The sequence below is a fragment of the Hyla sarda genome, chromosome 1 (genome assembly GCF_029499605.1).
Source record: "Hyla sarda isolate aHylSar1 chromosome 1, aHylSar1.hap1, whole genome shotgun sequence".
In the NCBI taxonomy this organism is placed as follows: domain Eukaryota; kingdom Metazoa; phylum Chordata; class Amphibia; order Anura; family Hylidae; genus Hyla; species Hyla sarda.
In genome coordinates, this window is record NC_079189.1 from 534,936,020 (window position 1) to 535,080,198 (window position 144,179).

Sequence of the window (144,179 nt, forward strand, 5' to 3'; positions counted from 1 at the left end):
ATATCATCTGCTCAGCTCCTCCTGCTCTATAACATGTCTGCAGATTGTACTGTATTGTATATATCATCTGCTCAGCTCCTCCTGCTCTATAACATGATACCTGCAGATTGTAGTGTATTGTATATATCATCTGCTCAGCTCCTCCTGCTCTATAACATGATGTCTGCAGATTGTACTGTATTGTATATATCATCTGCTCAGCTCCTCCTGCTCTCTAACATGATACCTGCAGATTGTAGTGTATTGTTTATAGCATCTGCTCAGCTCCTCCTGCTCTATAACATGATGTCTGCAGATTGTACTGTATTGTATATATCATCTCTTTAGCTCCTCCTGCTCTATAACATAATACCTGCTGATTGTGCTGTATTGTATATATCATCTGCTCAGCTTCTCCTGCTCTAAAACATGATACCTGCAGATTGTACTGTATTGTATATATATCATCTGCTCAGCTCCTCCTGCTCCATAACATGTTATCTGCAAATTGTACTGTATTGTGTATATATCATCTTCTCAGCTCCTCCTGCTCTATAACATGATATGTGCAGATTGTACTCTATTGTATATATCATCTGCTCAGCTCCTCCTGTTCTATAACATGATACCTGCAGATTGTACTGTATTGTATATATCATCTGCTCAGCTCCTCCTGCTCTATAACATAATATCCTGCAGATTGTACTGTATTGTATATAATAGAAGTAATTTACAAATCAGTTTAACTTTCTGGCACCAGTTGATTAAAAAAAAAAGTTTTCCACCGGAGTACCCCTTTAAATGGGTATTTAGCCCCTCGCATCTTATCCCCTATCCAAAGCATAGGGGATAAGATGTCAGATCGCGGGGGTCCCACCGCTGGGGACTCCCGGGATCTCCGCTGCAGCACCCCGCTATCATAACTGCACAGAGCAAACTCGCTCTGTGCGTAATGACCGGCGATATAGGGGCCAGAACATCGTGACGTCATGGCTCCGCCCTCTCATGACATCACAGCCTGCCCCCTTAATGCAAGTCTTTGGGAGGGGGCGTGATGGCCGTCACGCCCCCTCCCATAGACTTGTATTGAGGAGGCGGGCCATGGCATCACGAGGGGCGGAGCCGTGACATCACGATGCTCCGGCCCCTGTATTGCCCATCATTACTTACAGAGCGAGTTTGCTCTGTGCAGTAATGATAGCGGGGTGCTGCAGTTGAGATCCTGGGGGTCCACAGCAGCGGGACACCCGCGATCTTACATCTTATCCCCTTCCCTTTAACTTTCTGGCACCAGTTGATTTAAAAAAATATATATAATTTTCCTGTGGAGTACCCCTTTAACAGAGATGGGCCTGTAGTGTCCCGGCACCGGATTGCATCCGCTGCCTTGTGGTGAGGTCCCCAAAGTCTGAGTCCCTAGGTGTAGGTGGGGTCCTCATCCTTAGTTAGCCCCTTGTCACCCCTTTTGTAATTAAAAATATTTAAATTTAATGTATATATTTATATAGAAAGTGTACTTACCTAGTTAGCGTCGCAGGACCTGCGGCTCACGTGATGCGTTCCAAAGACTCTATGGTTTGTAGTTCAAGGACCTTTGGAGGAAGTCAGGTGTTTACCCATCAGGCTATGTAACGGTGAGTGACAGCTGACTTGGACCAATCCAAAACGGCCCTGCCCATATAAGGGAGCGGTGGCCATTACTCGCTCTCTTGTTCCTGGGCTGTTGACAGGGAAGGATCTGCGCTGCTGTCATCAGTGAGTTAGGCCCGAGCCTTGCGGCGATGGCTGATCTTTTCTAAACTGTGAGTGTAATCAATCCCTAAGCACTCTGCAAGATCACCGGACCTTATCTATCCCCTAAATCCGGACGGATCTTCGTAAATTACTCTAAATTCAGAGACTCATATCAAAAGTCAAGGTCCGCAACAACTGTCAGTCACTGAAGTGTATGGAGACTGTATTAATGAGACTGGTACTGTTCATTGGGTGTACTGCAAGTCTTTAAGTAAAGTTTATCCAAGTTCAAGTTCAACTACCTTGTGGACCTTCAGTCATTTTATGCATGCAGCTATCGTTACTGGGAAGGGCGCCGATAGGCCGGAGAATTACCTCAGCATACTAGCCCTCAGCCTGGCATCAAGAACAATAGGGTTAACCTTAACCCCTGATATACTTAAGCAATACCCTGACTATACTACCCCTACCCCTGAGGCGTACCACAAAGCCATTTTGGCATTGCACGAACAGGATTCGGGTGTGTGCCTACTACAGTCGCCACTAGTGAAAGTGTACTCCCCCCCCCCAGAAAACAAACTTTATTCATGTGCTGTAAACCGTGTTGCTGTGTACGGGAGCGGTGCTTGTGGTGCACCATACAAGGGGACCACGAGAAAAGTAAGGGGGGAGGCGAAAATTCATCTACAACTAAGATGTGTAAACTGCGCAATGAGTTCATGTTGCGATCCTTTGGTCTGGTGGGCACAGGCGGAGGCGAATTGCTGCCGGAAAAGCGTGCCAAGAAAGCCCGCGCTGCGCCACGCCCCACCCCTGGGCGTGGCTGCCAAGTTGCTGTGTCACAGCCAAAAGGGAACTTGGAGATACAGGAGTCGTATCTGGAGGGACCGGAAGTCTGGGCTGCACCGATAACGTCCTTCCTGACGGCCGCCATTTTGGAGAAGCCCACTACAAAAGACGACCTCTTCAGTCTGCATAGAGAGCCGGAGAGTACAGACATGGCGGAGAGAAGCGTTCCACGTGGTGATGTTAGCAAAATGGCGCCGGAAAAGCGGAAAGTTGTGGCAGTCGCAGCCCGACTTTTCCAAGAACTTGCTGACCGTCTGCAGCGATTGTCATTAGACGAAGAGGGGGCCTGCAATCTTCCCCCACTGCCTGATGATGACGACGATTGGCCAGAGACACCTCCAGCGGCGAGCGCACGGACACCTGGAGGTGCATCGCAGGTGAGACTGTCCCCACACCACAGAACTTGGGGCTCGTGGGCCGAGATCCCATCGGAGTGAGTACCCCGCCAGAGGCGGCCTATTCTTCCTCCTCCAGCCCTGAGGTTATACCTCGATCAAGCTTACCAAGTGCACGACCGTGCTCACCAAAATTGCCGCAATGTGTGTTCGGAGATAAGCCAGAGCTGATCGAGTACATGCACAGAGAACTTCAACCATTACCTAGGAAGCCACTCCCACCAATCCCAACTGCAGAAAAGGAAAGGGCCCGTCAAGAAGCCGAGCTGGCCGAATTGATGGAAAAGCTAAAGGCCCGACACAAAGAACTCTATGCCCCCAATCACGTGCATTTGCCCATGAAGAGAAAGTACGGTGGCAAGAAAACACCAAAGAAATGGAGGCATTGTACATTCGTGAATGGGATCACCCCCGAGAAGGGGAGGAGCCATTAGAAAGAAGAAGAGCAACTGTGGCCAAGTTCGACAAGGTCAGAGGTTATGGGACACTCCTTGACTGCCACACTGGGCAGACCATCCTCGTAAACCGGCGAGCAGTGCAAAGACCATATCTCCATAAGAAGTTCTACACCTTGGAGGTGGGTGAAATTGTGGAGTACACCCCCGTCCAGAGAGCCTTCGAGGAGAATGGGCTGCAGCGGTCACCAGACCAACACTCCCAACACAGCTTCCCTTCAAATATTTTCCGTCAACTGATTGGGAGTCCGATCCGTTCAACTTGAGGCCGAAAAAGTCTGCTCCTAAAGCCTCCACCAGCGTACCCAAGAAGGAGGAGCCTCAACAGTCAAGTTCATCATCTTCTATGAACAGCAAAGAGTCAAGTTCATCATCTTCTATGTACAGCAAAGAGTCAAGTTCTTCATCTTCTACATAACGTCGAGAGTCAAGTCCTGCACAGGGTGAAGAAAGTAGGCCAAAGTTGCGGCCACCCAAGTCAGTACCTAGACCCTCTTGGTGCCATGAGAGTTCGCCTGTTCCTGAGGTACCAACGAAAGAGTCATGGGTCCATCCTAGTTTGGAGATGGCACTCAAGCCCTATTGCCCCACTTTGATCCTGGCAAGAAAGCCTGTGTCCCCTTCTAATGCTGCCATCCACCACTCCACCCTCACCAATGTGGTGTAGCAAAGCTATGTTAATTCTACACCTGCCCCTGATGTTGGGACGTACAGAGGAGCCAAGAGAGGCACAACAAGAGTAAAGAAGAATATTCTCTGAAGAGACTTTAAAGTAATGTCAGATTGTTTCTTGTGTTAACCACTTTTATTTTGCAGCAACCAAGCTTAAGAATTGTGCCTAGCAGGACTGTGCTAAGATTGCTCCAGTTCAAAGTTCAGCAACGTGACCACTAAGCTTTTGCCTGACTATTAAGTCAAGAGACTCCTAGCCTGTAGGAGATTCATTAAGGACTGTACCCGGCTGAGTTGTGGTTAAGGCCGTGTTTACCTTTCCCTTCCATGAACTCTCAGTCTAGGTGGACTGCTGATCCTTACACACCACTTTGTATATCTCCCTTTAATTGGACTCCTAGTGTAGGTGGACTGCTGATCCTTACACGTCTGTTTTATGTATATACTCAACACTAAAAACGTAAATGATTCTTGTACATACAAATGTATAAAATGCTAAAGGTGTTTAGTAGGTAATAAATAGGTGACACCCCGGCTCCTCCAAGGATAGTATTATTGCTGTCGCCCATTGCTAGCACCTGTCTCAACACAAATAGTAGGGAAGATTGCCCTTATAATAGTACTTACACGCATAGTACCTTAACTATCTGACTTAAATGTACTACCTCAAGTTTCTCTAGTACATACACCAAAATATATCTCACTTAAGAAAACATTTTAGGGATTGTAGCCTCTTGAAATTCAGTTCCTGCCACTTTTAGGTACACTTCTTTTTATCCTTCTTTGCGTGTGTGAGGTGCTCTACCTGGCCAGTAGGTGCTCTTGCGAGCTAACAAATGAAACACGTAATTCTTAAAGTAACCTAGGTAGTTTATGTGAAGTGCTCTAAGGGTAAGTAGCGTGTAGCCGATATACCCTAGCAGCCAATCTTACTGTGAACTAGCTTCCGGCTAGCCAGTATACCTTATGTGTACTAACAGGTAGCTCATTGTTGGTGAATAAAATGTGTGAAATAGTAAAATTGTTTAGTCAGCTTGAAACTAAAGGTATAAAGAGCTGTGCTAATGTTTAGTTAGCCTCAGAAAGATGTATAGAGAGCTAATAAAATGTCTCAGGAGCTAGAAACTACATGTTAGATAGCTGCCTAATAGTCTAGTAAGCTTTAAAATGTATAGTAAGCTTAATAAAAATGTTTTAGAAGCTAGTAACTAAAGGTCTAGTTAGCTTCATAATAATTTAGATAGCTTTATAATTGCTTAGATAACTTCATAAATGTTTTAGAAGCCTTCTTAGATGTCTAGTAGGATTACTAGTCTACAAAATGTTTAAAATGCCTAGAAAATGTCTAGTAGGTTTAAAAGTGCCTAATATATGTCAGGATATAGAGTTGGGGTCGACTTATTTTAAGTAAGGGGCTTTGTGGTGTCCCAGCACCGGATTGCATCCGCTGCCTTGTGGTGAGGTCCCCAAAGTCAAAGTCCCTAGGTATAGGTGGGGTCCTCATCCTTAGTTAGCCCCTTGTCACCCCTTTTGTAATTAAAACTATTTAAATTTAATGTATATATTTATATAGTAAGTGTACTTACCTAGTTAGTGTCGCAGGACCTGCGGCTCACATGATGCGTTCCAAAGACTCTATGGTTTGTAGTTCAAGGACCTTTGGAGGAAGTCAGGTGTTTACCCATCAGGCTATGTAACGGTGAGTGACAGCTGACTTGGACCAATCCAAAGCGGCCCTGCCCATATAAGGGAGCGGCGGCCATTACTAGCTCTCTTGTTCCTGGGCTGTTGACAGGGAAGGATCTGCGCTGCTGTCATCAGTGAGTTAGGCCCGAGCCTTGAGGCGATGGATGATCTTTTCTAAACTGTGAGTGTAATCAATCCCTAAACACTCTTTGGACCTTGAGTCATTTTATGCATGCACCTATCGTTACTGGGAAGGGCGGCGATAGGCCGGAGAATTACCTCAGCATACTAGCCCTCAGCCTGGCGTCACAAACAATAGGGTCAACCTTAACCCCTGATATACTGAAGCAATACCCTGACTATACTACCCCTATCCCTGAAGCCTACCACAGGCCTCTTAGCTTCTGGGGCAGAGCAGTCTTCCACTCTTGTAGTTGCACTCATGCACAGGGTCAGCCTTAGGGGTGTGCGAGCTGTGCGGCCCCACAGGCGCCATAGCAACAGGGGCGCCGGGTGGCCGACACAGCTCGCAGTGTAACAGGTCGGCCGAAGATGGGGAGAAGCCATAGGTGTGCGCACGGGGTGTGCCGGGTGTGCCTGGGCACACCCTAATGAAGCCCGGGGGGATCCACGGCCACCACTAAGCAGCTCGCAGGGGCCCCCATCACATTCTGGACATCCCTGTGTCCTGAAAAATCTTTTCGGGACACAAGGATATCTCATTACCTCTCTGCGGCGGCCCCCCGCGTTAACTTTAAAAATGCAGGGGCCGCCGGGAGATAGGGCACGCAGGGATGTCACTGACGTCCCATGCGTGCGCCCATAGCAATAGCAGAGTGGAGCGGAGCAGCGAGGAAGAGGACGCGCGCGCATGGTAAGTTACCTGTATGTTGAATGTCATCTTCAGTGTTCCAACCACCACTCCTCCAGTCCCAGAACCTACTGCTATGGTCTATAGGCCATAGCAGTAGATCATGACCCCGGAGCGGTGGTCGGAACACTGAAGTGGGGCAGTACACAAACAGACAGCCTCCAGCCATACACTGTATATGGCTGGAGGCTCTATGTCTGTGGGGGAACATACTGCCCCTAATGTGGGGAACTATACTGCACCTTATGTGGGGAGCTATACTGCACCTAATGTGGGGGAACATACTGCACCTAAAGTGGGGGAACTGTACTGCCCCTAATGTGGGTGAACTGTACTGCACCTAATGTGGGGGAACTGTACTGCGTACCTAATGTGAGGGAACTGTACTACACCTAATGTGGGGAGCTATACTGCACTTAATCTGGAGAGCTATACTGCACCTAATGTGGGGAACTATATTGCACCTAATGTGGGGGACTATACTGCCAACCTAATGTGGAGAGCTATACTGCACCTAAGGGGGAGAACTATACTGCACTTAATGTGGGAACTATACTGCACCTAATGTGGGGAACTATATGGCACCTAATGTGGGGGAACTATACTGCACCTAATGTGGAGAGCTATACTGCACCTAATGTGGGGGAACTATACTGCACCTAATGTGGGGAACTATACTGCACCTAATGTGAGGGAACTATACTGCACCTAATGTGAGGAAACTATAATGCACCTAATGTGGGGAACTATACTGCACCTAATGTGGGGGAACTATACTGCACCTAATGTGGGGAACTATACTGCACCTAATGTGGGGGAACTATACTGCACCTAATGTGGGGGAACTATACTGCACCTAATGTGGGGGAATTGTACTGTGTACCTAATGTGGGGGAACTGTACTGCACCTAATGTGGGGAGCTATACTGCACCTAATGCAGGGGAACTATACTGCACCTAATGTGGGGGAACTATACTGTACCTAATGTGGGGGAACTGTACTGCCCCTAATGTGGGGGAATTGTACTGTGTACCTAATGTGGGGGAACTGTACTGCACCTAATGTGGGGAGCTATACTGCACCTAATGCAGGGGAACTATACTGCACCTAATGTGGGGAACTATACTGCACCTAATGTGGGGGAGATATACTGCACCTAATGTGGGGAACTATATGGCACATAATGTGAGAGAACTATACTGCACCTAATGTGAGGAACTATACTGCAACTAATGTGGGGAAACTATACTGCACCTAATGTGGGGAAACTATACTGCACCTAATGTGGGGAAACTATACTGCACCTAATGTGGGGGAACTGTACTGCCCCTAATGTGGGGGAACTGTACTGCGTACCTAATGTGGGGGAACTGTACTGCACCTAATGTGGGGAGCTATACTGCACCTAATGTAGAGAACTATACTGCACCTAATGTGCGGAACTATACTGCACCTAATGTGGGGAACTATACTGCACCTAATGTGGGGAACTATACTGCACCTAATGTGGGGAACTATACTGCACCTAATGTGGGGGAATTATACTGCACCTAATGTGGGGAACTATACTGCATCTGATAAAGGGGGGCAGGGGACTGGTGAAGGGGGACATGGAACTGATTAAGGGGGCAGGGAACTGATTAAATATATAAAAAAATATTTGTTACAAAGATTTTTTTCCTCTTTGTGTATGTTTATGGGGTAATGGGGGGGGGGGGGGGGCACAAGGTTAGCTCGCACAGGGTGCCTGAACACCTAAGGCCAGCCCTGCCCATGCATTAAAGTCAATAAATTATAATTTCACTAAGGTTTCCTATGTTCATTTGACTGCTGTAAAGAAAATCTCTATTCTCTCAGCCAAGATGGCTGCCCCCATAATCATGTAAAGAGCACTCTTGGAAAATAAAAAGATGAAATAAAAATTACGTATATCTTTATATGATATGAACTGTTAGAAATCATAGTTGATAAAACATTTAAAAGCATTTTCTTAAACAGTTTCTTGAGCTTGTTGAACTGCTTGACTTGTGGAGGACCCAGTGTTGTATCTTCCAGCTATCATTTACTTAGAAGGAGACAGCGGTAATTCATAGATATGGATATTTGTGGTATCCTTGTGTTGTAGTAGTTCTCCCACAGGGGCCGGACACTGACAGAATTGCAAATGATAACCTCCAAGCAGGCATTAATAATGATAATAGTTATGTGAACAGCTAATGTTTGTTATGGATTACCTTTTCATTTTGCAATTATCTACTCCGTAAGCCAGGTCTGCCCTCATTTATATACGTTTATTTATTTAGTCATTTATTTTTTGGATGTGATTTAATAAAGGTTCATGAGTGAAACATTTCCATGACTTAAACTATTTAAATAATTCAATAGTTCCAGTACATCTCATTGCCCTAATAATCAAGTACTTAAAAAAGTATAATATTTAAACTTCAAAATTAAAACTGTCTTATATATCCAATATATTACACCAGTGGGGAGCTACATGCATATTGCCGAATACCATATTGCCGAATACCACGTCTTTATCAGGGGCTGCAATACCAAGACACAACACAAAGAGAAGAGTGGTGCTGTTCCTGTAAGTATAGGCTCTCACTTCGTTCTTGTTTATGTTTAACATTTACATTTTACACTCTTCAAAGGGATTAAAATAAACATTAACAAAAGCTAACAACTGATTCTTCTGTATGTAATGTTCTGTATATGTATTTTATGCTGTATACTATAGTGTAATCGAAAATGCTTTTGTATACTCCAAAATTAAAAATAATATTCCTGTTCGTGGGTGTATGAATTGATTTACAGCCAGAGAAATTATTTGTTACTTATCAGTTTATTAAATCTTTACCTGTTGTTAGTATTATTTACAAATATACAAAACTATGTTTGAGATGACAGATAACATTATACACAGTTATTTATGAAGATCCCAATGAAAGTGTAAGTCCTGACAAAGAGGAACCTATCTTCTTCTTACGTCATAATGGCGAAGTTCACAGGTCTGCTGCCAAGAGACTTGCAGTGTTGTAATACCCACCGTGTAACAAGACACCGCTATTAAAAGCGTGAGGAGGTTCTATTAAGCTTATTTCATCATTTGAAGAGTCATTATTGTTAACCCATTGTCATTACTACTTAATCCGTTCACTATGGTTACTGTAAAGAGCCTTGACAAGCAATTCAAGGATAATTTCATCAACAGGATAGGGTTACCTGGTAGTAACCCTGCCTAACTATGAGAATTCCTAATATATATATATATATATATATATATATATATATATATATATATATATATATATTATAATACATCCATTTTAAATCTGTAAATGCATGAGAATTTAGAATCTTTTCAGGTTGTTACTGTTAGATGGTAACATATTGGTATATTTAGAATACTTTCATTCCATATCATGTGCATGCCAGTATTTTCAGGCCAGACACCACATAGGGACCTGATCTTTTCCTAAATAAAAAAATATCACCAATTTGAAAGGTGCCATGACTCATCTTAAAGGGGTACTCTGGTGGAAAACTATATATATATATTTATTTTTTTATCAACTGGTGACAGAAAGTAAAATCATTCCTTTATTGAAATCCAGGTTAAAAGTCCATACACAAGCAGAAGAAAAAATGAGCACTAGGACAACAGTGCATGTGTGTAAGGTTGGAGCACCTCTAGACGCCGACACGTTTCAGGCCGTTTGGCCCTTAGTCATGATGCCAAGACTAACAGCCAAACGGACTGAAACACGTCGGCGTTTAGAGGTGCTCCAACCTTGCACACATGCACTGTTGTCCTAGTGCTCATTTTTTCTTCTGCTTGTGTATGGACTTTTAACCTGGATTTCAATAAAGGAATGATTTTACACAGTGCTGGCTCCACCTGCTCCTATGCTTTGTCCTTGGGAGGTTGGCCGTGCACGTGTGGAACAGGTGAGCTGAATCCCCTTTATCTAGATTTTTAAATTACTTCTATTTAAAAATCTCAATCCTTCCAGTACTTTTCAGCTGCTGTATGCTCCAGAGGAAGTTCTTTTCTTTATGAATTTCTTCTCTGTCTGACCATAGTGCTCTCTGCTGACACCTCAAGCAGGATATGTTTGCTATGGGGATTTGCTCCTGCACTAGACAGTTCCTGAAATGGACAGAGGTGTCAGCAGAGAGCACTGTGGTCAGACAGAAAGGAAATTCAAAAAGAAAATAACTTCCTCTGCAGTATACAGCAGCTGATAAGTACTGTAAGGGTTAAGATTTTTACACAGAATAAATTTACAAGTCTGCAAAACTTTCTGGCACCAGAAAGTTTTCCACCGGAGTACCTCTTTAAGGACCTTGGCACTGCATCAGTGAAGAGAATGCAAACCCCTGGGTCACCAGAGCTAAAATACTTCACCTCTGTTTCATTGTGGACACTGGATTATTGGCCTCTGGGATCTTAAAGCTGCACCTCTTGGTCATTACTTTTTGAATTGCTTTATACTGTACATAACATGAAATGTGGAGGGAGGGCTGTGGAAAAACATAATAACAGCTTAGGTTATACCTGGTGTCATAAGATACTTTCTTAACAGGTAGCATGATCTTCTGCAGGGCTTACCCTCTAAGGCCATGTTCACATGGCAGAATGTCTTAAAAAAAATGCCTGCAACCTACACTGAGAGGAGACATGACCTCTGCCCCAGGCAGTGCAGGTGCCGATGACGTCACTCATTGCCAGCTGCACTGTGGAGGAAGAAGACGCGCAGTGAGAGACAGGGGAATATCTCTTTTTGTTTTTTTTCTCAGCTTTTTACTTATTTACTTTATCTTTCCTTCAACCCAGCACGGAGAGTGGGGTTGAGTAGGGGGCAGATCTATCTAACTAAATACCTGGCTGCCTAACTACCTACTTATATGCCTGGCTACCTAACTACCTACATACCTGGCTGCCTAACTACCTACCTACATACCAGGTGACATAACTACCTACATACTTGGCCTACATACCTGACTGCCTAACTACCTACCTTAAAGGGTACCTCTCATCAAATAAACTTTTGATATATTTTAGATTAATGAATGTTGAATAACTTTCCAATAGCATGTTAATGAAAAATATGCTTCTTTCTATTGTATTTTTCCCGATCAGTCCTGTCAGCAAGCATTTCTGACTCATGCTGGAGTCCTAAACACTCAGAGCTGCCAGCCTGCTTTGTTCACAGCCAAACAGGCTGTGAACAAAGCAGGCTGGCAGCTCTGAGTGTTCTCCTTTGTGAACAAAGCAGACTGGCAGCTCGTAGTGTTTAGGACTCCAGCATGAGTCTGAAATGCTTGCTGCCAGGACTGGTAGGGAGACCCCTAGTGGTCATTTCTTCAAAGTGGAAAATTAAATAGAAAGAAGCATATTTTTTAATAACATGCAGTTGTAAAGTTATTCTGCCTACATTAATCTATAATATATCAAAAGTTTTTTTTGATGAGAGGTACCCTTTAATACCTTGCTAACTAACTACCTACATAACTTGCCTACATACCTGGCTGCCTAACTACCTACCTGGCTACCTAACTAACTATATACCTGGCTATCTAACTACCTACCTACATACCTGGCTACAGAACTAACTTCCTGCATATCTGTCTACCTAGCTACCAACCTACCTATATACCTGGATACCTAACTACCTACCTAGATACCTACATACCTGGCTACCTAATTACCTAATTACACACCTAGCTACCTACCTGGCTAGTTACCTGAATACCTACCTTGCTACCTAACTACCTAGTTAGTTAGCTACATACCTGGGTACCTACCTACCTGTCCTTTTGCTGTGCAAGATACCAAAAAGGGCATTATTGTAGTTTGGGGGCCTGTTGATGGGGACATTGTGTAGAGGAGGGGAGGGCACAGGAAAAATGCTAACATGTTTGTCCTTCAGAAGTTAAGAGATGGGTTTTGGCTGGAAGCAGTCGACATGGCGGTCTGATCCAAACGGACAGGAAAAGGAAAGAGTATGCCGATGATCAGAAAAGAATTGTGAGTCACTTAGATGTAACCATGATTACTTATATGGTTAACACATCCTGTGTACAGCTGGTATCTACCTCTATATGGTCTTGTATATAATCACTTATATGGTATTTAAATCCTGTGTACAGCTGGTATCTACCTCTATATGGTCCTATAAATAATCACTTATATGGTATACAGATCCTGTGTCCAGCTGGTATATACCCACTATATGATCCTGTATATAATCTCTTATTTGGTATACAGATCCGGTGTACAGCTGGTATCTACCACTATATAGGCACTGTATGGGGGATTTACTACCACTAAATGGGCACAACATTGAATAATGCTCTGTGAATAGAGGTTATTATTTAGAACAGTTTGGTATTATCCAGTTATTGTGTGAGGGTATATATTTCCTCTTTGTATAATGATATTATTTGTCATGGACAATAATCTTACTTTAAGGTGTTCATATATAAATATTATTTTGTGTGCAGTGGGGCATAAGGAGGCATTTGGGGGGGATATGGGTGCAGGAGAGGTGTGTCCAGTGGTGGAGTCTCACAGGGGGCCCTTGCTTTTTTTAGCCCGGGGGTCCTGAGTAGTGTTGAGCGGCATAGGCCATATTCGAATTCGCGAATATTCGCGAATATATGGACGAATATTCGCATATTCGCGAATATTCGCATATTCGTAATAATCTCGTTTTATTTTCGCATATGCGAATATTCACATGCGCGAAAATTAACATATACGAAAATTCGCATATACAAAAAAATTAGCGTAACCGAAAATTCGCATATGCAAACATTTGCATATTTAAATTTCACATATGCGAAAATTCGCACACCGGTCTCACACAGTAGTATTAGAGCCTTCTTACACCACATAGGCTGGAAGCAGAGAGGGATGATCACTGTGATGTGTACTGTGAAAAAAAAATAAATAAAAAAAAAAAACGAATATTCGGAATTACGAATATATAGCGCTATATTCGCGAATATTCGCGAATTCGCGAATATGCGATATTCGCGAATAAAATTCGAATTGCGAATATTCGCGAGCAACACTAGTCCTGAGTAATGTCAGTCCGCCCTTGCACAAGCTTAATGGTTTTTCTGTCTTTTACATTGCATTGTTCAGTTATATAATTGAATCTAGTTACTCCTAGGAAAAGAGGTGGGCCTATGAGGTAGACTTAATCTTGCCCTAGTTAGTTCTAGCTTGGTCTAGTCAAGTGTAAGTCAGTCCTTCAGCTCTGCTATCTTAAGGAGACTTAAGTCTGTTAGCCTAGGTATGGCTAATATCAGGCATACCTTTAACAAATAGGCCACATTGTCACTAGTTCTGTCTGCAATCAAGTTATACCTGAGCCTAGCCGAAGTATGGGAGGTACAAAACTGGTGAAAACTGGGGGGGCTGTATGAGTTCTATTTTAAACAACTTACTAGAGCATCTTTGTGTCATTTACAACCAAGTTGCCACTTTAAATGGTTATTTCCATATGAGACAACTAAGGTATATCTACAGAATTCCCCATATACATCTCATGTGGCTTGACCCTCCAGACAGTAGTTTCCGCACGGAAATTCTGCCGTGTGAACATAGCCTTACTGTGCACTAAATGTCATGTGATTAGGTACGACATAAGGAAGGATATGTTGAGGATTTTCTATAGAGGATTTGTGTATTTAGCATATTATAGCTCGTTCACACTACGAAATTGCATGGCGGAATCTAAAAAGAATGCTCAATTCCGTGTAGATTCCGTTTTGCGTCATAGTCCTATTGACAACAATGGGTATTCCTCCCCACTGTGCACACTAGCTCCGCAGCAGAAGTCCCTTTTGTCAATGGGGTGGTATTTATGTCCATGGCAAATTGCCATGAACATAAACACAGAATTTTTGCTGGAGCAGGATTGCAGATCCAAAGAGAAATTCAACAAGGAAATTTTCCTTTCTGAATTTCCTTAGTCTGAACATACCTGTAGGCCTTGTTCAAACTGTGGAATTTCAGAGCAAATTCGTGCAAAAAAAATAAATTCTGCTTGGAAATTCTGTTGCAGCAGACACCCATGATTTTCAACAGAATTCTGCTGCACTGTGCACATAGCGGAATTTCCATAGACGGCAGTGCACTTCCATCAAAGTCCGCCGAAAGAATTGACATTTCCAAGCGGTCCTAGTGCTGGCTTGCTGTGCTGGCGTCTGAATAATGTCCACCCGGAAATTTTCCGGGCCAAGATTCTGGCATGTGAACATACCCTAAGGCCATGTTCCCATGTCAGATTTTCCGTGCTGGATTCCACATTGGAATTCGGCACAGAGATTCCACTGCAGCAGTGGAATTCAAAGGAATTCTGCTGCACTGTGCATATGGCGGAATTTCTGTGCCAGATGTTTCCAGCAGATGTGTCTGCACAAAAAATGAACACGTCCACTCTTTGTGCAGAGTCTGCATGCAATGCACAGCCCTCTGTGAGATGGCGCAATCCTGTGCGGTCCTAGCGCCGGCATGTTGTGCCGGTGCCCCGCAGTGTCCAGAATGTCCGCACGGAGTTTCTCTATGCAGACATTCTATCGTGTGAACATAGCCTTATAGTATCAGCATATTGTAGAAACGTACTGATTTTAATAAATCAGCAGCATATCTACCCTGTGTGAACATACCCTTAGGGTCTATTCACACGGCAGAATTTCCGCTTGCGGAATTTCACCTCAAATTAAATCCCATAGACTTCTATGGGGTTCCGCATTCTCATTCACACTTCTGAATTTCTGCCGTGTGAATTGACCCTAAGGGTAAGGTCACACGTACTGCTTATTTGTTGCTGCAGATTTTCCTACCCATTGAAGTCAATTGGTAGCAAAATCAGCTGCATATTTGGCTACCCATTGACTTCAGTAGGTAGGGAAATACGCAGCAGCAAATATGCAGCAAAATATGGCACATGTGACCCTACCCTAGTATATGTTCACACTTGTGTAATTTTGTTGCAGATCAGCTGCAAAATTTCCTGTAGCAGATTTTGTTATCCAGTAAAGTCAATGGAAAGCAAAATCTGCTGAAGCAAATCTGCAGCAGATCTGCAGCAGAAAATTTTCTGTGTGAACGTAAGTTTAAATAAGGTGTAAGGAAAGATTTTTCTACATTTGCTTGAATTAACTACAAAGACAAAAATGACTTTATCCAGTATTTATTATGTAACAGTTATTGACATGGCATATCCATAATGCTGATACTTTTCTATGGTACACTTTGACAGTCGCTGCCTGCGGGATTCATTGCAGTGACGCCCGAACCATCATTATTTTCCCTTTTTCCTGAGCTGCTCTTCAAAGAAGTCATTACACGCCACGGTCAGGGCCGCCACCAGCACTACGAATTCATTGAAGTCAACTTCGTTGTCTTTGTTGGAGTCCAGATCGTTCATGATCTTGTCGACCAGTTGTGGATCTTTTTGACACTAAAAGTAAAAAAAAAAAAAGTTACTATAAGTGCTAGATCTATAGTGCGCTTGATGTGAATACCCATCCTGGAACACCATTTTGTTTTTGACATTATACCAAGATGAAAAAGTATCACCCATCCACAAAATGGGTAATATGTATCCAGGGCAAAACTATGGGTGGCAGTCGAACTCAGCCTCAAAGGCTTGAGGAAGCACCAAAGCACCTCCGCTTCATAAGAAGCCACCAGTATTTTAAATGGCATACGGATGCCCCAATACTGATGTTGCACTGGGGCCCAGGAGCTACACATTTGTGTCTTACCAAAGAGTCCTCCAGTAATCACAAGAATAGATGTCGCTTATCCCCCAAGTGAATGGAGTAGCAGCATATATGCCATTTTATTCAAGAGGGGGACAAAGGAGGACAGGGGATCTCCTTATTGGTCAGAGTCCCAACTGTCGCACCTCAACGGATCAGACACTTATCAGTTGCTAGGTCCACATTGTGTAAGGAATTTCGTCAAACGTATCCGTGGGCATTCTGGTAAAAAAAAAAAGGAATGTCGTTGTATACTATAAAGGAAGGTCTCAAAAGCAAAGACTCACAAGCGAAGTAGACTGCGTTTTTGAGTCTACCACCCAAATGTGACTCCATTAGGGACACCGAATTTAATGGCATCCCCTGCCTTCCCTTACAATATACAACAACATTCTTTTTTCACCAGAATGCTGACGGATATGTCTGACAAAAGCCCTAACACAGTGTGAACCTTACCCTCATGTCTGTAGGAGAAATCTGCAACATATCGCAACATTATTAACATGCTGTATGTTTGGAAGTCTGCAGCCTGCTTTATTTACTTAGCATGTCCTCAGAATGTAAATGAGATTTGTTATATGTCATCCACTTGCCAATTCTATTGCCTAATCTGTGGCAGATTTTATCTGTGCAAATCTGTGGTGTTTTGAGCGGGCCTAAAGTCTGCAACATTTCCTTTAGGTAAATCCCCAGCAAAAAAGATTCAAATTGTGTAGATTTAGATGCAAATTTGTATCTGTGGATTTTAAAGGGGTCCCCCGCCCCTATACATCTTATCCCCTATCCTAAGGATAGGGAATAAGATGTTTGATCGCGGGGGTCCGGCCGCTGGGACACCCTGTGATCTTCTGGCCGGCACCACAGTGTTCTGAACATGTAATCTTGCAGCTTCAGTGTTCGTGACGTCACGCCCCTACATTCATGTCTATGGGGGGGGGGGGGGGGCGTGATGGCTAGTACATAGCTGTCATGTCTCCTCCCATAGACATGAATGGAGGGGGCATGATGATTGTGGTTACCCGTCATCCGGCACCAAGCTGAGATCGCTCCATGAACCGGATGATTGGGGTGCTGCGCCGGAGATCGCAGGGGATTCCAGCGGCCAGACCCCCGTGATCAGACATCTTATCCCCTATTCTTTTAATGGGGGATGAGATGTGCAGATTGTCCACCTAAAACCCAGAGACGGACACTCCGCACATTTAGGGTACATTTCTACCTGGTGTATACGCAGCGTATTTCACGCTGCACAAAATCTGCAGCAGCAGGAAATACGCTGCGTATCCCTTGCTCACCATACACACAAGGCTTTCCGGCAGCAGCCCTATGTATGTAGTGAGTTTTGGAGGAGTAGCGCGTCACAGTCATGCCGGGACACGGCCCTGCCTCCAAAACTCACTGCACACATAGGGCTGCCACCGGAAAGCCTTGTGTGTATGGCGAGTGAGGGATACGCAACGTATTTCCCGCTGCTGCTGCAGATTTTGTGTAGCGTGAAATACACTGCATATACAACCAGGTGGGAACATACCCTTAAATGTTCTTGCAATCGCTATGGAATGAATGGTGCACACCTAGGGTGAGCGCAGAGTGCTGTGAGCGCAGAGTGCTGTGAGCGCAGAGTGCTGCATTCATTCTCTAGGGCAGTGTTTTCCCAACAGTGTGCCTTCAGCTGTTGCAAAACTACAACTCGCAACATGCTGGGAGTTGTAGTTTTACAACAGCAGGAGGCACACTGCTTGGAATACACTGCTTTATGGGACTGCTAAGTTCCAAGTCCAGTGCTCAGCAATGTTTGGCGGCCCCATAGAGAATAAATGGAGTGCTGGCCGTGTATGCATGCTGCGCACCATTCATTCCAGGGACAATTGTGTTCCCATTCTCGGGGTCAGTGGGAAGTCCAATTGTAGGACCCCCACAATTAGCTTGGTATCCCTGATCCTGTGGATAGGAGATAACTTCTTCACATTAGAATACCCTTTTAGGGTGTATTCGCACTTACAGTATTCTGTGCATACTTGATGCGCAGGATTTGAGACTGCAATGTAAACTAAATGGCTGGACACAGCTTTAAATCTGCAGCTTTCATTAGTGTGAATACACCATAAGGGTACGTTCACACGCGCAGATTTTTTTGCGGGTTTTCCTCTGTGTATTTGAAAGTGGGCGGGCTCTTCTCGGCTGTCCGCAGCAGATTTTCTACAGCGGAATTTACACTGCAGAAAATCCGCCACAGTCCCTACTGACTTCAATGGGGCTTGTGGCGGATTTTCCGCAGTGTACATTCCGCCGCAGAAAATCTGCTGCGGACATCCGAGAAGAGCCTGCCCACTTTCAAATACGCAGCAGAAAACCCGCTAAAAAATCAGCGTGTGTGAACGTACCCTAATATAGAGAAATCATATCTGGCTATGACCGACATTTCATAATGGTGCTATACTAATGCTGACAAATTTTCAAAGGATATCTTAAGGATATCTTAAGGTTCTGAAGGATTTCCTTTTTTCAACCCTATTAATCCTATTAATTCCCTATTAAATAAATTAAGAAAAAAATGATTTTTCTGTAATAAAAGCTATTACTATTACAATTCGCCAATGGTTGTCCTGCACTTCCAGAACATAATCCTACGTGTGAAAGGCGATTTATTTCTGGTGTATATCAATTCATGTCAATATTTAGTAATGAACGAGCCGCTTGTAAGGATGACTCACGACTGTATGTTGCCAGAAAACATAAACCCTGCTCAATGAGTAATGGAAAGTTCTATTTTAGAGATCAATAGTAATGTTATTGTTCAGTTAAATGGAAGCAGAAAATGCTACAAGCAACATAGAGCAGATCTTAGTCAATCTTCATTCCGCTTCTCTAAACTATATCTTCAGTGGGAATAATGGTTCTGCTGCAAGACACAGTAATCGACAACTTTGCTTCCCAAGAGGCTGCGCAGCAGCTGAGGATCTTTTATCACCTATCTGGCTGGAGGAACTGTCTGCGAATAGTAACCTAAAGCGTATTCAAGCCTTCCTTGCATGGCATATAAAGCGCGGCTTTCAGGCCAGAGGAATTTGCATGTGGTGACAGCAGCGCAATGAAAACAAACAGCACTAGACAAAGCGTGTCGTGCAGGGATAACCCCCCCCCCCCCCCCAAACTCAGCCTACACCTTCTGCTTCCTAAATCCAAATGCAAATAGTTATATTAAAGAATATTGAAATAAACCAAAGTATTTCCCTGTCAAATTCAGAATTCTACAGTTTTTTTAATTCTTTTCCAGTACTAGGATTCCACCATAACCCAATTAAAATATCTCTATAGAGTGGTGTTTCCCAACCTGCAGCTCTCCAGCTGTTGCGAAACTACAACTCCCACCATACTTGGACAGCCAAGGGCTACCCGGGCATGATGGGGTTCATAGTTTTGCAACTGCTGCTTTAGTACAGGTTGTGGAACAGTGCTGTAAAGTATATGACAAAATGCTAATATTTAAAGGGGTACTGGAAAACAATTTTTTTTTCTTTTTAAATCAACTGGTGCCAGAAAATTAAACAGATTTGTAAATTACTTCTATTTAAAAATCTTAATCCTTCCAGTACTAATCAGCTGCTGTATCCTTCAAAGGAAGTTCTTTTCTTTTTGAATTTCCTTTCTGTCTGACCACCTGTGCTCTCTGCTGACACCTCTGTCCATTTTAGGAACTGTCTGGAGCAGGAGAGGTTTCCTACGGGGATTTTCTCCTACTCTGAACAGTTCCTAAAATGGACAAAGAAGTGAACAGAGAGCACTGTAGTAAGGCAGAAAGGAAATTCAAAGAGAAAAGAACTTCATAGTTCTTACTTGATACAAAGCAAATTTTGTGGCACACATCAGCATCCCATTTTCCCAACTTGCAACCGTATACTACAGAATTCTCTTCTTACCGAATGCGAACCCAGCCCAACAGGGCCGACTCTGTCTATGGGCAAAATAGGCAGCCTCCTAGAGCACCCTCATGATGGGGGGCGCTGCTCTGCCTGCCACAAAGAAATTGGAAAACCAGCATCTGAACCAATGGGCAGAGTCAAGAGGGCAGCAAAATTAGCTTTTGCCTAGGGTGGCAAAATTCCTTGCACCAGCCCTGTAGCCCAAGGCTACTTTTACACAGCAGTATTAGGCTCAGTAATTGCCAACTGAAAGGGGTACTCCGTTGGAAAACATTTTTTTTTAATCAACTGGTGCCATAAAGTTAAACAAATGTGTAAATTACTACTATTAAAAAATCTTAGTCCTTCCAGTACTTATCTGCTGTGTGATCCACAGGAAGTTCTTTTCTTTTCCTTTCCGTCTGACCACAGTGCTCTCTGCTGACACCTCTGTCCATGTCAGAAACTGTCCAGAGCAGGAGAGATTTGCTATGGGGATTTGCTCCTACTCAGGACAGTTCCTAAAACGGGCAGATGTGTCAGAAGAGAGCATTGTGGTCAGACAGAAAGGAAATTCAAAAAGAAAAGAACTTCCTCTGGAGCATACAGCAGCTGAGAAGTACTGGAAGGGTTAAGACTTTTTAATAGAAGTAATTTACAAATCTGTTTAACTGTCTGGCACCAGTTGATTTAGAAATTTTTTTTTTTTCCAGTGGAGTACCCCTTTAAACCAAGAGTACTATAAGGGTAGGGTCACATGTGCCATATTTTGCTGCATATTTGCTACTGCATATTTTCCTACTTATTGAAGTCAATGATTAGCAAAATACACAGCAGCACATTCACAGCAAAATACGACATGTGTGACCCTACCCTAATAGAACATTTGGCTTTTGTGTGTGTGTGTTTTAAACCCACTCCTTGTTATGGTTATAGATACTGGTGGAAATATCTGACCGAATCATGTAGGAAATACTGCCATGTGAAGGTTGCTTAAAACTTATGAGACATTAATAAGTATTGCTTTCTCCATACTTACAGCAAGGAAGTCCGTCAGTTCACTCTGCAATAGTTGCTTCAGTTCTCCTTTGTTCAGCTTGTACTTGTCACCTTCTTTGCCGGAATAATGGTGAAAGATTCGGATCATGGTATCCATGGCACCTTCCAACTGGGTGGGCATGATGAAGACAAGTGTCTAAAAAGTGGCGAAAGAGAGAATACTGATATTAGAATGATCATATCAAGTTTTTGGTTTTGTTTTTTCTAATTGAATCAATCCCCCCCCCCCATTGACCAATAGAGTGTCGGTGCTTTCAAATACTCTAAAAGTAATAATGTGAAGTGAAGTAAAAAATAATTGGCAGATATTTAATACCGCTCCACCTGCCTGCAATCTGAGCACATATGAATAGGTGAAACAGATTTAGATGGAATTCAAGTAAAGAGCAGATGACAAAAGGGGACAAATCCTCATACCTGTGCGTCCACAGCAAGAAAAGAGAGAGAGGAGGAGGAGTGGGTGAAGAAATCTCTGAAGCTGGGTTATTTATACATGGCGTCCTATTTAATCACAGGTATTCCCACTCTGTAAAAGCCACCAGATCACCAATGAGGACAGGTGGGTGGCCTGCTTCAGTCGTCTCTAAGTACTGATTGGGTGTTGGCATAGTATACACTTTCATCACCTAAATATTTGAGAATTTGAATACCTTGTGAGGCCAGCATACCTATGAGTGCCGTAGTACCTGGCGGGGAGGAGACTTGTCACTGTACGTCTGCTCATTACAGCAGGTAGGAAGTTACGGCCATTAGTTGCTAAGAAGCTCAGGCAGAGGAAAAAGTCCAAAAATAAACCTGAGGAAGAAGGGAATACTTTGTTATTGCTTCAATGATGGGGCTTTCCTCTAGGGATTCAAGCAGAAGGAGGCTGTGCACATATGAAGCATCAAATTTGACTGCACTGAAAACATGCATGAATCTATTTTATTTTATTATTATTATTATTTTTTAACAAATTAGTATTTATCCATGTCATAATGTAACATAAAGCCTACGATCGTTATTATGTGGTAGGTGGTATAGCTGTAAAATGAGCTTTTATGACCCAGATAATTATGTACTCTGCACAGGAAACAATTACTGGATGGGACTTGAGGGTAGTTATTTTCCCTTTGTAATGTTTAGGAAAACACAGCTAAATGTTCTTTCATTTATTATATGGTTGCATGGCATTTGGTTCGTTTTGTGCAGGTACACATTTCCTAAAAATGTCACTTTAGTACATCATTTTCTCTGGTTTATCACTTTATGCAAGATTGCAACTTTTTTTTTTTACCGTAGCGCATAAATCTGTGACTTATTATATTGTTGCGTAAAATGTGCAGCTTGTTACCACAAACAAAAAACTGTGTAAGGGTATGTTCACAAGGAATTTAATGGCCACTAATTTCAGTGTGATTCCCCTGTCCCATTTAGACAGTGAAATTAAATCAATCTTATACTTTGCGGAATTCTGCGGCAGAATCATAATTAAAGTCATTGGGGCTTGAATTCCGCCACAATTCAAGCCCCATCTGAGAACACAGAATTTCCACCGGAATTCCGCAATTCCATTCAGCAACTTTTGAAATTCCACCGTGTGAACCTAAGGCTAGGTTTTCCACACAGGTTTTATTCTGGTGTTTTCTATGGAAAACTGCCACTGCCAAAGCCAGAAATGTGTTCTAAAAGGAATGAGAAATATAAAGAAAGGACTTATTCTTCTCCTTCACCAGGAATCCACTTTCCAGACTTTGGTTAAAAAAAAAAAAAAAAAAAAAAAACAGGAAGAAAAAAAAAAGATACCCTAAGGGTACGTTTACACGAGCAGACCCACTGCTGCAGATCCGCTGCTGAAGGACCCCTGCATGATGTCTTTACATGTGGCTGCTCGGAGCGGATTTACAGCACGTATTTCACTGCAGATCTGCCGCTGAAGGACCTCTGTATGCTGCATTTACATGTGCCTCTTCGGAGCTGCAATACCCCGCTACGAGCAGACACACTGCGATGTGCGAGTCGCCGCGTGCATGTGCAGTATACTCGCACATCGTGGCAGCTCTCTGCCTAGCTCATAGAGCAGGGGGAGCGGGCACGATGTGTGGGAGTACACCGCACATGCGCAGCGCCTCGCACATCGCTTCAGTGTGTCTGCACGTAGCGGCGGATTGCAGCTCCGAGCAGGCACATACAAAGACATATAAAGACAGCATACAGAGGTCCTTTAGTGGCGGATCCCCTGTAAAATACGCTGTAAATACGATTGTTAGTGTTGCTCGCGAATATTCGCAATGGGAATTTTATTTGCGAATTCGCGAATATTCGCGAATATAGCACTATATAGTCGCAATTACGAATATTCGTTTAAATTTTTTTTTTTTCACAGTACACATCACAGTGATCACCCCTCTCTGCTTCCAGCTTGTATGGTATAAAGAAGGCTCTAATACTACTGTGTGAGACTGACGTGTGGATTTTCATATATGTGAAAATTTGCATATGCATACGCTAATTTGCGCATATGTGAATTTTTGTATATGCTAATTTGCGCATGCGCAAATTTTCGCTTATGCAAAAATAAAACGCGAATATTACGAATATGCGAATTTAGCGAATATATGACAAATATTCGTCCATATATTCGCAAAATATTGCGAATTCGAACATGGCCTATGCCGCTCAACACTAACAACTGTTTGAACGTACCCTTAGGCTTATAAAGGAAGGACTTATACTATTTGTCTCCTTTATACTGGATCCACTTCTGACTTTTGGCTTAAAACTGCATTTACAGTTTTCCAAGAAATGCCAGAAGAAAACCTGTGTGGAAACCTAGCCTAAAACCATTGATAAATTCCCCCAACAGTTTTTCTTTATGTAGGTTCCACTCCTAGTCTTGGCTTACAGACACTGAGGGAAATTAATCAAAACATGTGAAAAAGAAAAGTGGTGCAGTTGCCCATAGCAACCAGATTGCTTCATTCATTTAAAAAAAGGCCTCTGAAAAATGAAAGTAGTGATCTGTTTGGTTGCCATGGGCAACTGGTAAACTCTTTCTCCACACAGGTTTTAATAAATTTCCCCCCCCCTGTTATATAATACTGCTGTGTGAATGTGGTTTTAGAGCAGGGTTACAATGGGATTTTAGCAGCGCTTCTAATTCATTTTCACGATTCAGTGGCAGCTGCAGCTTTGGTTGTGATAGGTAAAATTTGTTGAGGCCTATGAACACTAGGAAATTCAGCAAGGAATCAGTGTTTATTTTGCATGGAGTTTTAAGGCCATGTTCACATGATGTAAGATGTGAGAAATGTCCCGCTGGACATCAGACACTGGAATCGGGATTTCCATGGAGGAAACATTTGTCGCAAAAATTCTATCATGTGAAAGCAATGGGACTCTCCGGCAGCAGAATGTCCATGAGGTATATTTCGTCGGAATTAGGCTGTGTGAACATAAGTGCCATTAATAAAAGTCCTAATGACTAAGAGTTTTCCAGGAGGATTCAGCCTCCATGTAAATTTTTTTGGAAGAATCCAGATCCGCATTGGAAGTTCGGCCACGGAACTTCCAGAGAGTGCACTGAGCAGCAGGGTCCCATTGAGATCAATGGGATTTTGCAGCAAGTGGATTCATTTGTTCCCGAGTAATATATCTATAGTGTGCATGGGCCGTCAGGAGTGCTCTAAAAATCTCATTGTAGCACGATTCTTTGAGGAATTGCCTCACTACATGACCCCCAAAACTTATCAGCCTAAGGCAGTCCTGGCATGCTGGGAGTTGTAGTTTTTCAACAGCTTATGGCACATTGTTTTTAAGGCTTCTTTCACAATATAAAATTCATCCGTTTTAAAGATCCGTTTAATGTTCCGTTATGAAAACCCTTAAAAATGGGCGTTACAAAATCCCATGTGGCCGTTACAAAATCTCATTAGGCTGGAATTCCACTGAGAATTTTTTGCAAAAATGCTGTAAAAAAACGCAATTTTTCCCGCACTGCGTTTTGTCAGCGAAAAAATGCTGTGTCCAGATGTTAGCTGCAAAATGCCAGATCCACTTGGCGTTTTTCAGTTTGGCGTTTTTTTTTTTAAATCCTTTTGGCGTTTTTCAGCAATTTTGGGCTCAGAGGCTGGTTTTTCAAAACGCCCAACAAAACCTAGTTTGACGTTTTTTTGCACAGAAATCTTGGCATTTTCCTCCCATAGAAGTCTATGGGAGAGCAAAAACGTCAAGAAAAACGCCATGTTGGTCTTAACTTTGACGTTTTTGCCAGCGGTTTTTTTCTTTTTTGGACTTTAGCGATCCAAAAAAGAAATGGAGATACCCTTTTTTATAAAAATTTCGTAGGGTACCATTAAAAAGATAATAATAAAAAAGATGCAGTAGTGATGGAAAAAATTGTATTTAACTAAATGTATCTTTTTTGTAACAACATTTTTATGAATTTTTAAACAGGGATCAATTTATGTGGGCGGGCAGGGCAATAAAAATGTAGCCGACAATAAAAAAAATGTAGTGTGTGGGTGTGTTTTTCACTTTTTTTTTCAACATTTTGCAGGTGGTACTACTACTCCCAGCATGGAACACACTGTTCCATGATGGTATTAGTAGTAACTGTACTAATTGACAGATCGCCCCAGGTCCGTTGCGATCCTCCTGTATAATTTATAGATGCGGCCAGCTGCTCTTCTATGGTCCGCTGCACTGCCGTATATATACACCTATTCATATTTCCCGCAGAGAGTTGTGATTGACTGGATGGTTCCAGCCGGCGGTTCCGGGCCTACAGTTCTGAGGAGGACAGTGACAGGGGTGACGGCGGTGGCCCCGCCCCCGATCTGACAGCCCATTTGATTCCCTGATGTTGGATGACGGGGATGAGGGGCCCTCTGCACCTCATCCGGTGGACTCTATGGTTCCTGTTTGGTCCAGTGTGGAGGGGGGTAGGACCCCCTCTGGTTCCAGCTCTACCCTCCTGGCTCCTGCTCTTGGTGTTCCTGCTGCTGGGGAGGTTTCCTGCCAGCCTACTGTTGTTCAAGCTGTTGTGGACGGGAATCACCCGGTCCTTGGTCTGCCTGTCAGAAGTGATGGTCCAGATGTCCGGATTTCTTTGCCAGGAGTGACGGCCGCTGGTTTGCTGGGGAGTTGGCACCGGCAGCAGAGGCTTAGGGAATCCCTATGCCGATGAGGTTATGGAGTCTGGTCTAGGGGTGGCTTGGGGCGTGGTTTGCAGGTCTGTGAGTGGGGCAACGTGGACTACTTACCAGCGGTGGTGGACAGACTGGGAAGTCTTTGATTGGGCGGTTGGGGGTGTTGGTTGCATGGGCTGACTGGGAGGCAGCTGTGAAATATGTTTGTTTAGACTGGCATTTGCTTTGGCTTTTTTTGGGGACTTTAGGATTTCGGAGCTGGTTGCTCCTAGTTGGTGTGTCACGGGCGGTCTTTTATTTACAGACTTCCATTTGCAGGAGGGGTCGTTGGTGTGTCTGGTTTGTCGCTCCAAGATGGATCAAGCGGGATGGGGTATGGTGGTGCGGTTGGCTCCATTAATGGATTCTGGTATGTGTCCGGTGGCTTGTTAGCTTGGTTTCCTGGAGGTGCACCCGGAAGGGGGTGGGCCTCTGCTGATGCATGCGGATGGGTCTTTTCTTTCACGTTTTCAGTTCATTTGGTTTTTCGGCAATGTTTGTCGGCTGCAGGGTGTGCGGTGGGGGAATACAGTTCTCATTCCTTCCACATTGGGCCAGCCACTGAGGCGCCGTGGTGGGGTTTCCGGCTGGAGGTCACTAGGCGCATTGGGAGGTGGGAGTTCAACAGATATCGAATTTATGTTTGGCCATAATTATTGTGATGTTTGTGCTTTGTTTAGTTTCCTTGTATTGTGTGCCGTTCACTTTTCGTTTTCAGGTTCAGAGCTCTGCCTTGTGTGGATCGTTGGTCACTCCTACATGGCAAGGGGAGGGGTCCGAGCTGAGGTCCGGCCAAATGGTCTCCAGTTGGGGTTGTACCGCTCGGAGGCGTGGGTTCGGTGGCTGGGAAAATGGGGTTTGCTGTGGGCAGGGGCATTTGCAGCATTATGTGGCTGTTGATCGGGCCCTGGGCCATGTGCTGGTGGTGTATTTGAGGTATAATGACCTGGGGTTTCAGAGGTCCAGGGATTTAATGAGGGATATTAAAATTTTCTAAGGTTGCAGGCTTCTTTTCCAGGTCTTATTCTGATTTGGTCAGATATTGTGGTGAGGAGGAACTGACAAGGAGCAAGATCAGTTTGAACCGGTCCCGTGCTAAAGTCAACAAGGTGGTGGAGCGCTTTGTGGCGCGCACTGGTGGCTTGGTAGTCTGGCACCAGGAATTGGAGTCGGGTGATCCTGAGTTTTTGGCTCCTGATGGTGTTCATCTTAACACCATTGGGATGGATTTGTGGATGTTGGGGATTCGTGAGGAGGTGAGAAGGGCTGTGCTGTAGTGGTAGGATGGGTCACACGCCCCCGATGTGGAGGTTTCGGGATAGGGACTTAAAGGCACTGTTGGTAATTGTGGCAGTTGATAAGGTGGTCTGAGGTGGGCTGGGGACAGGCTTCCTTATGGGCACGGGGCCCCAGGGAGGTTTGTGAATCTCCGCAAATTGGTGCCCTCGGGTCTGGTGACGCACAGCTGGGGGTAATCAGGAGACCCTTGATTTTGGTGTGCCTTCCAGTTTCTTATTCTGGCAGGTACAAGTCAGCATGTTAGTAAAATGTTGTTTCAGTTAATTTTGGTTAAATGATGTTTATACTGGTGGGATTGATTATGTTGACAATGTTTAAGTTGATATGTAAATAAAAATGGGTCTGCTGTGGCCCTTGTGATGTGTGTGTCTTATTGGAGGGGCTATGGTTAGAGTAAGGGCCTGCAACTAGGCTATCCCCTAATCAAGCTAATAGTAGCCAGCCAGTTAGGGTGAGCAGAGCACTAAAAGTGTATTGTCCTCTATTAAGGGTAATCTGTGCGTACATCTAAGTGGTGTACCATTTTGTTCCTGTTAAAGTCTTAAGGGCCTAGATACTGTGAAAGGCCAGCCAAAAGTACACACCTGCTGGTGTTGTAGACAAATACTGTTTTAAGCATACTGGAGCGCATTGTCCTCTTCTCATAAATGCATAACACATACGTACATCTAAGTGGTGTACCATTTTTTTCTTGTTAAAGGGGTAATCCACCCCTAGACATCTTATCCCCTATCCAAAGTGTAGGGGATAAGATGTCAGATCGTGGGGGTCCCGCTGCTGGGGACCCCCGGGATCTCAGCTGCAGCACCCACCTGTTGCGGCTTCCGGAAACACTGGAGGCTTCGGCTCCGGACCACGGTGACGTGAGAACGTGACGTCATGACTCCGCCCCCGTGTGACATCACGCCCTGCCCCTCAATGCAAGTCTATAGGAGGAGGAGTGACAGCTTGACAGCTGTCACGTCCCCTCCCATAGACTTGCATTGAGGGGGCAGGGCGTGACGTCACACGGGGGCTGAGTCGTGACGTCACGATCTCCCGTCACCGTGGTCATGAGGCGTTAGGATGAGAGCCTCCAGCGCTGCCGGAAGCCGCAGCAGGTGGGTGCTGCAGCCGAGATCCTGGCGGAACCCCTGCAATCTGACATCTTACCCCTGTGTCACCGTACCGCCATGTGGTCTCCTCATACTGCTGCCATATTATATAAAACTTTTTTGGTTCATCTATTTGAAATCTTCAATTTAAATGTTAAAACATATCTTTAATCTTTTCAATTGTGAGGCCCTATGGTCTTGTCAGGATGTTGCCAACTCCAGGCTGGGTCAATCAGCTACTATATGGTCTCCTCAAGCTGCTGCTACCTCCACGCTATGTCATTTATCCACTATATGGTCTCCTCATGCTGCCGCCACCTCCACACTGTGTCATTCAGCCACTATATGGTCTCCTCATGCTTCCGCCATCTCCACACTTTGTCATTCAGCCGCTATATGGTCTCCTCATACTGATGCCATCTCCAGACTCTGTCATTGTGCCGCTCTGCGACAGTCATTCTAATAGCGACGCCTCTGATCTGCATGTCATACTGATTAACAGTATTATTTCCCTAACCCAGCACACACCCTATGCGTGTTACAGCAAGGCAAAGTGTTCTACACCCCTATTAGGGCTCTCTGTAGGCCAGAAATAGCTGTTTTTTAATACAGATTCCCTGCAAATAAATTTAGACAGGACCAAATTTTTTTCAGAAAATTCATCGAATTGGCTGAATCTAATTTTTCAAAAATTCGCTTCTCTTTGTTCTTGGTATACATTTCATGCAGCTACTAGTGTTTTATGTGTAAATTATATTAGAGGTAACTACAGTGCTGTACCTCACTTCTGTGCAAACATCAGCTTTCAGCTGTCTATTTTTACTGTGGGGGTTCTCCTGTTTGCAGGAAATCTGCTATATTGAACAAGTGTATTTATTTATTATTATTATAATTTTTTTTTAATAGTATTTACTTTGAAGTTTAAGTGCACCTTCCCACTTGGCGTATACACAGCGTATTTCACTCTGCGCAAAATCTGCAGAAGCAGCGGGAAATACACTGCGTATCCCTCGCCCACCATTCACACAGGGCTTTTTGGCGGCAGCCCTATGTGTGTAGTGAGTTTTAGGCCGAGCCGCGTCTCACAGTCACGCCGACACTCGTCCCTACCTCCAAAACTCACTGCACACATAGGGTTGTCGCCGGAAAGCCCTGTGTGAATGGTGAGCGAGGGATACACAGCGTATTTCCCGCTGCAGTTTGTATTCTTAGGGTAGGTGTAATTATTCTGGTACCAAGTTTACATAGTTTTTTTTTTCTTTTTGTAGCTGTGCCAGCCATAGCAACTTCTATGGGGCACAGAGATTGAGAAGGTCACGCAGGTGTAAGGACATTGGGGGAGATTTATCAAAACTTGTGTAGAAAAAAAGTTTCTTTAATTTTTAAAAAGGCCTCTATAAAATAAAACAAGCAATCTGATTGCTGACTGCACCAGTTTTGATAAATCTCCCCATTGTTTCTTTTGCATAGTGTTTCCCAATCAGTGTGTCTCCATCTGTTGCAATACTTCAACTCCCGTGTATTTGTGTTCGCTAAAATATAGCACTATTATTTATACCATTATTTATTGCTACTTATGCTGGGTTCACATATATCTGGTGGTCCAGCTCAGTAAACATAGCCTAAAACTGTTTGCAATTGATGGCAAAGGGCATTAATTGTGTAGGATCTGGCGGTTATTATTTGTGCTGGCCGGACAGGTGCCTGCCATGCAGTGTGTCCTACGATCCAACATGTAGACCTAACCCACCCCCTAAAATTGCAAAATTGTGTAAAATTTTGCCCCACTTACAATGTTAGGGGGAAGAAGGAAGCATCATTTTTGGTAAAATTAGTGACGCCAACAAAGAACAATTGAACACACAGAAAACAAACATCAACAAAAAAACAAAAAAAACAAAAAACGCTGTGTCAACAAAGAATTAATACAGCTTTCAGGTGTGTTCACAAGTGCATATTTTCTGCTGCAGATTTGCTTCAGCAGATTTTGCTGCTCATTGAAGTCAATGGGCAGCAAAATCTGCAACAGCAAATCTGCGGAAGCAAATCTGCCTGTGAACGCACCTTCTCAATAAATTAGTCACATGACCTCTCTTCTCCTTTCAAAAAATAATGAAAGCTATTATTAGTTTGTCAATGCTGATGTATTGGCAATCTGAAAAATCAATATGTTGTGTACTGTTCAATAACACCTTCATATATTACATAATGTGTCTACAATGGAAAACTGCAGGTCCCCAGGTTAAGGCATACACTGGTGTCACGACAGGCAGATCGGGTATGAATTCCCATTGCATACATCAAGGCAAAATCGCTTTATTCCCAAGTGATTCTGTTCCTAAAAAAGAAGCAGTCATGGGAGTATGAAGATAAAAAGAGAATATTACTGTACAGATTTAGGTCTGGTTGTAGTGTACTATATAGTGCATATCACTGAGCTGGCCCCGACGTGATAGGGAATATGTTCAGACACTTTGATTCTACTACATAATTTGGGGTTCTTTTCTGCTTATCTATGATATTTATTTAATCCAACTCACTATTAGTATCATTATAAGTAGAAACCTTTCAGAAATCCCTGATAAATGATTTGTATTTACCACTTTTCTGTAACTCTACCCACTTCTTCTGCATCAGTGTCAAAACAAGTGGCGCTGGACATCTCAAATGTGGCACTCACCAGATAAATCTGTCCCATTATGTCACATTTATTTAATTAGTTTAATTATTTTTCCGGATATGTTTTAACACCTTTTGACCTCCTCTTTAGCAGGGGAAGTGAAGGGGAAGCCACTTATGTTCAGTGGTGGTTGCATCTTCTTCCATTAGCACATGAAAATGGCATAGTTTTTTTAAACCAGTAAAGCAGTGAGGAATCTCCGGGTAGAAATATTCCAGCCAGAAATGTTGAGGGCAGCCGCACCGGCTGGCGCTAGGACCATGCAGACATTGTCATCTCCATAGACAGCAATGTATTACAATCATATTCCACCAAAAGAATGATCAAGATTATTCATAGTGTTCACTGGGCAGCAAAACCCCATTGGCAACACCATGTGCTGCACCTGAATTTCCAAGCAGAGTTTCTAAACAGAATTACGCTTGGAAATTCCGTAGTTTGAACCCAGCCTAAGAAGTGTAGTACATATTTAAAGTTTTTCTCACAACTATATACACAAGCCATTTAGCACTACCCCCTATATTTATTTTCAGTAATGGCTATGGCATTGCCCCACGTGATTGTTTCCCCTTCTGTATTTTGGCCTATTTTTTGAGCCAATAAAACAGTTTATGGCTCAAAACACATCTCAAAAATGGCTTTTAATTAACATTCAATAAAAGGGGTTGTTCCATCTCGTTAGTTGACTTTTTTGGCCACCTTCAGCCTGTTGTCACAGCCGGAAGTGGTCATGAAAGCCTGACTTTAATGGGAGACGCAAATGGTGAGATGTCAAGCTACTCCGTTTGCTATATTTTCAGCCATTTGTTTGAGGCTTAAAATATGGCCTGAACATACTTAGGACTTGTGTCCCTGCTTAGCAGTGCCCTCTCTTGCAATACTTTTTTCCTATCCCTACCTGTCTTTTTTCTCTGAGGGTGCATTGAAGAGAAGCTGAAAGCTTGTTAAAAAGAGGGGTTACTTACATCAATCACTGTAATAGTTATAGATGTTTATTTATTATTTTCTATTGCACTGCTGTGCACAATTGAGGAGGGGAGCCAGCGTACCCAGCTCCCCTGCTTCCCCAATATTCATGTGATATGCAAATTTCTTCACTAGCTTTCTGAGCAGAGTGCAGGTGCTTCTTCCTTCAGGGTTTACTGAGGAGTGCTTACCCCCAGCAGGCTCTTATGTCTTAGTGATGTAAGAGTAAATACATTTGCATATTCACCACAGGGGTGGGCCGGGTAGGAAGAATAATGAGGCAGGGTAGCTGGGCGAGCCGGCTTCCCGCCTTCATTGCGCACAACAGCACAATACGATAGAATAAATAAAGACTCATAACTCTTCATTAACTAAAGCAATTAATGTAAGAAACCCCTATTTTTATTGTGTTTAGTGCGGATGAACAAGCTTTCAGTTTCTCTTTAATACTACAGAGGAATCCTACTCAAAAATTCTGGTAGAGCAGCTTCCCATTGTTTTTCAATGGGATTTTGCTGCACCGTGCACACTGCTGAATTAGTCACACCTGTTGTGTACGAAATGTTCATATGAAAATTTTCAGGGTGGACATTCTGTAGGCTGAATACATCCTTATATTTGGTAGTAGAGAATTCGGCAGGGATAAGAAGGCTTGACCAAACTTTTCCTAGGTAAGGTTTTGCCCTAGCAGTCATGATCCCAATCCGTATTGTGGATAAGGTAACACCATAATGTCATTTGCAGCTTCCTGTTACATTTCTCCCTGGAGTCCCCTGTGCTTTGCTGTCATCCTCTGCCGTCCCCTGTGATCTACTATAATGCTATATACATTTTCTTGAAACAACATACATATATTTGCTATTCCTATACCCTAAACAACTTGTACAAAAAATTAGCAACATATTTATATGGATCAGTGATAATTTTAAATGTAAACATATATGAATTTCCCTATGTAAACCTCTGACAGAAGGCTGCAACGTATATAACTGAATCAGCATACACAGATACCAGAAATGTCCTATGTGAACCCAGCCCTATCATTAAACGTTGTCTTTTTCATAGCTTTTATGGCCGTGCTCAGAATAGATGAAAGGACAATGGGCTTTATGGAGATCCTGTGTTACAGACAGTTGCTCTTGTCGTGGATTTGTATTCAGCTGGGGTTTGTAAAGATGGTTTAGTCTGTGCCGGTTATAGTGATGTAACCTAGCAGCGGGCGGCACCTGTATGTGTATACATTACCTGTCATGTGAACATATTGAACATAATAGTGACAATTAAAATCTCAATAACTCAATCCCACATGTCTTATGGATAACTGACTGCCACCTGTCCCGGATCATGTCATGTTAAATAGTACGTCTGTTTAGAATAACCCTGGAACCTAACACCAAGCTAGAGATATCCACCAAGTCACATTGCACATGTAGTAACCGGGACATTTATCAAGGGATTTAGAGCTCTTTTTTTGCTTACAAAAGTTGCACAAAAAGTCGCATAAGCACTTAAGCAAATTTTTGTGCGACTTTTGGCTGTGAGCAAAAATCTACAAAAGAGCGTACGAAAGTAAATTTCATTTTTTAACTTTGCAGTGGTCAGGGATTTATCAAGTGTGAAAGTCGCACAAAAAGTTGCAACCCCTCCAAAACAGTGTAAATATAAGCCAGCCCGGAGCTGGCTTACAAAACGACTTTGTAGAGAAAATATAATATTTCCAGCTGGCAGCCGTGATCACAGCTCCAGCGGGAAATATGATATTACAGCTGTACAAAGGAGCCCGGGCTGGAATCACCCTACCCTGACTTATGACAGGGACACTTATTTACATCCCCCCACTTGTCTCCCGCCCGCCCACGCTGCACACCTCCTATCTGTCTGCTAACTGTTGAAAGACTACAACTCCCAGCATGCCCAACAGGGGGGGGGGGGGGAGGGGGCATGCTGGGATTTGTAGTCTTGCAGCAGACGTGAGATGTGCGGCGCAAGCTTGGGTGGGAGACAAGCGGGGGGATGTAAATCAGTGTCCCCGTCATAAGTCAGGGTAGGGGGGATAGAATATGGCAGAGCCCGGGCGGTTGCAGAGCCTGGGGTCTTTTTACTATACCGTGGCGCCGGCAAGTTTCTTCCCTATGTAATTTAACATTTCCCACAGAGTCCCGTGATTGGCCAGGACGGAACAGCCAATCACAGGACCTGGTGGGAAATTTGATATTACAGTAGGGGATGCTATGTTAAAAGGAGCCCGGGCTGGCATCAGTCTGCAGCAAGTCTGTAAGCAACAATGAGAAATGTCCCCGCTGGTGTATACATTCTCAACAAGCTGTTATCTATAGTTCATCATTCTAAGATAACAAACATACTCACTGGCCCTGATTTACTAAGAGTGGAGTGGAGTTTACTTTGGGGGTTTTAATTCCCTACTATGAGGAAGATTTATCAAAACCTGTGTAGAGGAAGAGTGGTGCAGTTATCCATAGCAACCAATCAGATCGCTTCTTTCATTTTTCACAGGCCTCTTTAAAAATGACAGCAGCTAGCTGATTGGTTGCTATGGGCAACTGCACCGCTCTTCCTCTACACAGGTTTTGATAAATCTCCCCCAATTTTTTTCTACGGTATTTACTAAGGTTTCCCTACATTTTGCTTTTTTTTTTACACCTGCTCTGATCTGTAGGGTTTTCCTCAGCTGAAATCCACCACATTTTCTGTGGAAACCTTAGTGAATATGTTGGGTTTTTGTGAAAATGTCGGGAACACGAGCTTTCTCAGTAAAACGGAGAGTTGGTCAGGTTTTTTCTCATTTCTGGCACACTAACAGGCTGGTGTAGACCCCAACTTTTCCTTTTCATAAGGGGTAAAAGGAGAAAAAGACCCCCATAATTTGTAACGCAATTGCAATTCACATGGGGGGGGGGGGCAAACCTCCAGCTGTTGCAAAACTACAACTCCCAGCATGCACTGACAGACCGTGCATGCTGGGAGTTGTACTTTTGCAACAGCTGGAGGCAAACTGGTTGGAAAACCTTCAGTTAGGTTCTGTTACCTGACTCAGTATGTTCCAACCAGTGTGCCTCCAGCTGTTGTGAAACTACAACTCCCAGCATGTACTGATCGCCGAAGGGCACTCTGGGAGATGTAGTTGCATACCTCCAGCTGTTGTATAACTACAACTCCCAGCATGGTGAAACAGCTGTTTGCTGTTCGTGCATGCTGAAAGTTGTAGTTTTGCAAGATTTAAAGGGCCACTGTTTAGAAACCACCGCACAGAGATCTCCAAACTGTGGTCCGCCAGATGTTGCAAAACTACAAATCCCAGCATGCCCAGACAGCAAACTGCTGTGTGGGCATGCTGGGAGTTGTAGTTTTGAAATATCTGGAGGGCCACAGTTTAGAGACCACTGCACAGTGATCTCCAGACTGTACCCCTCCAAATCTTGCAAAACTACAAATCCAAGCATGCCCAAACGGCTGTCTAGGGCATGCTGGGAGTTGTAGTTTTGCAACATCTGGAGGGCTACAGTTTAGAGACCACTGTAAACCCTCCAGATGTTGCTAGGCAACTACTCACCGACTTCCGTAGTCTGTACCAGGGAGCCGCACGTCATCGCCGCCGCAGATCGCTGGTAAGGGACCTCCAACGCCGCTGCCCCTGTCACAGGACAGTTCCCCCCATTTTGCCTGGATTATCGTAGGTGGGCAGAATTGGGGGGAACTGTGGGCAGAATGATCGCCGACATGGGGGGATTTCAGCAGGCCTCCCCGTCCGGTCCCTGACCAGCTAGCGGTCCTTAGGGACTCAGGATGCAGGGCGTATGCATACGCCCTGCGTCCTGAAGAGGTTATTGGCCATACAACACCAGCATTATAGCGTTACACATGCGACACATAATTACATGTGCCTCCTGTCAGTGCGGAAATAATAAAGCTCATACAATTGTGAGATAAAAAGGTATAATACGGAAATGCAGTGCTCAAATTGCTGCATGAGACTACATCTGTATTATACAGAAAGCATCCTTTTCATAGTCCTGTCATAAGTATATCAATGTGGCAAAGAAGAAAGCGTGGAGGCACTCGGTTCAGTCTGCAGGATGAAATGCACGGCAACAATTGTTTCGCTACCACGTAGCTTTTTCACAGCCTGATTCCATTCCAAAAACCCGCCCCTTAAGTATCCCATGTCATGCAAACAACTTCATTGACACATGATAGAGCTAACACAGCTCACAATAGAATAAAGCAAACAATTGTGATTAAAATAAGTATTAAACAGTAGAGTGGGTTTCAAGGCAGCACTACCTGTAATACCCTTCAATGTATAATAATAACATTATCAAAACTATTCAAATCACTTCATTCATTGCATCCTAACGGACTCAGTGCTTCAGATCTTGGCATTAATTCGGTCTCACGCTTTAGCAGCTCCAGATTACGATGTTCACCTTTAGTGAGTGGGTCCGTACGAATCAAACCACAAAATTTTATCTAACATATGTTTGACAAGTCCGGAAGAGCGCACTCCAGTTCCCAGCAAGCGTACATGCTCACTGAAATATTTAGGCATTGGATGGATTGTCTTGCCGATATAATATCGTCCGCAATCACAAACAATCGCATAAACAACATAACATGTACGGCAGATAAAGAAATAATTAGTTATGTGTGTATATTGTTATAGCTGGATGGATGAGCAAGGGATCAATTAGCTACAGAATCGGCAACTACCACATCGGTGGTTAACTGGCATAGTTGATCTCTGGAGCCAATTCTCACTCTGCGTTTTTTCCATGCGACCCTTCCCCAAAAAGTATTTTATGTTCTTGCATCTGCGAAAAGACACCATAGGTTTATGACTTGCTTTATCCGATATCACAGCATCTCTTGCTACAATGTGCCAGTGTCATAATCATATCATAGTAAAAGCAAATAGTGCCACACAGAGTGTATATATTATACTACAATATAGTGCCCAAATAATATTGTCATGCTCATGCCATGTTTAAATATTAGGGCCATAATCGTCCTTAATGCCACTGGTCCTGGGTAATGTCAGGGGAGAAGTAGGGGTGAAGATTCTGACAGAAGGGGAGAATTTGGATTACTTAGGAATTACTCTGTCACCCCCAATAGACTCCTTCATACAACATAACCTAACAAGGCTGGTGAGTAAGTTAAGGAAAAAAGTGGATGCTTGGGTGAAACTCCCTCTTTCGATGGCGGACAGGATGGGCCTTATCAAAATGGTGGTTCTCCCACAGGTTCTATACGTCTTGGGGGCATCCCCTTGTTGGATCCCGGGGAAATGGTTTTGAGGTTTGGAGGCCTTGATGGGTAGTCTTGTCTGGGGGAGAGGTAGGGTATGAATGAAATACTTAAGGTGGGCACAGCCTGAAGGAGAAGTTGAAGGGGGTTTGCCGGATTTTATGTTGTATTTTCTAGTTAGGAATCTTCAGAATATTAGACAAGGGTGGAGTGAAACCCTTTGGATAGAATTATTTAAGGACTATAAAGGGTATTATGAGAATTTTTTGGAATTTGTGGAAGGGGGGCTCCCAGTGAAGAAAGAATTGGGTAATTTATCACTAATAAGGTTATTTAGGAAAACGTGTCAGGAAGTGAAAAAGAGATGTAAAATTGATGGTAGTATTAGGAACACTGTGATTTGGGATAATATAGAATTTGAACAATTTAAGAAAGGGCTGGGGAGTGATTTTTGGAAAGGTAAGGGGATTAAATAGGTTGCACAGATTTTTCAAAATGGAGAGATTAAAAAATTTGATACACTACAGAGGGAGTACGGTTGGAGAAATGAACACAAATTTTGGTATATACAGTTGTGTGAAGCATATAGATGCACTGAAAAGAAAGAAAATTTTTAGATATTTACACACAAGGTGATAGAATATATGAATTTAGAGGGGGGTAGGAAATTAAATGTTGTATATAAATTACTCCTTGGAACTGTGCCTGTCAAGTTTCAAGAAAATAAAAAGAGGAGATGGGAGAACGTCCTTGGCCCAATCACAAGTAAAGCATGGGAGGACATTCTCAGGAATGTTAAAAGGTGCTCTATTAATAAAAGACATCAAATCATGCAACTAAGAATAATCCACCAATTGTACTACTCACCAGTACAATAAAAAAAAATAAGATGTAGGAATAAGGCAGACTGTCCTAAGTGCGGGGCATCAGACGCAGACCAAATTCACTTACTGTGGACATGTTAGATAGTGAGAGAATTTTGGGCAAGGGTATTCCAGACCATTGCGAACAAAATAGATCTTAAGAGAGAATGGTTGGGTACAGAGGTTATTTTGGGGAATTTGTGTGATATTGGGAAAGATCGAGATTTAATAAATCGTATTTTTATGTTAGCTAAGGTAGTGTTATTGAGAGGACTGTTTGGGAGTACGGGTCCAAATATAATAGAATGGAATAGGTTGGTCCTTAAAGTTAGGAATTATGAGGAATGGCGAACTGCTAACTCCAGAAGAGGCTTAATTAGGCACAGAGCAATCTGGTCAAATTGGAATGTTTAGTTTGATATGTGATAACTATACATTTCTCTGACTTATTTATAAATGTAATAAAAAAAAATAATAATTCTCTCTCTCCGACTGGGGGTGGGGAAAGGGTGGGTTGGGTAATCATGTGTTATGCTCTTACTCTGTTACTGTTTAATTATGTTAATTATGTGAAATTTGTAATAAAAAGATTTAAAAGAAAAAAAAATATTAGGGCCATAGTTAGATATGGGATACATATATTTTTATGTTTCTTGGGCCCTGTTAGCACCACCTCCCTTATTGCCAGTAATTGCCCCAGGGGGCACATTGCTTCCTGTATTTCTTAGTTCCAGTCTCCCAGAGCAGCAGTGCCTTTACTTCATGCAATACTGCATCTTGTTTTTTTTAATCTTTTATAGATTGTGATAAGAAAAAAAAAGGTAGGTGGTTACATGGTGGTTATGTTGCACGGCGGCAAAGTAATTAATAAATGAGGATGCAGTCGTGAAGGAACATGCAACCTAATATAACTATGATGTAATAGTCACTAAAACTCCAAAAATGCTGGATTTCTGCTCGCAGTTCGGACCTGACTATGCTAGCTGAGACTTCAATGTAACTTGAGTGTGACTGCAACTCACTTCACATACTGTATGTGTAAAATAGTTACACACCGATGCAACAAGGCACAACAATTCACACACATGTAACTTGTATGCAACTTGATGTCACGCAACCAAAGTGGCTGTGTAGCCTTAAGCCCATGACCGTTGGGGAGAATAGCATGAGAAAAAATACTGCTTGCACCATCTTTTTCTCCCACTATAAAAAAGCGGCGGCCGACGGACCCCATTGTCTATAATGGGGTCCATCGACACCCGCTGTTGCCCGTTGTGCCCCGTCAAAATGACGGCCATCAAACTAAAAAACAGGGCAGAACGGTAGTGTGGTAGTGTGAATGTAGCCTTAGCCTTACACTGTATTCAAAGGGGTACATCAGACTTCCATTCATGACATAGCTAGAATCCCAAATTCCTTTAGCTTCCCCCTCACACACACAATGCTTCCAGCCTCCTCCCAAATGTCTTCAGCCTCCCACTCACACACACACACAATGTTTCCAGCCTCCCCCAAATGAATCCAGCCTCCCCTCACACACACAGGGGGAGATTTATCAAAACCCGTGCAGAGGAAAACTTGCCCAGTTGCCCATAGCAACCAATCAGATTGCTTCTTTCATTTTTCCCAGGCCTTCATAAAAATTAAAGCAGCAAGCTGATTGGTTGCTATGGGCAACTGGGCAAGTTTTCCTCTGCACAGGTTTGAAATAAATCTCCCCCACAATGCTCCCCCACAATACAGCCTCCCCTCAAATGCCTCCAGCCCCCTCACACACACAATGCCTACAGCCTCCCCCCAAATGCCAGCCTCCACCTCACAAACACATTGCTTCCAGCCTCCCCCAAATGCCTCCAATCTCCCTCTCACACACATAATGCCTCCAGCCTTCCTGCATATGTCTTCAGCCCCCCAAACACACAATGCCTCCAGTCTTCCCACTATTCCAGACTCGCACCACCCCTGTTATTCCCTCCAGACTCCCACCACAAACACTTTGCCTCCAGATTACCACCCACACCCACCTCCCGCAAATGCCTCTGTTCTCTTCCCCTTGCAAATGTCTACATTCACTCCCCCATTCCAGCATTACCTGTAAGCAGTCAGTTCACGGAGGGTCTAGCTGCACTTAAATCTGCAATAAAGATATATTGCAGATATTTACTTCCATTAAAGTCAATGGGCAAATCTGCACCGCAGGCTAATGTCCATTTGGAATTTGGGACAATTTTTTCAGCAATATGTGAATGTTAGGATTCGGCAGGCTGGATGTGGATCCTCTGTGTCAGCGAGGGATTGGCGTGGACCGTACCGGTGGACCGGTTCTAAGCTGCTACTGGTATTCACCAGAGCCCGCCGCAAAGCGGGATGGTCTTGCTGCGGCAGTAGCAACCAGGTCGTATCCACCGGTAACGGCTCAACCTCGCTGACTGCTGAGAAGGCGTGGGACAGAAGGACTAGACAGAGGCGAGGTCAGACGTAGCAGAAAGTCAGGGCAGGCGGCAAGGTTCGTAGTCAATGGTAATAGCAGAAGGTCTGGAAACACTGGTATGGGAATCACAGAAAACGCTTTCACTAGGCACAAGGGCAACAAGATCCGGCAATGCTGGAAAGGGGAAGTGAGGTTATAAAGGCGTGGAGCAGGTGGGGGCTAATTAGACTGATTGGGCCGGGCACCAATTAGTGGTGCACTGGCCCTTTAAATCTTAGAGAGCTGGCGCGCGCGCGCCCTAGAGAGCGGAGCCGCGCGCGCCAGGATGTTACAGCTGGGGACCGGGACAGGTAAGTGGATTGGGATGCGATTCGCGAGCGGGCGCGTCCCACTATGCGAATCGCATCCCCGTCGGCAGTGTCAGTGCAGCGCTTCTGGTCAGCGGGTCTGACCGGGGCGCTGCAGAGAGGAGAACGCCGCGAGCGCTCTGGGGAGGAGCAGGGACCCGGAGCGCTCGACGTAACAGTGAATTAGTGTTTTTTTAACCCCTTAATGCCCCATGATGTACATGTAAGGGTGTATAAAGTGTGTTCAGGAGCTGGATCTGCTCCTTAATAATATTAGCAGCCGACAGCAATGGTCATCAGCCAGCTTTAGAGCTAGTCCATTTAACCACTTAGATGCTACAGTCAATGGTGACTGCAGTATTTCTACCAGGATGATTATTCCACCAAAAACTGGGATGGTAAGCTCCAGGATGCCACTCAGAAGGTGGACCAGTGGAAGGGTTGGTCTATGACCCTCAGGGAAAGGGTACACCTGATCAAATCGTACCTGCTCCCCTTGTTTATCTATCTGAGCAGTGTATGTATCTTGCCAGAGGCTTACTACCCTAGGGTCTACAGCCTGTTTTTCCAACTGTTGTGGGGGAACAGGTTGAACCTAGTTAAGAGGGAGGTTACGTACCACACAAGGAGACTAGGGGATTTATCTATGGTAAACCCCGTGGTGTTCTTAACGAACACCTTTTTGAAAGCTAACATCTCGAACCTCTGGTCAGAACCTCCGTGGGTACTCTCCTGCAGGGAATGGTTTCGGCCTTTCTTCCAGGAATGGGAGAGAGGAGGACAAGTGAAGGACCTCCGTACACCACATGGATATCTTCCGGCTTACGCTACACCGACTCTGAAGGCGATATGTCGGTGGGGTCTGGGAGTGTGGGAGATCAGGACCCAGTCAAGGCAGTTCCTTGACAAATGGGTTCTGTTGACCCACTTCCAGAAGCCTCTGGCGCTCAGGGACTGCCCAGGTCGGGATCTGAGGGTGGGGTTGTTTCTTTTAAACATGAAAAGAATCCCCCAGAAGTTTTGGGACTTGGCCTGGTGCTGCTTTCAGGGGAAGCTATATGTGAGGGACAATTTGAAGTGTAGGAGATCTGATGTCCGGGACTGTCCCCGAGAAGAGTGTGTGGACACGCTGGAAAGCATGGACCACTTCCTCCTTCATTGTCCCTTTAATATAGGGGTTTACAACCGGGTGGGCGCTTCCATTGACTGGAGTCAACTTGCCGGCCTTGCCTATCCAGAGTGGGCTTATGGGGCATTCAGGAACCTGGGTGGTCGAGACCGGGGCACTTTATTCTTAGTTAGCTTAATGATTAGTTACCACACGTGGAACGCACGGTGTATACTGTCTTGGCAGCGTAAAGTCCTCTCTGAGGTGGAGGTCTGTAGGAACATCACCGGTGACCTCGGGAAGATCAGGTCTTTGGAGTATGGCAGTCTTGGTACCAGTAGGGCTTCTCTCCTGTGGAGAGGGTTTTCTTTTCATGTGCCCTAGGTACTAGACCTATATATATATATAATTTGGTGTGCAGTGGGAGTGCTTGTTGTGTTTTCGGTTTGTAATATGTGATTTTCCCAAGTTTGGGTTGTAGATTAATTTATCTTTATGCCTTTGTAAAGTTATGGATATGTGATGCATGTGTGTAGCATAGTATTATTATTATCTTTTATTATTATTATAAGTGCTATTATTAAAAAAAATGACAAAAAAATACAAAAAAACATTAAAAAAATAGAGTAAAAAAAAGGGGTGGTGGTGTGTAGTGGGATTGCTTGTGTTTTCTGTGTGTTTTGTCGTGTGTGTTTTTCCCAAGTCTAGGTGTTTTTGAGTTACAGCTAAATATTGCTATTTTTATGGGTTTTTTTTTGGTTATGTAAATTGAGTATGCATGTGAGTGTGTTGTTAGATATTTGGTTATGTAAGGTGTGTTTTTCTTTTTTTTTTAGGAAAACAGGGCTGGCCGGTTAGGCAGGATTTATGTTCTTTTATTTTAAATGTAAAGTTTTGGTTTATGTTATTTCATGTTGTTGTTTTCAGTTATGGCCAAGTTGTGCTGGTTTTGTGTTTTTGTTATGATTTATATTTTTCTAATAAAAGATCTACAGTATATAACTCAGGATCAGTACAGGATAAGTAATGTAATGTGTGTACACAGTGACCTCACCAGCAGAATAGTGAGCGCAGCTTTGGAGTATAATACAGGATATAACTCAGGATCAGTACAGGATAAGTAATGTAATGTATGTACACAGTTACCTCACCAGCAGAATAGTGAGTACAGCTCTAGGGTATAATACAGAATATAACTCAGGATCAGTACAGGATAAGTAATATAATGTATGTACACAGTGACCTCACCAGCAGAATAGTGAGTACAGCTCTGGAGTATAATACAGGATATAACTCAGGATCAGTACAGGATACGTACGGGGGGAGGGGATCATCAGATTATACATGTGAGGGGAGGATAATAATGATTATTATAATCCTCCCCTCACATATATGTAACATCTCCCCCTCACATATATAATCTGATAATCCCCTCCTCACATTGTTAATCCCCTCACATATATAATATCATACTCAGATTATATGTGAAGGGATAATCAATGTGAGGAGGGGGTTATCAGATTATATATGTGAGGGGGGGGGATGTTACATATATGTGAGGGGAGGATTATAATAATCATTATTATCCTCCCCTCACATGCATAATTTCCTCCCTTCTTACATTATATAATAACCCCCCCCCCACATTATATAATAAATCCCCCCTCACATTATATAATAAATCCCCCCTCACATTATATAATAAATCCCCCCTCACATTATATAATAAATCCCCCCACCCCCACACTATATAATAAATCCCCCCTCACTTATATAATAAATCCACCCCACCCCCACACTATATAATAAATCCCCCCTCACATTATATAATAAATCCCCCCACCCCCACACTATATAATAAATCCCCCCTCACATTATATAATAAATCCCCCCCACCCCCACACTATGTAATAAATCCCCCCTCACATTATATAATAAATCCCCCCCACCCCACACTATATAATAAATCCCCAACCCCACACTATATAATAAATCCCCCTCACCCCCCTACACACACACTATATAATAAATACCCCCCAACACACACACACGCATGCACACTATATAATAAATACCCCACCCCCACACACACACACATTATACATACTCACATATCCGGCGGTGGGTCCCCTGCTGCGGCCTTGATCCTGGAAGCGGCCATGTGGGGAGTGAGAGGAGCGGGAGACTCTCTCTGCTCCACTCCTCTCCATGATGCCGCCCGTGACGTCGCACGTCACGTCACGTGACCATCTCCCAGACAGCCATTGCGGTACTTGCTGCCTAGGGATGAGTGACGGCGGCGGCGAACATAAAAAGGTAGCGTGCGGCGCAAACCCCCCCCCCGGGCCCTCTCCTTCCCCCCGGGCCAGCTCCAACGAACATTTTGGCCGGGCCCTTTGGCCTTTATCAGCTTTATCAGGGCCCATGGGGCAAAAGGGGCGAGCTGCTTTTGGGCCCCCAAGAATTACAGGGCCCGGGGCAGCTGCCCCTTTTGCTCCGCGGCCGCGGTGATTAGGGTGTGCCTGGGCAAACCCGGCACACCCTGTGCGCACGCCTATGCTTTGCTGTAACACTGAGAAGGATCATTGATAGCTAAACCTCCTATTCACGTTATTGAGCATTGCAGCAGAGAGGGGCAGATAGCTGTCAGCTGCCTCATACAGATCAACAAGCTGCCTGAATTTTCTGAAGCATCTCATCTCCTAATTTTTCAGCTCTATTGAGTTTTTTTTTTCTCCACAAATCTTCTGCTGCTCAGAATTGTGTGATAGAGTGCAACTTAGGGCTTAATCTCTGTTTTTTTTTTTGTTATGCTGCACTGTTGGGTCCTGCTGCTGTTCAGAAATCATATTAGTGTGGACTTTAGTGCCTTTTTACCATTTTTCACCTGTTACTCTGTCTCTGTGCTAAAGTCAGTGTTATACCACACGTTATACACCTGCCGGTGTATTAAAGAAAAAAAAGTTTTTCCTGAGTACAAATACGCTTTTTCAGTGGCCTTATTATTGCAAAGGGCCTACATACAAGCAAATAGTGTACCATATACTACCTTTTTTTCTGTCTCTGTGCTAAATTCAGTGTTATACCACATGTTATACACCTGCCGGTGTATTAAAGAAAAAAAAAGGTTTTCCTGGGTAAAAATACGCTTAACAGTGGCCTTATCATTGCAAAGGTCCTAAATTCAAGCAAATAGCGTACCATATACCACCTTTTTTTCTGTCTCTGTGCTAAATTAAGTGATATACCACACGTTATACACCTGCCGGTGTATTAAAGAAAAAAAAGGTTTTCCTGCGTAAAAATACGCTTAACAGTGGCCTTATCATTGCAAAGGGCCTAAATTCAAGCAAATAGCGTACCATATACCACCTTTTTCTCTGTTTCTGTGCTAAATTCAGTGTTATATCACACGTTATACACCTACTGGTGTATTAAAGAAAAAAAGTTTTTCCTGAGTACAAATACGCTTTTTCAGTGGCCTTATCATTGCAAAGGGCCTACATAAAAGCAAATAGCGTACCATATACCACATTTTTTTCTGTCTCTGTGCTAAATTAAGTGTTATACCACACGTTATACACCTGCCGGTGTATTAAAGAAAAAAAAGTTTTCCTGCGTACAAATATGCTTAACAGTGGCCTTATTGCAAAGGGCCTAAATTCAAGCAAATAGCGTACCATACACCCCCTTTTTTTCTGTCTCTGTGCTAAATTAAGTGTTATACCACACGTTATACAACTGCCGGTGTATTTAAGAAAATACGCTTAACAGTGGCCTTATCATTGCAAAGGGCTTTATCTAACAGCAGGCATCCCCAACATCGCCGAGGGGGGTCCTGAGACCCCCCCCCATGACCGTGATGCGCGCAAATCGCAGGTCAATTCAGACCTGCGATCTGCGCGATTCCGGGTCATACGGATCACTGGTGACCCGGTGACCCGCAAAATAAGAGGGATCGGGGGTGTCCGAGACACCCTCGATCCCCCTGAAGGGATAGGAGTTTGGTGGCAGGGGTGCCACCCCTCCTATCCCTGCTACCGGGGGAGGGGGGGTTAAAGTTCGGTTCCCCCGCTTTGCCCACCTATCGGTGTCCGGGCAAAATGGGGGAACCTTCCAGGTAAGGTCGGCGCTGAAGGTCCCTTACCTGGATCCCGGATCCCCGTTCGCGATCCTCCCCCACGTGCGGCGGCGGCAGCAATACTTCCGGGTCCTGCTAGGTGAGTTGTTGCCTAGCAACATCCGGAGGGCCACAGTTTACAGTGGTCTCTAAACCGTGGCCCTCCAGATGTTGCAAAACTACAACTCCCAGAATGCCCAGACAGCTGTTTGCTGTGTGGGCATGCTGGGACTTGTAGTTTTGCAATATTTAGAGGGGTTCAGGTTGTAGATCACTAAGTGGTATCAAACTGTAGCCCTCCAGATGTTGCAAAACTACAACTCTCAGCATGCCCAGACAGCAATTTGCTGTCTGGGCATGCTGAGAGTTGTAGTTTTGCCACATCTGGAGGGCCACAGTTTTGAGACCACTGGACAGTGATTTACAACCTGAACCCCCCTAAATCTTGCAAAACTACAACTCCCAGCATTCAGGAACAGCATAAGGCTGTATTGGAATGCTGGGAGTTGTACTTGCGTGCCTCCAGCCATTGCATAACTACATCTCCCAGCATGCCCTTCCGCAATCAATACATGCTGGGAGTTGTAGTTTTGCAACAGCTGGAGGCACACTCTTTGGAAAATACTGAGTTAGGTCATAGAACCTAACTCAAGGTTTTCCAGCCAGTGTGCTTCCAGCTGTTGCAAAACTACAACTCCCAGCATGCATGGTCTGTCAGTGCATGCTGGGAGTTGTAGTTTTGACCCCCCTCCCATGTGAATGTACAGGCTACATTCACATTGGCGGCAGATTACAGTGAGTTCCCCGCTACAAATTTGAGCTGCGGCAAATTTTCCGCCGCAGCTCAAACTCCTAGCGGGAGACTCAGTGTAATCCGCCGTCAGTGTGAATGTAACCTAAAAACACTACACTACACTAACATAAAATAAAGAGTAAAACACACTACATATACACACGTACACTGCCCCCCCACCACCACCCCCCTCCCCAATAAAAATGAAAAACGTATTGTACAGCAGTGTTTCTAAGATGGAGCCTCCAGCTGTTGCAAAACAAAAACTCCCAGCATTTCTGGACAGTAATTGACTGTCCAAGCATGCTGGGAGTTTAGCAACAGCTGGAGGCACCCTGTTTGGGAATCACTGGCATAGAATACCCCTATGTCCACCCCTATGCAAGTCCCTAATTCAGGCCTCAAATGCGCATGGCGCTCTCACTTTGGAGCCCTGTCGTATTTCAAGGCAACAGAATAGGGTCACATATGGGGTATCGCCGTACTCGGGAGAAATTGCCTACCAAATTTTGGGGGGCGTTTTCTCCTTTTACCCCTTATGAAAAGGAGCAGTTGGGGTCTACACCAGCATGTTAGTGTAAAAAAATAAACATTTTTACACTAACATGCTGGTGTTGCCCTATACTTTTCATTTTCACAAGAGGTAAAAGGGAAAAACGCCCCCCAAAATTTGTAACACAATTTCTCCTGAGTACGGAGATACCCCATATGTGGGCGCAAAGTGCTCTGGGGGCGCACAACAAGGCCCAGAAGGGAGAGTGCACCATGTACATTTGAGGTGATTTGCACAGGGGTGGCTGATTGTTACAGCGGTTCTGACAAACGCAAAAAAAAAAAACACACCCACATGTGACCCCATTTTGGAAACTACACCCCTCACGGAATGTAATAAGGGGTGCAGTGAGAATTTGCACCCCACAGGTGTCTGACGGATCTTTGGAACAGTGGTCCGTGAAAATGAAAAATTTTGCACAGCCCACTGTTCCAAAGATCTGTCAGACACCAGAGGGTGGTAAATGCTCACTGTACCCCTCATTACATTCTGTGAGGGGTCTAGTTTCCAAAATGGTATGCCATGTGGTTTTTTTTCTGCTGTCCTGGCACCATAGGGGCTTCCTAAATGCGACATGCCCCCCCCGAGCAAAATTCGCTCTCAAAAAGCCACATATGACGCCTTCTCTTCTGAGAATTGTAGTTCGCCCACAGTGCACTTCAGGTCCACTTATGGGGTACCTCCATACTCAGAAGAGATGGGGTTACAAATTTTGGGGGATCTTTTCTGCTATTAACCCTTGCAAAAATGTGAAATTTGGGGGGAAACCCACATTTTAGTGAAAAAAAAAATATTTTTTACATATGCAAAAGTCGTGAAACACCTGTGGGGTATTAAGGCTCACTTTATCCCTTGTTACGTTCCTCAAGGGGTCTAGTTTCCAAAATTGTATGCCATGTGTTTTTTTTTTTTGCTGTCCTGGCACCATAGGGGCTTCCTAAATGCAACATGCCCCCCCGAGCAAAATTTGCTCTCAAAAAGCCAAATATGACCCTTTCTCTTCTGAGCATTGTAGTTCGTCCGCAGTGCACTTCAGGTCCACTTATGGGGTACCTCCATACTCAGAAGAGATGGGGTTACAAATTTTGGGGGGTATTTTCTGCTATTAACCCTTTAAAAAATGTGAAATTTGGGGGAAAACCAAAATTTTTGTGAAATGTTCAGTAGCTCTCCTGGCACCATAGGGGCTTCCTAAATGCGACATGCCCCCCAAAAACCATTTCAGAAAAACGTACTCTCTAAAATCCCCTTGTCGCTCCTTCGCTTCTGAGCCCTCTACTGCGCCCGCCGAACACTTTACATAGACATATGAGGTATGTCCTTACTCGTCCTAGAGGTGAAAATGGGCTCCGTCCTTAAGGGGTTAAAGAAAAAAAAAAGTTTTCCTGCATAAAAATACACTTAACAATGGCCTTATCATTGCAAAGGGCCTAAATTCAAGCAAATAGCATACCATATACCACCTTTTTTTCTGTCTCTGTGCTAAATTAAGTGTTATACCACATGATATACACCTGCCGGTGTATTAAAGAAAAAAAATAAAAGTTTTTCCTGTGTACAAATACGCTTAACAGTGCACTCATCATTGCAAACAAAGGAGTGTACTATTTAGTAACTGTTATTCTGTCTAGGGCCTATATACTTTGAAAGGACAGCCGTAAGTAATCGCCTGCTGCTATTCTATACCCTCATAAACGCACTAAGTATGTCAGACAGGGAGGTGCCAGGACGTGCACAGAGAAGGGGCAGAGGCCTACATACGTCAGGCAGAGTTGGCAGCAGACTTAGGGCGAGTGGCAGCAGGAGTCGCAGCAATAGGCCTGAGCTCCCGTTAACACCCAGCGGTCGTGTCGTCAACCCATCTCTCCTCGTCAATTGGTTTGCACACTCATCCCCATCATCACAAGCGACATCTGACAACCCCAGTCAAGATGGATGAACAAGCAAAAAAACGGTGCTAGTAGCGCAATCCACTGCAGAAGCTGTTTCAAGTAGGTATACTTCTTTATTAAGCAGTGCAACAACGCGTTTCGAGGCCACAATGCCTTTTCATCAGGAAGAATGGCTTACATGGTTGTGACTGTACATACACACTATTTATAAATGGATTTGGCGCCAACAGGTACATAGGCCACGCCCCCCGGAAGTGGGGGATCGTGCTACAGGTACATATACATAAAAGATAATAAAAATGAACATTGGAAAGGTAAAATATACATATCTCATAAAATACATTATGTCCCTATGTGTAGCGATGGAAAAGTTTGCCCTAGGGCACAAACATTATATTCTCCGTGGAATCGGAATGGCATCCTCCGCTGGCTGGCTGAAAAAGATACAAATGATGACGGTTTTAACAGGAATGAATGGGAGCGCGTCCGTTCAGCTGCCCTAGCGCTCGCTGCCGACAGTGATTTTTTTAAAGTACAGTGGACGGACGCGCTCATAAGAATGTTGGCAATCTATATAGCTAATTATATCCCACGGCAGCTGATGGTCAGAGCTGTCTGTATGAATGAGAGTTTGTATATAGTTATATCTAAAATTGTATTGAAATCTGGGGATACAGAAGCTATTTGAAATACTGTGAATATGGATAACATTTGCTTGTAAGTATAAAAAGGGGACATACAAATGCACACATAAAAATGAGGCATATGAAAAAAAGGGGGGTATATAAATGTACACATATGTAAAATTGAGGCATCTAAAAAACCACATATACAAATTGATAAAATTGCACATGAGACGCGCTCCAAAATTGCAGCTGAACAGACACGCTCCCATTCATTCCTGTTAAAACCGTCATCATTAGTATCTTTTTCAGCCAGCGCATGCGCAGGAGGCGGGCGGCCCGATATCGCATCGCAGTCCCCGCTACAGGCGCTTGCGCAGCGGAGGATGCCATTCCGATTCCACGGAGAATATAATGTTTGTGCCCTAGGGCAAACTTTTCCATTGCTACACATAGGGACATAATGTCTTTTATGAGATATGTATATTTTACCTTTCCAATGTTCATTTTTATTATCTTTTATGTATATGTACCTGTAGCACGATCCCCCACTTCCGGGGGGGCGTGGCCTATGTACCTGTTGGCGCCAAATCCATTTATAAATAGTGTGTATGTACAGTCACAACCATGTAAGCCATTCTTCCTGATGAAGAGGCATTGTGGCCTCGAAACGCGTTGTTGCACGGCTTAATAAAGAAGTATACCTACTTGAAACAGCTTCTGCAGTGGATTGCGCTACTAGCACCGGTTTTTTGCTTGTTCATCCATCCTGATATCCATCGGTCGGAGTTCCTCCATACCGACGCAGGGGAAGCAGCACCACCATTTCTTTGGTCTTGAATGACCCATGCGCATATAGTTGTTGTGGCTTTCTCACAACAACACCAGGTGAGCAGTTTTCCTTTTGAGTGTTTTATCTAACGACTCTGCTCCAAAATACCTATAATGATACCGCCCTATGGGAAGCTCTGCCTCTCTTTTGTTCTAGATACATTAACCCCAGTCAAGAGTCGGTGGGTTCCTCAGACACAACCCTCAGTTGGCATGGCCCGGGAGCAGTCCCCGTAATCCCATTGCCTTTGTCCTATGCTGTTCCCTCTCCCAAAGAAGTATCTCATGCTTTGGGTTCAGCTCCACTATTAAGTGAGGACGATGTAATAGAGGACAGTAAGCATCTAATGGGCAGCCAAGAATGTGAGGAGACATGCGTCCCTTGCTCCGCAAGGCGGGCAAGTATTGATGCGGAGAGTGACGTGGGAGGCAGTGTTTCAATTGTTCAGGGTCCTGAGGCAGAAACTGTTGTGGAACACGAGGAGGACATCAGTGACGTGCACACATCTTTTGATGATGATGAAGCCGATCGCAATTGGGAGCCGGGTGCAGAAGCCGGGACTTCATTATCATCAGGAGAAGAGATTTGCTCTTCAGCAAGGCGGTAGCACGGTTGGCAATCAGCGTGGTGGTGGCAGTAGTGGAAATTCAGGAGCCAAACGTGCCAGGGGGAGACCACCTGCTTCGCGGCAAGCTACCATTCAGGGAGGTAGTGGAACAGGGGTTCCTGGAGACGGCGCCAATAGCAGTGAAATAGTGCGAACTGCGGGTGGGAAAATCAGCTACTCTGCGATGTGGTTGTTCTTCATAGAGAATCCGAAGGACCTTAGCGTAGTCACATGCAAAATCTGTCGGCAGAAAGTGAAGTGTGGCCAGGGTCCCAATCTCGGCACCACGGCCCTGCGTCAACACATGATTTGCCACCATAAAGCGGCCTGGGATAACCGTGGCTCCGAGGTAGTGGTCCAGCCTGCCGCATCACCCAGTGGCCATCCGCTCCCTCTGTCATCCAGCCAAGGCTCCACCACCTCAGCCAAAGGGAGCATTGTGTCAAACCCGCCTTCTTGCGCTCCTGCTTCTTCCGCTCGTAGTCAGCCATTCCGCCAACAATCGATCGGCGAAGCCATGTCCAAGAGACAACAGTATGCGCCCACTCATCCAACGGCGCAGAAGTTGAATGTGCTCCTGTCCAAGCTGCTGGTGTTGCAGTCCCTCCCTTTCCAACTGGTGGACTCTGCAGCTTTCAGGGAATTGATGGCTTGTGCCGAGCCCAGGTGGAGAGTCCCAAGCTGCCATTTCTTTGCGAAGAAGGCAGTACCAGCCCTGCATAAGTTTGTACTAGAGAAGGTGGGCCAGTCCTTGAGCCTGTCGGTGTGTTCAAAAGTGCATGGCAGCGCCGATGTGTGGAGCTGTAACTACGGGCAGGGACAATACTTGTCTTTTACGGCCCACTGGGTAAATGTTGTTCCTGCACAGCCACAACGGCAACTTGGACAGGTCACACCGCTTCCTCCTCGACGCTCTGGCTCCCAGGCAGTTGGTCCTTTTACAGTGTGCGCCTCCTCCCCCGTGTCCTCGGCCTCCACTGCACGTCCAAATCTCGAGGCCCTTCATCGTACCATGTGTCTAGGGCACAGCGGTGTCAAGCCGTCCTTCACATGGTTTGCCTTGGCGAACGGAGTCACACAGGGGAAGAACTGCTAAAGTTCATTAGGGAAGAAAACCGAGTATGGCTTACTCCACGAAATCTGGAAATGGTAACCATGGTGACCGACAATGGGAAGAACATTGTGGCCTCGCTGCGACAAGGAAGTGTGAACCATTCGCCCTGCATGGCACACGTGTTGAATCTGGTTATCAAGAAGTTCATCAAGTCTTCAACCCATTTGCAAGACGTCCTGACAATGGCAAGGAAACTGTGCATGCACTTCAGCCACTCGTTACACCGCAAAGCACACTTTGCTTGAGCTGCAGCGTCAGAACGGTATCCCACAACATAGTCTCATTTGTGACGTGGCCACACGTTGGAATTCCACCCTCCATATGTTGGACAGACTATACAAACAAAGAAAAGCCATGACGGATTTTTTGATGATATAAGCAGATAGGAGTACTCTCCTGTTTAACTTCTATGTGAACGAGTGGCAGCTGATACGTGACACCTGCCATTTGCTGAGGCCCTTTGAGGAAGCCACATTTTTTGTTAGTAGCTCAAATTACGCCATGAACGACGTAATTCCACTCCTACATTTACTCCAAAAAATGATTGAAAACATGGCTGGTCACGGCAATGGAGATGTTGCGCCTACATCAGAAGGCTACATGAGTCCTGTGGGGGATGAACTGGAGGAGGATGATGAGGGGCAGAGCGGAGCACAGTTTACGGTGGATGAGATGGCCGGTGTTTCTGGTCATTGGACAGGAGAGGAGGAGCAGGAGCAGCCAGAGGAGCTGGAGGGTTATTACGAGGGAGGCGAGACAGAGGACCCAGACACACCGTGGCAGTATGCAGTGGAGATGGAGGCAGGTAGTCCCAGCGAGTCACTGTCACAAATGGCACGATGCATGCTGAGTTGCTTGCGTAGTGACCCCCAAATTGTCAAAATTCGTTAGCGCGATGACTTCTGGATCTCCACCTTATTAGACCCTCGCTACCGGCCCACTGAGAGGGAGGACAAACTGACCTACTTCAGGGAGCTTCTATATAGTCGGTTGGCGATGCCTATCGGCCACATGGTCCATCCACTCGCAGGTCTGTCTTGGGGGGCCCTCTGCGCTCACCTTCCACTGCCATGGCTGCTGGGGAGGGGAGGGGTGGCAGGAGCAGTACCGGCTCAATCAGCAGCAGCCTGAGTCTACAGTCACTGATGAGTAGCTTCCTTCAGCCGCATAGTGAAGCTACTCATCAGCAGCAGGTGGACATGGAGCAGGACCTGCACCAGCAGGTGGTGGCTTACCTCGACATGACCCTGCCAACAACCGTTGAAGATCCGCTGGACTTCTGGGCAGCCAAACTCGATTTATGGCTGCAACTAGCGGAGTTTGCCCTGGAAAAGCTGTCGTGCCCGGCCACTAGTGTGCCATCAGAGCGAGTGTTTAGTGCTTCCGGGGCCATAGTCACCCCAAGGCGAACTCGTCTGTCCACTAAAAATGTGGAGAGACTGACGTTTGTCAAGATGAATCAGGGATGGATCAGCCAGGATTTCCAACCACCAATGACAGATGCGTCTGAGTAGATTGACCATGCTCCTACAACAAAATTTTCTCTATTGTGGTTGGTTATGAAACCCTCTGGGGCAGACCTGGGCATTGTACGGCCCGCTTGCCACATACAGAACTTTGATTGGCACTGACAACTATGGGGGACAACTATGCTGCCTAATCTGGGGGACATCTATGCTGCCTAATCTGGGGGACATCTATGCTGCCTAATCTGGGTGACATCTATGCTGCCTAAACTGGGGGGTATCTATGCTGCCTAATCTGGGTGACATCTTTGCTGCCTAATATGGGGGACAACTATGCTCCTTATCTGGGGGGCAACTATGCTCCTAATCTAGGGGACAACTATGCTCCTAATCTGGTGGACATCTATGATGCCTAATCTGGGGGACAAGTATGCTCCTAATCTGGGGGACATCTATGCTGCCTAATCTGGGGGACAAGTATGCTCCTAATCTGGGGGACATCTATGCTGCCTATTTTGGGGGACAGGTATGCTCCTAATCTGGGTGACATCTATGCTGCCTAATCTGGGGGACAACTATGCTCCTAATCTGGGGGACATATATGCTGCCTAATCTGGGGGACAAGTATGCTCCTAATCTGGGGGACATCTATGCTGCCTAATCTGGGTGACATCTATGCTGCCTAATCTGGGGGACATCTATGCTGCCTAATCTGGGGGACAACTATGCTCCTAATCTGGGGGACATCTATGATGCCTAATCTGGGTGACATCTATGCTGTCTACTCTGGGGGACATCTATGCTGCCTAATCTGGGGGACATCTATGCTCCTAATCTGGGTGACATCTATGCTGCCTAATCTGGGGGACAAGTTTGCTCCTAATCTGGGGGACATCTATGCTGCCTAATCTGGGGGAGAAGTATGCTCCTAATCTCGGTGACATCTATGCTGCCTACTCTGGGGGACAAGTATGCTCCTAATCTGGGGGACATCTATGCTGCCTAATCTGGGTGACATCTATGCTGCCTACTCTGGGGGACAAGTATGATCCTAATCTGGGGGACATCTATGCTGCCTAATCTGGGGGACATCTATGCTGCCTAATCTGGGGGACATCTATGCTGCCTAATCTGGGGGACATCTATGCTGCCTAATCTGGGGGACAAGTATGCTCCTAATCTGGGGGACATCTATACTGCCTAATCTGGGGGACAACTATGCTCCTAATATGGGGAAAACTGATGCTTCTGGCCTTGGGCCTATAATTTTTTGAAGTTTAGCAGTAGCTAACTATATGCTTAATGCAAATGTCAACATTGATCTTTAAATGTAAGGGGTTATGAAACCCTCTTGGGTATTGCGAATGACTGCTCCAGACTCATTCTGTGTCTTTCACAAACTAATTGCCTCCCTGGTGCCTCAGGCCTTGGGCCTATAATTTTTTGAAGTTTAGCAGTAGCTAAATACATGCTTAATGCAAATGTAAACATTGATCTTTAAATGTAAGGGGTTATGAAAACCTCTTGGGTACTGCAAATGCATGCTCCAGATTCATTCTGTGTCTTTCAGGAACTACTTGCCTCCCTGGTGTCTCTGGCCTTGGGCCTTAAATTTTTGGATGTTTAGCAGTAGCTAAATACATGCTTAATGCAAATTTCAACAATGATCGTTAAATTCTCGGAGCTCTGCCAGGGCCTTCTCCAACCCCGCCTGGGCCGATCCGAGGACCTCACTAACCAACTCACTAACTAATCCAATCGCTTATAGCGAGGGGCGGTGTGTACAAAGGGCAGGGACTTAATAAACGCCAGCTTGTGACCCTCACTTACTGGTAATTCCTCGTTTTAAGGTTAAATAATTGCAATAATTGCACAGATCCCTATCATGAACTGGTTTCAGCGTGCAACACGCACCTGTCCTTGAAAGATAGAGACACGCTAATCCGTTCAGTGGAGCGCTAGTGTGGCCCAGGACATCTGAGGCCATAACACACCTGTTATTGCTCGATCTCGCAATTGATCGGGCAAGGTAATGGGTTATTAAAGCTTCTTGGGTACTGCTGAGGCCTACTCCTGACTTCTCCTGGTGCAATGTATGGGGTAATTAAACACTCTTGGGTAGTGTTATTGTTAAATTTTATCAGTAATAAAATTGAATTTTGCAGAATGCTAACCGTTACACAACGGAACGCTTGTTGCGTGTGAGTTTTTAATGAAAAAAATAAATAAATAGATGGAGAGGGATTAACTCTGCTTAATCATATTTGGTGATTAGAATCCTTTTGTCATCTGATTTTTTGGAGACAGATGCGCTTACACACATGTAATAATTTTTTTTAACCAAATTTCAAACATTGTCTGATTTATTATTTTTGAGAAGAATGTCTTTTGGTGGTCCACCATCCTGCATTATAGAGTCTTCTTAACTGCTATATATGCGCTTGTTTTTTAAAAAAAAGGTATTTTGTCAGACAATTTCGATAACATTTTGCGTTTTTTTGGGGTGGATTGTGAAGCCCGGGTGATGGGTGTGTAGTGTGTATTCGTGGATCAGTCAACTCCAGTCTGTGTCCGTTAGGCAATATATGGGTTACTGATGCAGCAGAGGTGGGGCCTTGGTCTTGGAATTTCAATTATTTAAAAAAAATTTAACATATTGTGTGGTTTATTATATTAGAGAAGAATGCCTTTGGGTGGTCCACCGTCCTGCATTATAGAGTCTTCTGAACTGCTGTATATGCGCTTGTTTTAACAAAAAGGTATTTTGTCAGACAATTTCCCCAAAAATTGTGTTTTTTTGGGGTGGATTGTGAAGCCCGGGTGTGTACTTGTGCATCAGCCAACTCCAGGCTGTGTCTTTCAGGCAATCTATGGGTTACTGATGCAGCTGAGGTGGAGCCTGGGTCTAGGAATTTCAATTTTTTTTTTAAAATCCAACAATTGTGTGGTTCATTATTTTTGAGAAGAAAGTCTTTGGGTGGTCCACCGTCCTGCCTTATAGAGTCTTCTGAAATGTTGGATATGCGCTTATGCTTACACAAAGTTGTAAATTGGAAAAAAAAATGTATACAATTTTGTTGATTTTGGGGCGGGTTGTGAAGCCCTGTGTTTACTGGTGCATCAGCCAACTCCAGGCTGTGTCCTTCAGGCATTAAATGGGTTCCTGATGCCGCAGAGGTGGGGCCTGGGTCTGGGAATTTAAAATTTTAGATTGCGGGTGCTAAAAAAAAAAGATGGACACACGCTAATCCATTCAGTGGAGCGCGCCTGCGGCCCCGGACATCTGAGGGCATAACACACCTGTTATTGCTTGATCTCAGGAGAAGGGGGTTCATCATCGGGAGAAGAGAGTTGCAGGTTGCCCTTGAGTCAGCAAGGTGGTAGCACGGTTGGCAATCAGCGTGGTGTGGCAGTAGGGGAAATTCTGGAGCCAAACGTGCCCGGGGGAGACCACCTGCTTCGCGGCAGCTTACCTTTCCGGGAGTTAGCGGGTTACCAGCACCGGTCGATGAAAGATAGAGACACGCTAATCCGTTCAGTGGAGCGCGCCTGCGGCCCCGGAAATCAGAGGGCATAGCACACCTGGTATTGCTCGTTCTCGCAATTGATCGTGCAAAGGTAGGGGGTTATTAAAGCCTCTTGGGTACTGCTGAGGCCTACTCCTGACTGCTCCTGGTGCAATGTATGGGGTAATTAAACACTCTTGGGAAGTGTTTTTTTATTTTTATTTACTGATAATTTTATCAGTAATAAAATAGAATTTTCCAGAATGCTAATCGCTACACAACGGAACGCTTGTTGCGTGTGATTTTTTAATGAAAAAAAAATAAAATAAAATACGGACAGGGATTAACTCTGCTTCATCATTTTGGGCGAGAAAAGTCCTTTGGTGATCTGATCTTTTGGAGACAGATGCGCTTACACACATATTGAATTAGTTTTTGTAAAAAAATTTCAAACATTGTGTGGTTTATTATTTTTGAGAAGAATGTCTTTGGGTGGTCCACCATCCTGCATTATAGAGTCTTGTGAACTGTTGGATATGCGCTTGTTCTTACACAAAAAAAAATTCTAAAATGTTGTTGTTTTTTGGAGGGGATTGTGAAGCCCGGGTGTGTACTGGTGCATCAGCCAACTCCAGGCTGTGTCCTTCAGGCAACATATGGGTTCCTGATGCCACAGAGGTGGGGCCTGGGTCTGTTAATTTCAAATTTTTGGATAGCGGGTGCTATCAATGAGAAATCTTTGTGAAAAATTTCATATATTGTGTTGTTTTTTTTGGGGGGGGATTGTGAAGCCCTGGTGTGTAGTGTACTAGTGCATCAGCCAACTCCATGCTGTGCCATTCAGCCACTAAATAGTCTCCTCTTGCTTCCAACATGTCCACGCTATGTCATTCAGCCACTATATGGTCTCCTGACACTGATGCCACCACCAGGCTTTTTCATTGTGCTGCTGTGTGGCAGTGATTCTAAGAGCGATGCCAGTAATCTGCATGCTATTCTGAATAACAGTATTATTTCACTACCCCAGCACACTTCATATGCGTTTTAGGACACAGCAAAGTGTTCTATACCCCTATAGAGGCTGTATGTAGGCTAGAAATAGCCTTTTTTAATATCGATTCACCGCGAATAAATTCGGATCGAAACAAACTTTTCGGGAAAATTCGGCGAATCGGCCGAATCGAATTTTTGAAAAATTCTCTCATCTCTAATCGCAATAGTTAGATTTTGCACAATGGGTGCCACACATTGTATAAGATGTCACTATTGCGATGATTGTAGGGTCACTTTACATTACTTATGTACTGAGTTATATCCTGTATTATACTCCAGAGCTGCACTCACTATTCTGCTGGTGAGGTCACTGTGTACATACATTACATTACTGATCCTGTACTGATCCCGTGTGTGTGGGATGGAGGTGGGGGACCGGGGGGGGGGGGGACCCAAAAAAATAGCTTGCCCAGGGTCCAATCAAAATTAAAGATGGCCCTGTGTGTGCCGCTGGCGCTGCACTGCGCTTCTGCTCGTGGGCCCCTTACCGAGAATTGTGTGCCGCTTCGCTGCTGCTCGGGGGCCCCTGTCTAGGTAGGGGGGCCAGTGGCATCTCTGGGGGGCCACAGGGCCCCCCCTACAACACACTGTGCCCCTCCATGTGCCCCCCCAAAATGATGCACCTCCACCTGTCTTCTTCCAGTCCGCAGCAGCAGCCCCCGGCGCAATAGTTGACACTGTCATACCTCCACCTGTAAATGCTTTTAGAGGCATTTACAGTGTGCCGCTCGGTGAAAAGATTGACAGGATGACGAGCCATTGGCTCATCACCCTGTCAATCACTCTTGTGTCCCTGGAAACATGCTTTGATTGGGGGGGGGGTTAAAATGGCATGTGGTTTGATCGGGGGGGGGGGGGAATGAAAATGGCACAGGGGGGATCAGAGGGGCCACCTCAATTCCTGCCATTTCAATCCCCCTCTCTGATCCCCCTTGTGTCATTTCAATCCCCCCCTGACCCCCCCCCCGTGCCATTTCAACCCCCCTCTTATTCCATTCCAACCCCCCTGATCCTCCTGTGCCATTTAACCTCCTCCTCTGATCCCCTTTTCCATTTCAATCCCCCCTGTGATATTTCAACCCCCCCCCTCTGATACCCCCTGTGCCAATTAACCCCCCTTCTGATCCCCTTGTTCCATTTCAATCCCCCCCTCGTGCTATTTCAACCCCCCTGATACCCCCTGTGCCAATTAACCCCCCTCTGATCCCCCTGTTCCATTTCATTCCCCCCTGTGCTATTTCAAACCCCCCTGATACCCCCTGTGCCAATCAACCCCCCCCCCCAGATCCCCCTGTTCCATTTCAATCCCCCCTGTGCTATTTCAAACCCCCCCCCACGATACCCCCTGTGCCAATTAACCCCCCTCTGATCCCCCTGTTCCATTTAAATCCCCCCTCTGCTATTTCAAACCCCCCCTCTGATACCCCCTGTGCCAATTAACCCCCCCTCTGATCCCCCTGCTCCATTTCCATCCCCCCTGTGCAATTTTAACCCCCCTCTGATACCCCCTGTGCCAATTAACCCCCCCCCCTCTGATCCCCCTGTTCCATTTCAATCCCTTCTGTGCTATTTTAACCCCACCCCCTGATAGCCCCTGTGCTTTTTAACCCCCCCCCTCTGATCCCTCTGTTCCATTTCAATCCCCCCTGTGCTATTTAAACCCCCCTCTGATAACCCCTGTGCCAATTAACCCCCCCCCCTGATTCCCCTGTTCCATTTCAATCCCCCTGTGCTAATTCAACTCCCCCTCTGATACCCCCTGTGCCAATTAACCCCCCCCCCATTTGATCCCCCTGTTCCAATTCAATGCCCCAATCTCCCTTTGCCATTTCAATTCCCAATCCCCCACCCTCTGATCTCCCTGTACCATTTCAATCCCCACCTCTGATACCCTGTGCCACCCCACCTTCTGATTGAATTGGCACAGAGGGGGGGGGGGATTGAAATAAAAGAAGAAATAAAATGGTAACGGGGGCTAGCAGCCACATTTGAAATGTTGATACTGATATTTAACCCCTTGATCACACATGATGGACCTAGTCCATCATGATGTTGCTCAGGGTGTATCCCACTCCATACCCGGCAGCCACCAGCTAATTTCAGTAGCTGGTGGCCACCGCTAATAGCCGGCTAGAGTGGCAATTGCCACGGCTGGCTATTAACCCTATCAAAGCTGACAGAGGCATCTAAAGGGACCATTAAACCATCCCTGGGGTATATCAATCAATGCAGTTCTATGGAACTGCATTGATCTGTATGAGGAATCTAATGATTCCTCCTCAAAGCCCCCTAACCCCTTAAGGACTCAGCCCATTTCGACGGGAAGTTTCATTTTGGAGGGTTCCGTTTTTGCGCAGTGCACTTTACGGTAAAAATTATATGTTCTCTATATTCTGTGGGTCAATACGATTAACATGATACCCATGATTACCCGCTTTACTATTATTGTACCAATTTAAAAAAAAATCTAACTTTTTTAAACAAAATTTGTGTGTTTTAGGTCACCCTATTCTGACCACTATAACTTTCAAATGTTTCCGTATACGGGGCTGTACGATGGCTCTTTTTTTTTTTTTTGCGCCATGACCTGAAGTTATTACTGGTACCACGTTTATGTCTATGTGACTTTTTGATCACTTTTTATTACATTTCTTTGGGATGTGCTGTGACCAAAATGCAGCAATTTCATAAATTTTTAATATTTTTTTACATTTACGCCATTCACCGTACGGGATCATTAGCGTCATATTTTAATAGTTCGAAAATTTTCGCACGCGGCGATACCAGATATGTTCATTTATTTTATTTTTTTTTACACTTTTTTTATGGAAAAGGGGAATTTGTATTGTGGGAGGGGCTTATTCAAACTTTTTTTATACTTTATACTGCTCTGGTCTGCTCGATTGCAGACCAGAGCAGAAGAATTCAAGATGGCGATGGGAGGCAGGTGAGGTGACCGCAGGCATTTCGATCACCCGATCAGAGTGCCGCACACCCGCAGATGCCGTGATCTGAAATGAAAATGCAATTATAAAGTCTTGGTTCTGCAAAAAACAAGACCTCATCTGGGTCTGTAGATTGAAAAATGAAAGAGTTAAAGGGGTACTCCGTCGCTGCAGGACTAAGCGTTCCTGTGTCTCCGCCTCTCCCATAGAAATAAATGGAGAGGTGGGCGGCCACAGGAACGCCCTGCGGATGCCAGTCACACTGCACGGAGCGAACATCGCTCCGTGCAGTATGAGAACCGGGGGCTGCTGCAGGAGATGGCAGGGGTCCCGGCGGTCGGACCCCTTGCCATCACCCACTTATGACCTATCCTGGGGATAGGTGATAAGTCCTGCAGTGGTGGAGTACCCCTTTAAAGCTATAGGGAGAGGAAGAAAAAATGAATGTGCAAAAACAAAAATTGTCTCTTCCCTAAGGGGTTAAGAAATTATATGTCTACTAATGTGGCACTTCCTTACTGTTGGTGCCTCCCCCAGGGCAAAGAACGCAAGACGTGATAAATGCAATTGACTATACGGCAAGGAGCGTAGAGAGGAGCGTGGGGAGGGAGCTGCACACACTCTTCATTCTATCAACTATCTACATCCCATTGGTAAGTAGATATTGGTGTTATTCTTGTATATAATGTTTGTGTGATTTCAGAAAATGTCCCCCATCGGGAGGGGGGGGGGTATTCGAAATGGCACAGGGGGATCAGAGGGGTGATTAAAATTACACAGAGGGATCCCCTTGTGCCACTTCATCTCTCTCCCCTCTGACCCCCTGTTCCATTTCAATTGCCAATCTACTTGTGAGAGGATTGGCAACTGAAATGGGACATGGGATGCGTGGAGTAGGATTAAAATGGCACAGGACGATCAGAATAGGGGATTGAAATGGCAAAGGGAACCTGACAGGTTTAGTATAGATCCTGAAAGAGCCCCCATTCCTCTGTGTTTCATTTATGTGTTATATTGGTAGAGCCTGCTACTAGCAGCAGGCCCCCAGTTACTGAAATCATCCAGGGGTGCCAGGGGTCTCCGTATGTGGTGCAGGACAGACTTAGGAGCCACTCCATACACTCTTACCACTCAAGCATGTACCTGTATGTCTTATAATGGTTCTATATTGAGTTAATTTCACTAAATAATAGATACAATATAGATAAAACTATTAAATCTTCAAAATTGCTTGTAATTTATACACAAATTATAGTAATATATGAGCATTGGCATGTGTAAATGAACAATTTAACGTATTTTTCCTTACCTAGACCAACAAAGACCGATAATATCTACACCATTACGGGATTGCTGAATACCTCACCATTTTAAAATTTATATAATTTATCATTAAACAATTCTTCAAGTAAGAAAATGAGTAAACCCAGAAAATATTTAAGTGGTGCTCAAAAGCGACTTAATAAAGAGAAGGAGGACATTCTTAAAAGTAAACTGCCAAAAATAACATCATTTATGAGTAAAAGCAGTACTCCAGCATTGTCTTCCGCAGAAGTCCAAACAGAGGTAGCAGCAGAGCAACCGTTCTCCTCATGCCAAAATGTGACTGCTTTGCCTTCTGTAAACATTGATACAATGTCAACTTCTAATGAGGTAGAGCCATCATTATGCTCAACCACAGCTATAACTGATTTGACTTCTGTGCATTTGGCTACACCAGTGTTTTCTGTTCAACCATTAACTGATGGTCAGGAGACCATCACTGAAATAGAATCAGTCAGTGACGTTGAAATTATTCCATCTGATCCTGATTTATTCCCTACAGACAAGGCAAATTTGCCAGAGAACTTTGACCATAACACTGATTTAAAAAAGTTAATTCTTAAAAATGGTCCTTGCAAACCAAAAGGTCCCTTCCCTTGAGATATTAAAAACCAATGTTTTTCAAATGAGTATTATTATGCGTCAACAAAGACAGGAAAAAAGGTTCCTCGAAATTGGATATGCTATTCAATCAAATTGGATTGCTCTTATTGTGAGCCTTGCTGGCTATTTGGTGATAGAAGGCTTTCTTCACAACAACAGTCATGGACTGTAGGTATAAAAGATTGGCAAGGCATTTCCAGAAAAATTAAAGAGCATGAAATGACACAATCCCATATAGGGGCTTGTGTTATCTATGATAGTTGGAAAAATGATGACACTATTGATGCAAAATTACATTCTAACTATAAAGAACAAGTAACTTTTTAGATTCAAGTTCTGAGAAGAATTATTGATGTCACCCTCACCTTGGCTACTTGTAATTTGGCTTTCAGAGGACATACAGACACATTAGGAGAAAAAGATAGTGGCAACTTTTTGTCCATTATTGAGCTTCTAAGCAAGTATGATCCAGTTTTGAATCAACTAATACAAAAAGATACCAGAATTAAATATTTTAGCCCCCAAATATAAAATGAATTAATTGGATTGCTTTCACATCATGTACAAAATGAAATAGTGGATACAACACAGTCATAATGGATACAACACAGGACATAAAAAAAGAAGACCAGTTAAGTCAGGTCTTTAGATATGTCACTGTTATCAATGATGAACCTATTGAAGTCAAGATTAATGAAAGTTTTCTTGGTTTTCACAATATAAAAGACCCAACTGCAGAGGGCATATCCGTACAAATTCTACAAATGATAGAAAATAAAGGCTTATAATTGAGAAATGTAGGGGCCAAGGATATGATGGGGCCAGCACCATGAGTGGCATGTACTCGGGTGTCCAAACCCGGATAAACTCAATACAGCCAAATGCTGTCTATGTGCACTGCGCTGCTCACAATTTAAATTTAGTTTTGAATGATGCCTGCATGAATGTTGTTGAAATTGGAACATTTTATGAAGTTGTGCAGCATGTCTTTACATTTTTCAGCAACAGCATCAAAAGGTGGGAACTTCTTTCTCTCACAAAAGAAGTAGCTCCTTCCTTGAATCCCACTATAAAAAAATGATGTCCAACCCGTTGGGCATCAAGACATGATGCTCTTTATGCTCTCCGTTTTCGTTTTGTTGATGTAATGAAAGCACTACTGTCTAAATAATACTAATAATACTACTGTCTAAAAAGCCAGATGAATGCTCAGAAGCTAGTGGACTTAAGAAATGCTTGGAAACCTTTGAGTTTGTAGTTATGGTTGTAGTACAAAGCAAAATTCTGGAAACGGTGAATGTAGTTTCAAAAATGCTACAATCTAAAGATGTAGATCTCTTTCAAGCAGCTGGCATATTGAAGAGTGCAACCAACAACTTCAAAAATTTGAGCTAACAGTTTTAAGAAGTTAAGTGCATCTTCTCTTGCAACTGCTTGGGGAATTGATCCCAAGTTTTCTGAAAAAAGATTAAGGCACACTAAAAAACATTTTTACGAACTCTGTGAAGATCAAAGGTTATCCAACCCTGAAGATAATTTTAAGGTAGCAGTGTTCTACACCAATATTGATATTATTATTGCAAAGTTAGAACACAGATTTTCTGGTACAGAAACGATTGTTCAGCGATTTCATTTCATGACTCCATCTGAAATTCTTTGAACAAATGATGATATGTTTGTAAAATCAGCAGAATTCCTAGCAGCCCAATACAAAGATGACTTATCTGCAGACTTTCCCGTTCAAATGCTGAGCTTTAGAACTGCATTAACCCCATAAGGACCAGGGGTTTTTTCAGTTTTTGCATTTTCGTTTTTTGCTCCTTGCCTTTAAAAAATCATAACTCTTTCAATTTTGCACCTAAAAATCCAAATGATGGCTTATTTTTTGCGCCACCAATTCTACTTTGTAATGACATCAGTCATTTTGCCCAAAAATCTACAGTGAAACGGAAAAAAAATCATTGTGAGACAAACTTGAAAAAAAAAAACTCTGTTTTGTAAATTTTGGGGGCTTCCGTTTCTATGTAGTACATTTTTCGGTAAAAATTACACCTGATATTTATTCTGTAGGTCCATACGGTTAAAATGATACCCTACTTATATAGATTTGATTTTGTCCTGCTTCTGGAAAAAATCATAACTTCATGCAGGAAAATTAATACGTTTAAAATTGTCATTTCTGACCCCTATAACTTTTTTATTTTTCCACGTATGGGGCGGTATAGGGACTTATTTTTTGCGCCATGATCTGAAGTTTTTAACAGTACCATTTTTGCATTGATAGGACTTATTTTTATTAATTTTTTCATGATATAAAAAGTTACCAAAAATGCACTATTTTGGACTTTTGAATTTTTTTGCGTGCACGCCATTGACCGTGCGGTTTAATTAACGATATATTTTTATAATTCGGACATTTCTGCACGCAGCGATACCATATATATTTATTTTTATTTTTATTTACACTGTGTTTTTTTTATGGGAAAAGGGGGGTGATTCAAACTTTTAAGGGGGGTTAAATGATCTTTATTCACTTTTTTTTTATTCACTTTTTTTTTGCAGTGTTATAGCTCCCATAGGGAGCTATAACACTGCACACACTGATCTTTCACATTGATCACTGGTTTCTCATAAGAAACCAGTGATCGATGATTCTGCCGCTTGACTGCTCATGCCTGGATCTCAGGCACTGAGCAGTCATTCGGCGATCGGACAGCGAGGAGGCAGGTAGGGACCCTCCTGCTGTCCTGTAAGCTGTTCGGGGTGCCGCGATTTCGCCACGGCTATCCCAAACAGCCCACTGAGCTAACCGGCACACTTTCACTTTCACTTTAGACACGGCGTTCAACTTTGAACGCCGCATCTAAAGGGTTAATAGCACGCGGCACTGCGATCAATGCCGCACGCTATTATCCATGGGTCCCGGCCGTTGTTGGAGGCCGGGCCCGACCCGCTATGACGCAGGGCTACGGCGTGGCCCCGCGTTATAGATTGGGAGCGGAAACATGACGTTCCAGTACGTCATGTGTCCTTAAGGGGTTAAAAGATCAGTTAAAAAATAATTCTGGGGGAACAATGAAAGATTTGGCAGATCTCTTATTTTTTAAAAATAATGCAATTCTAACAAGTGTTTTAGATGTTGCTACAGCAATTAAACTTTTCCTGACACTGCCAGTTACAGTTGCGACAGCAGAACGATCCTTCTCAAAACTAAAATTAATAAAAAATTACCTCAGAAGTACCATGACACAGGAGAGACTAAGTGGACTATCAATTTTAAGCATAGAGAGTGACAGAGCTAAAAGATTACATATTGAAGAGCTAACAAAGGAGTTTGCACAAAGAAAGGCAAGAAGGCAAACGTTTTTCAAATCCAGTACCCCATTTTAATCAGAAGGTGCAGGTCATTTTTAGACTGCAGTCAAAGTTGCCAGTTAGTAATCTGATTGTATTAGTCAACTTAACACCTAAACATAACCTGTTCATAAATGCATGCATAGCATGACCCAGCTTTGTCTAAACAAGACATACTTTGAATGCCTCCAGCTCATTCACCCAAGAATGAGTTAAGCGGTGATGCTGTGGATAGCCACCTAACTCTTTTGTAGCCCAACACAAAGCAGCAATCTATTCAGCATTGCCATCTACACCTTACCTCATTCTTGGGTGAATGAGCTAGAGGCATACAAGCAGCAAGGCAGTAAGCAGCAATTTATGCATACCTTCGCTTACTGTAGTTGAGTAGAAAACCTGTCAAGATGATGGGCCTCTATAAAGGCTGACACTCACCTCACCACGCTCCTCGCAATGTATAATCAGCTGCACTGCAGCTTCCAGGGACCAATAGGTGATCCCTAGTGGCTGCAGTACAGATTAGATAGAGCCAAGAGTGTGGGGAGGTGAGTGTCAGCCTTTATAGAGGCCCATCATCTTGACAGGTTTTCTACTCAACTACAGTAAGCAAAGGTATGCATAAATAGCTGCTTACTGCCTGGCCCCCCAAGAAGCAGGTGGTGCACAGCATCGCTTCTTAACTCCTTTTGTGCTGAGGGCTCAGGAACCTTCTGCTCTTAAAAGGGAAATCCCATTTAGAGTGGGGACTCCTGTCAGGGCTACTATTTAGTGAACTGTTAAATGTACAGTCTCAAGTCTCTAGTGCAGTGCTTTAATCAAGCAGTGATCAGTATCTAGTGCAGTGCTTTAATCAAACAGTGATCAGTCTCTATTGCAGTGCTTCAATCAAGCAGAGATCAGTCTCTAGTCCAGTGCATCAATCAAGCAGTGATCAGTCTCTAGTCCAGTGCATCAGTCAAGCAGTCACAAGTCCAGTGCATTAGTCAAGCAGTCTCTAGTCCCGTGCATCAGTCAACAGTCTCTAGTCCAGTGCTTCAGTCAAGCAGTCACAAGTCTCCAGTCTAGTGCTTCAATCAAGTAGTCATCAGTCTCTAGTCCAGTGTATCAGTCATCAGTCTCTAGTCCAGTTCATCAGTCTCTAGTGAGGTGCATCGGTCTCTAGTCCAATGCATCAGTCAAGCAGTCACAAGTCCAGTGCTTCAGTCAAGCAGTCACCAGTCTCTAGTCCAGTGCTTCAGTCAGTCACCAGTCTCTAGTAGAGTGCTTCAGTCACCAGTCCAATGCTTCAGTCACCATTCTCTAGTCCAGTGCTTCAGTCAACAGTCTCTAGCCCAGTGCTTCAGTCAACAGTCTCTAGTCCAGTGCTTCAGTCAACAGTCTCTAGTCAAGTGCTTCAGCCAGTCACCAGTCTCTAGTCCAGTGCATCAGTCAACAGTCTCTAGCCCAGTGCTTCAGTCATCAGTCTCTAGTCCAGTGCTTCAGTCAACAGTCTCTAGTCCAGTGCTTCAGTCAACAGTCTCTAGTCCATTGCTTCAGTCAACAGTCTCTAGTCCAGTGCTTCAGTCAACAGTCTCTAGTCCAGTGCTTCAGTCAACAGTCTCTAGTCCAGTGCTTCAGTCAACAGTCCCTAGTCCAGTGCTTCAGTCATCAGTCCCTAGTCCAGTGCTTCAGTCATCAGTCTCTAGTCCAGTGCTTCAGTCAACAGTCTCTAGTCCAGTGCTTCAGTCAACAGTCTCTAGTCCAGTGCTTCAGTCAAGCAGTCACAAGTCTTCAGTCTAGTGCTTCAATCAAGTAGTCATCAGTCTCTAGTCCAGTGCATCAATCTCTAGTCCAGTGCCTCAATCAGTCATCAGTCTCTAGTCCAGTGCTTCAGTCAAGCAGCCACCAGTCTCCAGTCTAGTGCTTCAATCAAGCAGGCCTCAGTCTCTGGTCCCATAGTCAGTCGCTAGCACAGTGTGCCTGCCAAGTAGTGTACAGCATCCAGTCCAGGGTTTTAGTAAAGCAGTCTTCAATTTTCAGAGTAGGTATTTAACTTTTATATAACAAACAGTCTTAGTAAAGGTTATTTACTATCTGTAACAAACAGTCATTTGAGGATTATTTCTTTTTTGATTTTTTGTTTTAGATGCTTAGCTGGAAGGCACGTCTTTGTTTTAGATGCTTAGCTGGAAGGCACGTCTTCTTTTGAATTGCTTACGGTATGTATTTTATAACCTAAACAATTATATTTTTTTATATGCTTTGCTTTACTTCGTCACACAATAGTTTACTCACTTGTTTATTTGCTTAGGTTGTTAAGCATAAATAATTGTATTTTATTTTATCTGTTAAATATATTGTACATTACAGTAATATAAAAAAAAGACAAATGTAAGAATTACCTACAGATGCTCTTCATAAGTCCATAGAAAATGCCTATGGCAATACATATCAGTATGGGCGGAGTAATTTGTGATGGGTGGGGTATACCTTGTGGGGGAGGAGCTTAGGGGCCTCCTCAAAAAATCTTGCAGGGGGGCCCCCAAATTTATTGTTACCCCACTGCCTGTAGTGTGACATCAATGTGTGCACTATGCTTGCTTTGTGACATCACCGTGTGCATTATGCCTGTACTGTGACAGTACTGTGTGTATTATCCATGCACTGTGACATTACTGTGTATATTATTCCTGTACTGTGACATCACTGTGTATTATCCCTGTACTGTGACATCATTGTGTATTATCCCTGTACTGTAACATCACTTTGTGTATTATCTCTGTACTGTGACATCACTGTGTGTATTATCTCTGTACTGTGACATCACCGTGTGCATTATGCCTGTACTGTGACAGTACTGTGTGTATTATCCATGTACTGTGACATTACTGTGTATATTATTCCTGTACTGTGACATCACTGTGTATTATCCCTGTACTGTGACATCACTGTGTATTATCCCTGTACTGTAACATCACTGTGTGTATTATCTCTGTACTGTGACATCACTGTGTGTATTATCCCTGTACAGTAACCCCCCCGACCTACGATGGCCCCGACATATGATAAAATCGACATACGATGGCCTCTCAGAGGCCATCGCATGTCGATGTCAGCATCGACATACGATGCTTTTATAAGTCGGGGCCATCGCATTAACTGCTATCCGACAGCGCAAAATGCTTAAGCTGCTGTTGGATAGCAGTGTAATGTGCCCCAGCAGGTTCGCTTACCTATTCCCGCTGCTCCGGGTCCAATTCGCGATCCTCCGGTGTCTTGCGCATCTTCTCCAGGGTCCGGGCCTTGCTTTCCGGCGTCGTTATTACGTCACTATGCACGCCGTAATAACGTCACCAGAAAGCGAGGCCCGGACCCTGTAGAACATGCGCAAGACACTGGAGGATCGCAGAGAAGACACCGGAGCAGCGGGACAGCATCGGGAGCCCCTGGAACAGCAGCGGGAGCGGTGAGGACCTGGTGCGGAGCGGCGGGGACAGATGAGTATAAATGCACTTTTACTATTGCACGAATCCCTCAACATACGATGGATTCGACAAACGATGGGTCGTTTGGAACGAATTACCATCGTATGTTGAGGGACCACTGCTGTGACATCACTATGAATTATCCCTGTACTCTGACATCACTGTGTGTATTATCCCTGTAGTGTGACATCAATGTGTGCACTATCCTTGCTCTGTGACATCACTTTGTGCATCATACCTGTACTGTGACATTACTGTGTGTATTATGTCTGTACTGTGACATCACTTTATAATATCCCTGTACTGTGACATCACTGTGTGTATTATCCCTGTACTGTGACATCACTTTATATTATCCCTGTACTGTGACATCACTGTGTGTATTATCCCTGTACTGTGACATCACTTTATATTATCCCTGTACTGTGACATCACTGTATATTATGTCTGTTCTGTGACATCATTGTGCACATTATCCATGTCCTGTGATATCACTGTGTGTATTTTACCTGTTCTCTGACATCACTGTCACATTATCCCTGCACTTTGATGTCAAAATGCAATAATATATATATGCCTGTCAATAGGGCATTAAAGGGCAGGTGCAAAGAAAGGGCAGGGGCTCAAGTCCCTTTTATGTCTATGTGTGCATGTACCTGATAGTGTACAAACAAACAAAAAAATGGCACATTGACAAACAATAAATAAATAAGTGAACACCACTGTTGAATACAATACAGTAAAGAAGATGCAAACACAATACAGCTGGGTTCACTTTGGCATTCCATGGGCATGACTGGCAATACCTCTTTAATCTTCTTTGTGACGCCTAGAATTTAATGTTTCAGACAGAATTTGACGGTAGCCATAAAAGCCTTTCCTGAACGGGGTGATTTTCATCTCACAATAAAAGGCAGCTATGGTCGAGGACACATTCATCAGGAGCTTCATCCATAGAACCAAAGGATACAGGGATTTCATTCCTCATGTAACACCTGCTCCAAACATCTACCCACAGCTGCTGCCAGCATTGCTTTCCTCTAATCCTGGTGCTTAATGTAAAGTATTACTCATTTTCATACAATGCGAAAGCTGTCAACAAATATGAAAAAAAATCTACAGATTGTAAGAAAATATGCAAAATTGGATGTAATCCAAATTTTGTTTGATGCAAATTATAAATAAACCACCTACTATAAAGCAATCAATAGGAAATGGAGAAAGAAGCACAGATAATTATGAAGGCTGTATATCCTATATATGTAGAAAGGCAATACGAATGACAAAGCAGAAAAGAAATACAATAAAATTTAGGGCTAGCAATGCCCCTGCTGATGTGCCTGAATTTTATCTCCATGTGTGCCAAAACTGTGGTGCATTGACTGTCTGGGAAGTTTATTATGATGTTTGCATTAGAAAAATAGTAAAATGCACCACACTTAATAATGTTTATTTTCACACACCAAAATGTTCACACCTGCGGACATTCCACCCAATTTAGAAAATCCGATGGGCGCTAGAACGGCTCTGAAATGCGCCGCCCCATAGACGGCAATGCATTTTCTTGTGGACTCCGCAGAAGGAATAGACTTGTATGCTGGTATCAGAATTTCAGTGGCAGAAACATCTGACATGGAAATTCCGCTGTGTGAACAGCGCAACAGAATCCTATTGAAATCAATAGGACTTTACTGCAGTGTAATGTACATCCAGAATATTCCATGCAGACATCGCGCACCGTGAACATGCCCAAAGGGGCATGGATAAGGATTACATTTACAAACAAGACAAAACACTGTTTTCGCATGTAAAAGTTGTACATTATGAGCCAAGATAGAATTGTTGTAAAAACTTTGACACCAGCATAAGTGTTTACGTTTCTGCCCCTATAAGTTTTGCTTTTCATATAGTTTACCTGGGAACTTGTTGTTATATGTTATCTTGTTGTTCTTTATATATGCTTTGTCTATGGTTCATGAGTAATTCATACCTATAAATTGACGCTTTCTACATCCTTATAAATAGTATGTACATATATATATATATATATATATATATATATATATATATTGTGTTATGTAAAGTGATATATCATTTTTGATGTTTTCATTGAGGACATGGTATTTTTATCTACTCTGTTATGTTTTTCTTTTTCTTTACTTCATGTTTATTATGAAATCTTTCAAATTAAATAAATAAATAAATAAATAAATAAATAACTAAGCTAGGGTGGATTCAGTGAATTTACTTTATATGTGAATGCAGCCTTATACTGAGAGCTCAGAACTGTGTAACATATTATTTCCCTTGTGGATGCTCTGCAGGGAACTGAACATTCGCTGCTGGGTTACCTTTTTTCCTATTTAAATGGGTATTCCCATCTTGGCTTCTTATTCCCTATCCATAGGACAGGGCAGTATTTTCCAACCAGTGTGCCTTTAACTATGGCAAAGCTACAACTCCCTGCATGCCCAGACAGCCAATGGCTAGAGGCACACTGGTTGGGAAACACTGTAATAGGGGATAATAAGCTGATCAGTGGGGGTTTGCTCCTGTTCATCTCTACGGGAGAAGCAGAGACACAGTGTTCTCGTGTTTCCATCTCTCCCATAGAGATAAATGGAGGGGGCGTGTTTCGACCAGCTGACATACTGAGTACGAAACACGCATTAGCAGAGCAGAGCCTGGGCCCTCTATGGTATAAGTGTCTGATTGCAGGGGGTCATACTTTTGGGACCCCCCGAAATTAGACACTTCCCGCCAATCCTGCGGATAGGGGATACATTTTTTTTTTTTTTTTTGCTGGACATCTTTAGATTCTATAAGCAGATTCTATGGGTAATTTTTTGGGCATTTTCTGTGACCTGTTCAGGGGTCATGGTGCTGAATTTATACATTAGATCACCCCTATGCAGTGTTCCAGTTCCTGTGTTCCAACTACAAATATGTGACATTCTCATGTGGCTGAGAAATCTCTGGCTAAGTACCTCAAATTTGTGTTTGTGGTTTTGTGAGATAACTTGCATAATTGTCTTTTTGTTTATTGCATTATTGTCATTACAGCCTACATATTGGTCATGTGATACACTCCCCAGCTAGTCTATATGCAGAAGCTTCTGGAAAGGCTGAGGGAGAAGTCCCTAGTCCAACCCCCCTCTCCCCAGAGGACTGGACCTAAAAAAAATGTCTTAAGAATACACATTTCTCCTAGCTCTGCTCCTGCTAGGGGTAATAATCAGTCAGAGAAAAGTTTAAACCTAGGCAGAGTGTACCTCCTAGGTAAAGTCAGTAAAGTTCATGTCTCTCCTGTGTCCAGTTCAATCCAAATCCGGCTGCAAGAGTGCCTGGCTAATCTAGGAAATATCTGCCTAATGGTGAGAACTGCCTACCTATTGGGGGCACTACCTACCTATTGCGGGGGGCAGCCTACTAGGGAGCCATACCTGTCTAATGGGGGAGACATACCTGCATAATGAGGGACTATCAAACTGCTTTGGGTGACATATTTAATGGGGAACCTATCGACCTAATGGAGGTCTTACGTACACATCTACTTTCACTGAGCAGGGAACCAAGGGGGGGGGGATTGTTACTATTTGGGGACTGTGATGGGGAGTATGCATAGAGAGGGTGCTGGGGCAAGGAGTCTAAGATGTATGTGTGGCAAATTCTGCAGGATCGAGTCGTTGATGGGTAAAGTGGTGGTTTGGGCCTGATGGAGAAGAAAAGAAAATCATATTGATTACAGAAGATGTCACCTGTATGTAACTGGGACTAACCGCACTGTATCTTAAGGTATACACAAGAACCTGTAATTCTTTACTATAAGCTGCATTCACATGACTTGTATCCACTGCAGATTTACTGTTGTGGGTTTAATGCTGCAGATTTGATGTTGTGTTCAACTATTTATTTATATTGATTCAATGCATCAAATTTTCAGCAAAAGCAATACATGTGAATGTGCGAAACTACAACTCCCAGCAAGCCCAGACAGCCTTCGGGTGTCTGGGCATGCTGGGAGTTGTAGTTTTGCAACAGCTGGAGGCACCCTGGTTGGGAAACACTGCCATAGCAAACCTTCAGGAGCTGTCCAGCCCTCCGGAACTCAGCTCTGGCCATGTTAGGGTTAACAAACCCCCAGCGCGTCAGGCCCGATGCTGACATCACTATGGCACATGCGCAGATGATCCTCCGGAGCGAGGACCAATTGCACATGCGCCCATCACGGCATCCGATTCGCCGAAAGCAGCCCAATCCGCATTCAGCTTAGAAGAAGCTGAAAGTAAGGAGGGTGCGCGCTGATGACGACCAAGGATTCCGTCGCGCGGGAGGCAGGCACGTACGGAGCGAGGGGCAGGCCGGCCTCCAACACACCACCCTCCACGGTGACATCCCGATGGCAAGATGGCGGCGGAAGAAAAGAAACAAAGTGGTCGAGGCAAGGCAGGAAGCAAATGAAGAAACCAGCTTCCGAGTCTGGAAAAAAGGTAAGTAGAACACCACATACAGAACCGTTAGCAACATGAAAAAAAGCCATAATAACATATAGCCACAGAACTAACTAACTGCCAGAAGTAGGTTAAGGCAGTGGAGAACCCCTTTAAAAGCTTTAGAGAAATAACTGGCCTAATCCCATAAATGTTTTATGGGTAACATCATGGTTTTGCTTACCACTGTTTTTATACACATCCCCGCTGTGTCTGTGTATGACTATTACATTTCTCATCACCACTCATTTGTTCAGCAGGATATGATATTTTATTATGGATGGATTTAAACATCAGCAAAAAACTTCTTGAAAGTGTAATCGTCTTATGTCTTTATGATGGGATTGATGGAGGTCTGGTTCCGGAGACCCCTATTAATCCCCAAAAGAAAGGGCAAAAAAGGCTAATAAAGCTGTGGAGAGATGATGGTGGATTTATTCTAATATGGGCCCTGGGGGTTTCACAAAACTCAATATAATTTTCTTTTCTTCTCCATCAGGCCCAAACCACCTCTTTCCCCATCAATGACTCGATCCTGCAGAATTTGCCACACATACATCTTAGACCGCGAATATTTCGTACATGCGAATATGCCAATATTAGCAAATATCGGCACTTCCAGAGGACACTGATCCCTTCTTTTAGCTTTAGATAGGGTAGGTTGGTTTAGCAGATAGGTTCTAGTGTAGGGTATAGTGTTAGTTAGTTGAAAGATATAATCGTGCATGTGCACTATACGAATTTCATTACAATTTTTGCATGGAAAAAAAAGTAAACGAACACTATTTTGCAAACATACGATGAATATTCGTCCATATATTCCCAAAATATTGCAAATTCTAATCTGGTTCCTGACGCTCATCAGTAATGTTGACTTAATACTACACAGACTGACTTTATACAAACTATACAAACTTCTTATACATAGTGCCACAAACAGTGAAAATGCCTCCTTTTGTGCCCCACACAGTAATAGCGCACTTCATATAGAAGTATCCCTCATAATAAATAGCCCCCACACAGTAGATGCTCCCTTCCCTCAACAGTGCCCGGATTTGCGGAACAGCGTGAAAAGAAAGGAAAAAATGAAACTCCTGTGCTGCAGCTTCTCTACAGCAGAATTTAGTCACTGTCCCTTTAAAATGATGTGACTTTCACAGACTATGCTCTTTAGCAGGGGACTTCACTCCACTTGTGCAACTTCACTCCACTTCTGTGTCAAACTATGACATGACACTCTGAGAAGCATATCCAGGTACCGTTTCCCTGACATAACAGATGGGCATGGTCCAACCATAGGCAAAACATGGTCCTTTGGTCCTTGTGCATCTTAAAGGGATACTCTGCCCCTAGACATCCCATCCCCTACATTTATGTTCATAACTCCAGCTTCATGCAGCTGTTATCATGACTTCTTGCCCCCTCCATTCATGACATTCTATGACATCATGACCAAGGCCGCCGGAAGCCGGCGTTATTGCAGGAGGTCTGGTCGCCGGGATAGGGGATGGATAAGATGTCTAGGGGTGGAGTACCCCTTTAAACTCGCAAACAAAAACGACACAGTATGCTGAAGAGGTTAATAATCCTTGCAGCAGGACTTTTGGCTTGGCAGAGGCTTGACTTGATTGAAAACAGGAATACTGAAAATGTGGCCTACTTGTTGGAGCTATGCCTGACATTAGCTATTGATTTTCCTGCAAAAGTCAAAACAGCTAAGATCATTGACCTAACACGAGCCCTGCATTGAGACAACAAATACAACAAATACTGGTACCACATACGCTGTGAAATATCATATTTAAATAGGGATTTGCCTATTGGGACATCTGCAAAGAATTTATTGAATTGTCCCATTCAGTAGATTGCCCACAGACCCAGATGGAATATGACATCTTTCTGGATTCCACTTGTTGAATGTTGGTAGATAAATAAAATAAATAGTACAAAATTCAGTCTTATTTTTCACTGAGTTATTACAATATATTTCCAGATGATTGGGAACCATGGATACTGCCGGACTGAACTGAGCTCATCCGTGTTGGTTTTCCACCTGTGGAAAACACGGAGACACCAGGGACAAGTTCAGGATTTTTTCAAGTGAATTTAACCTTTACTTGTTATCCTATTGTGGCGTCGGGGTGTGAGGTGCAGGGTAGAAGTTATAACCCAAGGGGCAGATGTTATTAACCCCTTCTTGTCGTGATGCCAGGGCATGGTTTAGCCTTAACCACCCGAAGGTAATACCGCTGGTCCTGGGGTAGGCACGGGGGCAATGAAGACACAGACACCAAGTTACGGACAAATTGTAGCTTTACTGAGGGTAGACAGGGGATACAGTCTATGCAGTACAGCCAATATCCCAAGAAGGTGGCCAGTGACACAGGGGGACCTCGCAGGCTTGCTGGGACTAGCAGTAGTTAGACAGACTTTGGTGCAGGCCACGGTGACTTTAAGTAGGACTTGACTTGACTGACTTGATGACTGACAATTAGATGATTTTGGCTTACTTGCAATTGACAGGTGGCTGCAGACTTTAGACTTGAGGCCTCCAATGCTCCGGACACACACACTGAGATGACTTGACTGCACTGGACCTCAGGAACTAAGAGAGAGATTGCAGCCCTATATAGGTGGGGCTGTGCAAGGAGCCTGTCACGATGCCGGCTGGCAGGTAGTGGATCCTCTGTGCCAGAGAGGGATTGGCGTGGACCGTGCTAGTGGATCGGTTCTAAGTCACTACTGGTTTTCACCAGAGCCCGCCGCAAAGCGGGATGGACTTGCTGCGGCGGTAGTGACCAGGTCGTATCCACTAGCAACGGCTCAACCTCTCTGACTGCTGAAGATAGGCGCGGTACAAGGGAGTAGACAGAAGCAAGGTCGGACGTAGCAGAAGGTCGGGGCAGGCAGCAAGGATCGTAGTCAGGGGCAACGGCAGGAGGTCTGGAACACAGGCTAGGAACACACAAGGAAACGCTTTCACTGGCACGATGGCAACAAGATCCGGCAAGGGAGTGCAGGGGAAGTGAGGTGATATAGGGAAGTGCACAGGTGAACACACTAATTGGAATCACTGCGCCAATCAGCGGCGCAGTGGCCCTTTAAATCGCAAAGACCCGGCGCGCGCGCGCCCTAGGGAGCGGGGCCGCGCGCGCCGGGACAGGACCGAGGGAGAGCGAGTCAGGTACGGGAGCCGGGGTGCGCATCGCGAGCGGGCGCTACCCGCATCGCGAATCGCATCCCGGCTGGAAGCGGAATCGCAGCGCCCCGGGTCAGTGGATCTGACCGGAGCGCTGCAGTGGGGAGAGTGTAGCGAGCGCTCCGGGGAGGAGCGGGGACCCGGAGCGCTCGGCGTAACAGTACCCCCCCCCTTGGGTCTCCCCCTCTTCTTAGAGCCTGAGAACCTGAGGAGCAGACTTTTGTCTAGGATGTTGTCCTCAGGTTCCCAGGATCTCTCTTCTGGACCACAACCCTCCCAATCCACTAAAAAAAAGGTTTTCCCTCTGACCTTTTTAGATGCTAGAATCTCTTTGACGGAGAAGATGTCCGAGGAGCCGGAAACAGGAGTGGGAGGAACAGATTTTGGAGAGAAACGGTTGATGATGAGTGGTTTAAGAAGAGAAACGTGAAAGGCATTAGGAATACGAAGAGAAGGAGGAAGAAGAAGTTTGTAAGAGACAGGATTAATCTGACACAAAATTTTGAAAGGACCAAGATAGCGTGGTCCCAACTTGTAGCTAGGGACACGGAAGCGGACATATTTAGCGGAGAGCCATACCTTGTCTCCAGGGGAAAAAATGGGAGGAGCTCTTCTTTTCTTATCCGCGAACTTCTTCATGCGTGATGAAGCCTGTAAGAGAGAATTTTGGGTCTCTCTCCATATGATGGAAAGGTCACGAGAAATTTCATCCACAGCGGGCAGACCAGAGGGCAAGGGGGTAGGGAGGGGGGGAAGAGGGTGACGGCCGTACACCACGAAAAATGGGGATTTGGAGGAAGATTCAGAGACTCTGAAGTTATACGAGAATTCGGCCCATGGAAGGAGATCTGCCCAGTCATCCTGGCGGGAGGAAACAAAATGTCGTAAATAATCACCCAAGACCTGGTTAATTCTTTCTACTTGTCCATTGGATTGGGGATGATATGCAGAAGAAAAATTTAATTTAATCTTGAGTTGTTTACAGAGAGCCCTCCAGAATTTAGACACGAATTGGACGCCTCTATCCGAGACGATCTGCGTAGGCAACCCGTGAAGACGAAAAATGTGTACAAAAAATTGTTTAGCCAACTGAGGCGCTGAAGGAAGACCAGGAAGAGGGATGAAATGTGCCATTTTGGAGAATCGATCAACGACCACCCAAATAACAGTGTTGCCACGGGAAGGGGGTAAATCAGTAATAAAATCCATACCAATCAGAGACCAAGGCTGTTCGGGGACAGGCAGGGGATGAAGAAAACCAGCGGGCTTCTGGCGAGGAGTCTTATCCCGGGCACAGATAGTGCAGGCTCGCACAAAGTCCACAACATCCGTCTCCAGAGTCGGCCACCAATAGAAGCGGGAGATGAGTTGCACAGATTTCTTGATGCCCACATGACCTGCGAGATGGGAGGAGTGACCCCATTTGAGGATTCCGAGGCGTTGGCGTGGAGAAACAAAGGTCTTTCCTGGAGGAGTTTGCCTGATGGAGGCTGGAGAAGTGGAAATCAGGCAGTCAGGAGGAATGATGTGTTGCGGAGAGAGTTCAACTTCCGAGGCATCCGAGGAACGAGAGAGAGCATCGGCCCTAATGTTCTTATCGGCAGGCCGAAAGTGAATTTCAAAATTAAATCGGGCAAAGAACAGAGACCACCGGGCCTGGCGAGGATTCAGCCGTTGGGCAGACTGGAGGTAGGAGAGGTTCTTGTGATCGGTGTAAATAATAACTTGAAATCTTGATCCCTCCAGCAGATGCCTCCATTCCTCAAGTGCTAATTTGATGGCTAGAAGCTCTCGATCCCCGATGGAGTAGTTCCTCTCCGCCGGAGAGAAGGTCCTAGAAAAAAAACCACAAGTGACAGCATGCCCGGAAGAATTTTTTTGTAGAAGAACAGCTCCAGCTCCCACTGAGGAGGCATCAACCTCCAATAGGAAGGGTTTGGAAGGGTCAGGTCTGGAGAGCACGGGAGCCGAAGAAAAGGCAGACTTGAGTCGTTTAAAGGCGTCTTCCGCTTGAGGAGGCCAAGACTTGGGATCGGCATTTTTTTTGGTTAAAGCCACGATAGGAGCCACAACGGTAGAAAAATGTGGAATAAATTGCCTGTAATAATTGGCGAACCCCAAAAAGCGTTGGATAGCACGGAGTCCGGAGGGGCGTGGCCAATCTAAGACGGCAGAGAGTTTGTCTGGATCCATTTGTAGTCCCTGGCCAGAGACCAAGTATCCTAGAAAAGGAAGAGATTGGCATTCAAACAGACATTTCTCAATTTTGGCATAGAGTTGATTGTCACGAAGTCTCTGAAGAACCATACGGACATGCTGGCGGTGTTCTTCTAGATTGGCAGAAAAAATTAGGATATCGTCCAGATATACAACAACACAGGAGTATAAAAGATCACGAAAAATTTCATTAACAAAGTCTTGGAAGACGGCAGGGGCGTTGCACAGGCCAAAGGGCATGACCAGATACTCAAAGTGTCCATCTCTGGTGTTAAATGCCGTTTTCCATTCATCCCCCTCTCTGATGCGGATGAGATTATAAGCACCTCTTAAGTCCAGTTTAGTAAAGATGTGGGCACCTTGGAGGCGATCAAAGAGTTCAGAGATGAGGGGTAGGGGGTAGCGGTTCTTAACCGTGATTTTATTAAGACCGCGGTAGTCAATGCAAGGACGTAGGGAGCCATCTTTTTTGGACACAAAGAAAAATCCGGCTCCGGCAGGAGAGGAGGATTTACGGATAAAGCCCTTTTTTAAATTTTCCTGGACGTATTCAGACATGGCAAGAGTCTCTGGGGCGGACAGAGGATAAATTCTGCCCCGGGGTGGAGTAGTGCCCGGGAGGAGGTCGATAGGACAATCATAAGGCCTGTGAGGAGGTAGAGTCTCAGCTTGTTTTTTGCAGAAAACATCCGCAAAGTCCATATAGGCCTTAGGGAGACCGGTTACTGGAGGAACCACAGAGTCACGGCAAGGGTTACTGGGAACCGGTTTTAGACAGTCCTTGGAACAAGAGGGCCCCCAACTCTTGATCTCCCCAGTGGACCAATCCAGGGTTGGGGAATGAAGTTGAAGCCAGGGAAGTCCAAGGAGAATTTCAGAAGTGCAATTGGGGAGGACCAAAAGTTCAATCCTCTCGTGATGAGATCCGATGCACATTAGAAGGGGCTCCGTGCGGAAACGTATGGTACAGTCCAATCTTTCATTGTTTACACAATTGATGTAAAGGGGTCTGGCGAGACTGGTCACTGGGATGTTGAACCTGTTGACGAGAGAGGCCAAAATAAAATTTCCTGCAGATCCAGAGTCCAAGAAGGCCATAGTAGAGAAGGAGAAGGCAGAGGCAGACATCCGCACAGGCACAGTAAGACGTGGAGAAGCAGAGTAGACATCAAGGACTGTCTCACCTTTGTGCGGAGTCAGCGTACGTTTTTCCAGGCGGGGAGGACGGATAGGACAATCCCTCAGGAAGTGTTCGGTACTAGCACAGTACAGGCAGAGATTCTCCATGTGGCGTCGTGTCCTCTCTTGAGGTGTCAGGCGAGACCGGTCGACCTGCATAGCCTCCACAGCGGGAGGCACAGGAACGGATTGCAGGGGACCAGAGGAGAGAGGAGCCGAGGAGAAGAAACGCCTCGTGCGAACAGAGTCCATATCTTGGCGGAGCTCCTGACGCCTTTCGGAAAAACGCATGTCAATGCGAGTGGCTAGGTGAATGAGTTCATGTAGATTAGCAGGGATTTCTCGTGCGGCCAGAACATCTTTAATGTTGCTGGATAGGCCTTTTTTAAAGGTCGCGCAGAGGGCCTCATTATTCCAGGATAATTCTGAAGCAAGAGTACGGAATTGTACGGCATACTCGCCAACGGAAGAATTACCCTGGACCAGGTTCAACAGGGCAGTCTCAGCAGAAGAGGCTCGGGCAGGTTCCTCAAAGACACTTCGGATTTCCGAGAAGAAGGAGTGTACAGAGGCAGTGACGGGGTCATTGCGGTCCCAGAGCGGTGTGGCCCAAGACAGGGCTTTTCCAGACAGAAGGCTGACTACGAAAGCCACCTTAGACCTTTCAGTGGGAAACTGGTCCGACATCATCTCCAGGTGCAGGGAACATTGGGAAAGAAAGCCACGGCAAAACTTAGAGTCCCCATCAAATTTATCCGGCAAGGATAGGCGTAGACCAGAGGCGGCCACTCGCTGCGGAGGAGGTGCAGGAGCTGGCGGAGGAGATGATTGCTGAAGCTGTGGTAGTAACTGCTGTAGCATAACGGTCAGTTGAGACAGCTGTTGGCCTTGTTGCGCTATCTGTTGTGACTGCTGGGCGACCACCGTGGTGAGGTCAGCGACAACTGGCAGAGGAACTTCAGCGGGATCCATGGCCGGATCTACTGTCACGATGCCGGCTGGCAGGTAGTGGATCCTCTGTGCCAGAGAGGGATTGGCGTGGACCGTGCTAGTGGATCGGTTCTAAGTCACTACTGGTTTTCACCAGAGCCCGCCGCAAAGCGGGATGGACTTGCTGCGGCGGTAGTGACCAGGTCGTATCCACTAGCAACGGCTCAACCTCTCTGACTGCTGAAGATAGGCGCGGTACAAGGGAGTAGACAGAAGCAAGGTCGGACGTAGCAGAAGGTCGGGGCAGGCAGCAAGGATCGTAGTCAGGGGCAACGGCAGGAGGTCTGGAACACAGGCTAGGAACACACAAGGAAACGCTTTCACTGGCACGATGGCAACAAGATCCGGCAAGGGAGTGCAGGGGAAGTGAGGTGATATAGGGAAGTGCACAGGTGAACACACTAATTGGAATCACTGCGCCAATCAGCGGCGCAGTGGCCCTTTAAATCGCAAAGACCCGGCGCGCGCGCGCCCTAGGGAGCGGGGCCGCGCGCGCCGGGACAGGACCGAGGGAGAGCGAGTCAGGTACGGGAGCCGGGGTGCGCATCGCGAGCGGGCGCTACCCGCATCGCGAATCGCATCCCGGCTGGAAGCGGAATCGCAGCGCCCCGGGTCAGTGGATCTGACCGGAGCGCTGCAGTGGGGAGAGTGTAGCGAGCGCTCCGGGGAGGAGCGGGGACCCGGAGCGCTCGGCGTAACAGAGCCCATAGGTCACTTGGGAGGTCACCTGGTCACTAGTGCCTCCTGGGTAACAATCACATTTTATAACTTTAATCACATAGTACAAACTATTAAAGGTACAATACACTTTATAAGGAATAACATATCTACAATGGGGGTAACACTGCAGGGGGCCCTGGGGACATAGAAGGACTCTGCCTGACAGGGCAGGAGAAGAGTACGGGGAAGCACCATCCCATACTGGGCCACCACACTTCATGTGCGGTGTATGCAAAAGAGAAAGATAAAGCAGCAAAATGTAAAATAAGGCAAATCTACCAACAAAAGATGTAGCACTAACATAAGGTTGTATGAATTTTAGAAATGCAAATCCACATGAAATGACGAGTAACAACATCCGAAGGTCAGGGGATTAACATCACTATGGACCACTATATACCTAGTGCCTTGGGAAAGAATTTGGGTGGTGTTACTTCATTGTTTCATGTTCTTATCCTGAGTACACATGAGGCATCGAATAGGACAAGAAAAAGCTTCCCTCCTGACAATTTATTTTTAAAGAATATACTGCTATCAAAATGCACTATAGAGATCGGCCATATATGCAAATCACATCAGAATTGTGTCAGAAAACATGGAGTCATGAGAAAAAACACTTATATATATTTTTTTTTCCCCAATACCACAAAAACTGCACCTTGGGACTAAAAAATTAGGGTGTATAGCTAAGAGGGATCTTAAAATGTGGCAAACTTATTGAGAACATGTGCTATTGTTTTAGCAGTTTATTGGTGTAAAGAGTGCTAGCCATAAAATAGTATATGGAAGAGCAAACTAGAAAAAGTTGTGCTAATTTTTTTTAGCTGTTCATCAATTAAAAAAAAAAAAAATAAACAGTATCCTCAACTGGTTTGGCCAAAGATCTCACTACACATGATTACCGTACAATACATCAACACCATAAAGCCTATCCCCTCTCCACAGGGGATAAGTGTCTGCCTGTTGTGTTGTTACTCCTGCCATCTTGAGAATAAGGGCTCGAGTCTTACTTCAGAATGGAGAGTTGCATCATGCATGCTCGTTCTAGCTCCTTTTTCTATGATGGGATGAGTACATCGCTTGGCTGTCTCCAGCAGTTCTATAGACACATACAAGATAATAGCGGAGATACTAGAATTGAAATTAGAGTAGATGAAAAGCCACAGGTTGAGGAACATTGCCATATATAATCCATGTGCCATTGTACAGGCAGAGCATGATGGATATTAACAGGTGATTCCGCATTTATGGTCCAGAGACATTCGCAATGTTCTGTCTATGGGTAAATCTATGCATAAAGTACAACAAATGAAAAAATTTTAAGGGTGAATATGGTAATATGGTGTCCCAGCACCAGTAGCTATCCTGTGGCTTTGGACTGCTTCGGGCAGCTTGGCAGCAAAAGGTGTTGGGCCCACCAGAGAATTTCTGTTATGTTAAATATGTTAATATTCTATTACAAAATAATATATGTTTCTAAATTAATTATATTACTGTTATATGTATATATAATCCTTATGTACCCTCAAGTGAGAGCAATGTAAACCTCATGTGACCCTGCCTGCCAATGGGAACCCTTAAAGTCTCCCCTATATAGTGTAGTGGGGGTTGGGGGGGGGATGAGTTACCCAGAGTTCCAGTCAGTAGTGTGTAAGCTGAGCCACAGTCTGGTTCGGGCGTGTTATGCTGTGTGTTCTGAGGGAAGGTCTAGCTCGTCTACTCTCTTTGGGGTCATTCTGCACAGTGGAAGTTATGCCCCAGCAGAGAAGGCTCCAGTACCTTGACAGAACCCTGCCTACAAGGATTCATCTACCTGTCTTACAAGTCAGTATTCATCTGTTTGGTGAAAGCACCACAAGTGAGAGCAAGGCCACAGGGCTCCCAATAGGTTTACGCTGCACTCTCACCAAAAACCAGCTGTATTCAGCTCAGTAAAGACGGATATCCTAACCTGTCGTCAGTGTCTTCATTTACACACCATGTCTGGCCCAGGAAAATCTGTCCTCAACCTCGGACCGTGTATAGGATAACGGTACCCTGGCGTCATGAGGTGATCAGGTATTTCTAATAACACCCCTGTGGCACCACAGTAAAACAGAATATATGTTAGGAACTTTTCTGACCGCAATCCAGCGGTGTCCCTGGTTCTCTCTGTTCGGAGGTTCCTACAGCATTGGCTGCCAGCCCCAGCATTGAGCCAAACAAGTGTGGTGCCAGCGTTTTACACTGTCAGGCGGTGCCAGATTTAAATGGGTGGCTGCTGGCCACATATGCCTGTGATTGTTCCATTACTCATGTTCCTTAACCTTGTGCCTGACTGTCTGACCACTGGCTATTGGATTCTGACCTGGACCTGACGAGAACTCCTGTTCTGACCCAGCTTGCTTTCTGGTACTGTTCTTAGATTATGACTGGGTTCTGATGCTGTCCTCTGATTTGGACCTCTGGCTTAAATTTTATTCTCTGGTTTTTGATTCAGACATGCTAGTTTGGTTTTGACGCAGCCTGTTGACCAGGCCTGCCCTGTGCGCTTAGTAGGGGAAATTTATCAATGTTGGTGTAGGTAGAAGTTTTTGTGGATCGTTTTGGTTGGTCTAAATTTTGTGCAATTGCTAAATCTCCACACAGTTCTTTTTGTAGACCTGAGCTGCACCTCACAGGAAAAGTGGACACAGGGATTTTGTTCTATTGCTTTGAGGCTAGGATTCCATTGAGGTTTTTTTTCCACCAGCAAAAACGCGTTTTGTTAGTTTTGCTTGTGTTTTTTTTTTCTTGCATTTTTGTTGGTGTGTGGAAACAGTCATTTTTGTACCCTGTGGCAATTTTTTTTTTACTGCCTTCAGGGTACCACTCAATGGGTCGCATGCAGAGCGCCCGGTCCACAGAGTGTAAGGAGGTGAGGAGTGATGTGTAGCATATACAGGGTGCAGAGCTATTCACCAATCAGAGCTCCCATCTCCCGGTGGCAGGGATTATGAATTACCGTATATACTCGAGTATAAGCCGACCCGAATATAAGCCGAGGCCCCCAATTTTACCCCAAAAACCCAGGAAAAGTTATTGACTCGACTATAAGCCTAGGGTGGGAAATACATCATCCCCCCATGTAATCATCCAGACCGCTGTTATCATCCAGACCCCCGTCATCATCCCCCCCTTCATCATCACCGCTTGTCAATCCCTTCATCAGTGGTCTTCAACCTGCGGACCTCCAGGCATGCTGGGAGTTGTAGTTATGAAACCTCTGGAGGTCCGCAGGTTGAAGACCACTGCGGCCTTCATCATCACTGCCTGTCAATCCCTTCATCAGTGGTCTTCAACCTGCAGACCTCCAGATGTTGCAAAACTACAACTCCCAGCATGCCTGGACCATCGGCTGTCCAGGCATGCTGGGAGTTGCAGTTTTTAAACCTCTTGAGGTCCGCAGGTTGAAGACCACTGCGGCCTTCGTCATCATCCCCCCCCCCCCCCTTCATCATCACCGCCTGTCAATCCCTTCATCAGTGGTCTTCAACCTGCGGACCTCCAGTTAGGGTGAGCTGTTCCGGGCCATCTATGCTGCAGGGACCATCCGGTGGGGATGGTTAGTCGTTGCGGGCTGACCATTTTCACCTGGGGGGGGGGGGGCCTCTTCTCTGCTCTTCGGGCCCGGACTAGTGACGTTGCCTTGACGACGACGCACAGGGAGGTTATGCCTGAACGTCCCTGTTTGGCGTCGTCAAGGCAACGCCACTACTCCGGGGCCGGGCCCGAAGCGCGGAGAAGAGGCCCCCCCGGTGAAAATGGACAGCCCGCGAGGACTTACAATCCCCACCGGACGGTCTCTGCCGCATAGATGGCCCGGACCAGCTCACCCTAACGTCCCGCCGAGGGGAGGTGAGTACACAACAAAAGGGGGGGGGGGGGCTGGATGATGACGAAGGCTGCAGTGGTCTTCAACCTGCGGACCTCCAGAGGTTTCAAAACTACAACACCCAGCATGCCCGGACAGCCGATGGCTGTCCTGGCTTGCTGACAGTTGTAGTTTTGCAACATCTGGAGGTCCGCAGGTTGAAGACCACTGATGAAGGGATTGACAGGCGGAGAGTTCACTGGAGTATAACCTAAGGGGGGGCGTTTTCAGCACGAAAAGTCGTGCGGAAAAACTCGGCTTATACTCAGGTATATACGGTAGGACAGCGTATACAGGAGCCTGATGCCGGCGGGGAGCGCAGTGGAGCCGCATGTGCCTCCAGCTTGTTAACTTAATAGATGCGGATTGCAGCGAGTCTCTGGAAAATGACCTGCTTCGATCTGCACCTCAGCCCCTAGACTATAACTCCCATCATGGACAGAGTCTGTCCATGATGGGAGTAGTAGTCCTAAAAGTCCAGCAGCTGGGGGATTTGCAAGTGCCATCCCTCAGCGCTGCGGTACTACAACTACTCCCATCATGGGAGAGACTCTGTCCATGATGGGAGTTATAGTACAGGGGCTGATCACAGCAGGTCATTCTCCAGAGACCCACTGCGATCCGTATTTATTAACTGTACAAGCCGGCGGGACATATTGTGCCACTGTGCTCCCCGCCAGCTCCTGTATACAGCTCTCATAATTCATAATCCCCACCATCGAGAGACAGGAGCTCTGATTGGTGAATAGCTTTTTACCAATCAGAGCTCCCGGCAGTGGGGATTATGAATTGTGACAGTGTGTACAGTATTCCCCGCCAGGAGCCGGCGGGCAGAGCAGTGGAGCTGCATGTGCCACCAACTTTTACAGTTAATAAATGCGAATCGCTGTGGGTCTCTGGAGAAGGGCCTGATGCGATCTGCCCCTCAGCCCCTGGACTATAACTCTCATCATGGGCAGAGTCTGTCCATGATGGGAGTGTTAGTCCTAAGTGTCCCAAAATAGTTCCTCAGCCGGGGGGATGTGCAAGTGCCGTCTCTCAGCGCTGTGGTACTACAACTACTCCCATCATGGGACAGACTCCCATGATGGGAGTAGTTGTAGTTTAGCAGTGTTGAGGGACAGCTCCTGCATCCCCCAGCTGTCTCGGTAGAACACTTTCCTAAGTGTCCTTTTTGATTGTGTATTTTTGCATAAAAAATAAAAAAAACATATTTGCTTAAAAAATATGCATCTAAACAAAAAATAACTCACATGATAAATTAGTATCCAGTGTAAAATGCATTCCCAATACACAAAAAAGACGCAATGAAAGTCACTGCGCACATTTTTGTGAGTATAGGGATGGCCCCCCCGTTGTGGGCCACTAGTTGGGGCAGTCATCCAAGTAGGCAGATAGAGTGGACTGTGATAAGTCTACAGCTGGTACTGTCCCCTTATACCATAATATACTACACTAATTTCTGTCAAGATTGTGTAGCATAGATTTTTCAATGTGTCCCTGTGTATCTATCAATTTATATTTGATGAATCTTTCACAGTTTCTGTGATTAATATTTAAACATTATGATTTGTGTTGCAAACAAATGTCCTATTTCCCAGATTTGATTTCTGCAGATTCTATGAGCACTGACCTGCTTTAGCTCCACTGCTCCCCCTACTGTTGGTTTCCAGCAGAAGTCCACGTAATGTATACATCTTTAATATCATATATTTAAAAAAAAAAAAACTATACAGATTATAGTTGTATTCCTGTGCCCTAAATAATGCCACTTTCTAAACATTTAGCTTGCCTTAGTTGCAGAATTCTTCTACTTTTGCTTCGCACAAACTATTACCACAAATAACCAAAATAGCAGATGGAATTAGAAGTGATTCTTCAATAGGTTGGATATTCATCTCAGGAGACTCATTGAAGACAGATGTTATCTGTTACCATTTTTCCATAGGGGCTTAGTCCTGCTACACATAATTGAAACACATGGAACATTATTAGAACACACAAATTGCTGGAAAAATTAATTCCATGTTTGTGTTGTCGTTTTGTAGTGGTTTGGAATATTTAGATTTATAATCCAAAAACCTAAAAGCTTGAGCCTATGTAACCAACAAGTGTTCCTTGTGAGGGTATGTTCATGGGGTGGAATTTCCGTGCGGAATTATGCTGAAGAAATCCGCCAGAAATTCTATCCCAATTTACTGTCTTTTGATTTAAATAGGATCCTTCAGTCCCATACAGACAGCAGAATTTTTGTGGTGAATGTTGAGGGGTTTTGCATTGCAGAAATTCAGCTTTTGGCATACCGGCGGACTTTCGCAATTCCGTTCTGGAAGCTTTGCTGAAGGGAAAATCTGCGGAAATGTGGAAATTCTGTTGTGTGAACATACTTCAGAAAGAAAAAACTATCATCAAGATATAAGTAACAAAGAACAGTAGAGAAGAGGCAGCACCTACAGGTGACATAAATGCATAATACACTATGGCCCAGATTTATCAAATTGTGTGAGAGAAAAAGTGGAGTGATTTTCCCACAGCAACCAATCACAGCTCAGCTAACGATCTGAGGTAAAGTGAAACCTGAACTGTGATTGGTTGCTGTGGGGAAATCACTCCACTTTTTCTCTCACACAGTTTGATAAATCTGGGCCTATAGCTCATGATAAAGGCAATAGGGCATCAGTGGCCACACATTACATCATCTCACTCATAAAGTGGATCACTGATTAGTATCTGGGTGGCTCCCGTGCATTCAATCCAGGGGCTCCTTATTCCCCAGTCAGAATCCAACAATAGCATGTAGTAATGAAAGCACAACAAACGGGGATTGCCAATATCCAATTCTTTTCCAATAACTTCAGCTGTAGTATAAACAGGTATATATGGACATAAAAGGATAATCACCCAGTGACAAAGTAGTAGAAAGTCGATCAGGCACCAGTCGAATACATCTGCCTCCAACTAGGTCTCAGGTTTCAGGCCGTGATCGATAGCATGTGCAGCAGGATAAAAGTCGGGTCACTCAGTGTAGCTGAGCTCCGACCTTCAGTCAGGCGATGTTTCAGGAGATGGACTCTCCCTTTCTATACATACATACATACATACATACACACACACACGTTGAGTTTTATATATATAGATTGTGGTGACCCACTGGGTGAATGGCGGGACCACGGGTGTTGCGGTGTGAGTGGTGGGATCTGATGTTATTAACCCAGGGGGTCAGAAGGTATTAACCCTTATGTGTTCTTGACACCAGTGTGGTTTTTGGTTTCGTAACACCACACGCCCGGATTCTCCGCTATCCCACGGGCTACTAGTGAATAAAGAGTCCACAATCAGTTATGGTCAAATGGAGGCTTTACTTAATAGAAGACAGGTGTAATTATCTTCACAGCTAAGGCCAGATTGTCCCAGAGAGGTGGCCAGGACCCAAAGGACCTCGCAGCTTGCTGGGCCAACATTTGTAATTAAATTGACTTGTAATTAGACTTTACTTGACTATGTCCAGGACTTGACTAGTTTCAGTGACAGCAGACATAGACTTGAGACTTACTGGATAGACTTTAGCTTTTGGGATACTCCAGATGCTGAACACTTGTCCTGAGATCTCTGGTAGCTGCTTCAGCAAACACTTGTTCTCAGATCAGATGGTAGGGTCTAAGAGCAGATGGAATTGCAAACGGCTAGGGCCCATTGGTCAAGCTGTGGGTCATAGGTTAACCTGTTCAGGACACAGGGCGCATGCATACGCCCTGCATCCCGAGTCCTTAAGGACTGAGGGCGTATGGATATGTCTGTGGGAATTCCAGTCCCCGCCACTAGCCGGTTGGGGACCGGATCGGGATGCCTGCTGAAATCATTCAGCAGGCATCCCGGCACATCGCCCAGGGGGGTCCTGAGACCCCCCATGTCGGCGATCGGAGAAAATTGCATGTCAATTCAGACATGCGATTTTCTCCAATTTCGGGCTGATCGGGTCTCTGGTGACCTGATCACCCGGAAAATAGGGCTGATCGGAGTTGTCAGCGACAGCCCCGATCAGCCTAAGGGATAGGAGTGAGGTCGCAGAGCTGCGATCTCCTCCTATCCCCTGCCATTAGCAGAACAGAGTTCTGACCAATGGCAGCGCAGAACAGGGGGTCGCCATTTCAACCCCCCTGGATGTCGAGGGGATCGCAGGAAGAAGATAGAGGCCGTACCTGCAGGAAAAGATGCCTGGGGACCCGGGATCTTCGCTGGAGACTGCTGGATCCTGGCTCAGGTAGGGAATCATCGTGGGGGGGGGGGGGGGGGGATTGAAAGTGAAAGTAAAACGATCTTTACTGTGGCAACCACTAGGAAGGCCAAACTGCAACTCCCAGCATGCCCAGACAGCCAGTCTGGGCATGCTGGGAGTTGTAGTTTTGCAACATCTGGAGGGTCCCAGTTTGGAGACCACTGTTACAGTGGCGCCCAAACGGTAGCCCTCCAGATGTTGCCAAACTACAACTCTCAGCATGCCTGGACTGCCCAGGCATGCTAGGAGTTGTAGTTCTGTAACATCTGTCCCTTCAGATTTAGCAATTTTCATGAATTTTTTGAAAATTGCTGCTCTACTTTGAAGCCCTCTGATTTTTCAAAAAGCAAAAATATGTCCATTTTATGATGCCAACATAAAGTGAATATATTGTATTTGTGAAGAAAAATAAAATGTATTGTGAATATCCATTTTCCTTACAAGTAGAGAGCTTCAAAGTTAGAAAAATGCTAAATTTTCAAAATTTTCATGAAATTTTGGGATTTTTCACCAAAAAAGGATGCAAGTAGCGCCGAAAATTTACAATCAAAATAAAGTAGAATATGTCACGAAAAAACAATCTCAGAATCAGAATATTTGGTAAAAGCCTTTTCGCGTTATTAATTCATAAAGCGACGGTGGTCAGAATTGCGAAAAAGGGCTCAGTCCTTAAGGTGAAAAAGGGCTTAAGGGGGTTAAAGCTGGTGCTCTCTGGGAGTACATGTGACAACAGATCATGTGACTTAACATAACATGTGACCAACTTACATACAGGTCCTTTAGACCTCCCACAGGTCCTTGAGATTATCTAGACATAGGATCCTGTCTATGCATTAAAGGAACATACACACATTTATTAAACCAACAGGAGAACAAAGGGAGACCCTGCAGGGGAGCCCCCTGGTCACTGAGTGACTCTACCTGACAGGGCCTAAGGTAGTACAGGACCATGTACCTGTACTGGGACATCACACTATAAATTATTATTTACAACTGCACAGAGATCTCAGTGAGCAGGGGAGTGAAACACACAGTCGCCCGCTTCTCCCCACTCATTTTAATGATCAGCAGTGGGATCTGAACACCTAGACACCAACTTTTGATATATCTCTGTGACATGCCAAACTTTTAGTTAAACAACAGGAACACTTAATACAGTAACCCCCCGACATGCGATGGCCCCGACATATGATAAAATCGACATACGATGGCCTCTCAGAGGCCATCGCATGTCGATGTCAGCATCAACATACGATGCTTTTATATGTCGGGGCCATCGCATTAACTGCTATCCGACAGCGCAAAATGCTTAAGCTGCTGTCGGATAGTATAGTGTAATGTGCCCCAGCAGGTTCGCTTACCTATTCCCGATGCTCCGGGTCCACTTCACGATCTTCCGGCGTCTTCCGCGATCCTCTGGCGTCTTCCGCATCTTTTCGGGGTTCGGGCCTCGCTTTCCGGCGTCGTTATTACGTCCCTATGCACGCCGCGCCGGCGCAGCAGCGTAATAACGTCACCAGAAAGCGAGGCCCGGACCCTGCAGAAGAAGCCTGAGGATTGCGAAGAAGACACCGGAGCAGCGGGACAGCATCGGGAGCCCCTGGGACAGCATCGGGAGTGGTGAGGACCTTGTCCGGAGTGGAGGGGACAGGTGAGTACAGCTGCCTATACTTTACATTGCACAGATCCCTCAACATACGATGGATTCGACAAACGATGGGTCGTTTGGAACGAATTACCATCGTATGTTGAGGGACCTCTGTATATACCTTAAATGAGCACTGTCAGATACAATAACTAAACAGAGCAGCAGAATTCTATTGAAAACAATGGGACGGAATGCGGACGAGGCCTTAAAGGGGGTTGCCCCACCAGCAACACATAATCCACAAGATAACAATATGAATGATTGCAGGGTGTCAGGGCAGTGGGACCACCATGATCTGGAAAACAGGGGTCTCGAGTCTCCTATTGGAATAATATGGCGGTCACACATGCACACTGCCACTCCATTCAAAGTATATAGCAGTACTTCCCAACCAGGGTGCCTCTAAAATAGCGGTCTTCAAACTGTGGCCCTCCAGATGTGGCAAAACTACAACTCCCAGCATGCCCGGACAGCCAACGGCTGTCCGGGCATGCTGGGAATTGTAGTTTTGCCACATCTGGAGGGCCACAGTTTGAAGACCACTGCTCTACAACTTCAACTCCCAGCATACCCTGACAGCCAAAGGCTGTCCGGGCATGCTGCGAGTTGTAGTTTTGTAACAGCTGGAGGCACTTCGGTTGGGGAACACTGGTTTACAGGACTGCCGAAGGTAGCCACATACAGAGCTCAGCTGTATTCAGCAACTTCCATAAGTAATGACTAAAGAGGCAGCGCACAGGCAAGACTGCTGATCCATTCCAACAGGAGACTTGAGATCACGTCTGACCACCCCATGCAAACACATGTTTATTGTAGATATATAACAAAACAGGTAAACAAGAAGAAAAGATATGCACTGGGTGATAGTAGTGTTGTTGGAACTGTTCATGTACATTTAGGGCCTGTCTACACTGTTTCATTTCCACCCGGAAATCCATCGGTGCTAGGACCTCACGGGCGTGCAGTGCAGTTTTCCGGTGCAGAAATTCCACAGCAGAATTTTTCAGGCAGAAATTAAGCAGTGTGGATGGACCCTAAGTCTTTCAAGTAAATTGATATGATGATGGTGGCATGTTGGATATTGGTGGTGGATGGTGATGGGTTTTGATGATGGCATTTTTCAAATATTACTTAAAATGTAGCAGTATATTTATATCTGACCAAATAAATGATGGTTTCCTTGTACTTTCACACTAATACATTCATTGTCTTTCTAGGAAATTTGTCATGGTGTGTGTGTACTTAACATAGGGTAAACGGTGAGCACCATTGTGTACAGGGACTAATGTAGGTGGTGATGATCTCTGCACAACTCTGTGTAATACCTTTAGCATACGTACAGCATACTGCAATATTCTCCAACCTGTGGCTCTCCAGCTGTTGCAAGACGACAACTCCCAGCATGTCCGCACAGCAGATGGTTGGAAGACATAGTTTTGCATCAACTGGAGAGTTACAGGTTGGAAAACACTGCAGCATGTGGTACTATTACATATTATTATGAGGACACCTAGTGGTTATTTTGCACATTGCTAGTATGAACCCTACGTACAAATTACAAGGTATCATCATAAGGCTAGGATTCCACTAAGGTTTTTTTTCCCACCTGCAAAAATGACAGGAAAAACTGCCATGAAAACTGCCACAGCTTTTTCCTGCATTTTGGCAGTTTTTCTGGCATTTTTTTCTGGCGTTTTCCCTGGTGTGTGGAAATAGCCACTTTTGTCCCCTGTGGCAGTTTTCTCACTGTCTTCAGGTACCACTCTGTGGGTTGGATGCTGAGCGCCCGGTCCACAGTGTGTAAGGAGATAAGGAGTGATGTATAGCATATATGTATAGCTATGTGATCAGAGACTCGTATAAATGCCTGCTGGGGTCAGAGGTAGTGTTGCTTGCGAATATTCGTGTGTATTATCCCTGTACTGTGACATCACTGTGTGTATTATACCTGTACTGTGACATCACTGTATATAATCCCTGTACTGTGACATCACTGTGTATTATCCCTGTACTGTGACATCACTGTGTGTATTATCCCTGTACTGTGACATCACTGTGTATTATCCCGGTACTGTGACATCACTGTGTATTATCCCTGTACTGTGACATCACTGTGTGTATTATCCCTGTACTGTAACATCACTGTGTGTATTATCCCTGTACTGTGACATCACTGTGTGTATTATCCCTGTACTGTGACATCACTGTGTATTATCCCTGTACTGTTACATCACTGTGTGTATTATCCCTGTACTGTGACATCACTGTGTGTATTATCCCTGTACTGTGACATCACTGTGTGTATTATCCCTGTACTGTGACATCACTGTGTATATTATCCATATACAGTAACATCACTGTGTATATTATCCCTGTACTGTGACATCACTGTGTATTATCCCTGTACTGTGACATCACTGTGTATTATGCCTGTACTGTTACATCACTGTGTGTATTATCCATGTACTGTGACATCACTGTGTGTATTATCCATGTACTGTGACATCACTGTGTGTATTATCCATATACAGTAACATCACTGTGTGTATTATCCCTGTACTGTGACATCACTTGTGTATTATTCCTGTACTGTGACATCACTGTGTATATTATCGCTGTACTGTGACATCACTGTGTATTATCCCTGTACTGTGACATCACTGTGTATATTATCCCTGTACTGTAACATCCCTGTGTGTATTATCCCTGTATTGTGACATCACTGTGCGTATTATTCCTGTACTGTGACATCACTGTGTATATTATCGCTGTACTGTGACATCACTGTGTATTATCCCTGTACTGTGACATCACTGTGTATATTATCGCTGTACTGTGACATCACTGTGTATTATCCCTGTACTGTGACATCACTGTGTATATTATCCCTGTACTGTAACATCCCTGTGTGTATTATCCCTGTACTGTGACATCACTGTGTGTATTATACCTGTACTGTGACATCACTGTGTATATTATCGCTGTACTGTGACATCACTGTGTATTATCCCTGTACTGTGACATCACTGTGTATATTATCCCTGTACTGTAACATCACTGTGTGTATTATGTCCACTCATAGAAAGAGAATGTTGGCACTGCTGCAGGGGTATCAATGGTTTGCGGTAAAATAGGAGCTTCTAGCCACGTAACTCACGGTATCCTTTGGCGACCACCGGTGCTCTTCCCAGAAGGTACAGAAATGCATATGAACCTGTGCGTGAAAATATTCGTTGACCAGGCTTTTGCTTATACCTGTCTGAAATAAACTCACCGCAGACCAAATGCCAAGTGCCTCCGCATTCTTTCCATCCACTGTGTGTATTATCCCTGTACTGTGACATAACTGTGTGTATTATCCCTGTACTGTGACATCACTGTGTGTATTATCCCTGTACTGTGACATCACTGTGTGTATTATCCCTGTACTGTAACATCACTGTGTGTATTATCCCTGTACTGTAACATCACTGTGTGTATTATCCCTGTACTGTGACATCACTATGTGAATTATCCCTGTAATATGACATCACTGTGTGTATTATCCCTGTACTGTGACATCACTGTGTTTATTATCCCTGTACTGTAACATCACTGTGTTTATTATCCCTGTACTGTAACATCACTGTGTGTATTATCCCTGTACTGTGACATTACTGTGTGTATTATCCCTGTACTGTGACATCACTGTGTGTAGTATCCCTGTACAGTGACATCACTGTGTTTATTATCCCTGTACTGTAACATCACTGTGTTTATTATCCCTGTACTGTAACATCACTGTGTGTATTATCCCTGTACTGTGACATTACTGTGTGTATTATCCCTGTACTGTGACATCACTGTGTGTATTATCCCTGTACTGTGACATCACTATGTTAATTATCCCTGTACTGTGACATCACTGTGTGCATTATCCCTGTACTGTAACATCACTGTGTGTATTATCCCTGTACTGTAACATAACTGTGTGTATTATGCCTGTACTGTGACATCACTGTGTATATTATCCCTGTACTGTAACATCACTGTGTGTATTATCCCTGTACTGTAACATCACTGTGTGTATTATGCCTGTACTGTGACATCACTGTGTTTATTATCCCTGTACTGTAACATCGCTGTGTGTATTATCCCTGTACTGTAACATCACTGTGTGTATTATCCCTGTACTGTAACATCACTGTGTGTATTATCCTTGTACTGTAACATCATTGTGTGTATTATCCCTGTACTGTAACATCACTGTGTGTATTATCCCTGTACTGTAACATCACTGTGTATATTATCCCTGTACTGTGATATCACTGTGTGTATTATCCCTGTACTGTAACATCACTGTGTATATTATGCCTGTACTGTGACATCACTGTGTACATTATCCCTGTACTGTGACACCACTGTATGTAGTATCCCTGTACTTAACAGCATACAAAATGACTGTTGTCTCAGATTTTTCCCAGGTTGCAATGCTGCCAAGACTTGTCTCACTAGTCAGCTGATGACAGGGAGCCTGTCTGCTTCAATAGGTGGAGTGATCGCTTGGTGGGAGAGAGATCAATCTGCAACTAATGCAACAGCTGTAGGCACCCTGATTGAAAACCACAGGTCTTTGAATGGATGCAGCTCATTTATGTTTCAATGGGTGGGGTGGCTGATGTGTGGGAGGAAGGAAAATGGAATAGAAAAGTCAAACAGGAAATCCCAGTTCACAAAAAGCTAGCCACAGTGTTATGGTAATCTCACAACATAGCCATTTAGCCCCAAGACAAGCGCAGATCCTTCCTAAGCATGTCCATTACTGTCTGCCAGGTACGTACTAAAATCACCTTATGGTGGATAACCCCTTTAATTTCAGAGGGTACAATGTGCAGTAGTATTATATTCAGAGAGTGCTGTGTGCAGTAGTATTCTATTCAGAGAGTACAGTGTGTAGTATTATTATATATCTTAAGGGTACTCTGTGGGATAGTATTCTATTCAGAGGATAAAGTGTGTGGCAGGTTTATATTCAGAGAGGGCTGTGTGTTTCAGTATCATACTTACAGAATATAATGTCTGGCAGGGTTATATTCAGAGGGGGGACATGTATCAAAGGTTTTACCCCTGTTTTATGTTTAACCCCTTAAGAACTGAGCCCTTTTTCAGATTTAGGACGTAGCCCTTTTTTGCAATTCTGCCCACTATTACTTTATGCATTAATAACTCTGAGATGCTTTTACCGATTATTCTGATTCTGAGATAGTTTTTTTTTTGTGACATATTCTACTTTAACGCAGTGGTAAATTTTTTGTCGTTACTTGCATCCTTTCTTGATGAAAAATCCCAAAATTTCATGAAAATTTAGCATTTTTCTAACTTTGAAACTCTCTGCTTATAAGGAAAATAGACATTCCAAATAAATTATATATTGATTCACACATACAATATGTCTAATTTACATTTTCATCATAAAGTTGACATGTTTTTACTTTTGGAAGACATCAGAGGGCTTCAAAGTTCAGCAGCAATTTTCAAATTTTTCAAACAATTTTCAAAATCAGAATTTTTCAAGGACCAGTTCAGTTTTGAAGTGGATTTGAGGGGTCTTCATATTAGAAATACCCCACAAATGACCCCATTATAAAAACTGCACCCCAAAGTATTCAAAATGACATTCAGAAAGTGTGTTAACCCTTTAGGTGTTTCATAGGAATAGCAGCAAAGTGATGGAGAAAATTCAAAATCTTCATTTTTACACTCGCATGTTCTTGTAGGGGTAAAAGGAGAAAAAGCCACCCCAAAATTTGTAACCCAATTTCTCTTGAGTAAGGAAATACCTCATAGGTGGATGTCAAGTGCTCTGTGGGTGCACTACAAGGCTCAGAAGGGAAGGAGCGACAATGGGATTTTGGAGAGTAAGTTTTTCTGAAATGGTTTTTGGGGGGCATGTCACATTTAGGAAGACCCTATCGTGCCAGAACAGCAAAAAAACAACAACATGGCATACTATTCTGGAAACTATACCCTCAAGGAACGTAACAAGGGGTCCAGTGAGCCTTAAAATCCCACAGGTGTTTGACGACTTTTCGCTTAAGTCGGATGTGTAAATTAATAGTTTTTTCACTAAAATGCAGTTTTTCCCCCAAATGTTACATTTTTGCAAGGGGTTAAAGGAGAAAATGCCACCCAAAATTTGTAACCCCATCTCTTCTGAGTATGGAAATACCCCATGTGTGGACGTCAAGTGCACTGCGGGCGCACTACAATGCTCAGAAGAGAAGAAGTCACATTTGGCTTTTGGAAAGCAAATTTTGCTGAAATGGTTTTTGGGGGTCATGTCGCATTTTGGAAGCCCCTATGGTGCCAGAACAGCAAAATTCTGCTAAAGTTGGATAGGAAAATGAAAAATTTTATTTATTTCACTAAAATGCTGATGTTACCCCAAATTTTTCATTTTCACAAGGGGTAATTGGAGAAAAAGAGTATGGAAATACCCCATTGAGCGTTTGGTGAGAGAATTTGGTTGGAATAGAAGTCGAGGGCCATGTGTGTTTACAAAGCCCCCATGGTGCCAGAACAGTGGACCCACATAGTTTCCATTTTGGAAACTACACCCCTTACAGAATTTAATAAGGGGTGCAGTGAACATTTACACCCCACTGGCGTTTGACAGATCTTCGGAACAGTGGGCTGTGCAAATGAAAAATAAAATTTTTCATTTTCACGGACCACTGTTTCAAAAATCTGTCAGACACATGTGGGGTGTAAATGCTCACTGTACCCCTTATTACGTTACGTGAGGGGTGTAGTTTCCAAAATGGGGTCACATGTGGGGGGTCCATTGTTCTGGCACTATGGGGGGCTTTGTAAACACACATGGCCTTCAATTGCGGACACATTCTCTCTCTCTCCAAAATCCCAATGGCGCTCCTTCTTCTGAGCATTGTAGTTCGCCCGCACAGCACTTTACATCCACATATGGGGTATGTTCTTACTCAGAAGAAATGGAAATTACGAATTACACATTTTTTCCTATTCTCCCTTGTGAAAATGAAAAATGTAGGGTAACACCAGCATTTTAGTGCAAATTTTTTTTTTTTTCATTTTCACATCCAACTTTAATGAAAATTCGTCAAACACCTGTGGGGTGTTAAAGCTCACTATACCCCTTGTTACGGTCCGTGAGGGGTGTAGTTTCCAAAATGTGGTCACATCTGGGTAATTATTGTTTTGCGTTTATGTCAGAACTGCTGTAAAATCAGCCACCCCTGTGCAAATCACCAATTTAGACCTCAAATGTACATAGTGCGCTCTCACTCCTGAGCCTTGTTGTGCGTCCGCAGAGCATTTAACGCCCAACATATGGGGTATTTCCATACTCAGGAGAAATTGTGTTACAAATTTTGGGGGTCTTTTTTTCCTTTTACCGCTTGTAAAAATTAAAAGTATGGGGCAACAGCAGCATATTAGTGTAAAAGATTTTTAACGCAATTTCTCCAGAGTACGGAGATACCCCATATGTGGCCCTGAACTGTTTCCTTGAAATATGACAGGGCTCCAAAGTGAGATATCGCCATGCGCATTTGAGGCCTAAATTGGGGATTTGAATCCGCCACAAAACTACCCCGCGGCAGTGTTTCCCAAACAGTGTGTCTCCAGCTGTTGCAAAACTCCCAGCATGCCTGGACAGTCAGTGGCTGTCCACCAATACTGGGAGTTGTTGTTTTTCAACAGCTGGAGGCTCTGTTTTTGGAAACAGTGCCGTACAAGATGTTTTTTTTATTTTTATTGGGTGGGGGGGACTGTGTAGGGGTATGTGTATATGTAGTGTTTTACTTTTTATTTTGTGCAGGTGTAGTGCAGTGTAGTGTTTTTAGGGTACATTCACACGGTTGGGTTTAGGGTATGTTCACACTGAGGAATTGGAGAGGAATTTCCACGAGTAATTCTGCTCGCTTTTTCCTCTCCAATTCATTCAGCAGTGAAAACCCCATAGAGCTGTGTAGAATTTCTGCCCCTCAGTTCACACTGAAGAATTTCCTCAAGCAGAATTCTGATGAGGAAGTCTGTTCCGCTTGAAGAAAGAACATGTTCTTTCTTTCAGGTGGAATCAGCGTCTTACTCCCATAGAGATCAATGTAAAAAAAAAAATTTCAGTCAGAATCATTTCCATGCGGAATCGGCATGGAATTGGCGCAGAAATGGCGCGGAATTGGCACGGAATTGGCGCGGAATTGGTGCGGAATTTCCGATTAAAAAAAAAAAAAAGAGGATATATATATATATATATATATATATATATATATATATATATATATATATATATATTATACTCTTCTCCTCCTCCGCTTGAAATTTTCATTTCCGCGTGTGGAATTCCGCTCGAATTCCATGGAATTCCATGGAATTCCATGCCAATTCCGCACCAATTCCGCGCGAAATCTCTGTGAGCTCTTGTGGAAAAGTAACAATATTTTGAGGCAGAAAACTTCTGCTTGATTTCCCCCCCAATTCCTCAGTGTGAACATACTCTTACAGTGAGTTGGAGCTGGGAGTTTGAGCTGTGGCTGAAAATTTGCCGCATCTCAAACTTGCAGCAGAAAACTTGCTGTAAACCCACCCATGTGAATGTACCCTGTACATTCCCAAGGGGGAGGGGGGGGGCCACTGGTTGTGAAACACTGAGCATTTGTTACTTAACTCATTGTTTCGCATTGTGCCTCCAGCTGTGGCAAAACTACAACTCCCATCATGTACAGTCTCTCAGTGCATGCTGGGAGTTGTATTTTTGCAACAGCTGGAGGCACACTGGTTGCGAAACACTGAGTTCGGTAACAAACTCGGTTTCACAACCAATGTGTCTCCAGCTGTTGCAAAACTTCAACAATCAGCATGCATTGAAAGGGCATGCTGAGAGTTGTAGTTTTGCAACACCTGGAGGCACACTGCTATAACTCCCAGCATGCCCTTTTGTAGTCTGTGCATGCTAGGAGTTGTAGTTATGCAACAGCTGAATGCACACGTTTCATAGAAAAAATGTGCCTCCAGCTGTTGCATAACTACAACCCCCAGCATGCACAGACTACCAAAGGGCATGCTGGGAGTTGTAGTTGGAACTCCAGCTGTTGCAAAACTACAACTCCCAGCATGCATTTTGGCTTTGCATGCTGCGAGTTGTTGCTAAGCAATAGTAGGAGGTTAACAGGCCTCACCTGCTGTATCCTGCCGCCGGGACCGATCCTGCTGCTCCTGTCGCCGCCACCGCACACGAGGGGACCCCCGCCAGACAAGGGAAAGGTAGGAGACCCCAGCCAGCAACGATCTCTGCTCCAATCGCCGTCCCCAGCAGGTCCGTGATTGGTCGGTCGTGCCACCTCACTCTTGCTGGTTAAGGGTGAATGGGGCTGTCTCGGACAGCCCCATTCACCCTTTTTTTCTGGGTCACCGGGTCACCTGAGACCCAATTGACCCAAAATAGCGGCAAATCGTTGATCTGAATTGACCGGCGATTTGCTGCGATTGCCGACATGGGGGGGGGGGAGGTGCGATATGCCGGGATGGCTGCTTGCAGATATCAGCAGTCATCCCGTTTCGATCACCACGTCCAGAGACGCGGTGATACAGGAAAGCTGCGCCGTATATGTACGGAGCTGTGCGCTAAGTACTTCTTAGCAGCACCGTACATTTACGGCGCTCGTCCTTAAGGGGTTAAATTTTTGTGCATAATTTTGCGCAAGCTGTTATTTTTGCATCTTTTTTTGTGCACATTCTGGTGGAGCATTTCCTTCAGATGTGTAGGTTTCGGTGTACCATGGAGTGACAAATTTAGTAGGCACAAATTTATTAACTGCATACATTTCATTTACCCGCAGAAAAATATGACCATATTTTAAACACAAATTATAAGTCATCTTGGACTGCATGTTGCAAGATGCTCTAAATCATCTATTCCAAGGAGATCACTTTGCTTCTGCCACCAGCCAGATTACCTCTGGGATACTTAAAACCTTTCCATGTACCTTTTAAAAACAATGCAATGTTTATGGACCTCTGGTGATCACCCTTCACCCGCAGTCTAACCCCATACACCGGGATAATACACCGGGTTATAGATACACTGGGATAATACACCAGGTTATAGATACACCGGGTTATAGATACACCGGGATAATACACTGGGTTATAGATACACCGGGTTATAGATACACTGGGATAATACACCAGGTTATAGATACACCGGGTTATAGATACACCGGGATAATACACTGGGTTATAGATACACCGGGATAATACACCGGGTTATAGATACACCGGGTTATAGATACACTGGGATAATACACCGGGTTATAGATACACCGGGATAATACACCGGGTTATAGATACACCGGGATAATACACCGGGATAATACACCAGGTTATAGTGCAGGTGAAATACTTCCCAGCACAGTTCCTACTTCCACTGTTCTTGATGAGAGCAGGAGATTGCACCTGTGTAGTGTAACTACGGTGACCATACAGCTAAGAATATACCACTGTATGTGCAGGTAGGGAGGAGGAGGTACAGCTGTTAGGTCTATGTTTATGTGTGATTGTGTGTATGCAGCAGAGTTGAGTGTGTGAGTGTGTGTATGTAGCAGAGCTGAGTGTGTGTATGCAGCAGAGTTGAGTATGAGTGTATGTAGCAGCGCTGAGTGTGTGTATGTAGCAGTGCTGAGTGTGTGAGTGTGTGTATGTAGCAGAGCTGAGTGTGTGAGTGTGTATATATAGCAGAGCTGAGTGTGTGTATGTAGCAGAGTTGAGTGTGTGAGTGTGTGTATGTAGTCAAGCTGAGTGTGTTTGTTTGTGTATGTAGCAGAGTTGTGTGTGTATGTAGCAGTGCTGAGTGTGTATATGTAGTAGAGCTGAGTATGTGAGTGTGTGTATGTAGCAGGCCAAGTGTGTGTATGCAGCTGAGTTGAGTGTGTATTTAGCAGAGCTGAGTGTGTGAGTGTGTTTATGTAACAGAGTTGTGTGTGAGTTTGTGTATGTAGCAGGGTTGAGTGTGTGTATGCAGCAGAGTTGAGTGTGTGTGTATGTAGCAGAGCTGAGTGTGTATATGTAGCAGAGCTGAGTGTGTGAGTGTGTGTATGTAGCAGAGCTGAGTGTGTGTATGTAGCAGAGCTGAGTGTGTGTATGTAGCAGAGTTGAGTGTGTGAGTGTGTATGTAGCAGAGCTGGGTGTGTAAGTTTGTGTATGTAGCAGAGCTGAGTGTGTATATGTAGCAGAGCTGGGTGTTTTAGTGTGTGTATGTAGCAGAACTGAGTGTGTGAGTGTATATGTAGCAGAGTTGTGTGTGTGAGTGTGTATGTAGCAGAGCTTAGTGTGTAAGTTTGTGTATGTAGCAGAGCTGAGTGTGTATATGTAGCAGAGCGGAGTGTGTGAGTGTGTGTATGTAGCAGAGTTGAGTGTGTGTATGTAGCAGAGCTTAGTGTGTGTATGTAGCAGAGCTGAGTGTGTGTATGCAGCAGTGTTGAGTGTGTGAGTGTGTATATGTATCAGCGCTGCTCGTGTGAGTGTGTATATATAGCAGAGCAGAGTGTGTGAGTGTGTATGTAGCAGAGCTGAGTGTGTGAGTGTGTATGTAGCAGAGAAGAGTGTGTAAGTTTGTCTATGTAGTAGGGCTGAGTGTGTGAATGTAGCAGAGCTGAGTGTGTGAGAGTGTATGTAGCAGAGGTGAGTGTGTGTGTGTGTATATGTAGTAGAGCTGAGTGTGTGTATCTAGCAGAGTTGAGGGTGTGTATGTAGCAGAGCTGAGTGTGTGTATGTAGCAGAGTTGAGTGTGTGAGTTTGTGTATGTAGCAGAGCTGAGTGTATGTATGTAGCAGAGTTAAGTGTGTGTATATGTAGCAGAGCTGAGTGTGCGAGTCTGTATGTAGCAGCGTTGAGTGTGTGTATATGTAGCAGAGTTGAGTGTGTGTGCGTGTATGTAGCAGTGCTGTGTGTGTATATGTAGCAGAGTTAAGTGTGTATATGTATCCGTAAGTTGTGTGTGAGTGTGTATGTAGCAGAGTTGAGTGTGCCAGTGTGTATGTAGCAGAGTTGAGTGTGTGAGCGTGTATGTAGCAGAGTTGAGTGTGTGTGTATATGTAGCAGAGCTGAGTGTGTGTGTATATGTAGCAGAGTTGAGTGTGTGAGTTTGTGTATGTAGCAGAGCTGAGTGTGTGTATGCAGCAGAGTTGAGTGTGTTTGTGTGTATATGTAGCAGAGCTGAGTGTGTGAGTGTGTATATGTAGCAGAGTTGAGTGTATGTGTGTATGTAGCAGAGTTGAGTGTGTGTGTGTGTATGTAGAAGAGCTGAGTGTATAAGTGTGTGTATACAGTAGAACTGAGTGTGTGAATGTGTGTATGTAGCAGAGCTGAGTGTGTGAATGTATGTATGTAGCAGAGCTGTGTGTGATCAGGTGTATGTAGCAGAGCTGAGTGTGATCAGGTGTATGTAGCAGAGCTGAGTGTGTGATCAGGTGTATGTAGCAGAGTTGAGTGTGTGCATGGTCATGCTTACACATAATCCCACATTCAGCTCTGCTGCATACCCATGTCGCACACTAATTTCTGCTACCAGGGTGCCTCCAGCTTTTGCAAAACTGCAACTCACAGCAAGTTTTGCAACATTTGGAAATATACTGGTTGGTAAACACTGATATAGTAGTTAAGAGACAGATTGTTCAGCAAAATTACATATTTTTTTAAACCCAGACATTCTGGGGGAGATTCTCAAAAACTACCGAAAAAAACTACTGTAATTGGGCTACAAATACAAGTAAACATTTTCTCCTTTTACCACTTGCAAAAATTCAAAAAAAATGTAAAAATATAAGTGTAAAAAATGAAGATTTAGAATTTTCTCCTTCACTTTGCTGCTATTCCTGTGAAACAACTAAAGGGTTAAAACACTGACTGAATGTCAATTTGAATACTTTGGGGGGGTGTAGTTTTTATAATGGGGTCATTTATGGGGTATTTCTAATATGAAGACCCTTCATATCCCCTTCAAAACTGAGCTGGTCCCTGAAAAATATCGAGTTTGAAAATTTTGTGGAAAATTTGAAAATTGCTGCTGAACTTTGAAGCCCCCTGATGTCTTCCAAAAGTAAAAACTCATACATTTTATGATGCAAACATAAAGTAGACATATTGTATATGTGAACCAAAAAAAAATATTTTGAATATCCATTTTCCTTACAAGCAGAGAGCTTCAAAGTTCAAAAAATGCTAAATTTTCATTTTTTTCATAAAATTTTGGGATTTTTCACCAAAAAAGGATGCAAGCTACCATAAAATTTTACCACTATGTTAAAGTAGAATATGTCACGGAAAAAAAAAATCTCGGAATCAGAATGATAAGTAAAAGCATTCCAGAGTTATTAATGTTTAAAGTGACAGTGGTCAGAATTGTAAAAAACGGAGGAGTCCTTAAGGTGAAAAAGGGCTAAGTCCTTAAGGGGTTAAAGAGAAAGTTGAGGGCTTAGAAAATTGCTCCAGGTAGAGCAATCTACGCATTGTGGGACTACCTGAACCCATTATGCCTAATCAGTTATCACAACTCTGTGCCAGGGCTGCCGGGGCCCTGCATTGTCAACAAGTCATTGTCAAATATCTTAATTCTGCCGACAAAGAGGTGATTCTCCGTACCTTCAAGAAAGCACAATCTCCATTGCTGATCAGGGGTATCAAGGTGCTCTTATTCGGGGACTATTCCATGGCGGTGGCAAAGCGGCTTAAAGCCTTTTCTGCTGTTTGCTCGTCCCTGGTACAGCAACAAATCCGCTTTATTCTCCAATATCCTGCGAAACTCAAGATATTTTTTCCCAATGGAAATTCTGAGACTTTCTCTTCACCGGAAGCTGTTGCTGCGAAATTAGCATCCCTATAGCTGCAAGACGGCAGTCCACGCACTCAAAAGAAGAGACGGAGGACGGACAAGGACGGCAGTGTTCCTGACCCACTGACCTGAATTCCCTCATCCTTATTCTATTTTGCTGAGTTTTTTTTTCCTTCGGTGATGTACCATTGTTAGCCACTTAAAGGTGCACCAGGTTTATATGTAGAATAGGGGAAGTGACTGACCCCGTATATAGTTGGTGGGGTCATGGGATTCTTTCTGCTCCAATTTGACTCAAGGACGCTGGGAGTTATTGCTACACGGTTGTTTTACATCTCTACTGCCAGTATATTTCAAGTATATTGGGATATGCCTCTTTATAACATCTAAGTCCTATTGTGTGTATAGTACTTGTTAGCATTTTGCAGTTGATACTTTCATTATAGCGGTCTGGAATGTTATATTGTCCTTTTCCTACCTATTTTTCAGCTGTACACAGATGTTATGCTCTGATATAGGATACCCGTGTTCTAAATTACGAGTATGCCATATGGGGAACTGCTATTTCATATGTTACCAGGGCTGTTATGCGTTATTACACGGTTGGGTGGGTTAGTCTGCGGGGGGAGGGGGGATGGGTTTTGGATTTTATTACACCTGTCTAAGAGGTTAGCGGGGGTGGGGAGGGAGGGACGAAGATCCTCAGGTTCGGGAAAGGCTGTTGGAGAGGGAGGGTTAGTGCGACTCCAGTGATACGAGGAAGGAGAGAAGTCCAGAGAGGGGTGTTAGCACTAAGACGGAGGAGGAGGGGTTTGAGTGTGCTATTTCGCTAATGCATAGGTTTCTACTAGTTTTGTTCTATGTTTGTTTTTTGTCTGTTTGTCCACCTGAGTCTCACCTGGTGCTTTTTCCTTCTTTCTTCCTTTCACTGCTTCTACTTTTGGTCTTTTTCTTTGCCTCTGGGTGTCTCTGCACCGCACGCTCCCCATGGATAACATCTGCTATCATATCAAATGACAAATTGTACCCAGTATGAAATTGGTGTCCTGGAATGTTAAGGGACTTAGGTCCCCAGTGAAGCGCCGGATGATCCTGAAGCACCTTAACAAGTTAGATGTTGATATAGCTTTATTGCAGGAAACGCATCTAGCTGAGAATGATTTTATCCGCATGAGACAGATGTGGGTTGGCAAGGTTATAGGGTCTCCTGCTGATAACGGAAAAGCCGGGATCTTGCTGCTTATTCATAAGCGATTGCAGCATAGTATACAGTCGCGGGAAGCGGATGATCAGGGACGCTTTCTTATAGTTGTGATGGACACGCCCGCTGGTGTTCTGACTATTTACAATGCGTCTAATAAATCTTTCTTTTCCTCCCTTGAATCGCAATTGTTACAGGATGACTCTCCCAACATCCTGGTTGGTGGGGATCTGAACACGGTGGTGTCCACGAGTGAAGATAGGAGGCGTACTCGCTGCCCACATCCTGATGGCACCAGAGAGGTACACACGTGATATAATTGCTTCCATGGAGGTGACAGATGTTTGGAGATATTTTAACCCGATGGGCAGGGAATACACGCATTTTTCACATTCACAACAAGCCTGGTCAAGCATAGATTACTTTTTAATATCCCGGGGGCTGCTGGCTAGGGTAGAGGACGTCAGTATAGAAGACATAGTGGTATAGGATCATGCCCCCGTGTGTCTGACGTTATTAGAGGTCACTCCCAATGGGTCAGATATTATATGGCGTTTCCCGGGCTCCCTGGCTTCGGGCGCTGAGTTTCTAGCCAATCTGAAGGGGTGGTGGATGGAGTATGCAGCGACCAATGCTGATTCGCGGAATAGGCCAACACTATATTGGGATGCAGCCAAGGCAGTCATCAGAGGCAGAATCATAGCCTATGTGTCGGCAAGGAAGAAGAAGTGCAGGACGAGTTATGCAGAACACTCCCATAGATTGCAGACGGCTTATAATAAGTTTCTCCAGTCCCCCTCACAGCTTAATAAGGACTCTTGGGTGGCAGCTAAACAGTCTTTTGAGGCTAGCATGGAGGCATGGGATATTCTTCATAGGAATCAGAAGACGGTGGACCTTTTTAAGTTTGGGAATAAGTCTGGGAAGCTGTTGGCAAGATTGGCCAGGCCACATAGGCAGGGAGAGTATATAAAATCGCATGCAGACAGGTAGGGACTGCTGCAGACGGGACCCAAGGAGATCAATTCTGTCGTCCAGCGATTTTATGCGGACTTATATGCCAGGGAGGATACTGATAATGAGGGCGGCCGTAGATTCTTGACAGGCTTGCAGCTACCTATCCTGTCCTCTGAGGATAATGAAGTGCTTAACTCACCCATCACCCAGGAGGAGGTTGTTGCTTGCATTAAAGGTCTGAAAAGTGGCAAGGCCCCAGGCCCCGATGGATTTGGCAGCGAATTTTATAAGGCATTAGTGGATGACACTGCTCAACCTTTGACCTTCTTATTTAACACTATTTTAGGGGGAGATCCCATCATTCTGTCTAGCAATACTGCATATATAAAGGTCCTTTACAAGTCAGGCAAGCCCCCAGAAAATCCAGGTTCCTACAGGCCCATTTCTTTAATTAACCAAAGACCTTAAACTGTTGGCGAAGATAATGGCGGACTGTCTGGCTCTTGTCACGATGCCGGCTGGCAGGTAGTGGATCCTCTGTGCCAGAGAGGGATTGGCGTGGACCGTGCTAGTGGACCGGTTCTAAGCCACTACTGGTTTTCACCAGAGCCCGCCGCAAAGCGGGATGGTCTTGCTGCGGCGGTAGTGACCAGGTCGTATCCACTAGCAACGGCTCACCTCTCTGGCTGCTGAAGATACTGAAGATAGGCGAGGTACAAGGGAGTAGGCAGTAGCAAGGTCGGACGTAGCAGAAGGTCGGGGGCAGGCGGCAAGGTTCGTAGTCAGGGGAGATAGCAAGGTACTGGTACACAGGCTATAGAACACACAAGGAACGCTTTCACTGGCACTAAGGCAACAAGATCCGGCAAGGGAGTGCAAGGGAGGAGACTAGATATAGCCAGGGAACAGGTGGGAACCAATTAAGCTAATTGGGCCAGGCACCAATCATTGGTGCACTGGCCCTTTAAGTCTCAGGGAGCTGGCGCGCGCGCGCCCTAGAGAGCGGAGCCGCGCGCGCCAGCACATGACCGCAGGAGACGGGAACGGGTAAGTGACCTGGGATGCGATTCGCGAGCGGGTGCGTCCCGCTGTGCGAATCGCATCCCCAACGGCCATGGCAGAGCAGCGCTCCCGGTCAGCGCTGACCGGGGAGCTGCAGGGAGAAGGACGCCGTGAGCGCTCCGGGGAGGAGCGGGGACCCGGAGCGCTAGGCGTAACAGTACCCCCCCCCTTAGGTCTCCCCTTCTCTTTATCGGGTAACTGCCTCCCCTGGGATGAGGACACCGGGAAAGGATGGAGGGATTCCTCAACGGCAGGCAGAACCGCAGGAGTAGGAATGGGGAGAGAGGGCAGAGGGCGAGACCTGGCACGGGGCAGTGTGACACCAGGACGAGGGCCATGAGGGGACACAGAAGCTTGCCTGATGGAACTGGGAGGGGGGGAGGGGCATTTCCTGTGGCAGGCAGAGTCCTTAAAGACCTTAGGGGGACCGAATACAGGAGAAACCACAGAGTTACGGCAAGGGTTACTGGGAACAGGTTTTAGACAGTTCTTGGCACAAGAGGACCCCCAACTCTTGATCTCCCCAGTGGACCAATCCAGGATTGGGGAATGAAGTTGAAGCCAGGGAAGTCCAAGGAGAATTTCCGAGGTGCAATTGGGGAGGACCAAAAGTTCAATCCTCTCGTGATGAGATCCGATGCTCATAAGAAGGGGCTCCGTGCGGAAACGTATGGTACAGTCCAACCTGGCTCCGTTGACCGCGGAAATGTGGAGTGGCTTGACAAGACGGGTCACCGGAATACGGAATTTATTCACAAAGGACTCCCGAATAAAATTCCCAGAAGCTCCAGAGTCCAGGCAGGCCACGGCTGAGAGGGGAGAGCTGGCTGAAGTGGAAATCCGAACAGGTACCGTGAGACGTGGAGAAGCCGACTTAGCATCAAGAAACGCCACACCCACGAGAGCTGAGTGCGAGCGTGCGTTTCCCAGACGTGGAGGACGGATTGGGCAATCCACCAAAAAATGTTCAGTACTGGCACAGTACAGACAGAGATTCTCTTCCTTACGGCGATTCCTCTCTTCCAGGGTCAGGCGAGACCGATCCACTTGCATGGCCTCCTCGGCGGGAGGCCTCGGCGCAGATTGCAGTGGAGACTGTGGGAGAGGTGGCCAGAGATCTAAGTCTTTTTCCTGGCGGAGCTCTTGATGCCTCTCAGAAAAACGCATGTCAATGCGAGTGGCTAGATGAATGAGTTCATGCAGGTTAGCAGGAGTCTCTCGTGCGGCCAGAACATCTTTAATGTTGCTGGATAGGCCTTTTTTGAAGGTCGCGCAGAGGGCCTCATTATTCCAGGACAATTCTGAAGCAAGAGTACGGAATTGTACGGCATACTCGCCAACGGAAGAATTACCCTGGACCAGGTTCAACAGGGCAGTCTCAGCAGAAGAGGCTCGGGCAGGTTCCTCAAAGACACTTCGGATTTCCGAGAAGAAGGAGTGTACAGAGGCAGTGACGGGGTCATTGCGGTCCCAGAGCGGTGTGGCCCATGACAGGGCTTTTCCGGACAGAAGGCTGACTACGAAAGCCACCTTAGACCTTTCAGTGGGAAACAGGTCCGACATCATCTCCAGATGCAGGGAACATTGGGAAAGAAAGCCACGGCAAAACTTAGAGTCCCCATTAAATTTGTCCGGCAAAGACAGGCGGAGGCTAGGAGTGGCCACTCGCTGCGGAAGGGGTGCAGGAGCTGGCGGAGGAGATGGTTGTTGCTGCTGTAGCTGAGACTGAACTTGCTGTAGCTGCGACTGTTGCTGCTGTTGCTGTGACTGGAGCTGCTGTAGCTGCGACTGGAGTTGCTGTGTCATGGAGGTCAAGTACGACAGCTGGTGCTCTTGTCGGGCGACCAATGTAGGGAGGTCGGCGGCAGCTGGCAGAGGAACTTCAGCGGGATCCATGGCCGGATCTACTGTCACGATGCCGGCTGGCAGGTAGTGGATCCTCTGTGCCAGAGAGGGATTGGCGTGGACCGTGCTAGTGGACCGGTTCTAAGCCACTACTGGTTTTCACCAGAGCCCGCCGCAAAGCGGGATGGTCTTGCTGCGGCGGTAGTGACCAGGTCGTATCCACTAGCAACGGCTCACCTCTCTGGCTGCTGAAGATACTGAAGATAGGCGAGGTACAAGGGAGTAGGCAGTAGCAAGGTCGGACGTAGCAGAAGGTCGGGGGCAGGCGGCAAGGTTCGTAGTCAGGGGAGATAGCAAGGTACTGGTACACAGGCTATAGAACACACAAGGAACGCTTTCACTGGCACTAAGGCAACAAGATCCGGCAAGGGAGTGCAAGGGAGGAGACTAGATATAGCCAGGGAACAGGTGGGAACCAATTAAGCTAATTGGGCCAGGCACCAATCATTGGTGCACTGGCCCTTTAAGTCTCAGGGAGCTGGCGCGCGCGCGCCCTAGAGAGCGGAGCCGCGCGCGCCAGCACATGACCGCAGGAGACGGGAACGGGTAAGTGACCTGGGATGCGATTCGCGAGCGGGTGCGTCCCGCTGTGCGAATCGCATCCCCAACGGCCATGGCAGAGCAGCGCTCCCGGTCAGCGCTGACCGGGGAGCTGCAGGGAGAAGGACGCCGTGAGCGCTCCGGGGAGGAGCGGGGACCCGGAGCGCTAGGCGTAACAGCTCTGTTCTTGCCCTCCTTATTAGGCTCACACCAAACTGGCTTTGTCAAGGGCCGTTTGGGGGTAGCAAATATCAGAACTGTCTTGGCTGCATTAGAAATTACGCATAGATGGGGATATGGTCCGGACTCGCCCGGTCTCCTAGCCGAAGACGCCGAAAAGGCATTTGATAATGTCAGCTGGACAGTGTTCTTGATACATTTGGGATTAGAGGAGCCTTCAGGACCTTTTTGTCCTCTTTATATACAGAACCCAGGGCCCGAATCTACACACCAGGTTTTCTATCTAATAATTTCAGATTAGAGAAGGGGACTTGCCAGGTGTGCCCCTTATTGCCCCTTTTAATTTGATTTGGCCCTAGAACCATTGGCAGTATATATAAAGCAGTCCACTGTTTATACAGGTATTGGGGTGATCAAGAGGTGAAATTAGCGTGTTTCGCTGATGATATGCTATTATTCATGGGATCCCCCAACTCTCAATTAGGGAAAGTCCTGGATCTTCTTCGTGAATTTGGCCGATACTCTGGCTATAGGGTTAATGCGTCCAAGTGCCAGTTATTGTACCTGGGAACAGGCAATCATAAATCTACGTGTGACCTGGGGGTGGAAGTGGCGGATAACTAATAACTACATCATCTATTTAGGGGTTAAGGTGGGCAATAATCCGTCTTCCTTATATAAACTCAACTATGTGCCTCTCTTTAAACGTATAGAGCAGGAATTAATTAGATGGCAATCCCTACCGTTAACGCTCTTTGGCAGAGCTCATCTCCTTAAGATGGTGAGCTTCGGGAGATTGCTCTATCCCTTACAAATGATACCCCTGTTACTTAGACATGTGGACGTGTCCAGGTTGCAGTCGGCCTCTACCAATTTTCTTTGGAGAGGGGAAAAAGACGGCGAATAGCTTTTAGAAAGTTGTGCCTCCCACTTCATAAAGGTCGTATCCAGTTGCCTGATCTGCGCTTATACAATCTAGTGGCGTTGTTGCGCCACTCTAGAGACTGGCTATTGGGTACTTCTTGGTTCTCTAACATGAGCCTCGAACGGGCCTTGGCGGCCCATTGGGATCTTAGAGCTCTATTACATGAACCATATTCAGCCCTCCCGAACCCAATTAAGACAAATCTCCTTCTCAAAGACACTGTCGCGGCATGGAAGGCGGTTAGAAAGATATACGGCCTTCCCTACATTATGTCCAGCCTACTATCTCTCTGGGACTAACCCTTCATTCCCTCAGGGTGTGGGCAGAGGGGCTTTTCAGGTGTGGAAGGCTAAGGGTCTCTCGCATGTAGATCAATTGTTTTCTGATGATGGAGGAGGTGTGCTCACATGGGAGGCCCTGGCACAACGTTTTGATCTTCCGCAAGGGCATTGCTTACAATATCTCCAGGTGCGCTCCTATGTGACCAGCCTCCCCAGAAGTGAGGTGTATGTCTCCAGGGAAGCGGTATTCCGTACCTTGCTGAATTTGCAATCGGGCAGACTTTCTCTGTCAACATTATACCTCACACTCAAACAAACCTCATTACATGCTCTGGCCTATTCCTTGTTCATGACATGGGAGGAGGAACTCGGCATCCCTGATGCACGTCATAATTTATTGGCAGGATTGGCGCAGGTAAGGAGAGCAATTCTAACTGAGTCCTAGAGGGAGATGCATTTCCGCATTTACATAGAGCTACATACGCCTTTAATCTTCCGTATAGTGACGCCCCTGCACATTATCTCAGAAATTGCCCCAAGTGTGGTTTGGACAAGGCCTCTTTCCTACATGTTCTTTGGGAGTGCTCATTCTTGACACCGTTGTGGGAAGAAGTACGGGCTTTTATTGCGAGAGTCTGGGACGTAGATATCCCCCTCACCCCTTTGGCTATGATATTTCCTTATGTGCCTCTTTCATCTCAGGAGGACTCTGGGGGTCCGATAATGGCAATCAGGGGGGTCCATCTTATTTTATTGGCCACAGTGAAAAGTTTATTGAGAAAATGGCTGCAAAAGGATCCTCCGACACTTACACAGGTGATTGAAATTATGAAGAACCTATTGTTTATTGATAGGTTGGATACACTGAGAGATACAGAAAAGAGAGCGGGCAAATTGTTCAAAACTTGGAAACTGTTCATGGAGATTGCATACGCACCCAGTGAGCTACCTGATCTGATGAAGGAGTTTGTAGACTCCTCAAGGTATTGCAGGGCAAGCCTTAGTGGCTCGCTGGGTGGTCTTAAAGTCACATAGTAGGTGGAGGGGCGGGGCTGACGTGCTGAGAGGCTCTTCTCTATCTCTTCTATCTTCTCTTTTCTTTCTTTCTTTTTTCTCTACCTCTTTTTCTATCTCTTTTCCCCAGGTGCTTGTTCTATGTTCATCATGGGATCTTATTCCCAACCCTGCCTGTGCTGTTTGTCTATAGTGTTGTCTGATGTAGTTTAGTTGATACACGAGGCCATACAATCTCGACATGGCTGAGTAGGGGGAATCTAGAGGTTATGGAGCTCGCGGAGCTGAGATTAATATCCTGTATAGACATGAGCTGGAATGTAGCTGTATTATTGTAGGATATATTTCTTCCGATGGTACTGAGGTGTTATGTCACTGTTTAGTTGATGTATACCAGCTCATTGGGCTAACAAACGGTTACCAATGGGCTTACCATGAATCGAAGAGGATATTGCCGTATTTCATGTGTTATACGCTTAGATCCGTCATATCATAACATGCAATTCTGTGTCCGAATTCATTTAAGTGGTGTTTCAGGGCAGCTACTGACATGCTCCGACTACTATTTTTGTGTTGCTCTGTACTGCTCAGCGAATTGGCTGTATTGTATGTAAATTTTCCTTTTGTTTGTATGAAAATTTTAATAAAACATTGTTTAAAAAGAAAAAAAAAATATATATATATATATGGGTGATATACACGGATGCGCCTGCATAAAGCAGGGAAAATGATAGCTTAGCGTCATAGGTAAACAGGCGCCATCTTATAAATGGGCAAAACTAGGGGCAAAATAGAGATTCTGACCAGCGAATCATGGCTTTTCTGTGCTGATCGGGTCTCTGGTGACCCGATCGTCCGGAAAATAGGGATGATCTGAGCGGTCAAAGACAGCCCCGATCATCCTAATGGATAGGAGTAAGGTGACTGGGTTGCCACCTCCTCCTATCCCCTGCGATTGGTCGGTCAGGACTGGCCGGCGAATAGCAAGGCAGGGGCGGGGGGTGAAAGTTCAGATCCCCCTCTTCCCACCCCTGGAAGTCCGGGCAGAGCAGGGGCGACGGCTGCGGAGGCCGTTGATGTGGGGAGGACTGGCGGCAGTTACCTAAGATCACGCGGGGAACGGTGGCAGGCAAGTGGAGGCAGAGGCGGCGGCTTCAGAGGCAGCAGTGAAGATCGCTGTAAAGTGATCTTCACTGCTGCTTCTAGGAGTTTCAAAACGACAACTCCCAGCATTCCCAGACAGCCTTTGGCTGTCTGAGCATGCTGGGAGTTTTAGTTTTACAACATCTGGAGGGTTACAGTTTGAAGACCACTGTGCAGGGCCACAGTTCGGAGACCACTGGAGAGCCACAGTTTTGAGACCACTCAACTCCAGCATGTTATTGTAAAAAAAAACATATTTTTTACACCAACATGCTGGTGTTGCCCCATACTTTTCATTTTCACAAGAGGTAAAAGGAAAAAAAAAAGACCCCCAAAATTTGTAAAGCAATTTCTTCTGAGTACGGAAATACCCCATATGTGGACGTAAAATGCTCTGCGGGCGCACAACAAGGCTCAGGAGTGAGAGCACTATGTACATTTGAGGTGATGTGCACAGGGGTGGCTGATCGTTACAGTGGTTCTGACATAAACGCAAAAAAAAACACCCACATGTAACCCCATTTTGGAAACTACACCCCTCATGGAACGTAACAAGGGGTATATCTGACCCTTAACACCCCACAGGGGTTTGAAAATTTTCGTTAAAGTTGGACGTGAAATGAAAATTCTTTATTTTTTCACTAAAATGCTGTTGTTACGCCACATTTTTCATGTCTACAAGGGTTATTAGAAAAAAGCCCCCCATAATTTGTAACATCATTTCTTCTGAGTATATAAATACCCCATATGTGGAGGTAAAGTGCTCTGCTGGTGCACTACAATGCTCAGAAGAGAAGGAGCGCTATTGGGCTTTTGGAGAGAGAATGTGCCTGGAATTGAGTTTACAAAGCCCCCATGGTGCCAGAACAGTGGACCCCCCCCTCACATGTGACCCCATTTTGGAAACTACACCCCTCAATTTACGCCCCACAGGTGTCTGACAGATTTTTGTAACAGTGGTCCGTGAAGATGAAAAATGTAATCTTTCGTTTGCACAGCCCACTGTTCCAAAGATCTGTCAAACGCCAGTGGGGTGTAAATGCTCACTGCACCCCTTATTACATTCCGTGAGGGGTGTAGTTTCTGAAATAGGGTCACATGTGGGGGGGTCCACTGGTCTGGCACCATGGGGGGCTTTGTAAACGCACATGGTCCCTGACTTCCATTCCAAACAAATCCTCTCGCCAAAAACCCGATGTCGCTCATTCTCTTCTGAGCATTGTAGTTTGCCTGCAGCAGAGCACTTTAAATCCACATATGGGGTATTTGCATTCTCAGAGGAGATGGGGTTAAACATTTTTGGAGGCTTTTTCTCCTATTACCCCTTGTGAAAATGAGAAAGTTGGGGGTAACACCAGCATTTTAGTGAAAAAAATCTAATTGTTCATTTTCACGTTGTACTTTAGCGGAAATTTGCAAACACTTGTGGGGTGTAAAGGCTCACTATACCCCTTGTTATGTTCCTTGAGGGGTGTTGTTTCCCAAATAGTATGCCATGTGGGGCTTTTTTGCTGTTCTGGCACCATAGGGGCTTCCTAAATGCGACATGCCCTCAAAAACAATTTCAGCAAAATTTGCTTTCAAAAAGCCAAATGTGACTCCTTCTCTTCTGAACATTGTAGTGCGCCCGAAGAGCACTTTACCTCCACACATGGGGTATTTCCATACTCAGAAGAAATGGGGTTACAAATGTTGGGGGGCATTTTCTCCTATTACCTCTTGTAAAAATGGTAAATTTGGGGAAACAAAACTGCATTTTAGTGGAAAAAAAAAACATTTCATTTACACATTCAACTTTAACAAAAAGTCGTCAAATACCTGTGGGGTGTTAAGGATCACTGTACCCCTTGTTACGTGCCTTGTGGGGTGTAGTTTCCAAAATAGTATGCCGTATGTTTTTGTTTTTTTTGCTGTTATGGCAGCATAGGGGCTTCCTAAATGTGACATGCCCCCCAAAAACCATTTCAGCAAAATTTGCATTCAAAAAGCCAAATATGGCTCCTTCTCTTCTGAGCATTGTAGTGCACTCACAGAGCACTTTACAGCAACACATGGGGTATTTCCATACTCAGAAGAAATGAGGCTACAACTTGTGGGGGGAATTTTCTCCTATTACCTCTTGTAAAAATTTGGGGAAAAACTGCATTTTAGTGAAAAGAAATTACAATTTCATTTACACATCCGACTTTACAGAAAAGTTGTTAAACACCTGTAGGGTGTTAAGGCTCACTGTAACCCTTGTTACGTGCCATGAGGGGTGTTGTTTCTAAAATAGTATGCCATGTGTTTTTTTTGTTGCTGTTATGGCACCATAAGGGCTTCCTAAATGCGACATGCCCCCCAAAAACCATTTCAGCAAAATTCCCTCTCTAAAATCCCATTGTTGCTCCTTCCTTTCTGAGCCCTCTAGTGCACCCAAAGAGCACTTTATATCCACATATGAGGTATTTCCTTACTCGAGAGAAATTGGGACATTTTGGGGGGCTTTTTCTCCTTTTACCCCTTGTAAAAATAAAAAAAACTGGGTCTACAAGAACATGCGAGTGTACAAAATGGAGATTTAAAATATTCTCCTTCACTTTGCTGCTATTCCTGTGAAACATCTAAAGGGTTCACAAACTTTCTGAATGTCATTTTGTACACTGTGAGGGTGCAGTTTTTTTTATTGGGGTAATTTATGGGGTATTTCTATTATGAAGGCCCCTCAAATCCACTTCCAAACTGAACTGGTCTCTGAAAAATTCAGATTTTGAAAATGTTGTGAAAAATTGGAAAATTGCTGCTGAACTTTGAAGCCCTCTGATGTCTTCCAAAAGTAAAAACATGTCAACTTTATGATGCAAACATAAAGTAGATATATTGTATATGTGAATCAATATATAATTTATTTGGTATGTCTATTTTCCTTACAAGCAGAGAGCTTCAGAGTTTGAAAAATAAAATTTTTCACCAAGAAATTATGCAAGTATCGACGAAAATGTACCACTATGTTAAAGTAGAATAGGGCACGTAAAAACTATCTCTGAATCAAATTCATAAGTAAAAGCATCCCAGAGTTATTAATGCTTAAAGTGACAGTGCAACCAAAAATACAGGGGCACTGTATTGTATAATCATATACAGATGTCTAGGTGCGAATACCAAAATACTAGATAACCTATCAAGAAGCACTAAGACAATAATATAAATGCAAAAGTGTACAAACTTTATTAAGGTGTTTACAAAAAGACACAAACAATCTTAAAAACCTTTTAAAATAGGAACAGGTACAGGTGGACAAACAGGCATCTCAACTCGGCATATAGGACAAGAAGTCAGTGAGGGACAACCACAATAAACCTGTCCTGGCAGGTATGAGTCGTAGGCCAAAATGCTGTATAAATATACTAGCTAAAAAATAAATAGCACTAACACACCTGGATATGGACAGAACAATAGAGGGTACCACTACAACACTATTCTAGGGTCACGCACAGACGAGAGAGGTATGTAATAGACATTAAACAAACAAATGGTTTAGTACCTGCAGGTGCGGTCCACGAGTTTCACCGGGCCGCCGCCATGTTGGATCTCACTGCGCATGTCCCTGCGTGCAGATGACGTGGTGCGTGGACCGCACCTGCAGGTACTAAACCATTTGTTTGTTTAATGTCTATTGGTCCATGGAGCATATAAATATAATGTTTGTCTGCTATACCATACATTCCCTGAGGAAGCGTAAAGCGAAACGACGTTGGGGTGGCGGTCTCTCTCGGTAAGGGTTCTCCCAGATCACACTGACACTGTGCTGCATTTTACCTACCAGTGCTTTGGGATTTCAGCATATGGGCGCTCTGCTTTGGCTGACAGTTAGCCTGATGCACTTTGTCCCGGGCTTGCACTAGACTGATATTGGCTTGGTGATGCAGCACCCTGTCTAGTATGTGAGTACATACCTCTCTCGTCTGTGCGTGACCCTAGAATAGTGTTGTAGTGGTACCCTCTATTGTTCTGTCCATATCCAGGTGTGTTAGTGCCATTTATTTTTTAGCTAGTATATTTATACAGCATTTTGGCCTACGACTCACACCTGCCAGGACAGGTTTATTGTGGTTGTCCCTCACTGTCTTCTTGTCCTATATGCCGAGTTGAGATGCCTGTTTGTCCACCTCTACCTGTTCCTATTTTAAAAGGTTTTTAAAATTGTTTGTGTCTTTTTGTAAACACCTTAATAAAGTTTGTACACTTTTGCATTTATATTATTGTCTTAGTGCTTCTTTAAAGTGACAGTGGTCAGATGTGCAAAAAATGCTCTAATCCTTAAGGTGAAAATGGGCTTGGTCCTTAAAGGAGAACTCCAGAATAGAGAAACTGGCCTCCATACTGCCGGCAGTAAAAAAAAAATAAGAGGTACATACCTTCCTTCACTCCCCCGATGCCTCTGGTGATCGGCTCCGGTCTCTGCCGCGATCCTCTTTCTGGTTGCCGGTGGTTGGCGAGTCATACTGCACTCAGCCAATCACCGGGCGTAGCGAAGTCCCAACTTGGCTGGCGATAGGCTGAGCGGCAGTGTGATGTTTTTGGCCCCAGCACCTGCTGCCGACCAACGGAAACCAGGAAGAGGATCGCGGCGGAGACCGGAGTGGGTTACCGGAGGCACTGGGGGAGCGAAGGAAGGTATGTACCTCTTTATTTTTTTACTGCCGACAGTATGGAGGACAATTTTTCTATTCTGGAGTTTTCCTTTAAGGGGTTAAACAAATTCCAAACTGAAAAACACCAAGTAAATATGGCATTTTGCAGTTCACAATTGACTTGCAGCTAACATCTGGCCGTTGTGTTTTTTCACAGAAGAAACACATGTAAAATAGGCTTTTTAATGGTGCTTTTGCATGAAAAACCTCAGTGGAATCTTACCCTAATAATGTCTCAGAGCTGAGACCTATTCTATAGTTCTACAGATATAGAACTGCATTATTTCTGAAAAAATAATTATAATTCTATTTATAGTCATCTTATATTTTACTTTTTTACAAGGTCTCTATCTCTATGGGTATATGAGCAGCTTGGTGTTATGAAGGAAATAGTGTTTGTTTTATTAAGTGCAAACAAATAGCTTGGATCCTTAATAATAATAATTTATTTATATAGCGCCTACAGATTCCGCAGCGCTTACAATTAAGGGGTACAAACAAAGACAAGTATCAGACATAATATTACACAATAACTATTCAAACAAGAGGTGTGGGATAGGTTGAGGATATGTTGAGGCCAATTAAAGAACGTTATAGGCCTGTCTGAAGACATGTGTTTTCAGGCCACGTTTGAAACTATGGATGTTGTTGTTAAGTCTGAGGGATTGAGGGATAGCATTCCAGAGAATCGGTGCAGCACGAGTGAAGTCTTGGAGACGGGAGTGAGAAGTTCGGATTATAGAAGATGTTAGTGTGAGGTCATTAGCAGATCGGAGAGAACGTGTAGGATCGTAGACAGAGATGAGAGAGGTAGGGAGATGTAGGGAGGTGCAGCATTGTGGAAGGCTTTGGGTGTGAGACTGAGGATTTTGTACTGTATTCTGGACTGAATTGGTTACCAGTGTACTGACTGGCACAGGGAGGAGGCATCGTGTGTAGCGGCTGGAGAGGAAGATGAGTCTGGCTGCGGCATTAAGGATAGACTGGAGAGAGTTTGGAGGAAGGAAGGCCTATTAGTAACAGTAGTCGAGTTACAGTAGTCGAGTTACAGTAGTCGAGGCGGGAGTGAATCAAAGCAATAATGAGAGTTTAAGCAGATTCAGGTGACAAGAACGTGAAAGATGCAGGTGACAAGAACGTGAAAGAGACTGACTCTGATCTGTCTTTCACTCCCCATATTCAAATATAACTCCAAGACAGCAAGCCTGCTGCCCGGGAGATATGGTAGTACCACATACCGAGATGGAAATGTCAGGGTTAGGTACAGTATCAGTTGATGGAGAAAAAACAAGAAATTCTGTTTTCGAAAGATTTAGTTTCAGATATAAAGAGGACATGATGTCTGAGACAGCAGAGAGACAGTCACTGGTATTCTATAGGAGTGCATGGGTGATGTTAAAGGAAGAGGTATAGAGTTGTGTGTCATCAGCATAGAGGTGGTACTGGAAACCAAATCTACTGATTGTTTTTCCAATGGGGGATGTGTAAAGTGAAAAGAGTAGAGGACCCAGGACCGATCCCTGGGGAACCCTGACAGCAAGGGGAAGAGGAGAAGAAGTAGAACCAGAAAACGAGACGCTAAAGGAGCGGCAAGAGAGATAGGAGGAAAACCAGGCGAGAGCAGAGTCCTTGAGACCGATGGAGCGGAGACTACTGAGGAGGAGTTGGTGATCCACAGTGTCAAAAGCCGCAGACAGGTCCAAGAGAATCAGTAAAGAGAAATTGCCATTTGATTTGGCCATCAGAAGATCGTCAGTGACTTTGGTTAGGGCCGTTTCTGTGGAGTGAAGGGAGCGGAAACCAGACTGTAAGGAGTCAAGGAGAGAATTCTCGGAGAGATAGCGGATAAGGCGGGCGTAGACCAAGCGTTCCAGGAGTTTGGAGATAAAGGGGAGATTTGAGACGGGTCGATAGTTGGCTGCACAGGACAGGTCCAGAGATGGTTTTTTCAATAGTGGGGTTATGATAGTGTTTGAAGGAGGAGGGAAAGACCCCAGAAGAGAGGGAGAGGTTAAAGATTTTAGTTAGGTGACAGCTGATAGCAGGAGAGAGAGACTGGATGAGGTGTGAAGGCATGGGGTCACTAGAGCAGGTAGTGGGGCGGGCGGAGGAGAGGAGCCTGGAAACCTCATCCTCCGTTACAGGCTCAAAAACAGAGTAATGAAGGAGACTTGGCTGGGAATTGGATCAGAACTTATAGGGAACTGGGAGAGTATTTCATCACGAATGTCATCGATTTTAGTTTTGAAGTATTTGTCTCGCTTGACACCTCAACAGAGGACACGACGCCGCATGGAGAACCTTTGCCTGTACTGTGCCAGTACCGAACATTTCTTGAAGGATTGTCCTATCCGACCTCCACGCCAGGAAAGACGCACGCTGACTCCACACAAAGGTGAGACAGCTCTTGATGTGAACTCTGATTCTCCACGTCTTACTGTGCCTGTGCGGATTTCTTCTTCTACCTTCTCCTTCTCAGCTATGGCCTTCTTGGATTCCGGATCTGCAGGAAATTTTATTTTGGCCTCTTTCATCAACAGGTTCAACATCCCGGTGACCAGTCTTGCCAGACCCCTCTACATTGCCTCTGTTAATAATGAAAGATTGGACTGTACTGTGCGTTACCGCACGGAACCCCTCTTAATGTGCATCGGACCCCATCACTAGTGTTGCTCGCGAATATTCGCAATTCGAATATTATTCGCGAATATCGCATATTCGCGAATTCGCGAATTTCGCGAATATAGCGCTATATATTCGTAATTACGAATATTCGTTTTTTTTTCTTGTTTTTTTTTCTTCACAGTACACATCACAGTGATCACCCCTCTCTGCTTCCAGCTTGTGTGGTGTAAAGAAGGCTGTAATACTACTTTGTGAGACAGGTGTGCGAAAATTCGCATATGCGAAAATTAGCATATGCTAATTTCCGCATATGCGAACTTTCGCATATGCTAATTTTGTATATGCTAATTTTTACATATGTTAATTTTCGCATACGCGAAGTTTCGCATATGCGAAAATAAAACGAGAATATAACGAATATGCGAATATTCGCGAATATATGACGAATATTCGTCCATATATTCGCAAATATTCGCGAATTCGAATATGGCCTATGCCGCTCAACACTACCCATCACGAAAAAATTGAATTTCTGGTCCTCTCTAACTGCACTTCAGAAATTCTTCTTGGATTACCGTGGCTTCAACGCCATTCCCCAATCCTTGATTGGACCACCGGGGAAATCAAGAACTGGGGTACTTCTTGCCACAAGGACTGTCTTAAGCCTGCTCCCTGTACTGTCAGTCAAGACCCTGTGGTTCCCCCGTTATCTGGTCTCCCCAAGGCCTATCTGGATTATGTTGATGTTTTTTGCAAAAAACAAGCAGAGACTTTGCCTCCTCACAGGCCTTATGACTGTCCTATTGACCTCCTCCCTGGTACTACTCCACCCCGGGGCAGAATCTATCCTCTGTCTGCTCCGGAAACTCAAGCCATGTCGGAGTGCATCCAAGAGAATTTAAAAAAGGGGTTTATCCGCAAGTCCTCCTCCCCTGCCGGAGCTGGATTTTTTTTCGTTTCCAAAAAAGACGGCTCCCTACGCCCTTGCATTGATTACCGCGGACTTAATAAAATCACTGAAAAAAAACGCTCTTATCTCGGAACTCTTTGACCGCCTACAAGGCGCCCACATCTTTACCAAGCTGGACTTAAGAGGTGCATATAATCTCATCTGCATCAGGGAGGGGGACGAGTGGAAGACTGCATTTAACACCAGAGATGGTCACTTTGAATATCTGGTTATGCCCTTTGGCCTTTGCAACGCCCCTGCCGTCTTCCAAGACTTTGTAAATTAAATTTTTCGTGATCTTCTATATACCTGTGTTGTGATTTACCTAGACGATATTCTGATTTTTTCTGCTAACCTAGAAGAACACCGCCAGCATGTCCGCATGGTTCTTCAGAGACTTCGGGACAATCAGTTATATGCCAAAATGGAAAAATGTCTCTTTGAATGTCAATCTCTTCCCTTCCTAGGATACTTAGTCTCTGGCAAGGGACTACAAATGGACCCAGATAAACTATCTGCCGTATTGGATTGGCCACGCCCCTCCGGACTCCGTGCTATCCAGCGTTTTTTGGGGTTTGCCAATTATTACAGACAATTTATCCCACACTTTTCCACTATTGTGGCTCCTATCATGGCCCTAACCAAGAAAAACGCCAACCCTAAGTCCTGGCCTCCTCAAGCGGAAGACGCATTCAAACATCTCAAGACTGCCTTTTCTTCTGCTCCCGTACTCTCCAGACCTGACCCATCTAAGCCCTTCTCATTGGAGGTAGACGCCTCCTCGGTGGGAGCTGGAGCAGTACTCCTACAAAAAAATTATTCCGGGCATGCTGTTACTTGTGGGTTTTTTTCTAGGACCTTCTCTCCGGCGGAGAAAAACTACTCCATTGGTGATCGAGAACTACTGGCCATAAAATTGTCGCTTGAGGAATGGAGGCACCTGCTGGAGGGATCCAAATATCCAGTTATTATATACACTGACCACAAGAATCTCTCTTATCTTCAGTCTGCCCAACGGCTGAACCCTCGCCAGGCTAGGTGGTCGTTGTTCTTTGCCCGTTTTAGCTTTGAAATTTATTTTCGCCCTGCTGACAAGAACATTAGGGCTGATGCCCTCTCTCGTTCATCGGATGCCTCTGTAGTGGAAGCTTCCCCGCAACACATTATTCCTCCGGACTGTCTGATCTCCACTTCTCCAGCTTCCATCAGAAAAACTCCTCCAGGGAAGACCTTCGTCTCTCCACGCCAGCGCCTCAGGATTCTCAAGTGGGGACACTCCTCTCACCTCGCAGGCCATGCTGGCATCAAAAAATCCATCCAGCTCATCTCTCGATTTTATTGGTGGCCTACCCTGGAAGCTGATGTTGTTGATTTCGTGCGGGCTTTTACAGTCTGTGCCCGGGACAAGACCCCTCGCCAGAAGCCTGCTGGTCTCCTCCATCCTCTGCCTGTTCCTGAACAACCATGGTCTCAGATTGGTATGGACTTTATTACTGACTTACCTTTATCCCATGGCAACACAGTTGTTTGGGTGGTCGTTGATCGATTCTCCAAGATGGCACATTTTATTCCTCTTCCAGGTCTTCCTTTGGCTCCTCAGTTGGCGAAGCAATTTTTTATACACATTTTGTTTCCTCCCGCCAGGATGACTGGGCAGATCTTCTACCATGGGCCGAATTCTCGTACAATTTCAGAGTCTCCGAATCCTCCGCTAAATCCCCATTCTTCGTGGTGTACGGCCGTCACCCTCTTCCCCCCTCCCCACTCCCCACTCCCATGCCCTCTGGTTTGCCCGCTGTTGATGAAGTGACTCGGGACCTCTCCACCATATGGAAAGAGACTCAAAATTCTCTTTTACAGGCTTCATCCCGGATGAAAAAAAATGCCGATAAGAAAAGAAGAATTCCCCCCATTTTTTCTCCCGGAGACAAAGTATGGCTCTCCGCCAAGTATGTCCGCTTTCGTGTCCCCAGTTATAAACTGGGACCACGTTATCTTGGTCCTTTCAAAATCAAGTGCCAGATCAACCCTGTCTCTTACAAACTCCTTCTTCCTCCTTCTCTCCGTATTCCCAATGCTTTCCATGTCTCTCTCCTTAAACCACTCATCCTTAACCTTTCTCTCCCAAAGTTGTTTCTCCCACTCCAGTTTCCGGGTCCTCTGACGTTTTTTCGGTGAAGGAAATTCTGGCATCCAAGACGGTCAGAGGTAAAAAATAATTTTTAGTTGACTGGGAGAATTGCGGCCCAGAGGAGAGATCATGGGAACCTGAGGACAACATCCTTGACAAGAGTCTTATCCTCAGGTTCCAAAAAGAGGCGGAGACCCAAGGGGGGGGGTACTGTTACGCCGAGCGCTCCGGGTCCCTGCTCCTCCCCGGAGCGCTCACAGCGTTCTCTTATTCGCAGCGCCCCGGTCGGACCTGCCGACCGGGTGCGCTGCGATAATGTTCCCAGCCGGGATGCGATTCGTGATGCGGGACGCGCCGGCTCGCGATGCGCATCCCGATTCCCTTACCAGACCCGTTCCCCGTCTGTGCTGTCCCGGCGCGCGCGGCCCCGCTCCTTAGGGCGCGAGCGCCGGGTCTTTGCGATTTAAAGGGCCGGTGCACCACTGATTGGTGCATCAGGTTTTAATCAGTACCTTAACCTGTGCACTTCCCTACTTATACCTCACTTCCCCTGCACTCCCTCGCCGGATCTTGTTGCCATTGTGCCAGTGAAAGCGTTTCCTTGTGTGTTCCTAGCCTGTGTTCCAGACCTCCTGCCGTTGCCCCTGACTACGATCCTTGCTGCCTGCCCTGACCTTCTGCTACGTCCGACCTTGCTCTTGCCTACTCCCTTGTACCGCGCTTATCTCAGCAGTCAGAGAGGTTGAGCCGTTGCCGGTAGATACGACCTGGTTGCTACCGCCGCTGCAAGACCATCCCGCTTTGCGGCGGGCTCTGGTGAATACCAGTAGCAACTTAGAACCGGTCCACCGACACGGTCCACACCAATCCCTCTCTGGCACAGAGGATCCACCTCCAGCCAGCCGAATCGTGACAGCATCGCCTGAGAAAGCGGGTTGTTTGCGTGTGCCAGGGTTGCTGCCGTCTGTGTCGGGAGGTTTATGTTTTAGGGGGTGCCATTTGATCCAGGGTAGACTTTAGGGTGTCATGGTAATGTTTGGCTTCTAGATTAGGGCAGGAGAGGGAAGTGATTGGTGATAGTGAAGATTGTAGAATGTCTATAAATTGATTGGTGTTTATGGCACGCAGGTTTCTGTAAGTGTACAAGGATGGAGTGTCTGGTAGAGGATAGGAGTTACTGATAGAGAAAGAGAGAAGGTTGTAGTCAGAGAGCTCAAAAGGAGAATTAGTGAATTTAGAGACAGAGCAAAGTCTAGAGAAGATCAAGTCCAGTGTATTCCCATCCTTGTGTGTGGGAGAGTCAGTAAGCTGTGAAAGGGCATAGGAGGAGGTTAGAGACAGAAGCCGAGAGGCAGAAGAGGAGATTGGGGTATCAATGGGGATATTAAAATCACCCATGATGAGTGTAGGTGTTTCTGATGAAAGAAAGTGAGGGAGCCAGGGGGGCAAAATGATCCAGGAACATTTGGGGAGAACCAGGAGGACGATAGATGACCGCTACTCTGAGAGACAATGGGCGGTAGAGCCTGAGGGTGTGGACCTCAAAAGAGGGAAACGTGAGTGAGGGTAGTGGGGGGATGACTTGAAAAGTGCATTGTGGTGCTAGAAGCACCCCAACTCCTCCACCATGCCTGGTGTCAGATCTGGGGGTATGGGAAAAGAGAAGGTCACCATATGATAAAGCAGCGAGAGAAGCAGTGTCAGAAGGTTGTATCCATGTTTCTGTGAGAGCCAGCAGATTAAGAGAATTAGTGAGAAATAAGTCATGAATCAAGGTGAGTTTATTGCACACAGATTGAGAGTTTAGGAGAGCGCAGTTAAAGTTTGTAGTGGTTCCGCAAGAGGCAGGTAGCGTAGAGCAAGTATTAGTGAAAGGTGGGCCAGGGTTAGGAGCAATGTCCCCAGCAGCTAAAAGCAGAAGAATGAAAAGGGAGAGCAGGTGGCTGGGTGGAGTGATGGAGCGACTTCTGTGCTGTACCATGGAATTAGGTGACTATTTCCATGGTTCCAGGAATATTTGTCCTGAGAAGAGTATTTATATCATACAGTATTTTAAAGGGGTTTCTCTACTAGATGCCCCTGTCTATACCCCCTATAGATATGATAGAGGAGATTTCCCCACAATAGTAAATTTCTGAAACGTGCAGTGGATCAGTCAGGTAACAAGCATATGTCCATCTGACCCTTTAGGTGATGCTGTGTAAATCAATATAAACAAATAGCTGAACACAGCATCAAATCAGCAGCAGATAAATGTGAATATACCCATGAAGGAGAATTCCAGCAAAAATTTACTTATCCCCTATCCACAGGATAGGGGATTAGGAGCTGATCACAGTGGGGGCCAACCGCTGGGACCACAGTGATCTCCAAGGTGGGCCCTGGCTCTCTCATTGAGGAGCGCGTGTTGTCTACCGGTAGATGGCATGTGCTCCGTCTATTTCTATAGGAGCGCCAATGATGCTCGAGTGCTGTTCCCGGCTTTTTTTGGCGCTCCCATAGAAATGAATGGAGTATGTACGGTCTGCAGAACACCCTCAGGGCCCTTTCCGAAGATTGTGGGCCGTCCCAGCAGTCAGGCCCCCTACGATTAGCTACTTATCCCCTATTCTGTGGAGTTCTCCTTTAAGAACACCAGGAAAGTCACAAGGGCATGCAATTTATAATACATTTTTTTCACAGGACAAACATTTGACATTTTTAAAATTCCAATAAGTCTAAAATGACAGAATTTCCGACTGAAATTCCGGCACAGCAGAATCCCATTGCTGTCAATGGGATTCCGCTACACAGTGTACAGTACAGAATTTCAGCGACAGACATTTTGCAGCTGAAATTGCGCCTCCAACAGAATCAGCTCCATAGACATTGCCCTCTATGGGGACTGACAACAAAAAACGTGGTCTCAAATGGCTGGAGGTGCTCAACCCCAAATGCGGTTGTGCATTTATACTGGGGGAGCAGATCCTGCCCTTGTAGTCCGTTGCTAAGGGCAATCCCCAGCATAAAAATGCATACAATGGAGGATGCCTGCAGCGGACTACAAGTGCCACAATAGAATCCTACACCAGATAAACGGTGTGGATGTGTAACAATTAGAATACAATACAGGAATATGGGTGCACTACTGTGGTAGATGTACACAATGACATTGGCTATCCCTCAACACTGATGTTAAAATTGAGACATTCGCCAGTGTATCCTTATATGAAGGACACACCAGAGCCCGCACACCAAAGCCAAGGTTTCTCAAATTGGTGCGAGACCTAACGCTAATCCTACCTGTGCTTGATAAGCAAAACAGGGGCCAGTGGGCAATTACGGCAGCATTCGGTTGACTCACAACTTCCTCCCAGATACCCTCCAGCGTGACTGAGCACACATGCAATGGGAGGGGGGAGGCAAGCTGCAAGCCCCACCTGAGTTGGCTAATATGGGTGCCTGGCCTCACAGGTGCTACCTTAATGCTGCCTTGTAGATATTCAAGGCGCATTAATTTTGGAGTTTACACACCTCCAAATATAAAATTTAAACAGACAACAAAAAAACGTGGCTCTGGGCAGGATCTGCTCCCCCAGTATAAATGCACAACCGCATTTGGGGTTGAGCACCTCCAGCCATTTGAGACCACGTTTTTTTTGTTGTCTGTTTAAATTTTATATTTGGAGGTGTGTAAACTCCATAGTTAATGCGCCAGGGGTGTTGGTGCTTGGTGCTCCTGGCCTTTGGGTATATGACAGGTAGTCTTTTTTAGGTATTTCCTATTTATGTCTGTTGTATTGCATTGCTGCTTCCTATGTTACTTCAATGTATGTTAGATATTATATCTATTGTTACGATATTATAAACATGCAGCTACGCTAGCCTTATATTATGTATACTCTTGACTGAATACCTACATTACCCATACCAGGTCCACTGGCACCTGTTGTCTCCTGTGTAAGGTCATCCTCTGCCTCTTTCTAATTTTTTTAAATTGTTTTTTATTGTCTAATAAAGATTGTTATACTTTTTGAAATAATATTAGTATTGTGGGTCTCTTTGTTTTTGGCTATATAGAGTTGTAGTTTCACAACAGCTGGAGGCCCCCTGGTTTTTAGTATACAGTATTAGGTTTTACATGCTCTGGCCGACCCCCGCCTGCAGCCACACACGGGAGCCGGTCCGGGCACATAAAAAGAAGTATTCATATCCCGGAGAGCACCCCCCCCCCCCCCCCCACGAGTGGCTCTGCCACTGGCAGTGTTTGTAACTTGTGCTGTGGGCGGGCAGGGGAGGTGGTCATTATCGGCACATTTTTTGTTGTTTCGGCATTTTGCCGAAATAGCTATTTTCGGCCGATGTGTATCGGCCGCCGATGTGTATCGGCCGCCGATATATCGGTGCATCCCTAGTGGTAATCCTTTTTTTTTTTTTTCCCCCAGGGAAACTCGTCTTGGACATAAAATCCCTTTATGTACTTGTTTCATACAGGATGTTAATGCTGTGCTTTTTTATTTATTTATTTATTTTCTTTCTTCTTGCATGATATATTGTAAAATTTTTGCAATAATACAATAAAGAACTTAAAAAAAAAAAAATTGTGTGCTTTAGCATAGGTGTTTTATTATTTCTGAGTTATTACTGAGTTATCCCCTACAGTTTTCTTATTACAAGTCATGTGATTCTTTATCATGTGACTCAAGTATTTATATTGAAGCATTTAGGGTGAGAAAAACACCAGAAAAAAAGCCAACATGCACGCACACATAGGGGGAGATTTATCAAAAGCTGTTTAGAGGAAAAGTGGAGCAGTTGCCCATAGCAACCAATCATATCGCTTCTTTCATTTTTAAAGAGACCTGCGAAAAAAAAACATCTGATTGGTTGCAATTGGCAACCACTCTTCCTCTTTATCTCCCCATATAGTTTTTTTTCCCCCACATATAAAAAAAATGCACAATGCCTTGAAATTTTTTTTATTTTTTAAATACTACCACTGAGCATTAAAGGGTGAAAAAAAACACCAAAAAGAAACTCCATGTACTTTGTTTTGTTTACATGTATTTCCCTCTTTGCTCTCAGCTAATATTCGGTCACAGCATTTTTGTCCCAAAAAGAAAATGCCATGCGGCAAGTATAATTTCCTACATTTTCCAACATAATGTATTGCAAAACAAAAAAAAAATACATTTGCTGGATAATAGTCAAAAATACAATTTGTTCATTTTATTATTATAATTTTTTTAATACAGTGTATTCAGTACAACAGTGTTACTTTCATTTTGCAGTATGATTGCAGGGGATACCAAATGCATAAGGTTGTGAAAAATAAAAATTGGAACAAAAAACTTTTAGGCTAGGTTCAGACTACGGAATTTCCGCCTGAAATTCCGCTTTGAAATTGCAGGCGGAAATTCCGCTTGCTAAAATTTATAGTGTAGTGAATGGGTTTCCGGTCACAAATTCACACTTCGGAATTTGTGAAGCGGAATTTGTGAATGGAAAATCCGCTTGGAATTTTCCACCTGAAGAATGGTGTTGCTTATTCTTCAGGCGGAAATACTCGCGTGCAGTGTCCGTGCGGTCCTAGCGCCGACTGATACAGATTCCGTAGTCTGAACCTAGCCTTAGGGTTAGAACATGGTGCGTTGTGCATTTGCAATTTCTATAGTTATTTTACAGCAGTGTTTTCCAATCAGTGTGCCTTAAGCTGGATCAAAACTACAACTCCCAGCATGCCTGGGGTTGTATTTTTGCAACAGCTGGGGGCACACTGTTTTGAAAACACTGTGTTAGGGCTTTTATTTTGAGGACTGAGATGTAGTTTTTATTGTTAACATTTTGAGGCAGACAGGACTCACAGTAAACACTAGAGGGAGCCTGGGAGCCTTTCGCAGGCAGCATGATAATGAAGATTTCTTGCCTAGAGAAGCACCTCACCGTTTCTTACCACCCAGTAACCAAGAGTAAGTCAACTGCCAGCCATACATTAGTGAACAAAAAATCCTAGGCAATAAAACAGCTGGGCCTAACTGAACAGCCCATGTCCAGGGCCACATCAACTATCCACCATCCCAGCAAAAACATTACACATTTAACTTATGCACACTGGCTCAATGGTTAGCACTGTTTCCTTGCAACACTGAAAATATGAATTCAATTCTGACAAAGGGCAACATCTGCATGGAGTGTGTTCTCCCCATGTTTGGGTTGCCTCCATGTAGTCAGGCTTCTTCCCAACACTGCAGATAGGTTCATTTGTAATTTAGATTAGTTGGGAAAGGGATCAGTGATGGCACCCTCTGTAAGCACTGCAAAATATGTTGGCGCACACCATAGTCAAAGCTCACAAGACCAACAAGGGATGGGCACCTCATTTTACACTCTTATTCACATCTTACAGATCACGATTACATATTTTCCATGAGGCCAAATAGACTTCAGTAGCCACAGTTGTTTTAACAAACTGCATACATCTATAGTACAAGAAAATGTACTAAGATACTGTATTATCAGAAAAAAATGTTTTTGTCCCTCTTCCTTAACTTTATTCATTGTGCAAAAAAACTGCTCAATTCTGTCTTGAGGGATCAGTTCGTATGTTGCTTATACAAGACTATGAAGAGAGGTAATTGGAAGGCAAGTGGGTGGAGAGTACTAGATGTGCTCCAAGGCTTGATTTAGTTTATATTGCTTAGTACTGATCTATAATGCCCTCTATGCTGCTGCTGCTTTTTAGACTGTACCATAAAGAGATTCAAAAGCTAGAGCCCCTCTTCTGTGTGTATTCATTATATGGGAAACCTCATTTAGGCTAGGTAATTGGAGGGCGAGTGGGTGGAGAGTACTAGATGCGCTCCAAGGCCTAATTTAGCTTACATTGCTTAGTACTGATCTATAATGCCCTCCATGTTGCTGCTGCTGCTGCTGCTTTTTAGACTGTACCATAAAGAGATTCAAAAAGCTAGATCCCCTCTTCTGTGTGTATGCATTGTATGGGAAACATCATTCAGGCTATGTAATTGGAGAGCGAGTGGGTGCAGAGTACTAGATGTGCTCCAAGGCTTGATTTAGTTTATATTGCTTAGTACTGATCTATAAAGCCCTCCATGCTGCTGCTGCTTTTTAGACTGTACCATAAAGAGATTTAAAGAGCTAGATCCCCTCTTCTGTGTGTATGCATTGTATGGGAAACATCATTCAGGCTAGGTAATTGGAGGGCAAGTGGGTGTAGAGTACTAGATGTGCTCCAAGGCTTGATTTAGCTTATATTGCTTAGTACTGATCTATAATGCCCTCCATGTTGCTGCTGCTGCTGCTTTTTAGACTGTACCATAAAGAGATTCAAAAAGCTAGATACCCTCTTCTGTGTGTATGCATTGTATGGGAAACATCATTCAGGCTAGGTAATTGGAGAGTGAGTGGGTGCAGAGTACTAGATGTGCTCCAAGGCTTGATTTAGTTTATATTGCTTAGTACTGATCTATAAAGCCCTCCATGCTGCTGCTGCTTTTTAGACTGTACCATAAAGAGATTTAAAGAGCTAGATCCCCTCTTCTGTGTGTATGCATTGTATGGGAAACATCATTCAGGCTAGGTAATTGGAGGGCAAGTGGGTGTAGAGTACTAGATGTGCTCCAAGGCTTGATTTAGCTTATATTGCTTAGTACTGATCTATAATGCCCTCCATGTTGCTGCTGCTGCTGCTTTTTAGACTGTACCATAAAGAGATTCAAAAAGCTAGATACCCTCTTCTGTGTGTATGCATTGTATGGGAAACATCATTCAGGCTAGGTAATTGGAGAGTGAGTGGGTGCAGAGTACTAGATGTGCTCCAAGGCTTGATTTAGTTTTTATTGCTTAGTACTGATCTATAAAGCCCTCCATGCTGCTGCTGCTTTTTAGACTGTACCATAAAGAGATTTAAAGAGCTAGATCCCCTCTTCTGTGTGTATGCATTGTATGGGAAACATCATTCAGGCTAGGCTCCACCTGGTAGTTCAGAAGAAACTGAAAATGAGAGACAAAACCTGCAGAAGAGAAAACTGGTGGAACAAAATGCATGTACAAATTATATAATGGCCATAAACAGCTTTAGACACAACACAGCTTGTCCTATAACAACAGGTACTCTTACAGTATGAGTATACAGCAATGTATGCAGACATTTTTATGCAGAGTCTCATAGTCATGAGACCTCAGGCAGCTTCCTCTGTGTGTTGTGCGGCTTGGTTTATAATGAATATATCATAACCTGTAATTATAGAATCTCTCCTTTCCGCTGCAATAGAACTATTTATTGTGTAACATGGATGATATAATCTAAGTAAGCATGTGGATAATAATAGGTCAGAAATCACATTAGGTAAACCTCACAGACAGAAAATAATGTGCTAGCTACGAAAAGATAGGATGTCTATGATTAAAACTTTTAATGTAAAATATAAAAAACGGCAAAGCTGCCAGATAGGTCTACCTGGCAGGTTAAGACATCAGCCTGAAAGGGGTCAGTGAGAAGGATTTAACATGAGGTTGGCTGCCCTGAGGCCTGTGGTATAATCTGGTTGGTTTAGTCTTGAGGAGTAGTGGACCCAACAGGACAGTGATATATGGACGTCTCAAAGGCAATGGCACCTTGAGGTAGGCTGAAAACAGGAGTGATCCCTTTCCTCTGTACTCACTGAAAATTGTGTTATAGATTTGAAGCTGACTTGTTGGTTATATGAGGTGCAGTGGGAAGCCATCACTGACCCTTGGTTGTCAAAAAATGGCACAAATCAGAATGGCCTGTTCAATAGTGTGGAAAGTGCAAGCAAGAGCATCACCTTGAGTGAACCACAACCAACAAGCTTCCGTGTCCGGTATGAGTGCTGTGGTACTGTACTGTGAAAAAAGAGATTTATTCTTAACCCTTCTTGGTCTGCAACTGTTTCTTTGAAGCAAAACCCCTTGAGTAGCACCTCTTACGGCTTTATACCTGGGGACTAGACTTATATTTGATTCCTTAGTCCTGGTCTTCATATCGTATTACTAGTAACCAGAACTTGATACAACAACATGATGACTCAGATGTGTTTCCAGTCACTGCTCAGCACACCAAACAAAGAATATCACAGTGGCGTCACACAGCAACTAGGTTCATTGTCAACATGTCCTCTTCTTCACTCATATTACTCACTACAGTGTCCCTAATTGCCTCTGGGAGTGATGGTGAACCATGGCCAGTGTTTAGGGTTTGGGCTAGGTGCCTTATTATTTCCAATGAGGACTAATAATAAGGCCACAACTTGTGCACCCTGTTCCAAATTATTATGCAAATTATATTTGTCTAATTTACCTAAATAATTTATGTAAATAACAGTCAGCATAATTCTCATGTTCTCAACTGTTAAAAGTACAATTCAAATTTTATTGACCAAACCTCCTAATGATAATAGTATTTTCTTTAACCCCTTAACGACCACGTACGTAAATGTATGTCCTGGTTTGTCGGGACTTTGCGCACCAGGGCGTACATTTACGTCCTCTGTATGACCGGAAGCATCGGAACGGTGCTCGCGTCATACACGGCAGGTACCCGCCGGTAATGACCGACATCCGCAATCGCGCGGATGTCCGCCATTGACCCCTCAGATGCCGTGATCAATACAGATCACGGCATCTGTGGCAGTGCGGTACTTTGAATGGATGATCGGATCACCCGCAGCGCTGCCACGTGGATCCGATCATCCAGCATGGCGGCCGGAGGTCCCCTCACCTGGCTCTGGCCGTCTTCCGGGGTCTTCTGCTCTGGTCGGAGATCGAGCAGAAGATCACCGACAATACTGATCAGTGCTATGTCCTATACATAACACTGAACAGTATTAGCAATGGGGACATAAAAAGTGTTTAAAAAAAAGTTGAAAAATGTAAAAATAAAAATAAAAATTGGCAGTTTTCCCATTTTACCCTCAAAAAGCCTAAAAAAATGTTTTTAATAAACATATTTGGTATCGATGCATGCGTAAATGTCCAAACTATCAAAATATAATGTTAATGATCCCATACGGTGAATGGCGTAAATGTAAAAAATAAAAAAAATCCAAAAATGCAGCATTTTTTTCACATTTTATTTTAAAAAAAATAATAAAAAATTATCTAAAAGTTTAATATATGCAAATGTGGTATAGATAAAAAGTACAGATGACGGCGCAAAAAATGAGCCCTCATACCGCCCTATATACAAAAAAAAATGAAAAAGTTATAGGTGGTCAAAATAGGGTGGTTTTAGATTACTGATTTTGTACAAAAAGTTTTAGATTTTTTTTTTTAAGCGGTACAAAAATATAAAATTATCTAGCCATGGGTATCATTTTAATCATATTGACCCACAGAATAAAGTACACATGTCATTTTTACTGTAAAGTGTACAGTGTGTCAACAAAACCTCCAAAATGTGCAAAATTGTGGGTTTCATTAAAATTTCCTCCCTAAAAAAATTTTTTGGGCTTCGCCGTACATTTTATGGTAAAATGAGAGGTTTCATTACAAAGTACAATTGGCCACACAAAAAAACAAGCCCTTATATGGGTCCCTAGATGGAAATATAAAAGAGTTATGGATTTTAGAAGGCGAGGAGGAAAAACGAAAACGCTAAAATAAAATTGGCCTGGTCCTTAAACCCTTAAAGGAGTAGTCAGTAGTGAAAAAGTGGTGAACAACTCATCCCCTATCCTAAGGATAGGGGATAAGTTGCAGATCGCGGGGGTCCGACCGCTGGGGCCCCCGCGATCTCCTGTACGGGGCCCCGGCAGCTCGCGCAAAGGGGGCGTGTCGACACCCGATATCTGGCCGGAGAGCCTGGCCCCCGTACAGAGAGATCGCAGGGGGCCCCAGCGGTCGGACCCCCTGCGATCTCAAACTTATCCCCTATCCTTAGGATAGGGGATACGTTTTTTACCACTGGACTACCCCTTTAAGGACCATTGACGTACGCATATGTCATGACACCCTGGTAGTTAAGGACCCATGACGTACACGTATGTCATGGAGAATTCCGGCCCCCGCCGCGCACCAGGCGGGGACCGGACAGGGATGCTTGCTGAAATCATTCAGCAGGCATCCCGTGCAAATGCCCAGGGGGGATCATCAGACCCCCCCCCATGTCGGCGATCACGGCAAATTGCAAGTGATTCACACTTGCAAATTGCGCGATTCCGGGTCATTATGGGTCTATAGTAACCCGGTGACCCGGAATATAAGGGGGATCGCGGTTGTCTAAGACACCCACGATCCCCCTGAAGGCAAGGCATAGGAGTGAGGTGGCAGGGGCCACCCTTCCTATCCCTGCTATTGTTGGTCTAGACGTGACCACCAATAGCAGATCGGGGGCGGGGGGGTTGACTTTCGTTTTCCCCATCCTGCCCACCCACAATAGGCGGGGCAGGACGGGGAAATGACAGGGACCGGCGCCGAAGATCCACTTACCGATCCGGGCGGGCGACGGAGATCGGCGGGCGGCGATGATGTGCGGCTGGATCCGACGGAAGCCGGTGAGTTTCCTAGCAACATCTGGAGGGTACAATTTGAGACCATTATACAGTGGTCTCTAACTGTAGCCCTCCAGATGTTGCAAAACTACAACTCCCAGCATGCCCAGACAGCTGTTTGGGCATGCTGGGAGTTGTAGTTTTGCAACAGCTGGAGGGCTACAGTTTGAGACCACTATATAGTGGTCCCTAAACTGTAGCCCTCCAGATCTTGCAAAACTACAACTCCTAGCATGCCCAAACAACTGTTTGTTGTCAGGGCATGCTGGAATTTGTAGTTTTGCAACAGCTGGAGGAACACAGTTTGGAGATCACTTTGCAGTGTTCTCTAAAACTGTAGCCCTCCAGATATTGCAAAACTGCAAATCCCAGCATGTCCAAACAGCAATCAGCTGTCTCGGCATGCTGGGAGTTGTAGTTGCGTACATCCAGCTATTGCATAACTACATCTCCCAGCATGCCCTTCGGCGATCAGTACATGCTGGGAGTTGTAGTTTTGCAACAGCTGGAGGCAGACTGGTTGGAAAATACTGAGTTAGGTAACAGAACCTAACTGAAGGGTTTCCAACCAGTGTGCCTCCAGCTGTTGCAAAAGTACAACTCCCAGCATGCACGGTCTGTCAGTACATGCTGGGAGTTGTAGTTTTGAAACAGCTGGAGGTTTGCTCCCCCATGTGAACGTACAGGGTACATTCACACGGGCAGGCTTACAGTAAGTTTCCTGCTTCAAGTTTGGACTGCGGTAAATTTTTCACCGCAGCGCAAACTCCTAGCGGGAAACTCACCATAACATGCCAGTGCGAATGTACCCTAAAAACAGTACACTACACTAACACATAATAAAGGGAAAAACACTACATATACACCCCCTTACACTGCCCCCCCCCCCCCCCCCAAATAAAAATGAAAAATGTATTGTATGGCAGTGTTTCCAAAACGGAGCTTCCAGCTGTTGCAAAACAAGGCACCCTGTTTGGAGGCACCCTGTTTGGGAATCACTGGTGAAGAATACCCCTATGTCCACCCCTATGCAATCCCTAATTTAGTCCTCAAGTGCGCATGGAGCTCTCTCACTTTGGAGCCCTGTCGTATTTCAAGGAAACAGTTTAGGGCCACATATGGGGTATCTCTGTACTCGGGAGAAATTGCACTACAAATTTTGGGGGTCTTTTTCTCCTTTTACCCCTTATGAAAAGGAAAAGTTGGGGTCTACACCAGCTTGTTAGTGTAAAAAAATAAAAAAAATTACACTAACATGCTGGTGTTGCCCCATACTTTTTATTTTCACAAGCGTTAAAAGGAAAAAAAGACCCCCAAAATTTGTAACGCAATTTCTCCTGAGTACAGAAATACCCCATATGTGGGCGTAAATTGCTCTGCGGGTGCACAACAAGGCTCAGGAGTGAGAGCGCACCATGTACATTTGAGGCCTAAATTGGTGATTTGCACAGGGGTGGCCGATTTTACAGCGGTTCTGACATAAACACAAAAAAATAAATACCCACATGTGACCTGATTTTGGAAACTAAACCCCTCATGTAATGTAATAAGGGGTACAGTGAGCATTTACGCCCCACAGGGGTCTAGCAGATTTTTGGAACAGTGGTCCGTGAAAATGAAAAATTTAATTTTTCGTTTGCACAGCCCACTGTTCCAAAGATCTGTCAAACGCCAGTGGGGTGTAAACACCTAAAGGGTTAACAAACCTTTTGAAAATTTAGAAAATTTCGTGAAAAATTGGAAAATTGCTGCTATACTTTGAAGCCCTCTGATGTCTTCCAAAAGTAAAAACATGTCAACTGTTACGCCGAGCGCTCCGGGTCCCCGCTCCTCCCCGAAGTGCTCGCAGCGTTCTCTTATTCACAGCGCCCCGGTCAGACCTGCTGACCGGGTGCGCTGCGATATTGCTCCCAGCCGGGATGCGATTCGCGATGCGGGACGCGCCGGCTCGCGATGCGCATCTCGGCTCCCGTACCTGACTCGTTCCCCGTCTGTGTTGTCCTGGCGCGTGCCGCCCCGCTCCTTAGGGCGCGAGCGCCGGGTTCTCTGCGATTTTAAGGGCCACTGCGACACTGATTGGCGCAGCAGGCCTAATCAGTATCTTCACCTGTGCACTCCCTACTTATACCTCACTTCCCCTGCACTCCCTCGCCGGATCTTGTTGCCCTTGTGCCAGTGAAAGCCTTTCCTTGAGTGTTCCTAGCCTGTGTTCCAGACCTCCTGCCGTTGCCCCTGACTACGATCCTTGCTGCCTGCCCTGACCTTCTGCTAAGTCCGACCTTGCTCTTGCCTTATCCCTTGTACCATGCCTATCTCAGCAGTCAGAGAGGTTGAGCCGTTGCCGGTGGATACGACCTGGTTGCTACCGCCGCTGCAAGACCATCCTGCTTTGTGGTGGGCTCTGGTGAAAACCAGTAGCAACTTAGAACCGGTCCACCGACACGGTCCACGCCAATCCCTCTCTGACACAGAGGATCCACCTCCACCCTGCCGAATCGTGACAGTAGATCCGGCCATGGATTCCGCTGAGGTGCCGCTGTCAAGTCTTGCCGACATTTCCACGGTGATCGCCCAGCAATCCCTAACGATCGCCCAACGAAATCACCAGCTGTCGTACTTGACCACCGTGACACAGCAACTTCAGTCACAGATAAAGCAGCTGCTACCGCAGATACAGCAACTTCAGTCACAGACACAGCAGCTGCAACAGCAACTACCATCTCCTCCGCCGGCTCCTGCACCTCCTCCGCAGCGAGCGGCCGCTGTCAACCCCCGCTTGTCCCTGCCGGACAAATTTGATGGGGACTCTAGACTCTGCCGTGGTCTCCTGTCTGGGAAGGCCCTGCCATGGGCCACACCGCTCGGAGCCCCTCTCTCACAGTATCCTTTGCAAAATACCCCTGTGCCTTCCGCCGAGGAGGCTATGCAAGTGGATCGGTCTCGCCTGACCCCTGAAGAGAGGACTCGCCGCAGAGATAAAGATTTACGTCTATACTGCACTGTGCGTTACCGCACAGAACCCCTGCTCATGAGCATGGAACTGCATCTCGAAAAAATTGAACTTTTGGTTTTGCCCAAATGCTCCTCTGAAGTCCTCCTCGGTCTGCCATGGCTCCAACGCCACTCTTCTACCCTTGTCTGGACCACCGGGGAGATCAAGAGCTGGGGTGCTTCTTGCCACTAAAAATGCCTCACGTCTGCTCCCAGTCCCGTCAGTCTAACCTCAGTGTCTCCTCCTTTACCTGGTCTCCCCAAGGCCTATCTGGACTATGCTGTGTCTCCGCCTCATAGCCCCCGTCCTGTTGACACTCTGCCCCGTGCCAAGCTTCACCCTCTTCCCTCCCTCCCCACTCCCACGCCTTCTTGTTTGCCCGCTGTTGATGAGGTTTCCCGGGGCTTCGCCACCGTCTGGAAAAAGACTCTAAAATCCCTCATACTAGCCTCATCCCGGGTGAAGAAGCATGCCGGAAAAAAAAAGAAGAACTCCTCCTGTTTTTGTGCGGCTCTCCGCCAAGTATATCCGCTTCCGTGTCCCCAGTTTTAATCTGGGACCACGTTATCTTGGACCCTTTGAAGTTAAGTGCCCAGAGGAGAGATCTTGGGAACCTGAGGACAACATCCTGGACAAAAGTCTTATCCTCAGGTTCTCAGGCTCCAAGAAGAGGGGGAGACCCCAGGGGGGGGGTACTGTTACGCCGAGCGCTCCGGGTCCCCGCTCCTCCCCGAAGCGCTCGCAGCGTTCTCTTATTCACAGCGCCCCGGTCAGACCTGCTGACCGGGTGCGCTGCGATATTGCTCCCAGCCGGGATGCGATTCGCCATGCGCATCTCGGCTTCCGTACCTGACCCGTTCCCCGTCTGTGTTGTCCTGGCGCGCACGGCCCCGCTCCTTAGGGCGCAGCAGGCCTAATCAGTATCTTCACCTGTGCACTCCCTACTTATACCTCACTTCCCCTGCACTCCCTCGTCGGATCTTGTTGCCCTTGTGCCAGTGAAAGCCTTTCCTTGAGTGTTCCTAGCCTGTGTTCCAGACCTCCTGCCGTTGCCCCTGACTACGATCCTTGCTGCCTGCCCTGACCTTCTGCTACGTCCGACCTTGCTCTTGCCTTATCCCTTGTACCATGCCTATCTCAGCAGTCAGAGAGGTTGAGCCGTTGCCGGTGGATACGACCTGGTTGCTACCGCCGCTGCAAGACCATCCTGTTTTGCGGCGGGCTCTGGTGAAAACCAGTAGCAACTTAGAACCGGTCCACCGACACGGTCCACGCCAATCCCTCTCTGACACAGAGGATCCACCTCCAGCCTGCCGAATCGTGACATCAACTTTATGATGGAAACATAAAGTAGACATATTGTATATGTGAATCAATATATAATTTATTTGGGATATTCATTTTCCTTATAAGCAGAGAGCTTCAAAGTAAAAAGAAAATGCAAAAAAGTATCGACAAAATTTTACCGCTAACATAAAGTAGAATATGTCACGAAAAAACAATCTCGGAATCAGAATGAAAGGTAAAAGCATCCCAGAGTTATTAATGTTTAAAGTGACAGTGGTCAGATGTGCAACAAATGGCCGTGTCCTACAGTGAATATTGGCTGGGTCCTTAAGGGGTTAAAGGGATATTCCAGGCAAAATTAGCTTTTGAAGTTTTCTGTCTAACTGCTCAATGATGATGTCACGTCCCGGGAGCTGTGCATGATTGGAGAATATCCCCATAGGAACTGCACAGCTCCCGAGACGTGAGTCATCAGAGAGCAGTTAGACAGAAAACAACAACTCAACTTCAGAAGCTAATAATTATTGGAAGGATTAAGAATTTTTAATAGAAGTAATTTACAAATCTGTTTAACTTTTCGGAGCCGGTTGATATATAAAAAAAGTTTTGGCCTGGAATACCCCTTTAAAGTTAAAATGGGCTTGGTCCTTAAGGGGTTAAACATAAAAAAACTTACTGTAATAATAATTTGGAACAGTGCATTGTAAGTTTTCAAACACTTTATAGGTTGTAAAGAACTGAAAATTGTCATCTGTTGTGTTTGCAGCATATTTACTGAAATCAAAAGCTATTTCAAATTTACTTTTAACAACATTTAAACTTTTTAAATATTTTAACAGGTCATGTTACATTTTAACATACGACCCCTTGTTTGACAGCAGCTTCACAAGTCTTGCATCCATTGAACTTGTGAGTTTTTGGACAGTTTCTGCTTGAATTTGTTTGCAAGATGTCAGAATAGCCTCCCAGAGCTGCTGTTTAGATGTAAACTGCCTCCCTCCCTCACAGATCTTTTGCTTGAGGATGCTCCAAAGGATCTCAATAGAATTGAGGTCAGGGGAGGATGGAGGCCACACCAAGACTTTATCTCCTTTTAACCCCATAGCAACCATTGATGCAGAGGTATTCTTTGCAGCATAAGTTGGCGCATTGTCATGCATGAAGATGATTTTATTACGGAAAGCATAGTTCTTCCTTCTGTACCAGGGAAGAAAGTGGTCAGTCAGAAACTCCACATACTTTGCAGAGGTCATATTTACACCTTTGGGGACCCTAAAGGGGTCAAACAGCTCTCTTCCCATGATTCCGGCCCAAAACATGACTCCACCACCGCCTTGCTGACGTCGCAGCCTTGTTGGAACTGGGTGGCCGTCCACCAACCATCCACTACTCCATCAATCTGGACCAGCCAGCGAACAGGACAGTTTGAAAATTAGTCTTCATGTATTTTTCTGCCCAATGCAGCCGTTTCTGTTTGTGAGCATTGGTT

At 45.0% G+C, this 144,179-nt stretch overlaps 1 protein-coding gene across 10 annotated transcripts; it reads right to left on the bottom strand.

The window, feature by feature from the left end:
• Nucleotides 1–15,849: 15,849 nt before the first annotated feature.
• S100Z (S100 calcium binding protein Z) lies at nt 15,850–107,260 on the bottom strand. Of its 10 annotated transcripts, none has more exons than XM_056540524.1 (4): nt 90,003–90,029; nt 22,061–22,187; nt 21,373–21,528; nt 15,850–16,127 (listed from the first exon to the last, which is right to left on the bottom strand). In XM_056540524.1, exons 3-4 carry the CDS (start codon nt 21,511–21,513, stop codon nt 15,969–15,971), a joined length of 300 nt encoding a protein of 99 aa, XP_056396499.1. In that variant the 5' UTR covers nt 21,514–21,528; nt 22,061–22,187; nt 90,003–90,029; the 3' UTR covers nt 15,850–15,968. The 10 variants fall into 10 exon arrangements, with proteins under 10 accessions (XP_056396499.1, XP_056396494.1, XP_056396519.1 ...); XM_056540519.1 differs by lacking the exon at nt 90,003–90,029 and adding an exon at nt 35,046–35,066; XM_056540544.1 differs by lacking the exon at nt 90,003–90,029 and adding an exon at nt 34,967–35,056 and having other exon boundaries at nt 22,079–22,187.
• Nucleotides 107,261–144,179: the final 36,919 nt, after the last annotated feature.

What these genes read in the sequence shown, in the direction of transcription:
- S100Z (XM_056540555.1), bottom strand. Translation starts at nt 21,513, where the DNA reads ATGCCCACCCAGTTGGAAGGTGCCATGGATACCATGATCCGAATCTTT. An exon ending in AACTGACGGACTTCCTTGCT is followed by an intron (nt 16,128 to 21,372) that starts GTAAGTATGGAG and finishes TTTTACTTTTAG; the next exon opens with TGTCAAAAAGATCCACAACT.